We start from the raw sequence: 139,332 nt of genomic DNA, 5'->3' as shown, positions 1-139,332 counted from the left end.
TTTGTAGGGCCCCATTTCTAATACATTGCTGACGTAACAGAGTCCTCCTAATTCCACCCCAGCTATTTTGTTAGGATCTCTGCAGCAGGGTAAGATGTGGACTTCGTCCTGTAAAGGTTGCTGCTGTGGGAGAGGACAAATGCCATTTCTCTTGCACCTGTTGCACTGATAACTGAAAAGAAGAGAATGTCCTCTTGTATCTATAGACCCTTCAGAAGGTGAAAAATCCCTTGGCCTGGTGCCCAGCTGCAGTGTCTCATCAAGAAGCACTCCTAGTAAACATTAAACTTTTCTCCCAGTCTGTGGCACCGCGGGTGAGGCACTTCACTCAGACACGTGGGGTTAGGATGGTGATGACTCTGAACCCGTAACGGACTTACTGCACAGGCTCAGGGGCTACTGATCACTGCCTTTCCTGCACCAAAGCTGGGAATGTGTTGGAGAACCTGGGAGACAACACAGCAGCTGTCCTGCCTGTACACGTGCCATAGTCCTCCTAGTCACAGCATTGCAGAGTAAACTGAAAAACAGCTTATTTTTCACTGTGTGCAATACTTAAACCCAGTCAAGAGGCAAGCTTAATATCACTTCAGGAGCAGCAGCATGGGGTGAGAACCATTCCTGTTTACAGTGTCCCTGCTGTACTGAATAATAGGAGTTGAACCCTTACAGTTTGTTTCCTCCTATGGTCACTGTCGATCGTGTCCGGGTGCTGTGAGGGAGGAGGATTCCTTCAGGTACAGTTTGTGTCCGTGCTTCTGTGACCGTCACAGATAACCTGCTGTCCCCTCCGTTTGGCTGTTTGAGTAGCAGCATCCCCAGACACGTCGGAGCTCGCCCTGGAAGCAGGCCTCTCGAAAAGGCCTTGGTTAAAGACCCTCTTAAACAGGGGTGCTGGGGAAGAGGGGGTTGTTCAGAGCTCCCAGCTCTGGTGCCGAGCACCCCAGGGCTGGGAGGGAAGAGCGGCATCAAGCTTCACGCTGCGTGTGCCTGCTCTGCCGCAGTCCGTAGCCCTGCTGCTTCACCTCAGTTCCATCCGTCCCACGCAGAACAGGAATGAAATCTCCAACGCACTGTAATTCAGTCTTGCTGATCATAGGGAGCTGCCTCTGCAGAGACCTGATTTCTGCCTTGGTCCCAAGACATGGTGCTAGGATGTGCTGGCCAAACCCCTGATTTTTTTGTAGGCAGCATCTTCCTAGAAAAACGTTCATTAGTAGCAGCAATTCTAGAATTGCAATAAGGGTGAAAACTAATTGAAGGATATACTGCTTTTTTGGATACCTGCTGTAAGAAATTTCTGGATTTGTCTTGCAAACAGGTTTTCAGGCATACTTAGGAGAAAATAGCACAGAGACCTTCTCTGCACCGAAACTGATAAGGGGGCTGCACCACTATCTGAGCCAGTAACGACAGGCAGTGATAAGTACTAGCACCACACACTTAACGAAGAAGTTTCTTTTAACCGTTTGATTTTTTTTGCTTTGCTTTTGAACTGTGTGGTGGAAGTGGTGCCTAGTACTGGATCTCGTCCTGCCTGGGGCGGGCGGGGGGAGGAGGAGGTGTGTGATGCTTGAGGGGGTGGGGAGGAGGTGCCCAATTCCAGATCCTTTGCTGCCTGGGAGGATGGGGGGGGGGGGGGGGGGGGGGGCGGGGCGGGAGTGACCAGGTGGTGCCCAGTTCTGGATCTCTTGCTGTCCCTTGCGGGAGGGAATGGGAGGGATTGCCGATAGCCTCTAGAATGGAGCCCTTTGCTGCCTGGAGGGGGAAGCTGTCCTAGAATGAAGTTATTTCCTCCTCCTGCAAGCGTTGCTGGAGATGTGATCAGGCTGGGGAGGGTCAGACCTTATCAGTGGGGTTGGAGTTAAGGCTCCTGAGGTGGCAGACCCCACCAAAGATTGGACTGCCCCCGGGAGCGAGCCGTACCGCTTATCCGCTCCAGCAGTCTGGGCATTGAGCAGGAAAAGACTTCTTTATTACTCCGTGTGCCAGGCTGTGCTGCAGCCCAGTGAGGAGCTACCTGCTGTTGGGCCATAGCTCCTGGGAGGGAAGAGGAAGGGAAGGAGGTCCTGGCATCCATGGCCACCCCGTGAGCTAACCAGCCAGTTCTTCTTTCCAATACAGATGGCAGCGCAGAGGCAGCGCGCCCTGGCCATCATGTGTCGCGTGTACGTGGGCTCCATATACTATGAACTGGGAGAAGATACCATTCGCCAGGCCTTTGCCCCTTTTGGACCTATAAAAAGCATTGATATGTCCTGGGACTCTGTTACGATGAAACACAAGGTTGGTTAACAGCCCTTGAGCGATGTGTTTTCTCTTCTCCCCGAGCCCTTCCTGAACATATCCATGAGAGGAAGGAGCCTTTATCCCCCTAGAGAGCAGGCTGCCTGTAGCGCTCAGAGGTGAATGTTTGTGGCTGCCTGCTCTGCTTAGCTTTGCAGGGTTCTGCAGTGGGAACCAGCTGTGCACAGGGGGGTGAGCACGAAAGGTGCCGAACAAGCTGGCTGTCCTGCACGCTGTGGCCTCCGAGTACGAGAGGCTCTGGAAGCAGGTAGCCTTGTGTCGGTACCTGTGCGTGCAATTCCTGCTTTAATAAAAAGCTTCTTTAAGGAAACGTCCTCTCAGGCCACAGTAGTAGGGATCTGGTACGTGGGAGGTCTTGGCTGCGTTAACTTGGCGCAGATTCGAGACAAGATACAGCTGGTGTGAGCCAACAAGCGTATTCTTCTGTCCTAGGGGTTTGCTTTTGTGGAGTACGAGGTACCTGAAGCCGCTCAGTTGGCCTTGGAGCAGATGAATTCTGTCATGTTGGGGGGAAGAAATATAAAGGTGAGTAGCAGGCATGCTCTGAAAACTCCTGGTGCTCTTTCCTGTGAATAACAGTTTTATGCCTAGAAATGCTTCCCACGGCACTGTAATGTGGAAGGTAACCTAAAGTCTGCTCCCTGCTAGACCTTGACGTTCAACCCATTGAGTACATAGTGGCTCTGGGTCCCTTTCTCTCTGAGGAGAAACCCCCAGCATCCTGATAAAACCTAGAAACATGTTCTGGTAAGCTAGCTCAGTTTTTTCTGCCCACACATAGACTGGAAGTCTCTTGAGGACAAAACAAAGGTGCTTCTTGATATTTGAATGCCTCCTCCCTACGTTGTACCTGTGTGGATGGTAGATAAGTATCATCAGACTTTGGTAGGGCGAGGGACTTCAGGTAGAGGCCCACCCTTGCCACGCAAACCGGAGGCATTGGGCACAGAACGGGACAGAGGATGGTAGCTGTGGGCTTTCAGGCAGTGAGAGGGGATCCTGCAAAGGTGAAACTTTGGGGATTGAAATGGGGAGGTAAACCAGATTTTCTGCGAAGTGTTTTATACCTTGCATTTATACCTCTGATCCACTCTGCGTATCTGCAGCATCTGATTTCTAAGGGGATTTTAGCAGCCTTGGAAAGCAGGCTATAGAAGCACTGTGTTTTGCTTTCAGGATTGTTTTCCATTCCTGGAAGCTGGTCTTTGGCAGGTCAGGGAACAGAAATGAGGGAAGTATGGTGGAGGAGTAGGCAGCTTGTCCGGGCCCTCAGAGCTTCTCGAATGCCCTGTGGCTCAGGGTGTATCCCAGAGCGGGGTCAGCTGTTGCCCTTTGCTAACTGTGGTCGGGGGCCGAGCGCTGCTCTGCTGTGACCCTCGGTGCGCTGTGCCGCCCTCTCAGAGCGCTTAACGGGCCGTCCGCTGCCTCCTCTGCAGGTCGGGAGACCCAGCAACATAGGCCAGGCTCAACCCATCATAGACCAGCTGGCGGAAGAGGCGCGGGCTTTCAACCGCATCTACGTGGCATCCGTCCATCAGGACCTCTCCGACGATGACATCAAGAGCGTGTTTGAGGCCTTTGGGAAGATTAAATCCTGCACGCTAGCCAGGGATCCCACAACAGGGAAACACAAAGGCTATGGTTTCATTGGTAAAACGCCATCTGGTATTTGGGGGGGGGGGGGGGAGGGTGGTCGGAAGCATCCTCTTCTTTTTTTGTTGTTTTTTTGTTCTTTTTTTATTTAACTCTAGTGGAAGAATTGCATTAAGCAATGGGATAGAAATAAATTTGGAGCAGATCTGTGCCTGAACTTAGAAATTTAATTAATAGCCAGATATTTTTACTCACTGTTAACTAAGTTGAGAGATCTTGCTATGCTGCCTGTTCTCGATGATGCCTGTGTGATTGGGGGGGGTGAGATGAGCGAGTGAAGCACTGAAGGTCTTCTCACTGGAACTCTTAAGTCTGTTTTTGCAAATACAGATCACAGTGGTGTGATGAGAGAGTGGCTCAATTTAGGAGTAAAAAGGACCGTTTGTAAATACTCTCCTTTCTCACTGCAGAATATGAGAAAGCCCAGTCTTCTCAAGATGCGGTTTCCTCTATGAACCTCTTTGACCTTGGGGGTCAGTACCTCCGAGTCGGTAAAGCTGTGACTCCTCCGATGCCTCTCCTGACCCCTGCCACACCGGGAGGGCTGCCCCCGGCAGCCGCTGTCGCAGCAGCAGCTGCCACGGCCAAGATCACGGCACAGGTGAGGTGCAGGCTGGTGGGGCTCGGACGGAGGGGGGTGGTGGTTGTGACCCTGCTGGAAACAAGCGTGTGCAGCCTGTGCCAGCCAGAGGTTCTCACCAGTGTGAGCATCCTCTGTGCCCAGGACTTGCCCCCGACGCCTGTGAGAAGCCCATACACCAGACTTTTGGAGCAGAGTCTGGCTCGGCTGATCAGAACTTTAAATAAAGAAATGGTGGGGGAAGGTTGGAGGGGATTCCTTGTCTGGGTAGGCAAACCAAGGGTTAGGGAAACGGTTGTGGTAGAGGCCAAAAGAACACGTGAAAGTACATGAAAGGGAGGGCAGAGTAATGAGGCCAGTAAGAGTTGCCTGAGCAACACTTGTTGAAAAGACTGCCCGTGCAGTAAGGTAGCAGACAACTGTATAATGGCTTTAGGCTGTCCAGGAACAAGGAAGTGATCGAGCAGAATTGGGTGTTGATATTGGGAGTCTAGGGGTTCTCAAATTTAGTTTGCTTGAGGTAGCAGAAGCTCCTGGCTATGACCGATAGGCACTGATGGAGGAGGATTGCCCTTCAAAGCAAACCCTGTATCTGTGTCCTTCATCCTTGGGCAGCAGAATCTCCCCCTGCGTCACCACAGTTTTTGAAAGAAACAAGCTCCAGCACTTTTGGGTTCTTGGGTTCCCTTTAAGCAGAAACATTGCGGAGCTGTGCAGCCTGTATGTGCTGCTAATCAGCTGGCTGGACTTAATTCTGTAAACAGCTCTTTTTTGGGAAATACTTCTCTGAATCACAAGGTAAAGGCAGAAGTGGAAGGAGCTGCCACTAATGTGAAACTCTCAGGTGGTTTGCATGTTCCCACTAAAAAGCCCACAAGTTGGGGAACCTCTGCAGTCAGGTGGGGAAGGAAGTTGAGGCATGGCTGGAAGAATTCTTTGGATCAAAATCACTCTGGGAAAGAACTATTAACTCTTAAGTGAAATGGTAGAGATTGTTACAGACATGATAAATCTTACTGTTTCTTTCTGCAAAACACTGCAGGATTTGTTACTGTGAGGAAAATTTAAAATTCCATATATAGAAGAAAGGTTCTGAAAGCCCTCAGGGATACTCAGCCAGTCTTGTTGCCTTTGCTTCGACATGGTACAGATGGGGATAACCGGTCTGCTTGGCCGTGTGGGTGGTTGTAGATGACCAGACAGTTACAGAAGGCAGTGTCATATTTATGCTCCTAGCACAGTTCTTGTGTGGAACAGCTTATGTTAAATAAGAACATAGCTGTCATGGTCTGTAAGGGCTTTAATTGCACAATTTTTTTTTTTAAACACCAGCTAATCGGTAAACTCAGCGGAGCTACAAAAATCAGGGACACGAGAGAAACTTAAGTCAGAGGTAGAACTTTGGATCTGCAGTCAGAACTGCAGCTTTAGTCTAGAATTAGTCTGGCAGCCAGGGAAGGAGGAAGTGTCTCTGCACTTAGAGAGAGGTATTGAGTAGCAGAGATAGTTAATGTCTGGACAATGACAGTAAAAAAGTCAGTCTTGCAAAATAAGTTAAGGAATTGAAACTATTAGGAAAAATTTCTTTATCCATTTAAATGAAAAGTGGGGGCAGCTGATGACCAGTGTAGTCAAAAATTGTGATGGTCTTGTCACATCGCTGAACGCCTGTGTAAGTCTTTTCCCCTTCGCCAGGGGCCTGCGGCAGGGTGGCTGATGATGCACGTGGGTCGCTGCGTCCCAGGCGGGCATCACCACGTCGCTTTGTCATGTGCAGACGGACGCCTCCTGGTTTGGGGTTTTTTGGTAATCAGTTTTGTCATGTCAGGGCTGTTGCCGTGTGGCTCAAGAGTGGCAAACGTGATGCTTGCGTGTAAGGGAGCGTGGAAAATGTGTCTGCAGGCTTGGGGCTCACCCCAGTGGTAGGGAAAGATTGAAAACAGGCTTTGAAGGAAGGACAACATTTTCTAAAAAAACAGATAGGAAAATGCGTGGGTGTTTTAGGGAAATACCACTGCTGGATTACCATAACTGTCTTTGATAAGACCACTGTTATACTTTGTTAGGAAAAATAATTTAAAGCGTATCCTACCAACAGCCCAGGCGTTGGTGGAGACAAGACCAGCACTGTTGGAGTGAGTTCTGAGAGGCGTGGGCAGGCGAGAGGGGATGGAAAGGAGCTGGGCTGGGAGCTGCTGACCCCTCGCTCTGCTGGTACAATGACACACAGACAGGTCTCGCTTCGTCTCCAGTAAAAATATCAGGGGCCTTATTCTGGGCATTAGGAGAGGAGTGCTAATGGGATTAGTGGGCAGTGCAGAGAGATGTGTTACTAACGGAGAGGAGAATTGGAATAGTGCAGCAGACTGAGGTAAGGGATCTGTGCAGCGTTTAGTAGGAGGGTACAAGGTACTGCTTTCAAGGAGCAAAACCGTAGAATTTTTTGCTCTGCAGTGTCAGGGCTTATAGGAGCCCCATGAAAACAAGGAAGAGAGGATCTGAGTAATGAAATCATAATAGCCTGGAAAGCAACAGGGGTGGGGTGGGGTGGGGTGGGGGGAAAAAGGCATCTTAGGGTATATTTTAGGCGCATTATTTGCAGTTTTTTATGGAAACGCTTTATCATTTAACAAAGCGTTCATCTCAAATGTTCGAATTCAGGTCATCTAGAGTCAGGATGTTTATTTGGATTATAGAAGGTACAGAGAAGTACTGTGATTATTGGTAGAATTGGAAAACCCAATGTGCTGGAAGAAATTAGAAGAGTTTGGCTTGGTATAACTATAGAAAAATGCTGAAAGGGGGCCTCAGATTTTTTCAAGGACGGTGTATGGAGGCAAGTAGGGAACAGGATGGGAGAAGAGGTGCAGGCAACACAGACAAAAGAAAATGGTTGTAAAATGTTTCAGTTCTCAAGGCTGGAAGTTTGAAGACAGTTTCCAGTCAGCGAAAGCACTAAAGTTCAGTAGGGTCTTACTAGTGAAAATGGTGGTGACAAGTCAGGTATGTGATTGGCTCATTGAGAACTTCACAATCTGCTAATTGTTTGCAGTTACTGTGATCATAAAGGCAGATTTCAGTGCTGTGTCACTGGCTGCACCTAAAGGACAAAGACTAGAGAGAGAAGATTTTTGATTTAAACTGATCTAAAAGTGCAGCTTTGGAAAATAGCAGTATTGTGCTCTGCCTTGCCTTGTCCCTTGTGCTCGCAGTAGGGTTTTTGACTACAGGGCTCCTTGAATCAGACAGGGATTGCCACAGAATCCCAGGCTGGTGTGGGTTGGGAGGGCCCTTAAAGCCCCTCCAGTGCCACCCCCTGCCCCGGGCAGGGCCACCTTCCACTAGCCCAGGTTGCCCAAAGCCCCGTCCAACCTGGCCTTGAACCCTTCCAGGGAGGGGGCAGCCACAGCTTCTCTGGGCAACCTGTGCCAGGGCCTCCCCACCCTCACAGGGAAGGATTTCTGCCTTAGATCTGATTTAAATCTGCCCTGTCAGCTTAAAACCATCACCCCTTGTCCTTATGTTGGTGCCCCCAGAGCTGGACCCAGCACTGCAGGGGGGTCTCCCAGAGCGGAGCAGAGGGGGAGAACCCCCCCCTTGCCCTGCTGCCCACACTGCTCTGGGTGCAGCCCAGCACACGGGTGGCTTTCTGGGCTGCCAGCGCCCGTTGCTGGCTCACAGGCAGTTTTCCACCCCCCAACCCCCCCAAGTCCTTCTCCTTGGGGCTGCTCTCCGTCCCCTCCTTGCCCAGCCTGGGTTTGTGCTGGGGATTGCCCCGACCCATGGGCAGGACCTTGCCCTTGGCCTTGTTGAACTCCATGAGGTTTGCCCGTGGCCCCTCTCCAGCCTGCCCAGGTCCCTCTGGCTGGATCCTTCCCTCAGCGTGTCCCCGCACCACACAGCTGGGTGTCGGTGGGGAACGTGCTGAGGGTACTCGATCCCACTGTCTGTATCCCCAACAAAGGTGTTAAACTGGTCCCAGCCCCGACCCCTGAGGATGCTGCTCGTCGCTGCTCTGCACTGGGACATGGGGCCGATGACCCCAACTCTGAGCGTGACCATTGAGCCAATTCCTCCTCCACCGAGTGGCCCATCCACATCAGATCCATCTCTCTCCAGTTTAGAGACAAGGATGTTGTGTGGGACAGTGTCAGATGCTTTACCCAAGTCCAGGGAGATGATGTCAGTTGCTCCTCCCTCATCCACCAGCGCTGTAACCCCGTTGTAGGCAGCCACCAAATTCATCAGGCAGGATTTGCCCTTAGTGAAGCCATGTTGGCTGTCACCGATCTCCTTATTTTCCATGTGCCCCAGCACAGTTTCCAGGAGGTTTCGCTCCATGATCTTGATGGGCACAGAGATGAGACTGGCCTGTAGTTCCCCAGGTCTTTTTTTTTTCCCCTTTTTAAAAATGGGGATTGTTTCCCCTTTTCCAGTCAGTGGGAACTTAGCCAGCCTTCTCAAATATGATGGGTAGTGGCTGAGCCACTTCATCCACCAGTTCCCTCAGGACCTGCGGATGCATCTCAGGTCCCGTGGACTTGTGCACCTTCTCCTACGGTGGGCGATTCTTCATCCTCCCAGTCCCCACCTTTGCTGTCTGCCCCTTGGGCGGTGTGGCTGGAGCACTTGCCAGTGAAGACTGAGGCAAAAAGTCACTGAGTACCTCAGCCTTCTCCCTGGTGTGGGTGACCAAGTGTCCTGTTTCCTTCCAGAGAGGGCCCACATTTTCCCTAGTCTTCCTTTTATCACCAGTGTACCTATAGAAGCTTTTCTTGTTCCCTTGATGTCCCTGGCCAGATTTAATTCTGTCAAGGCTTTGGCCTTCCTAACTTGATCCCTGGCTGCTCGGACAGTTTCTCTGGATTCCTCCCAGGCTGCCTGTCCTTGCTTCCACCCTCTGTAGGCTTCCTCTTTGTGTTTGAGCTTGTCCAGGAGCTCCTTGTTCATCTGGACAGGATGAACCTTCCCCTAGATCACTCAGGGAAAGCTGAAGGTGTAAGAGTTCCCTCACATGGTTTGTCAGGTGGCCCCAGAGCCCTGGTGCTGTCATCAGAGGGAGGGGTGGGAGCTCCCATCAGTCTCCTTAGGTGGATCCCATTCCTTGGCATCAGGAAAAGCTTTTTATGTAAAGGTGGAAACAAGTGCAGATTCCTTTTGCTCTGGATTTGCTTGCATCTTTCCAGCCATGTATTGAATCCCTTGGTGCCTTGCATTCAGCAGCCGGCCTAGCAGCTTGAGAGGATGGGTGGAATTTGGTTTGCAAGAGAACGTTTTTCTCCCAAGGCTGTGGAGTTTCTGCGTTTCTCTGGTGGGCTGGCTGGCGTACTGCTGCTTTTCATTTACAGTAGTGCTGGAGAGCTGTTGCCCTCAGAATCTGTATATCTGGTATTTCTTAGGTGTGAAAATAGCTGAGCCTCAGCAGCACGCACCCAGTGTATGACTTCTTGATGCAGAATTAACCCTTTGGGGGTTTTTGTTGTCGCCTTCTGTCTTGCAGGAAGCAGTGGCCGGAGCCGCCGTTCTGGGCACCCTGGCGACCCCTGGCCTGGTGTCCCCCGCGCTGACGCTGGCGCAGCCCTTGGGAGCACTGCCGCAGGCCGTGATGGCGGCGCAAGCGCCCGGGGTCATCACAGGTGTGTTCACTCGCCCTCCATCCCCGTGACAGCCCCTTACAAACCTCTCCATAGCTGGGGCACAACTAAGGAGAATTTGGAGCTGAAACCCTCCTCCCTGCCCTGCTTTGTCAAGGAGGTTTATTTTTTTATTTGTGCAGCATAGTAGGAATTTACTTTGGTGTATAATAGATGTGACAGGGACATGAGCTTCGCAGCAGGAATGCATAGCGCCCTGGGTGAAAATCTGGGTAATTGTAACTCCATGCAAAATCCTGCACTCTGCCTCCCTCCTGGGCAAGTATCTTATGTGTGCCTTGAGTGCCAGTGTCCTGTATGCAGAGTTGCTGCTTATGTCTCCTTGGTTGCTGGTGGCACAGAGCAGATAAAACCATCTAGATTCTGTTGATCCTCTTTATCAGTGGCTGGTGTGTACACAAACGTTGAGGAACATCCATTCCCTTCTTTATGCTGCAGAGTTTGTGCTCTTACAGGTGTAACCCCTGCGCGACCTCCCATCCCTGTCACTATCCCCCAAGTGGGAGTTGTGAATCCTATCCTGGCCAGTCCCCCGGCGCTGGGCCTGATGGAGGTCAAAAAGGAGAAGGAGGAGGAGGAGGTGTTCCAGGAGTCGGAGAGGCCGGAGATGCTGAGTGAGCAGGAGCACATGAGCATATCTGGCAGCAGCGCCCGACACATGGTGATGCAGAAACTGCTTCGCAAACAGGAGGTGAGTGTGGTGTGGCTGCCCCGGCTGCTCCCCGTTGTCAGTAGGAGGCCGGGTTTAGATCTGCGTCCTGTGCGTGGCGCAGGCTTCCACAGGCCCCCCCAGGGCTGGTGGGGGACGAGGAGGGCTGCCTGATGGGTGCTGCTGTGGTGGTTCCTCTTCCGCCCTGGGGATCTGCTCAGCTTCTCTGGGGGTTCAGATCAGTTGCTGGCCCAGAAGAGCCTCGACCAGAGGTGTCTGATCAAACCGTGTGTTCACTCAGCATCGTTAAAGCAAACCATGACGGCCTTTTGGCTTATAATTAAAGAAGTGAGACTGGCACATGGTCAGGGGTGATCTGTTCTGAACTGTCGAGTCCACCTTTTCCCCACAACCTTTTGCTGTGGGATGAAACTCTGAGGCGTTGATAAAACAGAATTTCATAGAAGTTACAATGAGAAAGAGGACAAGAATGAATGATAGAAAAAGTCAGAACGTGAAACAGAACAACAGATTCATAGATTTTGGGGGGCGGGTCTTGGAAGGGGCTGTATCGATAATCTCATCAGGCTTCTTGCTTGGGCACGACCAGAGGTTTGTTCCTGCGCAGGGTTGAGTTTCCTGGCTGACAGGCAGATTTCCTGAGCTTCGGCACTGAATCGACAATGTTTCTTCTGTGTTTGCTGAACAGGGATAACACTGACTTGCATTTCCTAGGGGAGGACACAAATGAGTTAGCTAGCGAGTGTTCTCCTTTATTTCACATAATTTTAAATACATCTTTGAGCTTCTGACTTAGCAGCCAGCTTCCTCTGTCACAAGTACTTTTCCCAGAAGACCCAGTTCATTTGGGTACTTGCTTGGAAAACGTTTAGCAGGGTCGAAAAAGAGTCTCAAACTGCACTGTTCTCAAAGCTGCTTAGCGTTCTTCGCCCAGAAGTACCCTTCCATTTCTGCTGTTCCTTTAGCAGGCCCCTGAGGGCAGTTACACAGGCATGTGGGCAAGAGCTGGAACGAGTGTTTTACAGTGAGAGTGTTTTACAGTGAGACCGAGCCTGAAATGCAGCGTCTGGTCGCCCGAGCTGTGGGGCGGGGCCGGAGTGGGGAGGAGAGCTGCAGGAGACAGGCTGCAGGGCCCGGAAGCTGCAGCCAGTCCCTGTCCTTGGAGATGCTCAGGAGCTGTCGGGACATGTCCTGGGCAGCTCTGGGTGGTTGTGTGAGCGGGGACCGGGTGACCTCCGGCGGCCCCTGCCCACCCCAGCCGTGCTGTGGCACAGAGAGGGGCTCAGGCACGAGAGGGTTGGGGGGGAACACAAGGGGTGTGTTGCTCTTACTGACTTGTCTGTCATTACCCCCGTAGTGAAAGTGCCTGGTCAGTTGTCAGAGCTAGAAAAGACCTGGTTAATCCTTCTACTTTAGTTAGAGATGAGGAAAATTTTTTTTAAAAAGTATATGATGGTGGTGTTGAAGGTAACAGCATGAAAAAATAACTGGATAGCAACAGCACAAGAAAAATTCCAGAGGTCTCCAGGTCACCTGTGCTTCACAGAGGTGTCTGAGGAAAGCCCGGGGGGTGGCTCACAGCGTTCCCCGCGGAGGCCAGCCGCAGCACAGCTGGCAGCGGATGGGACTTCTTCAGGCTCTGGCTGCCTGGGAGGAAAATTCACTGATTTTTCCCTGAGAACTATCGATTTCCTGAAACATACTTGTAATGCCGTAGCAGTGGAATATCCGTTGGTGCTCAGGCGTGCTGTGTAGTCTGCTGGGGCTTTGCAGATCGCAGCTGGGCGTCTCTTGGGTGTGTTAATTCACTTGTCCCTTCTCTCTGCAGTCCACTGTGATGGTGCTTCGCAACATGGTGGATCCAAAGGACATTGACGACGACCTGGAGGGAGAAGTGACAGAAGAATGTGGCAAATTTGGAGCTGTAAACAGAGTCATCATCTACCAGGAGAAGCAAGGAGAAGAGGAGGATGCCGAGATCATCGTCAAGATCTTTGTGGAGTTCTCCATGGCCTCAGAGACTCACAAAGCCATTCAGGCTCTGAACGGGCGCTGGTTTGCAGGAAGGAAGGTGGTAGCGGAGGTGTATGACCAGGAGAGATTCGATAACAGTGACCTGTCCGCATGAACTCGACTTGAAAGACTTCGCCCCTGCCCCCTCTGCCTGTCTGGTTTTTTTTTAGCCATGTGTAAAGAACGCTCCAGGGTGGGCACAGATCTCTGTGATGTACTTGTAGTTTGGATAAAAGCGCAAAGAAAGCTGGTGTGCATCTGTGTGTGTGTTCGAGGGGCTGACGCCGCCTCTGGTGCGGGGCCCCGGCCTGAAGAGGGGCTGCTGCTCTCCTCCGTACACGCTGGTCACTTCAGAAACGCTCAGGTCAAGATCCCACTGCACCCTTTAGGGGCCGGAGTAGCCGTTTTCGTCAGAGATGGGCCATAAGTGGTTGCAATGGAGGAGGGAGTCTCTCCACGAGGTATTTCGGCAGCACCCTGGTGCGCTGCTGCGCTGACCAGGGCAGCATGGGTGCTGCTGGGGCAGCTGCATGCGGGGCCTGGGCCCTCCCGGAGCGTTCACACCCCGTTTGCTCTGACGCTGTAGTTGGGACCTGGCGGGTTCAGCGATGGGTCAGAGTCACCCTTAGGGATCCTTCCTTCATGTGCTGAGACAGCCCCGAGCAGCAGGTCGGGCTGCCGGCCCCGCGGCGGGGGAGGGCGAGCACAGCCGGGGAGGGCAAGCGGCCCTGGTGTGCAGCACCTGGAGGGCGTTTGTGAAGTGAACATCCCGCCCACGGCGTGGAACACGCCTCGCCTGAAAGGAACGTTGGGGGGTTTTTTGTTGAGGACTCAAAGATTTAGTAATATTTACAAAGCTTCAATGCGTTTATTTTAGTAATCTTTGTCTAGCTAATGAGTAGGAAGAGAATTAGCTCATGTTAATTCTTTTAAATATTTTAGGTATGTGAGGGGCTACTATATTGCTTGTGATGCATAACTGGTACACAGCACAGATCTGAAGAAAATAATCGTTTTAGTTTAGAAATTCAAATAAAGGAAGAATGATCTCAAAGGAGCTTCAGTAGGGAATTCTGAGTTGAACCTGCAGCAGTGGGTTGCTTCTAAGCTTGGAGATGTTTTTAAAATTTTTGTATTTTGTTTCAAACACTTGAACCCTTCTTCTGTTGTAGCTTAGAAATTTGTATTTGCAGTTTAACTTTATTTATGATTTGTTTACTACTTTTTGTACTAATGTTGCCTGTTAGCTGAAATAACGTTTCTTCTTCCCTGTTTTTATGCCCATTCAAAGTTAACAGCAAGCCTGTCGTTTTCAACTTGTGCTTTGATCGCCAACGCCTCTTGGGATCAGCTGGCTCTTCCCCTGGTCATCCGCCCTAGCAGCCCGTCTTCATGTTTGTGAGCTTGAATTTCCTTTTCTTGCAGGGAATTGCTGAGAGCTGCCGGGTGGGTGGTGTAGCAGCGTTTGTCCTCTTAGCTGTGCTGGAAACACACTGTCCTGGCGACCCCACCGACCGTGAAGCGGGAGCTCGCAGCTGCCCCAGTCTCATAGTGCAGCAAAGCTGCTCTGCGGGAGAAAATTCACTATTTTTAATTGTGCCAGGGTTTTATTATTCCTGCTAAAGAAAACCAAAATACCTCTCCCGTGACTTGGTCTGTCTACTTTCCATTTTCTGCTGCGTGCTTCCGTTCTGTTGGCTGGATTTAGGAGCACACACAGCATTGGAAGCTTCCTTGTGATGGTGGTGGTTTAAAAAAAACAAAGTGGCTAAAAATTGATGCAAGGGGAGCACAGGTTAAAGGACGACAGCCGACATGTTAATCAACAAGTTTTTGCGCAGGATGCTTGGCTGGCAGGGTGGTATTGTACAAAAGTAACTTTGTAAATGTCTTGACAAGTCAAATATCTGATGAGAGATCGTCTGTCTTGACTTGTGTGTGGCCTTTGACACCATCCTCCACCACATCCTTGTAATGCAGCGATGGGGGTATGGTGGATGAGCAAGGGATTGGCTGGACAGCTGCATCCGGAACAGCTCCCTGTCAGGTGGAGATCAGGAGTGGGGTGTCCTCGGGGCTGCACGGGGACTGGTGCTGTACAATATTGTTATTAATGACACAGACAGTGGGATCGAGGTACCCTCAGCACGTTCCCCACCGACACCCAGCTGTGTGGTGCGGGGACACGCTGAGGGAAGGATCCAGCCAGAGGGACCTGGGCAGGCTGGAGAGAGGCCATGGGCAAACCTCATGGAGTTCAACGAGGCCAAGGGCAAGGTCCTGCCCATGGGTCGGGGCAATCCCCAGCACAAACCCAGGCTGGGCAAGGAGGGGACGGAGAGCAGGACTTGGGGGGGTTGGGGGGTGGAAAACTGCCTGTGAGCCAGCAACGGGCGCTGGCAGCCCAGAAAGCCACCCGTGTGCTGGGCTGCACCCAGAGCAGTGTGGGCAGCAGGGCAAGGGGGGGGTTCTCCCCCTCTGCTCCGCTCTGGGAGACCCCCCTGCAGTGCTGGGTCCAGCTCTGGGGGCACCAACAGCAGAAGAACACGGACCTGCTCGAGCGAGGCCAGAGGAGGCCATGAAGATGCTCGGGGGGCTGGAGCACCCCCCTGTGAGGACAGGCTGAGAGAGTTGGGGGGGTTCAGCTGGAGAAGAGAAGGCTCCGGGGAGACCTTAGAGCGGCCTCCCAGGACTGAAAGGGGCTACAGGAAAGGGGGGTGGGGGGGGGAGACTCATCATCAGGGGGGAGGGATAGGACGAGGGGTAGCGGGTAAACTGACAGAGGGCAGATTTAGGTCAGATCTAAGGCAGAAATTCTTCCCTGTGAGGGAGGTGAGGCCCTGGCACAGGTTGCCCAGAGAAGCTGTGGCTGCCCCCTCCCTGGAAGGGTTCAAGGCCAGGTTGGACGGGGCTTTGGGCAACCTGGGCTAGTGGAAGGTGGCCCTGCCCGGGGCAGGGGGTGGCACTGGATGGGCTTTAAGGGCCCTCCCAACCCACACCAGTCTGGGATCCTATGAATATAAGATCAGGTATGTCAACATTGTAATTAAAATACTGTAGCATGAGCTAAACACAAATTCATTAGGAACAGCTGGCAAATAAAATACAATCCTAAATAGGATAAAAAACCAAAAACCTAAAACCCACCATTGAATGAGGAAAGGCTTTTTTCCCCTGGGGTTGTAGAATCATGGAATAGTTTGAGCTGGAAGGGACATTTGAAGGTCATCTAGTGCAACCCCCACCTATCTTTGCAGATCTTAATAGAAACCCGACGTAGGCCGAATGCGCACGTGTCTGATGATTTAGGATTTTGCAGCGGGTACAGAAATATGCATTCCCCAGGCTAGCGTGGTGGGTCGGTAGCACATAAGGCTTGGTATGAGTGGATACAGTCTGCTTTGGTTTGTGTTTAAATTTCAAATGGTTTATTTGTCAGTGGGGGATTCCGCCTCGGCAGGCTGTAACTCAGAAAAGGGTGAGAAGGTTACGGGGGTGATGGGTGGGTGCGCTGTGGGTCGTCGGGTGCTGTGGTGTTCCTCCGGGGGCGTTCACCATCCCTGCAGTTCACCACTTGGGCGACTGTACAAGCCTGAATCTGTCGGTGACTAAGAGGATGACACGTGTGACAGTCGCACTGTGACAGCCTCCCGGTGGAGAAGCTGGCAGGCTGTTGCCGCAGGCTGGAGACCCAGCCTGTCAGTCCCCGAGAACACTGGCTGGGTTGGACCCTTCCCTGAATATACTGAGGCCTCTTGCCATCCCCTCCCCGGTCCCTCCTACATGACCCTTGAGAGATGTCTGTGCAATCACCAGCTTTCATTTCATCATTTATTCTTCCGATTATCGCACTTCCTGTCACACTTTCTCAGCAAACTGGAAGACGTTGTAGATGTCTTCAGGGGTGGCACAGATCTGGTACAGATAAAGGCGTGGGTACCTCTGCATTAGCCTTCAGTCTTGATACTCAGATGGTTGTAGTCTGAACAGTTTTCTGGTTACTTCACCTTCAGGCGCATTCAGATGTTGCTGCTGACAGAACACACCGCTCTGCAGAGTAACAGTTCTCACCTAGTTTTGTCTGCACGGGGCTTTCTCAGCGGTTCCTTCGACACTGTGGGTGCTCGGGGTGTTATTTGAAAAACGGGGGCAGTCCAGAATGGGCTGTTTGCAGAAGCGACCTCGACACCTGGAAGCCTTGCCACGTGACTCCACACCAACGGGCCTTCCTAGGTTTGCAGCCCTCAGTTAGGACAGAGAGTTGTGCTGATCCCGTCAGGATTCTGGCACAGGTCTGCGGTAATTGCCTGAAAGACACAAGAATTCTAAACCTGTCCAGATCCGTCTTCCTGCAGTTCCTCGCGTCTGTGCTGGGGTTATGCAGATAACGGCATCGTGCTGGTGGCCACGCTCTGTCCCAGAGGCCCACAGATAATCTGACTTGCCTTGGACCAGAACTGAGCAGCTGGGAGGCTTCGTCGCCTTGTTTATGGCAGCTGTTGGGGTGCAGCTGCACAAACCGTGGGAGAGCTCTGTCTGCTGGCAACTGTCAGAGGTTATAATGAAAACATCCCAAAAATGTCTGGGGGCAGGATGAAACCTTTTTTGCCTGAGGGCTGGAGCTCACGGGCCTGACCTGTAAAGAGTTCAGCTCCCCTAATCCCTGGAGGAAGCGGCACTGGTGGAAAGCAGAGGCCAACAGGCTGCCCCGGGTGGGCCTTTGTGTCTCGACTCTGTTCCTTATCAGCAGAGAGGCCAGAGGCTCCAGCGCTGCTAAGACTGGACCTCTCCTGTAGGCCCAGGGCCAGGGTTTTAAAGAGGGTACAGCTTAAGTGGGGGGAAGAAAAATGTGGCACCGCAGAAGCGCGGTACCAGCTGTGCAGGACTGGTTCTCAGGTGTCAGAACTGGATCATTTCAGTGTCACGGGGCAGAGAGAGCTCGTGAGCTCCCGCTCTGCTGAGACCTCTCCCACCTCTGACAGGATTGCTGCCTTGAAAAACAAGGCTTGAGGTCTCGCCCCCAGCAGGTACGGGTGCGTGCGTGAGCTAGTCAGGCACTGCCTGATTCCAGGAGACTTCCATCTGAGTTCATCTTAAACTGGTTCCAGTCCATTCCTTTTTCTCCCCACCTACCCTACCTACCCCAGCTCTGAAACACTTTTTCCCTGGGTCCCTCGCCTTAGGTTTGAATGCTCAGGCGAAGGGATAACTAATCGCCAGCTTAAGTCCTGCATATATACACCTAATTACAGAGCTGCATACCGCTGCTGTTTTCTTTGGCCCAGGACCTCCTGTTTCAGGGCCTTAACCCATGGGATGCTGTTCTTTGCCCAGTTCCTGCTGTTGACTTGTGTACAAGTTTAAATTCTGTAAATCCTGTGGATTACTGCTGTGTTCCTGCATAGCAGGTGAGCAGGAAGAGACCAAATAATTTGGGAAGTAGCAGTCTGAAGCAAAATAGATACACAAGAAGGTTTTTCAGTATCTCACTGGTGCTTGGACAGACTCTGTCCACATTGCCTCCATTCCAGGTAAATGGTTCAGCTTTTGGTATGAATAAGGTAAAATCCTGATCTGTCAATGTTTTCCTGTATGTGCTGCCTCTTGTGTAGATCCTCATTTTCATGGCTACGGGGCTCTCAGCCTGAATGATGGGGCTGTATGTCCCTACCCCAGGCTGAGTGCCCCGTCCTTCTGCAGAAGCACACACCTACTAGGGAAGGACTTCAGAGTGCTGTGGGAGGCTGCTCAGTTAGTATTCATGCTCCTAAGACAATAGTCCTTTATTGCTGCTAAACACAAGGGTGGTTGAAATAACTTGAATTTACAGCCAAGGATTTTTTTTTCTGTATGAGCTAATTACCAGACTCTGGAAAGTCTCTGAAGTCACTACCAAAGGAGCTCCTGACAATCCGCGCCTGGATCTCACACGTGGATCCTGAAGCAGAGCTTCAGCTTTATCCCTTCTGTGCCCGTTGACATTAGAGCTCTCTGTGATGATGCTTCTCTCCTGCAAAGACCTGGTGCAGCTGCTGCTGGCAAAGACCTCTCTGACGTACATTTTGCGCTGGGGGTGCCCTTATTTCCTCTCAGGTCTCACCAGTAATTCCTGGGGACTGGTGCAGAAGAGCTGAAGCCTTGAAGCTGTGGGTCTTCCAATCCCCTTTGACCCAGCTTCTTTCACCTTGGCAGTCTTCTCCCCACTGCTCATAAAACTGCCTCAGCAATGGGTAAGTTTTGCATAAATGGGACGATCACCTGAGGTTTTCATCTGTTCTTTCCATGCCCAGTCCATGCTTTCTACAGAATAAACCAAGTGGACTTGTGCTAAGTGACAGCTCAGCTGCAGGCAGAGCCCAGCCTGCCCAAGGCCTGTGCAGGCTCCTGGACAAGTGTAGAACAGGGCAAGCGCAGAATGAAAATGCTTCAGATGCCGACAACTTCAGGGTAAGGGTTTTCCTAAATTAGAGGCTCTGTCACTTTGTGCACCACGAGCTAAATCCTCGTTCTAGGGCAGCGTGTGGTGCTGGGCTTGGTGACTTCCTCACCCAGAATCCATGGCAGCGCCCCTGAAGTGGTCGAGCGTGGCTGTCGGAGCCCTCTGTACACAGCTCTGCTTCTGTCCCGCTTTGACCCTCCCCCACTGCCTGGGAAGCTGAAGTACTTGGGGCTTCGAGAAAAGTTTTTTCCTCTGGGCCTGTTTCGTGACCTTCCCGCTGAAGCTGTTCCGGGCCCTCCATGGGCGGCAGATCCAGCAACGTTCCAGCAGGGTCTGAGCCTGAGGGGAGGCAGAACCGGCAGAACCAGGGCAGCAGAAAGACCTGCTGGGCTGTTTGTCAGGATGTGCTCTAGGTCCAAGCTCCCCGATGAACCTGTTAGTGGGACTGCATGGCAAACAGGGAGCAGTTTTCCAGTGAAAACAGAGAACTGAGTGCCTTGAACTTCCAATGGTGGTTACACAGTGTCTGCTCTGCAGCAACGCATTGGAGTACAGCGAAGCCCGCTCACGGGAAACTGGTTGTCTCAGAAATTTAGTCCTGCAAATTAAGACGGCAGCACAGGGAGATGGGAACAAGGCTGCGATGGGACTTTTCCAGTAACCCGATAAGCTTTATCCACGGCTCCGTTTGCAGGTCGGTGTGTGCGTTAGCGCTGACTCAGCATCGGATCGTGGCTGTGGTGGGATGACAAAGCCCTGACGGCAGCTCAGCACGTGGGAGGCAGAGCTGGCTTAGCGCTGCACCTGTAACGGCTGGGCAGAGCAAGAGAAGCTCAAACAGAAAGTAGAGTTTCCTTTTTCACCAATTAGGGAGGCTAGGCTTCCAGAGGAAAACACATCAAACCCCTGATTTGCTGAGGATCAGTCCGGTTCGGGGCATCTCCCTCTCCCGCTGGTGCGCCGGAGGAGCCGTTAGGTGTCTTCCGAGGCCCCGTAACCACAAACACTGTCCTGGCGTAGCTGCTGCTAAACGGCTCCCACTGCTCAAAGGTGCCTCAGAATTTCTGTTCTACCTTGAAGATCTGAACTCTAGTAAAACCATCTTCTTCTGACTTACAGAGTCCTTGAGAACAGTATCAAGATGAGGTTAGCACTGGGAAGATGTGCAGAGTTCGGGATCTTAAACGCTGAGACTTACAGGTAGATTCTTCCCAACTTGCTGCAGTTGGAAACCCAACATTGGAACCAGTTTCCTACCTGCTCTTGTATTAACATCTTCATTTAGCTTCAATGGGTCTTTTTTTTGTTTTACCCTTATTTGTGTACTTTCGTAGAATACGATTTCTTGCTATTATCAGTGTTTTAGTAGGCTAGATGAATCAAATTTATGAAATTTCCTTCCTTAAGAGTTTTCAGTCAACCTGGTGGTAGCTAGTCTGAACAGGGACACAGTTTGTAAGCTCATTTTTTCTTGAACTGTCGTGACCAGAACTAGGCACTTGAGATGTGTGCAGGTACCCCTGCGATCAGCTGATACCTGTCTGCTGTATCACTGGATGCACCCAAACACTCCTCCTAGTTTCAGCTCCCTCTCAGGCACCTTTCTGAGTTGCTTTCTATTCTGGGTGAATTGTTTTTGTTTATCCTACACCATGTCTAACCCATGAGCCTTACACATAACTGACATTCTTGTTCTTTGTCTCTGACATAACCTTGCACTTTGCTGAAATTCAGGCAGACCTATTAATGAAACTGTCTTCAAAATACCACAGTTTCTGCTTTGTTGTCTGCCCCTCCATTTTCTGGGAAACATAGCTGGGACATTCCTACATTCTGTTACAAAAGCTTAGAGCTGGTCTTAAAATGTAAATCTCACCTTTTTATTTCCTGACTCATCATCTGTCTTACAGTTCCTGGAGTCACCCCGGTTTTTTTCCAGGCTACCTTTGTGATTTCTGATGGGGTACTACACCAACTAGTTGTACTTTTGCCCAGAAGAAAAAATTTGCGTTAAGTCGTGGGTTAATGTGGCATGATTTCTCTATTCTAGGATACACTGCAACTGAAAGCATAAGGAACCCAAATGTTTCAAAGCTCCTTCAGCACCTCCCAGCCATTGCCCATTACGAGTGAAGCCTGCAGGCCCTGCAGTCACTCGGCAGCTCTCACCTCCTGCTTTTCACAAGCACCAGTGCCTCACTCCTTAACATCACTCATTTATCGGTCACTTCTCATTTCTATTTGTTGCAGAAATATTTCTGACCCTTTGCAGTATGGGGAGGAGCCCGTGTCCTGGCTTGGGTCGGTGGGTGTTTGGGGCCGTTCCGGGTGCTGGGCTCAGTGTGTGTGTGCAGAGCAGCGAGGAATGAACAGTTCACCTCCGAGTTTGACTGTCAGATAAACGTTCACTCCAGGAGCCGGTGTGGGGGTGGCGACCTGTGTGCAAGGCAAAACCAGCTGGGACAAAGGATCCCATCTGGAGAGGTGAGTGTGGGAGCGGGTGACACTGCTGGGCTGAAAAGGGGGGAATTAGGAGGAGATAAATGAGCAGCAGTAACTGGGCAAGAAGGGGGAAGGGAGGGAAAGAGCCCAGGAAGCTGGAGGCAGCGCAGGGTGGGGACACGGGCTGCCCCGTCCTGGGACAACTTCGGAGGCAGCGACTTACTCCGGGCTTTACGCTTTTGCTGCAGCAGCGCCCCAGGCCGCGTGTCCATTTTAAACCCCGCCTGCCCAGGCTAGCCTTGCCCCGCTGGCGCCGGGGGGGGGTTGTCCCTCCGCGGCGGGTCCTGCACTAACCGCTCTCCTGAGGGGATGTCGGTGCCTCGCGGAGCTTCGCGCAGCAGCACCGGCCGGTTCCCCTCAGCCTTGTGCCGGGCCCGGCCCAGCGTGTGCAGACCCAGCCCCGGGGCGCCCCCCGCAGCAGAGCCGGGGCCGTTCGCCCCCCCGCGGGCCCCTTCTCCCGGCCCAGGGCTCCGCCGCCGCCGTTACCGCTCCCGAGGGCCGGGCGCGGCCGCTCCCCCCCCTCCGCGGCGGGCGGGTCCCGGGGCGGGCGCGGGGCAGGGCGGGAGCGGCCTCCGTTTCCCAGGGACGCTCGCGGGGGGGCGGCGCGGCCCCAGGAGCCGACCGGGACCGGGCCCGGGCGGGAGCGGCCAGGCCCGAGGGGCGGCCAGGCCGGGGCGGGGCGGGAGCGGCCAGGCCCGAGCAGGCGGCCAGGCCTGAGGGGCGGCGGTGCGGAGCCGGACAGCGGAACCGGGGCCGCCGCTCGGCCCCGCCGGAGCCTTCCCCCCCACCTTCCCCGCCGCGCATCCGGGCCCTCCCCCCGGCAGGCCCCTGCCCCGGCGCGGCGGCTCCGGCCCGGCGCGATGCTGCGGTGCATGCCGCCGCTCTGGCGCTGCAACCGGCACGTGGAGGCGCTGGACCGGCGGCACTGCTCGCTGCAGGCCGTGCCCGAGGAGATCTACCGGTACAGCCGCTCGCTGGAGGAGCTGCTGCTGGACGCCAACCAGCTCCGGGAGCTGCCCAAGGTGAGGCCGCGGCCCGGCCCGAGCGCGGGGCCCCGGCGGAGGCCTCGCTCCGCTGCGGCCCGGGAGCGCCGCGGGGCCGGAGCCGCAGCCGGAGGCCGCCGCTTCCCGCCGTCCCGCCGCGGCCCGGCCCCGGAGCGGAGCGGGGGCGCTGCCCCGGCCTACCCGGCCCCGCTGCCGGGAGCGGCCTCCGCCGGGCCGCGCCCTCGGTGGGGAGCGCGGCCTCGGTTCGCCCGAGCCCCGGCCGCCTCCCTCGGCCTCCCGCCGGGGCCGGGCTGCCGGAACCGGCGGGGCCCAGCGCCTCCGCGGCGGCAGCGGGAGCCCCGGGGGGGTGTGTGCTCCCCGGCGGCTGGGAAGGGGAAGGAGGGGAAGGGGACGGGGAGCGCCGGCAGGGTGGGGGCCTCTCCCGGCCGGGCCACGGGGCCCTGCCGCCCGCGAGGGAGAAAGTCTTTACCCAAATCATCAGCCCCGTGAGCCGCGCGTACTGCTGAGCACAGCACAGGGCGGATTTAAGAACTGTGGTTTAAGCCGTAAATCACAAAAGGTACCGCAGAAGTTCATGAAACGCGGTGGAGGTGCTTTATACTCGTTATCTGGGGCCTCAGCCCTGCTCTTGCCGCTCTCCCGCAGTCCTGTGCAGCCGGGGGCTCAGCGCAGGTGGCTCCGGTGACAAACCCCGAGCGTGCGGCCGATGGCCGGGCAGCAGCGCAGGACCGGGGAGGTGCTGGGGGGCAGCGGCCGGCGCGGGCCTGGCCCCCCCGCTCCCCGAGGGTTTGCTCTCGCGGGGCTCCGGCCGGCTCTGGTATTGGGGCCCAGAACGTTCGGTAGGGACGGGAACGCTGGTTCTGCTCTGCGGGCGCTGCAGACCAGAGCTGGGTTTTGAGAAGCCGGGAAGGAGAAGGCCTTGAGACGTTACGGGGCTGTGGGATATTCTGGAGGAAGTTTTACCACATGTCCCCTGTGGAAACTGTACCGGTTTTAAAAAGTTAATTAAATATTGCTTGTGCCGGAGAGAGAACATATTTGACTGTAGCTTGGTTGGATAGATGCTCATCAGTGAGTACTGACTAAGCCACCTTTTTATTAAAAAAATGAGAAATAGATCATTATTTTGTTGAAATAGGATATGCTGAATTACTGATATGTTATTGAGTTGATATGTTACAAAATTTGCAATGAAATCCAGAAAAAAACCCCACCACCATGCAAACCAAAACCTCATTTTTGGTTCAGGCCAAAATAATTTCGTTCAGTTTTGTTAAACTTGTACCATTTATGCGTCCCTACCTAAACAGATTCTCTGGTATAGGAACGGCAGATTCTTGCTCTCCCGATGTCTCTGGTATTTTTGCGTTCTCTCACCTTTCCAGCCTGTCTGAGCTGCTGTGAGCCTGTTTGTGGGAGTCAGCTGTGAGGGCCCTTGGTCAGGTGTGGAGACACGAGTGTGATGCTTTATCAGCTCTCTTCCATCAGGTAGCTTGGGATCTTGTTATGCTTTGGGCAGGGGTATTTCTCAAACTGCTGGAAATGTGTGTTACAGGCAGGTTAGGAGCCTGTTCTGCAGAGGAGGCTAACCGCGACCTACCCGCAGTGAACCCGCTGGTCCCTGCGCTGCTCAGCACCCTCGCGCCCTGCTGAGCAGCCACAGTCCTGCCTTGTGTTACATTGAACCTGCCTGGACACGGACATCGCTGGGTTTTGGTCAGCTTCTGGAGAGCATCTTTTGGAGTATAAATGCAAATTTTATAGGGACGTTTTATTGAGTCTGTGATGAGATAGATATAATCCTGCCTGTGAAAGCAGGTACCGTGTGTCTGACCTCTAAGCGCTGTGTCACCTTGTCACCCAAGGAGCTTGTCTTTGTGAACACTGTTATTTAACTCCAGCTGTTACCTCTGTTCAGCTTGGGAGCATCAGAGCTCTTACTGTGACCTATCCCGGGATCATGGGTGCCTCTCTTGTTCTCTCAAATTTCTAGGCTCTTCTGGCAAAGAATTATTAGAAAAACAATAGAGAACAGTCTTAAGATTCTGTAAGGTCCTGTAGTCTCAAAAGAGATGTAGTAAAGTCAGGAGAGGTACAGAGAATGGGGAGCAGAAAACGGCATGATCAGACCCAATACGCAACAGCTTTTGCACAAGGAAAATAAGTGTTTACAAGATCTCTTCAGTCTACCTGAAAAAGACAGTGCCATTCCTCCATCAGGTGACAGGGGTCTGGAGTGTCACAAATGGCCTGGAGGGAACGAACAGGGAGCAACTGACAACCGAGGACTGGAGGGCATTAAGTGAAACCAAAAAACGGCTCAGTTCAGAATAAATGAAATAGTTTTTCATGCAAAATGTAATTAAGCTGAAGTGTGGAACTACTTGCTATATGACATAATGGATGCTTAAAGTTTACGTGAGCTCAGGAAAGAAGTGGACCAGTTCACGGAAGAGAAAACCACCAAAAATGAGTGTAGACAAAGACACCATCTTGCTTGTGCTGCGTATCCCAGGACAGACTTAGAGGAGGTGTTGTCGTGGGCTTGCTGTACTCGCACCCTTCCGTCTCGGGTCCTGTCTGCAGCTGCTGTGGGCTCTCTGCAGTGGTGACGGGTGTCACCCTTCCCTGGCCAGACCGCAGTGCCCTCTCCCGCACAGGCAGGGCGAGCGCCAAATGCCTGCAGCTGGGGAACAGGCAGAGCACCCCGAGTGCTGCTGCTGCTCCCGAAGCCCGCCAGGGAGCTGGTGGCTGCTGCCTGAAGGTGCTGGGCCCCGGAGACACGTCAGGGAGGGGGAGCAGCAGCAGGCCCCGCGGTCTTTGCCCTGTCCAGCCCCCCACCACGTTCCCCCCGGCCGGGCAGTCCCGAGGCGGTTGGGGAGGGCGTCTGCACATTGGTGGGACGAGGGCTCGAGGTGAGATCCGCCCGAGGTTTGACCCAAGATGTGTCCTCGTGGTTCGTGCTAACAGAAGTGGAGAGGTGCACTCTTTAGTCCCAGACACACAGGTCACGTGCAGGAAGGGTGTTATTTAAGGGTGTTACTGCCGGGGGCCCTGTGGGTAGGGACAGATACCTGACGTAGCAGTAAGAATCTGCATGTTGCACAAGGTGGCTATGGGGGGAAAATTGAAAACGAATTGCCTTTCCACCAGGGAAAGAGAGGAGAAAATACTCAATTTGGGCATGTATTTCCCCTGTGGGAGGGCAATGGGAGAGGTCTTTGTTTGGGGTAGGGAAGATGGTTTTCAGTTGAGGAGCACTTAGTGGAAACACACCTTTTGTGTGAGAGGCAGACTGGGGAGGGGGGATGTGTACCACGGAGGAAGATGGGGGGAAAGGGAAGTGTGAATCGGGCTGTGCATGCTGTTCCTTGAGAGAGGGATGTAAAGGACTACCGAGTTGAGTGTGTAAGGGTGGGAGAGGAGAGCAGCAAATGGAGATCTGTCAGAAAAGTGTGGATGAGACAGTGTTATATACAGCTTTTGGTAGCGAATCTGACCACAGCAAGTTTGTTTTTAAGGGCTCAAGCAGGATTTTTGGAGAAGGCTTCCATGTGGAGGTGGTTTTGGAAGCCAAAGAATGGAGGGGTGGCTGCCTTTTGAAAGGTCACCTTGTTTTACAGTTAGCAAACAACTTGTTTTGAAAATGAATTTATCTGACTCCTGTGGATTTTTTGACCTGTCGCCCGCTACCAGGCCACCTGTCTGACATGCTTATATTTGTCTTTATTCCACTTGTTCCAGAGTCCGGAAACACTAGCAATCTCTTGCTCTTTCTGTGGCACCATTTTCTTCTGTACCAGAACCTCCCGTGTCCCCTTCCTGCTGCTGCTTTGCTCTTGATCTGATTAGATGGTCTGCCTGCCTCCCGGCCTTTCTGAACGACACCACCGTGCTTTCCTGAACTCTCTCTTCCAAGCTGTAGAAGTGAATGCTTGTTGCTCTCCGTCCCGCAGTGCCAAATGCTCTTCTGTCTGCTCTTGCTTCTTTTGCAGTTGTCCCATGTGGAATCTTGCCTGTTTTGAGTCCGGAATTTTCATTATGGTGGCTATACTCTGGCTGTTGGAAGCGATAGATTAAATCTGCGCTAGGAGCATCTGCTGCCTTGTTGCAGGGATTTGCTGCCAGGGTGATACAGCATGGTTTAATGGAAAATGATAAATTCCATTTGATAAGTTCCCTGTGCTCTTCATGAGGGTGTCTGAATTCCAGAGGAGGAAATGTCCTGCTCTCTGATGACTTCTGCTCTCCCTGGCTTGCGTAAAGTGATTTCTGCTGGACTGCGAGTGTGCAGCAGCAGAGGGATAACTAGCAGGTCCTTCAACTAGGGGTGGAGGTTTCAAGGGTACAGCCTGCTAAATCATTACATTAGAGCTACAAAAACCACCTGCCTCATTGAGCCCACTCTCCAGGAGCGCTTCAGAGGTGCAGGTCTCACCAGAAAGGAATGAACGCAGGCTGGAATTCGGAGGTGGTGGATGGAGCCAGGCGCAGCCCAGGAGCAGAGCGCGATCAACGGGCATCCAGAGGCTCTTGGTGTGCTTTCAGAGTGCTGGGGTTGGGAGTATGGGAAGGCAAAAGGGAGAGGTCGGGAGAAACCTGGGTGGAGCAGAGCTGGTAGGACCTGGTGTAGGAGGAAGAGAGGGTGGAGCTGAGCAGGGACGGAGAATTATGAGCGAGTCAGTGCGGAGGAGGGAGGAGACCTCTCCTGCGTCAGGAGCGTGCAGAGGGACAGGCTGATGGAGACCTGCTGGAAGGGGACCTGGGCAGGGAGTGTCGCGAGGTTGGGGGGTGGGCTGAGGGATCATGCAGAGAGGGGAAGGAGGAGGAAATTAAAGAGTTAGCTCTGATACCGAGATTTTGAATAGTGGTGGTGCTGAAGAGGCAAGCCCTAGGGATGTCTGATGGAGGGGTTGCAGTTTCTCTGCTTTGCTTTTTCCTTACTAAGCTCCCATGACAGATTGGGCCTAGTGCAGAAAACTTTTTTTGTTCTACTGCCCATTGACCTGTTACGAGCTTGCACTGAAAATGATGAGAGGTGGGCACCTGGCTCGAGCACCAGGGAGAGGAGGCCTGTGGGTCCGGTGCAGATTCCTTTCTGCCCTGGCTCGTTGCTGTCTGCATCTTGGCAAGGCCGTTTTGGGGCTGGTGGAAACAGTTTCAGCGGTTCGTCCTGTTTGGCTGCTGTTGGCCCCGGGCGAGAGCATCGGTGTCCTTTGTCCAGAGCCTGGGATCCTGCTGCGCGGAGCAGGGGGAAACCCGAGAGCAGCGTTTGTCACTTTCCCAAGACAAGGTGGGGCCTTGCAAAGCTAATTAAGAGCAGCTTTTAATTTCCTGGCATCTGGGGCCTGCAAGGAGGATCTTGGGTTTTATTTACTTCCATGGAGGAGTAAAGCTGCTTCTTTTAATCTCTCCATGCTAATAGCCCTTCCCTGCGAAAGTCGGGGAGCCGCGGGTCAGCAGTGCCCGGCTCCCCCGGGGGTCACCAGGCTCGAACGGGGCTGAGCCAGCTCTGGAGCCCGATGAGGCTCGAGTGTGCAGTGGGCACCTTCTCTGGTTCAGCATGCGAATTCCCTGCATCGCAGGCTTCGTCAAAACGGCAAGCTGCATTTGTTTAACAAAACCAGTCAAGAAACTGGTTTCGCTTGATTGTTATGAGCCCTGTGCGCAGAGTTGGCATGCCTCTCTGTTCCTTCCAGGAGCTCAGGAGCCCTGTGACTTAATGTGTACCGATGGATGTGGTTTCACTTCTCCAAAAGCCAGGTATTCTGGATGTGCTGCTGCTGCCCAGCCGTTGAAATAAGTGCAGGCCATTTCACCCTCATCCTTTCCTCTCTGTGCAGTAACTGTCTGTCTGCTAAATCCTGGGTAGTGACTGGGGGGATTTAGGATTTGTGCTGGAGTGGTAACAGCTGAGTATAGGCTCAGCTGTGGAAAAAAAGAGCTGATAAAACTCTTAGACATACAAACAAGGGAACATGATAGAGGAGCACAGAAGTGATTTTATGCTTTGAGGTCTACAACTAAGAGTTGACTATTAATACTCACTTCTCCGTGAGCTCCAAGGTGTGCAGTCAGCTCCATTGTGGACAGGGTGTGGGTGTGCTGCCCTGTGTGGATCTGCAAAGGAGCTCAGCTCTTGGAGGAAGTTCAAATGGGTGTAACAGCGAGGTAAAAAGGCACGCTGGGTGGCAAAGAGCTTCAGTGAAGCAAAGCGTTCGTGAAGATCTAGGTGACTATGGCCTAAACAGTGTTGCCTCTCAACAAATCTTCCTCCGCACTGGTTTTGTACAGTGTAGGAGGTCATCAGTGAAAGCACCTGCTCAGTCTTTCCCCTGGGCCCAGCTGACCCGGTGATTGTAAACCCTGGATGTGTCTCTGGCATGTGGTTAGTAACAGCTTCCATGTCTGGGTGCATCGGCTGCTAAGTTGGCTGCTTGGAACAGGTTTGCACCTTTGGGATGCCTCTTGCTCCTCGGTGACAGCTACTGGCATAGGCTCACCCTCCCTCGCTCGTGTTCCGGGACGCTGTCTGTAAAGCACAGACGCGGTATCACAGTGGCCCTGCAGAGCATTTGCTCCCTACCTGATCTGCTTCCACCTCTGAGATCTCTCCCTGTTCCCTTTGGCTACCCTCCGGGTATCTGCCCAGAATGGTTTAGGTGGTGGTTCATGGATGGTTAGAGGTAAAGGCAGGACTAGGTAAACCTCTCCAGGTCTCCTCTGACCTGTTATATATGTTCCCCTGAACATTCCTGGATTTCATAACCCTGTTTCACCGTCTCCCTGACAGAAACTTGGATGAGGCAGGGAACCGTGGTGGAGGAGCGTGGTGGATGGTCAGACACACTGCGGGCAGAGGCACAGGGATGTGATGGCCCGCAGAGCTCCTGCACTGCAAGGTTCTCTGCCGTTTGACAACTCCTTTTTCCATTTCCAGTTCAGGGTATTTAACGGTGTATGTCTGAGCAGTTCCCCTGCGAGCTGCTTTGGCACCTTCCTATTCTATGTGCTCTTCCTGTTCAGAAGAGTTGTTTGTGTCTTTGTGTCTGAGAATCTCCTGCTGTCTCCCTCCACACAGCGACATTTAACTTTTCCTTACGACTTTCCCAGTCCCCCAAATGTGCTTCTATGAACCCCGAGTGTACAGTCTGCTGTAGTCTGAATACCCTGCTCTGTACCAATTAATAAACTTGATCTCATCTGCCTTGTCTCGGTTTCCTAGTTTCAGGGTTAGAGCTTTTATGTTGGGGTTTGTTTGTTTTATGGTGCCTCTCTGTGCTGCAGATGCATCTGTTGTATAAACTACAGGGTAATATGGAACAGGTCATTGTGTAGCTCTTGGCATTTTTCATGTTGCTAATATTTCGTAGAATCCCAGGCTGGTGTGGGTTGGGAGGGCCCTTAAAGCCCATCCAGTGCCACCCCCTGCCCCGGGCAGGGCCACCTTCCACTAGCCCAGGTTGCCCAAAGCCCCGTCCAACCTGGCCTTGAACCCTTCCAGGGAGGGGGCAGCCACAGCTTCTCTGGGCAACCTGTGCCAGGGCCTCGCCCCCCTCACAGGGAAGGATTTCTGCCTTAGATCTGACCTAAATCTGCCCTCTGTCAGTTTACCCGCTACCCCTCGTCCTATCCCTCCCCCCTGATGATGAGTCTCCCCCCCCCACCCCCCTTTCCTGTAGCCCCTTTCAGTCCTGGGAGGCCGCTCTAAGGTCTCCCTGGAGCCTTCTCTTCTCCAGCTGAACCCCCCCAACTCTCTCAGCCTGTCCTCACAGGGGGGTGCTCCAGCCCCCCGAGCATCTTCATGGCCTCCTCTGGCCTCGCTCGAGCAGGTCCGTGTTCTTCTGCTGTTGGTGCCCCCAGAGCTGGACCCAGCACTGCAGGGGGGTCTCCCAGAGCAGAGCAGAGGGGGAGAACCCCCCCCTTGCCCTGCTGCCCACACTGCTCTGGGTGCAGCCCAGCACACGGGTGGCTTTCTGGGCTGCCAGCGCCCGTTGCTGGCTCACAGGCAGTTTTCCACCCCCCAACCCCCCCAAGTCCTGCTCTCCATCCCCTCCTTGCCCAGCCTGGGTTTGTGCTGGGGATTGCCCCGACCCATGGGCAGGACCTTGCCCTTGGCCTTGTTGAACTCCATGAGGTTTGCCCGTGGCCCCTCTCCAGCCTGCCCAGGTCCCTCTGGCTGGATCCTTCCTTCAGCGTGTCCCCGCACCACACAGCTGGGTGTCGGTGGGGAACGTGCTGAGGGTACCTCGATCCCACTGTCCGTGTCCCCAACAAAGGTGTTAAACTGGTCCCAGCCCCGACCCCTGAGGATGCCGCTCGTCACTGCTCTCTGCTTGTGGCATTACAGATAAGTAAATTACTTTTTGGTAATTGCTAGTTGACCGTTCCTTGGTCAGAAGATGATTTAGAAGAAAACTAGATTGGTAGATGAGATCTCTTTGTTACACTGGATAAGGCCATTCCTGAGGTGCTGGTGTGCCAGGGAAGGGGCTGGGTGGGGAGAGGTAAGTGGTAGAATAGATAAGAAAGGGGGAGAGGTCTTTGGATAGTACTTGCTTCTGCACCTGTAGCCAGAACGTTGTCCCGTGAAATGATCTCAACTGGCCTCTCCGGGTTATTGCTTTCACAGCATTTCAGTGGGAACTGGCACTGGGTGCTGCGCAGCTGCCGCAGGGAGTGCTGGTGTGTGGTGGCACTCATCCTTTGGACAACTCCCAGCCCGCTGACAGGCCTGAGCTGGGGGTCGCTGGTGCTCTGGTTTTGGGGGGGCTCTGTTCACGCACACTGCTGCTTTTGTGCTTGGAGCAGTTCATGGTCTGAGACCATGCTCCCATCAGTAAAGCCTCCCCCCCACCTCTGCGCAAGAGCGAGGTCTTAATAGTGTCATCGTGATCTAATTCTGGCTTGGGGATTTCCTTTCTGTGTGCCTGAATTGGTTCGTCACTTGGTTTGGAGCAGCGATCCCACCCTGCCCCTGCGTGCCGTCCTCGGGCAGCGCGCTCTCCGGCCCCAGAGGGGGCCAGGGACTGCATTCCTCAGTCCCGGCTTAGTGCCTGGGAAGGAGCAGCTGGGGAGCCTTTGGCTGGGAGACAGCTTGCTTTGTCTTCGCTGGAATGTGTTCCTGACGCTTAAGTACTTTTAGATATTTGAAATACATTCCTCAGGGCCTGATACGTGGGGTTAAATAGTCGGAAATCCGGCCGGTCTGTGTTGGGGAGGGCTGTGTCCCCGCAGCCGGCATGCGTAGGGTCAGTCAGCTCCCCAACCCCGAGCTCCCGTGTGTGCGGGGGCACGGGGACCCACTCGTGTTCAGGGTGCTCAGCGCTCCAGCCCTGCCCGTGACTCGCCAGGCCCGTCTGTGGGTCTGCTCCTTGTCCGTGGGTCTGCCTGGGGTGGGCCCGCAGCCAGCGTCCCTCCCTCCTGTGCTGTGGGGGGGCTGACGGGGAGGGGCCCCCCTTTACCGTCCCTGCTGGAGCAGGGGGAAGGTCTGGCTGCAAACCCTGGCTTGGCGGGAGGTGCTGAGCCTGGCGTTGGGCTGCAGAGCATCAGCTCTTTCTCTCTGGGACTCTGCTGAGCTGCCGCCTTTCAGGTGTTGGTGATTAGGAGCTTGTGGCCAGAAGAGGCCGAAGGCAGTTTAGTATCTGTGACAAATGCTGTGGGGAGTGGAGAAGGAAACAGAGCTGCAGTTGGAGTAGGTTATTGGGGAAGATCCCTTGTCTGGGATGGTGGGTGGTCTGTATGCGCTGCCTGTGGTCCCGTCCCACGGCTGCTGAGGTGGGTCAGACAGTCTCTCGGTGACCGGCGTGAGGCCCTGAGGAGCGTCCGGGTGCAAGGGTCTGCCAGGAGAGCGGTGGTGGTGATGCCCTCCCCGTGGCACCAGGGCTGAGGTGCGGCCTCTCCCCCGGAGCCCCAAACCCGTGTTCTTGTCTCTCAGCAGCGGTGGTCACTTTTTTGACCTCTGCTACCATTACCCCTGCTGTCCTCACTAGATGTCAGGTGGAGCGATTCTGCTTCTTAAATCCAGCTATTCTGGGAACAGACGTTGCTTGCATCTCTTCCCTCGGTGTAGGGAAGGTGTGTCTTGTGTTCCCTGCTCTGCTGATGCAACCTGGTGCTGACTGGAGCTGCTGAAGTGGACTGACTGCTGTACAGCCCCTGGGGCTGGCGTCCTGCCCCAGCTGCCCGGCTGTGGCAGAGGAGTCTTTCTGGTTCTGTGGCCTCATCTGTGAGGTGTTGGCTTTGAGCACAGGGACTTGGAAGGGCTGAGTTTAACCTTAGAGCTGATCAACTCCCAAGTGTTTTGCTTTGCAGTTTTTGCTTCCAGCTCTGCTTGCATCTCTCACATTCAGCTGGCTTTCCCCAAAGGCAATCCCACCAGCACAGTCGCCAAGGCTCAGCTCTTCCTTTCATCACAGATGTAAAAGGAGGGACCCCAGTTCTGTTCACACTTCTCCCTGTATGTCTGAGAGAACGGGAGGGCAGACACGCGTGCTCCTGCGTCCCGAAGCCTTGGCTGTGGAGCATGCAGCAGAGGCTGCTTCCTCTGCAGGCAATTCTTAAGATGTCAAGCCCGTGTTTAACCAGGAAAATGTGAATGAAACACAAGGCTCAGAGACGAGATCTGGTTTTGCTGTGAGCGTTTGGAGGAGCTGCCTGAGCTGCTGCTGGCAGACACCTCCTGCCCACGGTGGCAGAGTCCCGTGCCTTCGTTCTGGCTGGGGACAGACGCGGAGCTGTGCTGCTGTGAGCCCAGCCTGGGGTGGCATGGGAAGCCAGGCCCTCTTCTTGCTCATGAATCACCAGGAGAATTGTAATTATTTTCCTGCTACACAGTCTGATCCTGCCTTTAATTAAACATGTGCTGTCCTGCTGAAGGCAGTGGGACTGTACCAGCAGGGTCTGACAGTTGGACTTGAAATTCTCTCAAGAGTAATGAGATGTAAGGAGGACCTGTCCGTATCACCGGCGCTTCCAGGATCAGGAAGGTTGGCAGAACCTCTGCCTTGGATCCCCTTAGCCTAGGTTGGAGGAGGCGTAATGCAGCAGGCGCTCTTGGTGTGCTCGGTCCCTGCAGCAGAATCACCTGGGGCAAACACCTCTGACTCTGGGCCGTTGTCTTGGGGGCAGCCTGGGATGTCACGGGTAGCTTTGGAGGGAAAGGAGGCATGAGAGATCCGTGGTTTGGCTGCAGAAGCAGGAAGGTTTTGTGCAATTCCAGTGTGAAGACTGTGTTTACACTGTAGACCCGGTTCCTGGTCTCCAGATGTATAAATGGTCCCCGCCTTATTTCAGAGACGTTGGCCTGTGTGTAAGATCACTGTGGCTCTACAGTTGCGTAGGCTGGGTGTCTGACTCCTCCTCCAGCACATGTCCTGCTCCCCTCCAGCAGTGCTGCAGCCGTCTCACCTTAAGAAATGCCCCCTCTTGATGAGGAGTTCCCAGGAGCCTGCTTAAAGCATGCTTGTGAGGGGAGAAATGTCCCTACAGCCTGAGGGCACTTGGCAGCTGCCCCCCTCCCGTCTGTGTTGGCAGGGGGGTCCTGGCACCAGGGCAGTCCCAGCAAGCTGTCTGCTGCAGAACAGCATGGCTCCTTCGCTGGAGAAACCGGGTGTCCATTTGCCCTCCTCCCTCCCTCTTGGCCACCATGGAGACGGCAGAGCCGGCAGTCCTTCGGGCATGGGCGTGGGGCTGAGGGTCGGAGGAGAGCAGCACGGTGATGCTGGGGAGCAGAGACCCCCGTGTCCCAGTGCCCTTCCCCTGGGACTAGGCACGGTGCCTTTGGTGGGACTGGTCAGACAGTGGAATATTTCCCTGTCTTGGTCAGAGAGTGGAATAGGCTGCCCAGGGAGGGGTGGAGTCCCCATCCCTGGGTGTGTTTAAGGGCCGTTTGGATGAGCTGTGGGGGGATGTGGGGTAGGGGACAACTTTGTAGAGTCGGGCTGAGGGTTGGACTCGATGATCCCGAGGGGCTTTTCCAACCTGAAGGATTCTGGGATGTCCGGGGTGTGAAACAGGCCAGGTGCCTCTGCCCAGACGTGTGGGACTGCTCACGGGTATCCCAGTGCTGCGCGTTAGTGTGGGCAGAGCGTAGGGGACCTCCTTGCTGAAGCAGGGGAGGGGAGGGGAGAGCTGGAGTTCAGCCTCGGGTAGGCCAGAAACCCTTTTGCTGTAGCCTTGAGAAAACAAAGATTCAGAAAAGAGTCATGAAACGAACCCGGGCCTGGGGCCAACCTGGCAGGGGGGAGCAGCCTGCTGGCAGAAGCAGGCGGTGTTTCCCAGGTCCCAGCTCCAGCACCCCAAGGGCTCTCTGCTTGGCAGTGAAGATGCGTCTTTCTGCAGGTGGGGTGGGAGCTACAGGACACATGGGCATGTGCTGCCGTCGCGCGAGTCACGGGTGGCCGCAGGGCTCGGGCCTTGCAGCAGGGACTCGGTGGCCGTGACAGCCGCAGGCTGGCTGCACAGGGAGCTCTGGGGCCTGGGAGCTCTGCGTCCCCCACCCTGGCCACCGTCAGACCACTTGGGTCGCGCCGGGGCTGAAGCCCTTGCCCTCTCTTGGGTGACGGCGCGACGGGGCCAGCTCCAGCGTGCCCCTGGTGCAGAGCTGGCGGCAGTGGCGCGGGGTGGCCCGCGGGGTCCCCGGCACCGTCTGCCCACGGAGCCAGGCTGGCTCTGGGCTGTTAATCCCATTTGGGGAGCGGTTGGCATTCCAGGCCTGCCCTCAGGATTTTGTTGTTTCTGGGAAACGGCATAGCTGAGTGGTAGCTCAGAGTGTTTGTTCTGATCCTTTCATCCATTGTCCTTTCTCCTTCTTTCATTTTCCACTTCTTGATCTGACTGAATAAGCGAGCAGGGGAGGAGGTGAGGCTCTGCCAAGCGTTACTCTGCAGCAGAAAGGAAGCTCTTGGGGGTGGTGTCCAAACTCCCAGCATCACTATCTGAATCCTGTGGTTCTCTCAGCTGACCTAATAGCTCCATTAACCTTTTCTCCATGTCCTGGGGCTTGGCTGCAGCCTCAGTACTAACGCTGGGAGCTTCACCGATATGAACATAGACAAAGAGGCAGGATTGAGGTTTGGAGGAAGTACGTCACGCCAGCGAGCTGAAGAAACACAACTTAGTTGGGGGTGTGCTAATTGCAGAGAGGAGGATGGAGCCTCCTTCAGACATTTTCAGTGGCCTCTTACATACAAGAAACTGGGCTTACAAGGGCCCTTTATGACCTTGCTGTGTATATACGCGCTGTGTGTGACTTTGCATGTACCAGATTGTTGTGCTGCTGTTCAGGAGGACCTTGACAGGCTGGAAGAATGGGACAACATTTTTCATCATGGAGTTCAACAGAGGGAAACGCCAGTTTCTGCACGTGGGGAGAATAACCTCATGCAGCAGTACAGACAGGGGACCGACCACCTGAAAAGCAGCTTTGCAGAAACATGGGGGTCCTGGTGGACCACAGGTGGACCGACAGTTGGGAAGAGCGTTGCCAGCAGGTGAAGGGAGGTGATCCTTCCCCTCTGTTCTGCTCTGGAGGACTGTGACCAGCCTGGGCTCCCCACTGCAGGAGGACGTGGACATGCAGGAGTCTGTCCAGTGAAGGGCCGCAAAAATGATGAAGAGACTGGTGCATCTGTGGTACGGGGGGAGGCTGAGCGAGTTGTGACCGTTCAGCCTGGAGGAGAGAAGGCTTAGGGGGATTTTAGCAGTGTGTATGTGATGTCGGAGAGCAAAGGAGCTGGAGCCAGTCTCTTCTCAGTAGTGTCCAATGGCAGGACAAGAGGTAATGGGCACAGAGTAAAATAGAGGAAATTCTGTTTAAACAGAAGGAAATACTTTTTTTTTTTTTTTTTTTTTTTTACTGGAGGGGTGGTTGAACACTGGAACCTGTTGCCAGTGAGTTGCAGAATGTCCATCCTTGGACATAGTCAGAACCTGGGTGGACATAGCCCTGGGCAACCTGCTGTAGCTGACCCCTTTGAGCAGAGGTTGGACTAGCTGATCTTGAGAGGTGCCTTCCACCCTCAGCCATTCCGTGGTTCTGCTGGCCCTGCCTCCGTGATGCATTTTGCCTCTGAGTGAACTGCTGTATTTGGAAATCTGCATCCCTCACCCACTGTTCTGCTACATACTCCTTTGCAGTTTTGCAGACGTGGGCTTTCCAGAAACTCACCCTGCTTCCTTAATTTAGCTGGAAGCTCTGCACTAGTGTCCACAGGCAGTGAGGTGCTGCCTTGTGCTGCTTGAGGCAGGGTGAAGGCAGTGGTGGCTGGCACCATTTTCTTCCATTCCCGTCTTCTGCAGAACAGGAGGCGGCTGGTGCAGCCAGTTTTGGAGTTGGACAGTCAGAGTTCCTCACGTCATGAACGAGGAAGGGGACTGTCAGACTTCTGCCTCCACTCAGGAGTTAGGCATCTGCCTCTTAATTTTGGGCAGCACCACCTCTAGTGCCACCCGTCTGCATTGCTGGGGAGCAGTCATGGCACGTCGAGGGTATGAGGCCAGAAGCTCATTTCCAAATCACGTGGGTATTTCCTCCTTCCTGGGTTCACTCTGCTTTCCTGTGTAAGTGTTCACCATTGGCCAAACTCCATGGGATCGGGGACTTCTGTGCTTTTGTGTCTCACAGTGTGAGAAGCTCCGCGAAGTGGAGCGTCGGGCACCCGTGCACTATCAGTAAGAAACGTGTCCTTGAGCAGTGGGCCTCTGCAGGAGTATGTGAGGCTCAGGACTCTCTCGATACACAGGTATTTCAGTTCCTCAGCAGAAGCCAAAGGTGAATCTGCCAAGTGGAGCCTGTGTTTGCTGCTACCAGCGTTTCTTGTTTTCATAAACTGGCTGAGCCTGTTACTGTTTCTCTGGATAACCTCAAATAAAACCACAGTGTGCTGTTTGGAAACGTTCCTTGAGTAGGACTGACCAACCATTGCAGAGGAGCGCGTGGTCAGGACGGCACTCTGCTTGGCTGGTGGCAGTGTTTCAGTTTGAAGCTGACATTTCTTTCCCTTTGCAATGCTGATGGTTTTGACTGTCATAGCAGTGATTCTGTTCTATTAGCCCGATAGTTTTCTTATTTCTTCAAAGGCAGTGGTCTTACTCAAGAGGTTCATTAATAATTGTGCTGAGGTTTCATCCTTTCCCATTTCTGCATATATCGCTGTATTTCGGTATTGAAGCGGGTCTTCTGAAGTTGCTGAGGCATCAGTTGTTAAGACAGAGGTAAAGTCTTTCCAGTTTAATTGTGGTTGGCTGACAGTCAAGTGTCCTGTACTCTAACAGGAGCAGAATCAATAGCTTGGGGTGGTCCATTAGCTCATCTGGAGTTTGTTGGGAGCCAGCCTGTTTGTAGCGGGTGGCTGTATGGCTCGCTGAGTGACTGGTGTGGTTTAATTCTGAAAGGTTTGTCACAGTCAGGGGTCTCCTAAAGTTTTGATGGGTCTCTTCCATTGTTTATATTGGTTGTACACGTCAATATTTGCCTGGCAACAGCAAAAAGGGACGTTTGAGACTTTTTATTTGGTTCTGCAGACGGGCCCGTGAGTTTGGCTTCATGCTGCACGTGCTCTCGCTGGCAGCATCCTTGGTGTGGTGTGCGTGGCCGCCTCCTCTCCACGGTTCCTGTTGGACGTGGTGCCGGCAGCGCTCGGCTCCCAGCCGGGGTCTGGGTTCAGAGTTCCACTCTCGCGGGGACTGGGGCTGCCCTGGCGCACGGAGGGCCGGCAGGGTGCTGGACGGGCCATCCGGAGCATGCCCGCAGCCCGGGGGGGTTCCCCTGCTCAGCGCTCGCCCGTTGTGGCAGGAGCTCAGGAGAGGCTGTGCAGAGGCTGCTGCGGTCCCTGGCAGGACCCTGCGGGGCCCTTGGGCCTGGGGAGGGCACCACTCCCTCCGCAGCCACGGCGTTAGGGAGGGGCCGGGGCCCAGCTGGGCGTGGGGCAGGACGCGAGGCACGGGGCATCACGGGATGAGGGGCTTCCGTCTGGGGACGAGGCGGCTTTTTTCACTGGGAGGAGAATTAATGGGTGGATCCGAGGGCCCAGAGGAGTTTTGGATCCTCCATCATTGGAGGTTTTGAAAGACTTCACAAAGGCCTGAGCAACGCGGTCTGACTTCACAGCTGACCCTGCTTTGAGCCGGAGGTTGGGCTAGAGATCTCCTGAGGCTCCCTCCCATCTGAATTATTCCATGATTCTGTGATAAAGGTTGTGATACACAAAGGATTAGAAGGCCATTACTTCATTGTCCCTTTTGACTGAAAAATCCATGGATCTAGGTTGCCTTTTTTTTTTTTTTAAGAGATTGAAGTAATTTAATTTTGTTTCAGAAATTCTAGATAACTCTTGAATGACTTCTCACGTGTTTGCCTGCTTTCCTCTTTAGAGGGGCTGCTGAACAAGGATGTTGCATCTGAAAACATGCTGCAGAGCCTGTATTTCACATTTTTCCATCTGTTTTGCAATGTTATAGTTTTGTGGAGTATTTCTTATCTTTTGGCTTATAGTGCTTTACAGGCTCTTTATACCTTCCACTACTTTTCACCCAGTCAGTACATTCATGAGAGCAATGGCCTGTGTATTTCCAAGCTGTTATATTGCAGTTGCTCTGCTCTGGATGTTGTAAGAATTTGTGCCCCCTGAATCTTATTGGCAAGACCGTTTTGTAGTTGTTCTCCATCTTGGCCATCCTGTAACTGTTCACATACTTCAACAGTAGAATATCCTCGTAATATATTCTAATTTACAAAAGCTTCCCCCCCCCCCCCCCCGTTACCCAACTATGCTGTTAATACGTCCCCTGATCTTGAGCCTTTTTTTTTAAATTTGTGATAACTTCCATCATGCTCAGAGCTGGCTGAACTCCTGCGCACTGGACTCCTTTTGTGCTAATCCATGTTTGCTCTGTGTGGTCTTTAGGCTTCTGGTGTGCCAGGAAACAGTGAAAGATTGCTGCTTATTTTTTGTTCTTCAAACTTCTAATTTTGATCTTATATCTTAAACTATATATATAGTTTGGACACTGAAAGATTTAGATCATGCACATTTGGTGTGGGGGTTTGGGTTTTTTTTGATATTCAGGAAGTCTTGGTGTTGTGTTTGATGGTTGGACTAGATGATCTTCAAGGTCTCTTCCAACCTAGGCGATTCTGTGATTCTGTGTGTGTTTCATCTCAGCAGAGACATTCAGTATGGTGCTAAATTCGTGACTTTCTTTCTGGCCAGCTATATGGAACAGTGTTAACATTGATTAGAAAAAGGGATAACTGCCAGCCTCCAAAGAGACATTTGCTTAAGTTTTCACTCTTAGTTCCAGTAACAATTTTAAAATTAATTTGCTCTCCATTTCCAGTGTCTCAGAGGCATCTGTTGTGCAGTCTTGCTTTGTAAGTAAATTTGGCTCTTGGACTTAGGAGTTGAAGTACCCAGACACAAAATACTGAACTGAAAATTATGTGTTGTGTTAGATACAGTGTTTTCAGTCTTATCAGTTCTTGATTGCATCAGTTGCCATATTTTAATTCATATTAACTGTAGTCCTCGTAGAGATAAGAGCAAACTTCGACTGGTTACTAGTTTTTGAAAAGCTTTGCTGGGTAAGTGGGAAGCGCATTTCTGCACTTTTCAGTGCTTATTCCTGGAGCCGGTCCCGTCTCTGAACAGCAGCTGAACAACCAGCCTCTGTTTCTTTGCTCGGCAGTGCTGGTCTCTGCCCTCGCGTTCTGTGAGGCAGCGGCAGTGAAGTCTGCCAGGCTGGTTCCAGAAACGCCGGGATGCTCCGTTTGTGCCACCGGAGTGACGACCTTCGTGAGCAGGCGGTCTGTCGAGGGGGGATGCAGCCTGGGGGTGTGTATGTGCTTCAGCCAGCACGTTTCATTGTCACAGGCCTGCTGGTAAGGGGCTAGTGAGCAGGAGGAAGTGGCTGGTACTGAACAATCAACAAGAAGGTTTTGCTAGTCAGACATGGTGGCTTACTTGGATTCTGATTAACCTTTTTTTTTTTTTTTTTTCCAAATATAAAATCTTAGTTCTTGCATGGGAATGCTGTCATTCTGCATTTGTTTTTTTGTGACCTCCACTGATGACTTGTGACTAGTTTGAATTTTTGTCATATCAAAATATTTTATTCAAGTCCAGCTTAACTGAACCTTAAGAAGTGGGATGTACTACTCTTGTTGCCTTGCTGTTTCTGAATGGAAATTTTTTGCACAGATCTGATAACAATCTGTCAGCACTGTGACGTTTTGGAGTTTTTTGTTTACTTTTTTTAAAAGAAAGAAAAAGTTGGTGGCGAAAAAATGGTGTTTGATATAAAAAAGTAGAATACAAAGCAAGGTATTTTGGAACATTATATTTAGTAGATGTCTCCCTGAAGAAAAGTTAATCGGATGGGAAGAATTGTGGGATTGTCACAACAGCCCAATTCCGAGGCTCAGTCTGTGCTTGGCTTCCCAGGCATGTCTGTGTGTGTGTAGGTTCTGATCATTTTCAGTAAGGTAGTTATGCCAGTAAAAGTCCTGTTATGCAGTTTGGTTCTGTCAAATGGCAATAACCTGCATGGATACAAGAGCTGTGTCCAAGAAGTGCTGTTGTGTTTTGATTTTGACGGCCTAGCTAAGAACAGACAACTTGACTGTAGGCAGAACTGAGGTCAGTGCTCCCTGCTGCCGGTTTGCCCCACAGATAGTTGACTTCTGAATCTCTATTGTGTCAATAAACGCTTCCCATACATATTGCAGTGCAACATACAGCATTATTTTGTTCTAGTTTATTCTAAAATATTTTTTTTAAAAGTGTGCACATCTATTTTGAGACTGCCTAAAATCTGTGGGCAGAAGTGCTAAAAGTTTGGACTATAGATGTTCTGTTCCTTTTGTTATTTTCCAGCTTGTGGACTCGAGCAGGTCAACACAATGTCTTGCCTGGAATTTCCTTGCATTCTAAAATTAGGAGAAGGATCTAGGAAACAATAGGAAATCAAGTCTCTAAACCTCCTGCTCTGGCTTGAACCTTTGTTGTCACTTAGCCTTCATTTAGACTTTCACCTACTTCCTTTCTCATTAAGCTGGTTTGCGTTAGATAAACGGAACTAAAAAGAACTTACGCTATTCAGTGTCAAAAGGACTTTTTTTTTTTAAATCATCTTTTTTTACTTATTATGGTCTGCTGTACTACTTCGGGACACCAGGGGTCTGAATTTCATATCTCTGCTGTTCACCCCAGAGCAGTCCTCCCTGTGGCGGTGGGAGGATGTGGAAGCCCAACGGCGCAGAAAGGCCGAGTGGCGTTTGGCCGTCCCTCGGCAGCGCGTCCTGACCGAGACGTCTCTGTGGGAAACTGCAGAGGTTTTGATCTACAGCAGACAAACTCCTCAAGCTGTATTACTAGACCTCATTGTCACCCCTTCCAGCGGGGTGAGCAGCTCGCTCTGTGGTCTTGTGTGTCTTTTCAGGGTTATGTTGTGCATCGCCGTTCCGTTCTCACCCCTCCCCTCTCTGCTCTGTCTTACTGTTCTTTGCAGTGTTATGAAGGACAGTTGTGGGGGTCCCACCACCTCGAACCTGAACAAATCCCAGTACCCCCACAGCTATCCCTGGGGAGGCCTGTTTCAGCAGCCTTTTATGCAGATGGGTTACTGGAAAGGCAACTGAGAAAGAAGGTTCAGGCCTCAGATTCTTGTTTGATCCTTCTCCATGTGGTCTGTGTGAGCAGCCCTGACTCTATGGACATGTTTTCTGATCTGTAAGTAATTCTGCAACTGCGTCTTCTGTTGCTCACTGTAACTCCCTCCCTGCCTCTGGCCTAGGACAGGCAGGATGACTACGTGGATTAGAAGTGGCTTCTGCGCGTCTCTTCGTAGAGCTGAGTTTGTTCCTGGCTTCATCTCTGCTTTCTTTGGCATCACGGGTTGAGTTATTAGCTTCTTAACATTTGACCATCTAAAACTCGTGAACTGTTAGAGGTGACTTAGAGCACTTGTCTGTACTGTGGCAGAGCCCAACCACGTAGTCAGAGACACAGCGTGACTACGTGTGTGTGCATCAGTCTCTGCCTTTGTCTGTTTGGGGGTTACAGGTAAACTACTTAAAACTCTCATTTTCTGCACTGGCCCAGTATTGTTTGTTTGTTATTCCCAGGCACCCTGAAACACTCCAGGAAACACAGCAAACAGCACAGCCTTTGTTTTCATCCTGTCCAGTATCCTATGTCCGACAATAGTTAGAAGCAGCTGCAGTTGATAATTTTAGTACGTTGTGCTTCATAAACTTACTTGAGAGGCTGTTGATGTCTAGAAAGAGTATGATTGGTGAATCTTATCATTTAGCATTTATAGCTAATATAGCTGACTCTGAAAACAAGGGCAGGTGTGATTAGATCTCCAGAGGTCCCTTCCACTCAACATTTCTATGACTATGGTGTTTCTAGAAAGGAATTTTCTTTCCTTCTCTAATTCTTTGTTACTTGGGCCCTACAGATAGTTTGCCCACTCCTTTTCTGGTACAAGTGGCACAAACGCTTTCCCTGTCGGTGTAGGGACCTGTCACCAGTGTCCTGACAAAATGTACTGTACAGCCAGCGTGTATGACAGCAGGGACAGGACTTTGGTCTGACATCCCCTTATGTTTCTCCTTTGTTGGCTTCCCTGGACTAGACTCTTAAACACTGTAGTGTCTGCTGGCAAGCTGCTTTATGGTGACTTCCTCATGATGCTCGTAGTTGAGTGCTTAAGATGAACTGTTATCTCAGGAAACAAGGAACATCCATTTTGTGCCCTACAAGGGAGGGAGAAGAGCAGTGGGATAACAGAGATGTTAAATGAATCATCAAGCTAAACTCATTAAATGCCTTTCTTCTTTTACCCTCGTCTCTTGTAGACCTTAATCAGGGTTCTCATCTGTACTGCACATTGAGGACCTCACAGGGATAGACGTTATGAGAGAAGGCAGTTGTCTCTAGGGATGGATGCTCAGGTCTGCCCTGAGGTGAGAAGACAGGCTTCCCACAGAACTGCTGCTGACCCAGTTTCGCTCTCTCCTGTCGTAGCCTTTCTTCAGGCTTCTGAACCTGCGCAAGCTGGGTCTGAGTGACAATGAAATCCAGAGACTTCCCCCTGAGGTTGCCAACTTCATGCAACTGGTGGAACTGGACATCTCCCGTAACGGTAAGGTCAAAGCGAAGTGGGAAGTGGGTGCCCTCCAGCCCTGCTTCGCTCAGTTTAACACTCATGTTCTGGAAGAGGCAGCACCTTCCACAGCCCTGCAGAGGGATCTCTGCTCAGGAGCTGTGAAAATAGGGTTGTATTACTGTGTCTTAGGCTGTCACCAGTACCTGGTGTCCCATTTTCCACATGTTAAGCTCTTCTCAAGCCTCTTTTTTTTTTTTTTTTTCCTTTCATGTGTTTTTTTTCCAGACATTCCAGAAATTCCTGAAAGTATCAAATTCTGCAAATCCCTGGAAATCGCAGACTTCAGTGGGAATCCTCTCTCCAGGTGGGAAGACACATGCAACCCTTTTGTCCAACTGAGAAGGAGAGCTGGAGTTTCTTGTTCTCCCTTCCTCTGATCTTCATCTTGCAATCGGCTTCCCCTGAAGCCAGATCGCCCTGCCTGTGCCAGGACCTGCTCTCCTGGCAGGCGCAGCACTCAGCGTAGGGCAGAGCTCCCTCTCCTGCATGGCCTGTGGCTGGGGTTGATGAGCCTTTAGTCATGCTCTTGCCACTGGACTTTTGTCCTCTCAGAAGAAGTTTGTTACTCCCTCCCCACCCCTTCACCCTGGTGCACAAACCAGAATGGATGTGGACTCATTGTACTACAGAGGAGTAGAGAAAGGCCTGCATGCCATCCTTTGCTCCCTGTCAGCCCTTTTTGCTCTCTGTCTTATTTATAATTTAGGATGGCTGACCTTTGAACTCTGTGCTTGGCCTCATAGTGCCCAGAACTGTGTCCAAGAATGGGCTCTGTGCCTCATCTCTTCAGCCTTCTGTCTCTACAGCCCTTAATCTGTAATATTTTGGGAATTTAAGCGTGACTCCTTTGCCCTGGTGAGCCATGGTTTCAGGTGTCTGCCAGGGTCCGGTCGATGCCGCTCTGGCTCCAGAGCCCACTGCCCTTTGTGCTCCCTGTCACCCTTTAAATAGCTGCAGCTCTCTGCTTCCCTCTCGTGGTGCCAGACACGCCGGAGTGGGACAGACTGCTCAGGCAGGGAGTCCCTGTGCCACAGCAGCCGCCAGCGCTTCTGCACTAGAAGTTATTTGTCAGAGTCTTTTTGTGGCCCAGAGTTGCAGGATGTGTGTGGGGAGCAGTGGGGCCAGCGAGCTCCAGGGTTTCTCCTTCTCAGGGTCTTCCCCTGTTCTGTTACACCTTGGAGCTGTTACGATGCTGCTGCTTGGTCCCCGGGAATGCTGCAGTGCAGAAATACCCTTGGATGGGCATTTGGATTACTTGGTAGCCCTCCCTGCTTTAAGTTTAAATGGTCACGTGGCATAATTTAGTCTGGGATTAGTGTTTGAGCCAGGTTTGTACGCCTGGACGTGTAGTGACTTTGGTGAGGGGGTGTTGCTGTCTTGGAAACGGGGCATGTCCTGGATCAGGAGCCAGGGTCAGAGCTGGTTCCTGCTCTTCTCCTTTCCACATGTTGATACCAGTGGGGATAAGTCTGGCTTCTGGGGGATTTGAGTGAGGAACTTAGGGCTTGTTTTGTGCACAGAATCAATGGTGTTTTGTTCTGTCATGCTTTCACAGGCTTCCAGAGGGCTTCACCCAGCTTCGGAGCCTGGGCCACTTGGCCTTGAACGATGTGTCCCTGCAGAGCCTCCCCGGGGACATCGGGAAGTGAGTCTGCCCCTTGTCCTCAGAACGGGGAGGAGGGTCGGGGGGGACGCTGGCGGGTCTTGGAGGGGAGGAGTGTGCCATCCCAGGTACAGCTTGCTTATTCTTGTTAAAAGCGTTATTCTTGTTAAAGACAGCCTTTTTAAAAAGGTTCCTTTCCTGGTCTCAGCTGCTTCTCCTCCTCTGTGGTATGTGGCCCAGGCCAGGCATGCATCCAGGCTTCTCAAATCCTCTATCTTTCCTTATTTTATGAGTGCCAATTTGCCCCTTTCCAAACAGGTGTGGTCTGTCCGATGATGTTGAAATGATTTATGCTGCTAGCAAATGGCCAAGGCAAGGCCCATGGGGCTTTGCCTGTGGGGTGCAGTGCCCTTCCCATGGGATTTGCCTTTCTACACGTGAGGGATTTTATCTTTTTGGGCAGACAGTCCTGTATGTGATACTATGTTTCCTCGTCCTGAGTTTGGGCACAGTGTTGTCTCCCCATGATTTTGCAATAAGCAGCCACCTTCATCAGAAGTCATTTAAGATCATCCTTGTTTTTTGTTTTCCCCTGCCATCTCCATTCATGTGCACACACTCGTGTACGTGCATCTGTGCAGGTCTTGAGGGGTGGTCCCGGGGAAGGGATATGAGCATCTCCTTGTATCCCTGAAGCCCTATTCAGTGAATCTGGCTTTTCGCTCCCTTTTCTCTTGCAGTTTGGCAAACCTGGTGACTTTGGAGCTACGTGAGAACCTGCTAAAGACTCTCCCCACGTGAGTGTCTGTCTGGTGGCTTCAGGAGTCTCCTCTCTGATCGTTCTTGCTGATTCCTCAGGGATTTTCTGTTTCTGCAGTACAAGCTCTAGCACTTGGCTTGGGAGGGCTCAAGGCTTTGCATAAATTAGCTGCATTTTGCTGGATTTCTGTAAACTGGGGTGAGGAGGGAGAGAGATGGTACAAGGCTTAAGAGCGGGGAAGGATGTTCAGAGTCTGTACTCAGCCTCTCTGTCAGGACTGATTTGGAATAGACAGGATTCCACCACAGAGCTGCTGGAAATGGTAGAACCATTTTTCCTGGAGAGGTGGAGCGGATGGTGGGTTCTTTTGGAAAATGAGAGAAAAATGTACTGATATGGGTATAGGAAGAACTCTGTATATGCTGAAGTTCATGACCTGAAGAACAGCAGAATACAGCTGAAGATATATTTTGCTTCTGACATCTCTGTTTTTGTGGGTGTCCCTTCTGATCTGGTTGAGCCGTTTGTGGGAATGGGTGGGATAACTGGCTTTCCTGCAGCAGACAAAAAATAAGCCAGCAAGGGAGAAGAGGTAAGTCTTGTCAAATGTTTCAGAGAGTCAGGGACAGAGATGAATTCCTGGCAGAGGATCTGTTTGGTACAGCTGATGCTTTCAGGTAGATAGGATGTGGAGAACTAATGACTCTGTACATTAATGTCTGGTTTGGAGCCCGTGAGAGTTGTTTGAGTTTTCTAACCTACATCAGCTCTGTCAGCTTGTCTTCTGCCTGCTTATCCATCCAGCTGATGATTCCCGCAGTCTTCCTTGAATATATGTTGGAAGGGATTCTGCCTGACTTCTTTTTGAATAGCAGTGTGTTTTGGGGGCCACACAAACTCCACAGTGAATGTGTGAAGCGTGCACCTATTGTCACCTTTCCTCAGTGCCCTCTTACTATTCACAGCAAGTATTCAGTTTGGCTGCCTGTACTTCCCCCTTTGCTCCTCTGCTTTATTCAAAAAAGAGGGCGAAGGAGGCATCTGATGATGCAGTGTTCAAGGAGGGCTTTGAGGCTTTGCGCAGTCTTGCTGCTTCTGGTGGCTGTGCCTCCCTCACTGTGAGATGCTGCTTTGACTCAGGCACATGCTCTTCCTGATGGTTATTTTCCTCCGGGATCTGCAAGTACAGGCGTTATGTGACATCAGTTACATCTGCACGTAGAATTCACGTGTCAGCTTTGACCCAGAAGACAAGGCGCTTCCAAAGAGGAGCTGAACCTGCGGTGGTGAGCTCACAGGCTCACTCCCCATCTGGGGGTTGCAGTGTGGAGGCACAGTTCACAACACGGTCACCTTGTGTCTGGTGCCAGAGTGCACAGGAGTTGTCAGCACTGACACCTTTGCAGGAGGGGGGTGTTGAGAGACCCTCATGTGCAGTGTAGCCTCAGGGGGAAGGTGAGCCCCAGAGCTCCTCGTGCCAGGCTGAGAACAGGCAAGCAGGAGGGGTTTGGGTCCTGGGGGTGGGACCCCCTGCTGCCTGTTCCATGTGTCCTTTGTGTCCTGCAGACAGGTGCCACACCTGCCACACGCCATTTAAACAAAGAGGGCCAGTAGCTGCATCTAAAGTTGGGCTTTCAAACCGCAGTGAAGAACGGTCCTGGTGGCTTTTCACCATCTAGGAACCAGCAGATATCTAGAGTTGGAGAGTTCAATCCCTAACCAGACCCATACCATTTCTGGGGAGATCCCGTGCCCAGTGCTCCCTTGTTTCCCTACATCAGATTTGTACGCCAGCAAGATACTTGTAGCATGCTGTGAGTTTTTGAAGTTTTTCTCTGAAAGATAAATCCAGGCTTGATGCTCATTCTGCAGTGCAATTCCAGCTTCTTTTCATCTTTCCCCAATTCCCCAAATTCTACTTTTGGATGATTTCCAAAAGTAGAAGGAGGATCTTGAAGGCTAAGGCAGTTTTCATCAGATCTGTCAGTCAAACATGAGATCAAAATCAATGGCCAAAGAAATTACAGTGGTACTGTCAGGTACTCTACCCGGGTCTGAAGCTCTTGTACTTAGTCTGGTTGCAAGTTGTGCCCGAGAATGGCTCTAAACAAGTCCAGGTGATCTTGCCAAAGAGTAGAATGACTTATAGAAATGGCTGATGCTTTCAGTTTTCAAGGTTCCTGAGACCAGCAGGGAGATGGGCTTCAATACTGTGAATTTGTGACTGCATAATGCATCAGTGTCCTTTTGACACTTGTTGCTGTTGTTAAGCTCCTTAAAAGATCCAGCTTGCAATGACCTTGACTCGTGAAAATCGAATTTCGTTGGTTAATCTTCTGCTGTCAACTGAGTTCTGAAACAGTCTGTCTTGTGCAGATGATCACTGCTCATCTCTCCTGCCCAGGCAGGACTCAGCTTGCCAGTAACATGTGAGGGGTAGCTCTTGTTCAGGTGCTCTCATGGGAGAGTGATCTGCAGCGAGGCATTTTGCAAGACCTTGTATATCAACATGGATTCCACAGCTCACTTGTCCCTATTTTGGGAATTAAAACTGTGAAGGGACAGTCGAGGCTGCTTCACCCTTCAGAGAAGTCAAAGAGCAGCCGTAGAGTCACAGTGAGAGACTGCTGTACAACAGGATCCTTTCAGTGATCCTGTTGGTAAACCTTTGCTTTACTTAATAGAATAGCTCAAAATCCACCACTGTATAAGGCATGAACTTGCTTTTCCTGTGTAGCCCAAATATTTTTATAGCCTGGCCCAGGCAAGACAGATCTCTTTTTATTGCTTTCTCACAGATCTGCAGCCCCCAACTTCCTCGGTTTGGATGGTGTTGGGTTGTATAGGTCTTGGTTCCAGAGAAAGATAGTGATTTCTGTATTAGGCCAATTTCTTATGAAGAGAATAAAAAGAACTGAAGACCCTCTGACCTGGGGAAGTGGGCAGGGCTGAGGTGGCAGCTCTGCCCTAGTGCAAGGTGAGAGGCAGCAGCCCCTGTTTGGGGAGATGGAAGCTGGAGTTAGTGGGTCAGACTGAGCTGAGGCCACGGGGACAGCCGTGCCGTGCCAGGAGAACCGAGTCCGGGTTTTGAGGGGTTGCAGACTGCAGCCGTCGGTATCACCGGGCTGTAGTGTGTTTGGGTACTCGGGGCACACCCTCGGACCACCAGTCTTGACAGGCTTTGGCTCCTGTGAAGGCTTCCTGTAGTATCTTGCCTAGTGAGCTTCTTGTCTGTATGTCTTGACCTCTCTGGAGACATCGTGCCAGTGTTGTCCTTCCCTTTCTCTTAAGCAGCGTGGGCATCCCAGTCAGGGAAACCGAGGCTGTTGAATTTGTCATTCCTGCCTCTCCCTGCAGCTCCACTTGCCCCCCAAATATGTATTGTCCTCTGCTGACTCTCCCCTGTTACCTGTTAGTCTGTGCCCAGATCCCCATCCTTGCCACAGAAACGGGCAGCAGTGTTAAGATGTGGCTTCTCATCTGTCATGTTTTCGCTCAAAAGAGTGCTTTATGGTGGGAGGGGGAGAAGGCAAATTGGTGACAGTGGAAACTGGCTGCTCTGAGACTGTTGGTGCTGCTGAACCCAGTTCCCTCGTGCAGGTGGTCTGGCTGGGGGAAGGGGACCAACTCCCCTAGGCTGCTTGGTCAGAGGGATGATGGAGAAGGTCAGGATTGCCCCACCTGTTTGAGGAGTTATTAAAAATTACATAATTTGTGAGGTGTGTGTTCCAGATGCTAACCTTCCGTTCTTTCTTTTGTTTTTTCTCTCTTCCCCTCTCTACTCCCTGTATCTTGCAGTTCACTCTCCTTCCTTGTCAAGTTAGAGCAGTTGGATCTTGGTGGCAATGACCTGGAAGTACTGGTAGGTGAGGGATGGGGGGCGGAATACGGGTGGTTGGTAGGGGCAGAACCCTGAACCTCTGTGCAAGCAAGTGGGTTTTTATCTGAAATGCAAAGAAACAGACGTGCAGGTTGTTTGGGAAGATTCTGACCTGCCCACCATGGCCTAGGCATTGTCCCCAGCCTAGTGTTCTCACGTGTTGGCCCGTCTGTCTTGTGTCCTCCTGTCCTCGTGCCCAAGTTGCTCTGCTCTTTCCAAGTGCTTTTGCTCTGGGATGTTGGTTCTTGCTATCTCTCTGCCTCAGGATCTTTCCTTTCCAATGATACTCCCTGGTACTTCCTTGCTCTTCTGTGTTGCCCTGCCCCAGGCTGTTGTTTTTCACTTCTGCTAGGCCAACTTTATGCCTTTCTCGTTTCTGATTTAAGGTCTGTACTGCGAAGTGCAGGTCCGTTCCCTGGTGTTCCTGGCGACTGAGCAGGGGGTGTGTTCCCCCCGGACTGGGGTGCCTGTGCGGAGGGCTCAGTGTGAGCGTGCTGGGAGCCAGCGCACAGTCTCGGAATTCAACTTGTCTTGGCATTCAGGGACATCCAGTGATATTCTTTAATTTTGTAGCTCTGGATTAAGCTGTTCCTGAATCCTGCTCTTAATGTTCTGGAATGGTTTTTTCGCAGAAACCCATCTAAACTGGGAGGCAAAGGAGCTTGTGCAGCTTGTTATGCGCAAGGCTGCGGCTTACTTGAGAGAACGGTTGTGGTGACACTGGAACCACACTCCAGTGGTGCTTTAACTCCAAACCCAGACGCTAATCAGTGTGTGTGGTGTTTGTGGAGTGATGCTCTGAGCGTATGTTTGTTTTCGTGTCTGAGAGGAGGAAGAAGAGGAAGACTCATTTCTTCCAAGGCCAGAATTTCCAAACCCCTGTTTAGTTCTTGCTACCAGACGGTCCTTGCTGTTCTCTTCCATGTTTCCCGTTGGGATCTGCAGCCAGAGTGCCATCCCAGACATTTCCAAACATACGTGCTGCTGAATTGTGGCATGCAAACTTGTTAGCTTCATAAACCATCTGCTGAGTGGTTCTAGGAGGTGTGAAAGCAATAACAGTGTCTAGCTTGCAGAGGTGGTGATTTGTAGCATCCTAGAGCAGATTCTCCCCTGCGGAAGGGACTGATGCCGTTATTGTCCTGCTCTGTTACAGCCGGATACTCTGGGAGCGCTCCCAAACCTGCGTGAGCTTTGGCTAGACCGGAACCAGCTCTCAGCCCTGCCTCCCGTGAGTACCTACCTGTTCAGGAGCACTGACCCACCGCTTTGCTCCCTTCCCCAGCTGCCCCTCGAGCTGCAGTGTCTCCTCTCTGACCGTAGGAGCTGGGCAATCTCCGCCGCTTGGTCTGTCTGGACGTGTCAGAGAACAAGCTGGAGCAGTTGCCCAACGAGGTCAGTGGGCTGGTAGCTCTGACGGACTTGCTGCTGTCACAGAACCTGCTGGAGTGCATCCCGGAGGGGATCGGTGAGTGCTGCAGGCGGGGAGCAGCACAGGGGCCTCCCTGCGGGCCATGCTGCTGGCGGGGAGCGCAGGGGTGACGGGGTGTGTGGGCTTGGGGGGATGCGGGCACGCAGCAAGTGCCGCAGCAGGAGGTAGTACTGCTGAGCAGGACTGCAGGATGGGTTCAGGATCTCGATCTGCACTGCGCATGGGGGAAACCTGCAAACAAGCCTGTGGGAAGGGACCTGGTGGTGCCTGTACTGTTGGGTTACCTGATCCCTGATGGCAGGCGTTTGAGCCGGAGAAACAGAACAGCGTCGTGATCCCCGGCGTAGCTCACACCTCGGTTATTGCCCTGGCCAGGTCAGCTGAAGCAGCTCTCCATCCTCAAGGTGGACCAGAATCGGCTGACAGAGGTGACAGAGTCAATTGGGGACTGTGAAAATCTGTCAGAACTCATCCTGACGGAGAACATGCTGACAGTAAGTACAGCAGCAGCCACGCTGCCTCTCCAGTGCTGGTCACTTTAGCCACATGCCAGGGATCTTCTCCCATCTTTTGGCCTCTGAGCCGGATTTCTGAGCGTGCTCCAGCTGCTCTGATGCAGAGTTTCACCAGGCTTACAGGCTCTTGAGAAGGCAGTGGAAGCTGCTTTCTCTCACTCTTCTTTTCTCTGAAGAGTTCTCTAGGACGGCTGGGATGCTTGCTCTAGGACAGCCAGCCCTGCAGCCCATCAGTCTGATGGGAGCAGGACTATGTCAACAGCTGCCTTTGGCGAGAGGCCGTGGAGAAGTGTAATTTAAAATGGCTCTGCTCCAAACTGCTTATGATTTGATTGCTAAAACACAAGTATTGGGAATGCACAGATGAACAGGAGAAAAACTGGTGGTGTTCTGAGTGTGCTGTGCTGAGGTGAAGGGTTGGCAGGTAACAGTCTGTGAACCTGAGGGAAAGTCTGTCCCAGAGTTGTAGTGAGAACTTTATCAAAAATGTGTCTGTTAGGGCAGAAGGCAGCTATTTTGTTCCCCGAATAGAGAGCTTTATGCCTTTATACCTTTCTTAAGCTGCTCTTATCTCTTGTGACTACTGAACTGTCTCCTTCCTAGGCCTTGCCGAAGTCCCTTGGCAAGCTGGCCAAGCTGACGAACCTGAACGTGGACCGGAACCGGCTAACATCCCTTCCAGCCGAGATTGGGGGCTGTGCCAACCTCAACGTGCTGTCCTTGCGAGACAATCGCCTGGCCCTCCTGCCACCAGAGCTGGCCAACACCACGGAGCTGCATGTCCTGGATGTGGCGGGGAACAGGTCAGCAGCAGGAGGGGGGACCTGACTTGTAGGCACCTTCCGAGGGAGGCAGCTGTGAAGCAGCAGCATGGGCTGGGCCCTGGCGTGTTTTGGGAGATCTGTGCGTGTTTTGGGAGATCTGTGCGTGTTTTGGGAGATCTGTGCGTGTTTTGGGAGATCTGTGCGGTTTGGAGAAGCCCAGACTAGCTGCTCGGGGCTCTGGAAGGAGGGCATGTGTCCCTGAGCTTTGCCTGTTAACCCTTCACTGTGTTACCTGAGGACAGGGCAGAACTAATGCAGAAGCGTGGGGGCATTTTGCCACGTGTGAAATAACGATCAGGGGAAATCCCTGGTCTGCTGTTTTCCCTCCTGCAGATTTTGTAGTTTTATCATCAGTCCTGAGGTGGTTGGTGCCAAAACCTTGTTTATGATGTGCACAACCCACAGTGTGCAGATATCTGCGATCTGTTCTGAAAGAGCTGCAGGTTTTAGCTGCAGTTCTGCTAGCCAAGGCTGGTATTTTCTGTAGCGGTTGGAAGCTGACCAGAGGTTCTGTTTGGAATGCTTTCTGTGTGCTGGTCCGGGAAAGCATCACTTTTCTGTCTTCAGGCCCTCTCCAAGGTTCACTGTTTCCACACTGTTGGTGGGGGTTGTCCTGTGCTATCGCCGGGTGCGGGTCGGTTGCTGAGTCCAGCGTGTGGCTGTGGCAGAGCCCTGCGCAGCGTGAGGCAGCTGCTGTGGTGTGTGAGAGTGAGGGATCCTACAGCAGCTTGGCTGCGCCTCCTGCAGTGCAGCTGAGGCGGTCTGGAGCGATGTTGACGTTCCTTCGTTACCAAGTCAGTTTAACCAGCAGTTCTTTTCTTTTGTAGACTGCAGAACTTGCCATTTGCTTTGACAAATCTTAACCTGAAAGCCCTGTGGCTGGCAGAAAATCAGTCCCAGCCCATGCTGAAATTCCAAACAGAGGATGATGAAAAGACAGGAGAAAAAGTTCTCACGTGTTACCTGCTTCCCCAGCAGCCCTCTCCCAGCCTAGGTAAGAGACTGCTTTCTGAGTGCTCTCTGCAGCACCGTGCACTCTGGAGGGTGCTGCAGGGAAGAGGCGTCGAACCTTCCTCTCTGCTTGGTCGCACTGTTTGTCATTAGCGTGATACCTGTAGCAGACCCAGGCTCCTGAACGGCTGGTGGCCACTTTCCAGAGCAGAGATTGTTAAAACTGAGAAATTGCTTCTCTGCCAGGTGATAAAGAAGCTCCAACCTAGTCTTCAAGTCTTCTGCTTTGATCTGTTGACCGAGTAGTTCATTGTCCATAAGGTTTTCTTCCTGTCGTGATCATATTCTGGTGTCAATACTTGATTCGTGCCTTAGTCCTACCTTTTTCCTTAGTTCTTGGGTAAGGAGTGCTAGAGCTGAGCCTGCAGGTCCTTCTGTAGAGGCTGCTGTAGATCTGGTGGGAGACGTACCAGAGGTGACAAGATCTGGAGGCCACATCCTTTGTCCTCGAGGCCTCCGTGGTTTGTTGCCATGAGCAGATACAACAGAAGTGCCCTAACCGGTTCAGAACTGTCTCTCATCCAAGCCTGCAGCCCTGCTCATTCAGAAAGTAGCTCCCACTGTGTTATCTTTCTTCCCAGAGAATCTTTTGCAGAACAGCGTGGATGACAGCTGGACCGACACCAACTTAAACAGAGTCAGTGTGATTCAGTTCCTGGATGAACCCAAAGTAGATGATGAAGATGAGTCTGGAGCCGAGAGACGGGTAAGAAGAAGAGTTTCTGGAGGCTTGTTACCTCCCTGTGGAAATGTAGGCACAATCTGAACTTTTTTCCCGAAGCTGAGGAGCCATTATGGCGTCCATGTTTCACCCTGTAATGCTGGGTGAAACTGTATTTTTGCAGTATGAAGGGTGTTTGGTGCCCTGAGGAGACAGGCAGGTATGAAAGAGAATTCCTGGCAGTGTGAGCAGATGCACGTTGTGACGCTGTGGGGTGGGAGTTGAGCTGTGACTGCCCGCCTGCCCCGGCGTGGTCCAGAGACCCTGACAGTCAGGGCGCTGCTGGGTGGGGCTGGAGCTGGGCAGTCCCCACCCGCTGGGGCCCATGTTCTGGAGTGTCCTGGTAGACAGCCAGCTTCAAAAACTGGGGAAGATCATTTTGCTTTCGTTGCAGGTGCAAAGGGCAGGGTAAAAGTTTCATTTTTAGCAAGTACTCTCTTGGTTTAAATCTCCTGCAGGATTTTTTTTCCTTTTTATCTTGTGGAGAGAGATTCTCTTGAGATCTGGATCCTTCTGATAAATTGTATTTGCATCTGTCCTTGCAGCATGTGTATGCTGCTGGTGTTTGGAGGTTTTGGGGGGTTTTTTGATTGTTTTTAACATTGTTATTAATTTTAGAATACTGTTTTTCCTGACTCTTAGCTGGCATGGAACTAGCTAAGTATCATCAGTTCAGATAGCAGACAGGCTTGTCAGGTGTGTTACGGGACGCCAGAGGGATTAAGAAGATATCCTGCCCGTGTGTTCCTTTAGGGGTTTCTGTGTTGACACTTTCCCATTTACTAAGTCTGAAGAACAATTTAAAACTTCCCATCTCTGCAGTTCCTCCCAGTCCCTCTACCAGCTGGAGAGCAGGATCCTGCCTGAGAGCGGGCTCTGAGCAGTGTTACCTGCCTCCAGTTCCTTCCTCCTCCCCGCTGCGGCTGTAGGGGTGCAGAGGCCCAGGTCAGATCGTGCAGCGTGAGCTTTGGGTGGCGCCCGGCAGGCTCCAGCGCTCTGATAAAACACGTTACCCGAAGCGCTTCCGCCCTGTGGCGTGGCACGTGCTGCTCTGACTGCTGAACCTCCGGCGCTGGGTGCTTTTCTCTGGTAGGGCTTACAGCGCAGAGCCACCCCTCATCCCAGTGAGCTGAAGGTGATGAAGAAGGTGATTGAAGTTCGGCGCAGTGAGGTGCACGCTGCAAAGCCTGACCCGGACCTGAACTCTCCGAGCTCAGAAGTGAGTCCTGTTCCCTAGGAGATGGATGGCCGTGGGGAACATGTAGTGAACTCGGGGAGTGGGGAGGCAGTGTGTGTGAGCTGGGCAGAAAGAACTTTGGGGAAAGATTGGAAGGGACTTAGCGTGGATTGCCTGGATTCCAGGGGTTGGAATCTGCCGTGGGGTGTCAGCTGGGGCCACTGAGACAGAGCAAGAGATGCAGCCAGGAGCAGAGAACTGTGTGCAGTGGTACTTCCATCGCAACACAGGGAGAGGGGGAGAAGGCTCTGATATTCCCAGTAAAGGATGGTGGGAACAGAGTACTTGGAGGAGGCATCTTGCTGCCCAGGTGTGATCCTGAGAATAAATGTCCACACAGATGGTGGGGCAGGGGTGAGATGCAGCAGACTTGGCAGGCAAAGGCGGGGGAGCTGGAGGAAAAAGCTGTTTCTGTTGGTACTGGATCATGCCCCACCTCGCAGCAGCCACACTACCTCGCTCCATCTGCTGCTTTGGCTTCCCTCTTGACTTTTACAATCCTCTTGCCAGGAGAAGAGGCTGAGCGCCATGTCAAACCGCAGCGAGGACTCCCACCTTTCCAACAGCACAGCCTCTGCCGACTGCAGGGGAGAGGAGCAGGGAGAGAACGGGGAGAGGGGCTGGCCAAATGGGCAGGTGCCTGAGATGCACAAGCTGGAGAAGGAGGCAAAGCCCCGAGCTGAAGAGGAGCATAAGGAAGCTGCTGACCAAGAGGAGGAAGATGTGGAAGTGGAATACAGTGAGGTAGGAGCCTAGGAACTGCAGCAGGGTCATGATAAAAAGACTTGAAAGTTTCAGAGGAAATGGTAAATGGAGGTGCGGTGTGTGATTTGGGCATCACCGGGGGCCAGTACAGGCTGTGGAAGCCAAGTTCAGGTAGAGATTCAGGCAGCCAGTGGGGGCTGAGAAGGACAGTGGGGGGGGTGTGGGAGCCAGACAGAGACTATGGGAACACCAGGGTTACAGGCTTGAGTGCCCTCAGTCCCTGGCGCTGACAGATGTGTCTGGGTGAAGGAGTTAATGTGGAAAAAGGCAAGTATGGAGAAATTTGAACGTGTATTCCTGCATCTTCTTCAGCACAGGCTTTGCCTGTTGGTAGTGGGGGGACAGCAGTTTCTGCACTGCTGCCAGATCCAGCTGTTCCCTGAGGTTCACAACCCTTTGGGCTTTGCCATTGTAGCCCACCGTACACTTTGCTGAGGACACACTAATACGGAGTGAGGATGAGGATGAGGATGAAGAGCGACCGTTCCCAGTGGAGAAGCAGAGGCTTATCCGCAAGGACACGCCCCATTATAAGAAACACTTTAAGATAACTAAACTGCCCAAGCCAGAGGCGGTGGTGGCACTCCTGCAGGGGCTGAACAGTGATGGAGTCCCCAAAGAGGAGGAGGAGTTAGGAGGCTGCAATAACAACACGGAGCCCGAGGATCAGGAGGAAGCGTGGGATGAGGACGACAGAAAGAACGGAGCTTTGTCTGCTCAGCCGTCAGTGAAGGTAAGGTCTTGTGGGGACAGGGAAGGGTGAGAGGGGTGCCAGACCTCCCTCCTGCTACTTTGAACTACCAGTCAGCTTGACGTGGTACCAGTGAAAACGTTGGCAGGAGGCTCCAGCACTTCGGGAGAGACGTGCTGCGGGTGGGAGAGCTGCAGTTCATTCGGGGTTCACGTGGTTGTCCAGGAGCTGTGCGGTGTTGCTTATGTCTGACCCCTTGCTGTGGCCAGATTCTTGCACCCTCCCCATTATGTGTGATGTGCTCTGTGCTGCAAGAACAATTCTTTTGTCCCATCACTGACAAGTTCTTCCATTCCTTTCGTTCCTCCTCGCTTGCTGGTTGTTGCACCTCATTTGCAACAGGATGAGCTTTGTCCCTGGATCTAATCTCAGGCTTACGTTCAGGCTGCTCACACTTGTCTTTCTGCTGCAGCGCTTCTTGGAGAGGAGTGGGTAGTGAGAGCAGACAGGAGCGTGCCCTTCCCGTTGGTTCTACCGTGTGCCTGCCCAGCGCGGACGCAGTCTGATGAGGTGTTCGCTGGGATTTAGGGAAACTCGTGCTCTGGAGTTTTGTCGTTGCCATGGGGCCCTGGTGGGCCTTTCTGGTGATGCTGGGGACTGATGAGGCAGGAGGTCCTTGGTTCCACTCAGCTGAACCACCGTGTTTGGTTAGGAAACACAGAGATCCTTGCTGGAGGAGCATCCTGACAGTGGAGTAGGAATGGACCGATGAGGGACACTGCGTGAGGTTAGGGCAGCTCTTACTGAAGGTGGCATGACGATTTTGCGAGGGCTCTTTGGCAGGCAGAGATTAGGATGTGACTGAATCTCCATAGTCTGACACAACAGATCGCATGGGTGAGGTGTGGGACTCTCAACTGGTGGAAGATGCTGGAGTAAAACCCATTCTGGCTGTTAGCGCACACACTTCAGGCTGTTGGGGCCATTCCCACCCCATGCTGGAGTCGGATGGCTCTGGAGTTCAGAGTGAACCAGGGGAAGGTTCTCATGTTCAGGTTTGCTTTGGAGCCCTGCTCTCCATGGAGGCTTGCCCGGCTGTGTGGGAGCTGGTACGGCTTGTCCCTTGCTGCCTAGGAACAGGGCATGTAGTTCCCTGTCTGTTTGTGAAGTTCTTCAGAATGAAAATGAGCTGCTGCTGCTTGTAAGAATGTGTGAAGCCATCCTGAGTCCCCTCCATCCAAGACCTGCCATACTTGGGAAATGCCCTCACCCAAAAAGCTCATTTTAGTCAGGGGCCCAAAGCTGAGGATGCACTGACCCACTGGCAAAACCCGTGAAGTCTGCACAGGCGTGGAGACCACAGGTTTGGTGTATCCATCAGAAAGTCGCCTTTGTGATCAGCTAAGCCTTCTGCCTGGAAACGGCGGGTTTCCCTTCTGTGGGGCTGGTTGGGTGCTGCTCCACAGGGGCAGGTGTATCCACTTGCCTCCTGAGCCACCTTCCAGAGGCAGGAACGTGGGGAGCAGTGTCCCTGCACGGTGGAGCTTCAGGTGAGAGGTGCTGCGTACAGGCACTGAGGAAGGAGGTAGGACGGGGTGTGCAGGAGGCTGGATCCTTAAACCAGAGGGGTTTTTGCAAAGGTGGTTGGTTTTCAAGAGAAATTCTCAGGTTTCCTGCATTTGGGAGCACGATCCCTGGGTGCCTGGCGGGACTCATGGCTCCGCCGGAGGCTCTTCCCTCGGCAGGAGGGACCGATGCAGTTTGATTTGGGATCGCTCCATTTCTGTGCAGCAGCTGGGTGGCACCAGAGGTCCCTTTGTGCTTTTCCCCTGTGTTGTTCAATCCTTCCTTCTTCACTGAACGACTCGGGACAGAGCGGGTAAAACCAGCTAATAGCGTTCAGCTCGTGAGCTTGGCGGTCCCAGCCTCAGGATGCCAACACAGGCGAAAACGCAGCCGTAAAGATGCAGCTTCCAGGTAGCTGGGCCGGAGGGTGCTGCCGCTCTGCGAGGCGGGGCCAGGGGCAGCCCCGTCACTGGTGACCAGGAGCGGTGTGAGTGGGGCTGCGCTGGGGCTGCGTGGCCGGACCTGTCGGAGCGGTGTGCGTCTGTGTGTTGGGTGGTGGTGGTAGTGGTGGCGGGTTTGGTTTATGCTCCACTAATCCGCATGCCTCTTTGCTGGTTCCTGTCCTAACAGGGGGTGTCGTTTGATCAAGCCAATAATCTGCTGATTGAACCTGCTCGCATTGAGGAGGAAGAGGTCTGTACCACTCCTACTGTTCTCTCTCTGCCAAAAATCATTCAGTCTGCTTGATTTGCTTCCCAGGCTCACCCATTGTTGTAGGGGAAACTGATCTCTCTGGGTCAAGTGGCTTCTGGACCTGACTGATCACAAACACACAATGATTGTTTCCTCCCCTGCTTTCACCTCCTTTCCCTACTTTTCCATCCCTGAGGTGAGAATGGCTGCTGCAGATCAGGAGTGAGATGGAAGAAATGTAAAAAGCCAAAGGGGGCTGAGGTGGAAAGTTCAGTTCCTATTTGCTGTGCACTGAGGAAAGAGAAGGTGGAAGAAAATAAGTGGGAGTGGTGGGTAACCCTGAAGGAGTAGAGGCCTCGGGAGTCTGCTGAGCACTGCATCCGACCCTGTGGGAGAGGGAGGAGGATCTGACTGAGGACACTGTGCCATTGCAGGAGAAGGGTGGGCTGGAGCTAATGGCTCGTGCACCTCACGCAGCCCCCAGGAGAATCCCCTCGAGTCTTCACGTGCAGCACGTTGGGATCTCGGGTGACACTGGGGGCTCCGTAATGGTGTTCTGTGTGTGCCAAAGTTTAAAGTCCCGTGTCTTGCTGTCTTAGCTCAGCCTGTGGCTATGATGAACTTCCTGAGTTTGTTCCCCGGTTTTCGGTAGGCTTCCCGATCCCCTGGCTCAGCGGGCTTTCTGCAGGCAGGGTTTCCAGGGAGCTGTTGGGAGCAGAGTGCTGCTGCCGCGGACAAGAGGCAGAAACTGTGGTCAGTACCAACGGCTTGTGTTGAAGGTTTCTTCCCTTAGGACAGTGTGGTGGTCCCAGACCCACGTGCTACATGAGAGTGCTGGCCTGACTGTCTCTGTGAACTTGGCTCTTTGCTACTCCCCCGGGTGTAAAATGGAGGGTTTCCTTCCTTGGTTTTGCAGTAAGACTTTCTGGGAGAGAGATGAAAAATTCCTTCCACTTCAGGTGAAACATGAACTGTCTCAGACGTGCTCCACTGTTAGTGTGTCCTGAAGATTTGTCCATCTTAGCTCTAGATCACTGAAAAACATACCAGTTTTTCTTGCATTTCTCTTTTGCGTAGCTCTTCTGTCACTCAGAGGCGAAACTGAGTATAGCCAGGTGCTTCCTGACCCCTTGTTTGGAAAAACACTGCTCTTGGTCCTTCTTTCCAGCCGTTGGACGTCTCCCATTTGCAGAGTTTTCTTGCTCCTTGAGGTGCAGTGGCCCAGGAAATCTCAGTCTTGTGTGAGGGAACAGTCTGCCTGTCTCATCCTTGGCTCCAGGCTGTGCTCCACCTGCTCCATGGAAGTGCCCAGAACTTCTCTGGCGTGGCTGGAGAGGGCTGCTGGCTGGAGACACCAGGTTGCTCTGGTGTCCCTGCGGTGTGGTCTCCCTTGAGCAAATCTGTTCCCTCCCTGAAAACAGCAACTTGCAGCTCCCCAGGACAAGCACCCTGGAGATCCACCAGATGGGTGGTGGTGGCTGAAGTCGCCCCAGAGCAGCCCAGCTTTGGGAAGCCGTTGATTGTCCTGCAGCTCTGGGGGAGCGCTCTGCTCAGCGCATGGCTGCTGACCTCTCCAGGCAGGGGTGCTCTGTTGTCTGGGCACCTGCCAGGACCAGCTCGTGTGGAAGGTTCAGTCTCCAGAAACATCAAACTGTGGTCCTCGGGCTGAGAGCGCTGTAGGTGAGAGCTGGCCCCGGGCACTGCGCGGCTGGGACCCCTCGCCCATGCTGGGAGCAGGGCCCTGGCGTCCCGGCTGTGAAGGGACCTCGATGCCTCTCGGTGAGCAGAGGGAGGACAGCAGGAGGAATACTTGGAGCCTTAAAGACTCTTTAGCATCCGAGTAGAGAATTAGCTTGGGAAGGGAGCAATCCCAGAAATAGCATCTACCTGCTGTTCCCAGGGATGGTTTCCAGTCCTTGAGAGGAGCCTGTTACAGCTAAGCCGTCGGGCTGGTGGAGCGGGGCAAGACCGTCGCGGAGCGGGGAGCCTGGGACCCCTTGAGCAGCACCATTTCAGTTCGTAGTGCTGCTATCACGTTCTTTGTAGAATTGTGTACAGCTCTTAAAGAAAAGGAGCTACTGATAGCGTGTTCTTTAAGCCTAAACCATAATCCTGAGCTGAAGACTAACCTTGCCAGAGTAGAGCTGGAGACTGACTTCGCCAGCAGCCCAGGGTGTAGGGAGCCAGGTGCTGTGTAGGCAGCTGGTACTTCCAGAGCTGCTTTAGCTGTTGGTGCCAGTGGGACTCTGCTACAGTGGAAGAAATAATTTTGTTAAAGCATGTGATATCTGATAGTGGGTATCTGGATTCCACTGCTGACTCTGTCCCCACTGTTTTGTCTCAGTCTCCATCTGCACTGCAGCAGTGGCTGTATCTGGGTCGTAGGGAGGCTTTGAGAGGAGAAAAGAAGCGTATTGAGCTGCTGTTTGAAGGCACGATGTACCTGAAGTCTGTGTGTTTTCATATAATTTTTGAAGAAATAGTCCAGAAAGAGCTGCTGTGCAGGTTGAAGATAATAGTGGAAAGAGGGTCCCAAATTCCATTTAAGTGACAGATGCTGCTTTGTCTGCAGTGACAGCTGGTGCCACCCTCCTGTGTTTGCCCACCTTCTGCAGCACACCTCAAGGTACAGGAGTCCCAAAGGGCTCTGCACTGGCAGCGCTTCGCAGACTGAGGAGCTTTATAGTGTTTCACTTCTCCCACGGTGCTTCCTCCCAGCTGCCCCAGGCTGGCTGGGAAGGAGATGCTGCTGAGTTCCCTCCCTGGGCAGAAGCCGGGCTGCTCTCGGGTGTTCGGAGCGCCTTGCCGGAGGGTGGAACAGGCCCTGTCACCTGCTGCTCTCAGATGGGGTCAGAAGTGAGTCAGGTCGTCTTGAAGGCGTCTTGCCCTGTGGGAATTGCTGGGAACATCACCATTTGTCTTCGGGCCTGATGCTTGGCAGCACGCGTGCTGTTTGCCAGAGGCTCAGTGTGGTCCTGAGGCGTGGGGGGGACGGCGTGGCCGCGCCCTGTGCCACCGTGCTGCCACGCTGCTGCCCGACGCTGCGCCCCGGCGCCTGCGGCTGTTCACGGGGCGGGACTGCGTGCTCGTCAGGACACTGTCGGGCTTGGAATTCTTACGTAGCAAATTGATCTTCCCGCGATATGATCTGGAAATTTTAAACCCTGAAAAGACTAATAAACCTCTCCTGTATAATGCAAGAAAGATCACGTCACCTGTATTTGCTCAGCTGGCCCGACTAGAATATGCGTTCTGACCGAGCAGAGTCCTCTCCAAGTTATGAAAAGATACAACACTCTGTTTTCTCTCATTTAATTTTTTTAATTACTAAAGTTCCCACTGAACAAGGAAAAATATGCCATATTTTCTGTTTGAATTTGTCTGGCTTTTAATTTATTGCCATAGGAATGTTTTTATGACCTTTTCCTACTGGGTTGAAGGGCCCTTAGTATTCTCCCTTATGCTGTGACCCTCCAGCAGTTCGGAGGTGGGGGCTGTAATCTCTTCTTGTAGATGTAGAGCTTCGGTTCAGGTCTGTTAAGGCACAGTTTGAACACGATTCACCTGCAAAGTGACAGAGAGTCCTTGTGTGATTTCTGCTTACTCATCTTAATGTATCACTCTGGGCCGACTGCAGATTTTATCTGATCTGGAGCTTGCTTAAGGACCGGGTAGCAAACTGCGGAATGATTTGTCACACAAGTGCAGAACTATCTGCAGAGTTTCCCCTTCCTGCTCTGAGTGTGGCACAATCGTCCGGTTTGCTTTCCCAAGTAGGAAGGACAGAAAGCAATAGAGTGTTTTGAACAGAGAGAGGACATACCACATTTAAACAAAACACTCCGGTGCGATTCGTGATTCTCACTTTTGAAATGGGAAAACTCAATATATATAACAGATACGGGTCTTGCTGCTTAGGGCGAGGATTATACAAAAAAATTAGGCATTAAAATAACCCCTGTGGAAATGAATGGGGCTTAAGCATTTGCATGCCTTTAAAAACTGGTCCTTATTTGCTCAGTAATATTTCTGACTGTGTCAGTAGAGGAGAAGGATAACTCCTAGAAGAGTTTCGGGACTTTGTGATGGAAGATAATGACCAGCTTGGATCCAGGAACTGAAACGAGGCAAGATTGGGATAGGTTGCCATTTCAGGAAGATACACTTTAGCCAAAAAAGTGCTGTTCTCAATTCAGGAGCAACAAGCTAAATTTACAATGAAGATAACACAGATTATTAGGAAGAAATACTGAAGTCAAGTATCCTACAACCGCTAGCAACCAGATACTGTACTCTATTTCACAAGTCAGTCAAACTTTTTATTAAATATGGGTAGTTTCCTCCTGTTCCTCGACGTCTGTGCACACACTCTCATTCTTCCTACTGGGAGAAGCCAAAAACTTCTCCAGATTTCTACTTCTTGGTTGATTAGAAAACTTACTTTCATGCTGAACTTGCATCTGTTAATTCATTGTTTTCGTTATATTTTTGTCTTGAAAAATCTCTTTTCTTCTGTCTGACCCTCTGTCTGCTTGTCCTTGGTATATTTTCATGGACATCAGTCACAATTCCTAGCCTTCATTTTGCTAAATTAAGGAAACCAAATTCTTCTGGTGTTCTCTTGTAAGATAGATTTCCATTGCCTGTATTTCTCGCTGCTCTTTCATTCACTTGTTCTACTTGAATTCAGGTTTGTTGACTGTGGATAACGTAACAGAGTTTATCCAGACTTTAGTTCACTAAATTCCATAGTTTTCTTTCACTTCAAATGTAGTTTCTGGTCACAGAGGGGAATTCTCTTTAGGTACCCAGCTTTTGTTCCTGCATTCAACATCAGGGTCCTCAGTGAGGTTTGTCCTCCAGACTGTTGCTGTACTTAAAGATGTCTCTGCTTGTATGTTTTAAAATGAGTGTTTTATCTCACTGTCACCTTGGACAAATGCTCTCCCTACTGTGCTGTCTGCCCTTAGCAGCACAAAGTTGAAACAGATTTTAGAAGTAAGTTGTAAATTCTCCAGCCCTTTCAGTCTTTTAATTGTATATGAAATGATGGGTTAAAATGGACCCTTAGAACAGTAAGAAATTATGGGGCTGAGAGGAGTTTCTAAGTGACAATTTTGTAGTCAGAATGATGCAAAATGAATGACTATACCAATGATTTTATCTCACAAAAAGAATAGAAATAAAAATTCTTTACTGCTGAAGAGAGGAAGAAATATAATGTGTTTCAGTGTCACTCATTCCAGCTGAATCCTCAGGACTTCCATGTCCAGGTTTTTGTGCTGTTTCCAGTTCTGGGAATGGTTCAAGGCTCGGTAGCTTTGTCCAATGCTTATTTTGCTTCTCTTTATTGAAGAAGTTGAATGTTTTCCTTTCCAGAGGGACTCTGTCCGGTTGCATTCTGTAGTTTAGCCAGCCCAGTTCCCTTCAGGATCCCCTCTATTGCTGTTGGCATTTCCATGCCTGTGGCAAACCTGGGTGCCCGCTGTGATGAGGAGGAAGTACTGGCTTTTTAAATCCCTATTTCTGGGCAATTAATTCATGAAAGAACTAATCATAGGATCATAAAACAGCGCAGGTTGGAAGGGACCTCAAAAGGACCAACCTTGTGTGGGAAAGGGAGCCTGGATGTGATTATCCAGCACCCTGACCAGTCACATCTTGAAAACCTCCACTGATGGGGACTCTGCCACGTCCCTGGGGACCTGGGTCCTGTGAATGATTGTTCTCACTGTAAAAGTTTTTTCCTATACCAAGATGAAATCACCTCTCTATATAGACACGCGTCTAGATACGGATATTCATGTATATCATCATATATGATTCATATCTAAATGATGGCAGCATATATCTATATATTCGTATCAAGATTAATAATATCTGTATGAACCTAGTTTTTTATTTATCATTCAGAAGCCATCATATTTTTAAAAATACATCCTCACTTAATGAAATGTTGTTCGCTGTCTTGGAATCTCTCTGGGGCAGGGGACCTGCAGGAGTCCACCGGGGCATTTAGCGTGGCCGGTCCTGTCCTGTCTGCTCTTGGTCACTGGGGCTTGCACACTTCTCCTGGCACGCTCTGCTTAGTACTACACTGGGTGGAGAGGGTTTAGTAAGAAGGCAGTGAAGCGCTTGACTCTGATCTGTACCTACCGTCTCGGCCTTGCAAGTATCCATCCCCTTGGTAACTAAACCCACATCTGAACGTAGGAAGAAATAACATCAGAGCCAGAAAATCTTCGGCTCGTACCCAGCAGGCGGCTCCTCTGCCAGGGCAGGATCTTTCCTTCATGTTCTTTTTTCCGTTGTTCGATTTTAATTTAGTTCTCAACAGCTCATGCAGGAATCTCCCACCTTCCATTGGGTCACTGATATTTTCAGCCCATCCTCTTGTCCTCACGAGTTGCTGCTTTCTGAAGCCAGACAGATTTAGCTCTTCTAATCTTTCCTGCTGAGTCAGTGCCTCTGGCTCCTGAACGCCTGTGTGTCTCCTCCATCAATGTGCTGTGTAGGCTCCTCTCTCTTGTTGAGGTGTTCCTCGAAAAAGGACACGCAGAGTTGAATGTCATGCCTGTGCAAAGGCATCTCACGGTCGGCGTGGGGCCTTGCTTTGGGGTTTAGGCAGCACAGACCTGAGGGAGACACGGTGATCCTTCCACTGGTATTCCAGATCCTTGCAGTCTGGAGTTCAGGATTTCTGACCTGTTTGTACCATTGTACAAGACACAGTGGAGCTGCTGTCTATGAAATCATCTGGTCTCTCCAGTCCCTTTTAGACGTTTTAATTCCACAGTATTTAGCGGTGATAAATTGTGTAATTTACTTGGGCTGTATGTTAAAAAGCATTTTTTAGCCTGCTGCTGAAATTTCATTGGGTATCCCTAATTCCTTTGTTGTTACAAACATGGAAAAATAATTTCCTATAAATTTATTAACGGCATGAAAAGAAGAAAATATGTCTATCCCTCCCACTCCCGTATTTGAAGGCTCCTAGCCTCCCCTCACACGGAACTGTTAGCATTTTCACTGTCTGATCTGGAGTAAGGTCAGGCCTGGTGCAGTTCTCAGCAGAGCCCTTCTTCTTGGTTCTACACTGATGACTAGTACTTGACTGCTAGTCAAGTCCTGCTTGTTCTTGGCCTGTAACATACACCCAAACCCAGCATCGTGTGGTGGCAGGAAGAATGTCTGGTGATAAGTTTCATGTTTTACAAGAGTCTGCCTATTGAATCTTTACTTTCTCAGCCAAGTTTGGAGTCTTGTCATAGAGGTGTGTTTGGTTTTTGAGAGATCTGATTTTCATAAAATTCAGCTGTTTGGCATTGGTGCTATTTCTGCATGCCTGGTAAGAGGCACACCTGTTCTTCAGTTGCTTCTCTGGAGTTGGTGCTAGGATGACGAGCTGATAGTTCCAGGCATCATCCCGTGTCATCTCTTAGTCTAACGGCACAACGTAAATGCTATTTCAGGGTATTGAGACTCCAGAATTTTATAAATGCTTTACAAGCACATCAGAGATTTGTCAGTTGTTAGGACTCTTGGGTACAAGTTATCCAGTCCTTTGGGCTTTTAAAATGGTTATTCCTTATTGATTCTATTAAATGGATTCTTCAGCTGCTGTTGGAGTGTGATTCTTCGCCTTCATGTGATGCACGTACATCATCACACTTCTGTCCAAACACAGACCAGAAGTATTTATCACGTGTTTGTGTTTTCTGTGTCACTGTTGACAATCCAGTCTCATTTAAAGTTTCAAGCGATGTAAATGCAGGGATTAGACACTTACATGCCTCCAGATGTACAGCGAGTTATAAAAAGACGCCTGTGCATGCAGAAACTTGCTGCATTCTGGAAATAAAGCCCGTAAAGCCCCACTGCCTTGGGTGCATCTGGAGGAACAACTTGGTCTTTCCGGGATTCTGGGGTACAGCAGCCCCATGCTTTGGCAGTCAAAGACTGTGAGTGTCCAGTTTGCTGCTCTGCTGTGCCCTGCCAAGGGCAAGCTGCAGAAATCCGTAGCTGGCAGTCGCAGGCGCAGCACTGAAGGCTGTTTCCAGCAGTGGGGCAGTACTGGGGTACCCCTGGCTGCTGCTGAAGCATCAGCCTGGCCGTGCTGCACCGTTTCTGACTCCTCCAGCATGGGGCACGTTTACTCACTTCACGCTGCAAAATCTCACAGGTTCAAGTGAATCTGTTAAAAGAGGTGGAATCAGTCCTTGTTTGAGTACGTTCGCTGGAGACGTACAGGCAGAAACACGGGTGGGACTGAGGGGGATAGAGGGGAGGGGAGGGGGATACAACTGCTTCCTCGGCTTGTGCTTTGGGGCCATCAGTGGTAAATGGGTTTCCCCCTACGCCTCAGTGGGAGTTCAGGGAGGTGACAACTCTAGGCTGAAGTGGCAGCTTTTTCAGTTTTCCCACTTTTCTCCTCCCCCAGTAGCCCTTTTCTGTGGAGGGCACAGATGCTTGTCTGGGAGGAGCGAGGCGGAAGCTCTGGCACGTGCCCCACTGAAGGAAGGTTTGCCCCTTCTGCAGAGGGAGGAGCCGCAACCAGCTGAGCAGCAGGTTTCTAGGTGGGAGTATCACAGATGCAGTTGTTAGGATGAGGTGAACGATTGCTGGGCGGCGGCTGGATCCCTGCTTCTAGGGGAAAAAAGGCAAGAAGAGAAAAATACCCAGGAAAGTCACTGTCAGGAGTGATTGCAGGGGTCGAGGCCATGCTGCCCCTGCTCTTGGGGCAGCTCTTTGCTGTGTTTCCAGACTGTCAGTCTAGACACCATGGAAGTCAAGGCAGCTCTGAAGCAGCCCGAGGACAGATGCGCTTTTGGGAAAAAGTCACTTAGTGGTTTAGTGTAAAAAGCAGCGTCTAGGCTGTAATGTGAAATGTAAAACAGAAAGGCCATTATAGGCTACTGGATCCAGTTCCTTCTTTCTCAGGTTCATGCTCATGTCAATTATTCTTTTCATAGACTTCAAACAAACATTCAACAGTTGCAGTTTCTTACCACACTGTTTTTATGGGAGAGCTAACTTGCTTTGGGAGGCTTGAAATCTTCTTTCTAGCCTAAATATATTTATGTCCAATTCAAGCCCATTTGTTGTTGTTCTAGCAGTGTCTCTAAGTTTAATTAGGTTTGGTTCCTCATTGGTGTTTTGCTTTTTCAGTGTAAGTTGATAGACGTAAGGTTCTTAACCCTCAGTCCAGTTGACTTTTCTGGCAATTTTCCCCATATTTTCAGTCTGGTTTCTGTGAATTTGTGAAATCCACGGGGTTTGTTGTTCATCTTACTGTGCAACTGAAAGTGACTTTCTGTAACCAGTGACTGTATATTCCTCCTTCATTGTCAAAACCAGCAATCCTGTCCTATTGAGCAAAGCCATCAGCTGTCCTCCTTGGAAATACCTGCATCCTGTTCATAGAATACTCTCTAGTCCTTGTCTGGAGACCTAGTTTTCCATTGTCTTTAGAAGTTTTTGTGTTGAATATAGATATAAGTCTTTAGAGCATTACTAAAAATCCAACAAGACCGGAAAAAAACCCAACTGTGGTATTTGTAGTTAGATCCTAATAGGCTGTTTCACACAAGAAGTGTTAGTCTAATCTGTAACTGGTCTTCAAGTGTGCTATCCATGACGTGCATGACTGCCACATTTCTCTGTCTCACCTGAATAATCTTTGTCTTTCAATACTTGGATTTTACTCAGTCTCTAGACGATGTGCTTATGGTCTGTCTAGAACCAGGGGTGCCCTTGTGAAGATCCCACCAGCTTTCTGCTACGCTGTTGACTGGGCACCAAAGGAAATGGCAAGGAACCTTATTTTAGTTCTGCGTTTCCTGGGGTGTTTTTTTGGTTTTGTTTCGTTTTAAACTCAGCAGAATGTGAAGCCCCACAGGCTGTTGCTTCTGGCATTGTAGGAAGTGAAGAAGGATCTGCAGGGAGGGGTTAAGGAAAGCAAGCCTCCTGCTGCTTTTGCTGCCCACCCAGGGGCCTGGCCTAGGCCAGGCGAACCCGATGTTGAAGCTAGACACCTCTGCAGCAGCCGCTCTCTGTTCTGGACTTTGTTTCCAGAGAAGTGACATCTCGAGGACAGACAATTGGGTTTCCTCCAGGAGTCTGTGTACATTTCTGTCACCTCACCAGCTCCTTGGTCCTTGGCCCTGACAGATCCCTGAGAGAGTTCTGCCTATTCCACTCCTTTCCCTGTATCCTGCCACATGCTCCCTGTCTTTCCTCTCGTGAGTGGGGCCACGTGAACAGTTTATGCTGGTGTCCTGAAGAGAAGCAATTTCAGTTCAAGCTTGACTGAAAGTTTAGCTATTGGAAGTGGGCATAATTTGGTATGTAGAGGTGGGAGACAGGCAGGAGAAGAGGCTTCTGGTTTGCACAGCTACAATCCTGAGCCTGCATGTGCAGAGGGAGAAGAGGTGGCTTTTCTGGAATCACGCACTGATTTCCACCAGTCAAACAGAGCCAAGTGTCTGCCCAGAGTATCCTCGAGAGGTGCCGTTCTTGTTACTGCAACTACGTTGGGGTGACCCTGCACCTCCCAGTAGTTGTATGGAATTACAGCCCAGAGGGAGCCATGTGGTAGAATTCTGAGGTGAACACTGTCCCTGCTCCTTTATCCAGCCCCATCCCACCGCTGCTCAGTTTACTCCGTGGTGGACATCTCGTTCCGATATGTTCATTACAGGCAAACTGGCTCTTGGTCTTGAGATACAGCTCAGGACCCAACTGTGAAAAGGGATTTGCTTGTTTAAATGTGTTGTGACTCTGGTGCCTTTGAGGCACGGGTACCACCGCTTACAAACACGTGGGCAGATGTGAGCAGATAAAGTTTATACTCCTGTGCCTATTCTTTAAGTAGCCATCCCTTGCTCTTCAAGATGTTTTGGGCGTTCTCCCAGCCTGCACTGACCTGTAACCTGTGTCCATTCTGCTTCCAGCTGACACTGACTATCGTGCGGCAGACGGGGGGGCTGGGCATCAGCATCGCAGGGGGCAAGGGCTCCACCCCCTATAAGGGTGACGACGAGGTAAGACCCGGGGCTGTACCATTATTGCAGCACCCACTCTCAGGGCCTGGTTCTCTGTAGCTGGAGGTTGGATGTCTGCAGGCATCAGCTCGTGGCTGGGCTGGAGCAGGGCGGGAGCAGCCCTCGGCCCACCCCGGAGCGGGCGCTGGCCGGGCACAACCTGCACCTTCTGCCACTGGGCGCAGGGAGCGGCTGGTTCCTCCCCATCGGGGTCCTGAGGTACAGGACTCACTAAGAGTACGGGCTTGTCTTCTGCACCTCTGGCGGCATCAGCTTCGTCATGTTCTTGTCGCACTGGAAAAGGATTAAAGCGTCATTCCCTTTTCCCCTTTGTCACCTATGGGGTAGCCCTGCAACGGGGTTTCTTTCCCTTCTCCACCAACTTCTGAGTGGGGTGATGTGGCTGTCCTGTCCCACACCCAGGGCACGGGGTTGGTGGGGGACTTCTCCTTCCCCCTAAGCTGAACGGGGTGCAGTGGTCTCTCCACAATCTCAAAGGGCTGATGAATGGGCTCCACCTCTTCTAACAGGTAGTTTTGTTTCTAGGGCATCTTTATTTCCCGCGTGTCAGAAGAGGGTCCTGCAGCTCGTGCAGGGGTTCGTGTTGGGGACAAGCTTCTGGAGGTAAGAACCAGCTACTGTGAAACGTAAATGCTTCTAGTGACTTCAGAGTGGAGGGAGAAGTAGGGTTTGGTGTTTATTTGCTAGTTCGGAGGCCAAATGGAGCATCAGGTGCTGTGCAAGAGCAAAACAAAATTCCCCTGGCTCAGAGTTAGTTGTTTAATTAACATTACCATTAATCTTTTGCTGCTTTATAAGGACAGAAATTGCTCCTGCAACTCTGAAGTGTTGTGTAGCCCAGGTGGGAAGCAGCACTCAGCAGTGTGTGCCCATGGCCCCAGCCGGCCTCTACACGTCTGCTCTCCTGCGTGGGGCAAAAGTGGACCTTGTAAGAGAACTTCTTAACTGGGGAGCCAGCCATATGCCATGCTTGCCTGTCTTCAAATCCTTTAAAAACCTGATTAATCATACAGGATCATACTCACTGCGGCCTACACATTCGCAGTGGAGGCCCGAGGAGATGTCCCAGTATTTCTCACCACTTGCCTGGCACTGATCATGGTAGGAGTCAGATAAAGTGCTGTATGGTTCTGTAATTAGAAATTTTTATATTGCTTCCTGAGAAAAACTTGATTCTGGAGTTTCAGAAGTTATCTTGTTCATTTCTGCAGTTATCACAGAATTATCTTGATAGTTCCATGAAGTTTAAGACCAAAAAGGAACATGCACTTGAGCTGCCCCAGTCTCTTACATGTTCTAGGGCCTTAAGTGTCACCAAGCACCCTTGTGCTGCCTGCATCACGCTGCATTTTGCTGCAGAATGACTTCCAAAAAGGAGTCAGATCTTGAAGATTTTGTGAGAGGAATAATTATTCCTTTTCCCAACAGTTAAATTCACGGCACCCTCCTATTCAGTGTAAAGTAGATCCCTCTTCAGTTACAGCTTTAGGAAAAGACTGGGTTTTTTTTTTCTTCTGATTCATGTCCCATGATGCCCATTCATCTGTGCCTCCTGCAAAAGTGGATGTACCTTCCCAACATCCCTCAGAGATTTGTCATATTCCTTCTAAAAGACTGTCACATCCACTAGTAAGACGTGGCTGAGGCACATGGGAGGGTTCCGTTCTCACTGGCTCTGGATTGTGAGGAATACCCCTCTCCCCCGAGAGCAGGGACGCGGGGTGTTGCTCAGTAACGAAGGCCATGATGGGAAGAAAACCTGAATGCCATGGAGTGGAAGAAATAGATTTGAACATCTAGTTTTCAGGCCGAGCGCCAGATAATCTTTCCTGTAAGTGTGTGTTAATATGAAATGAGGTAGCAGCTATGAAAAGAAGATTCTTCAGCTTCACGGGCCCCCACTTTGCATTTCCTCAGCCTTCTGATGTGGTGGGACCTTTTTTCTGGAACCAGGGAAGCAGGAGCGGAGGGAATTGCCTCCCCGAGAGCTGCAGAACCTGATGTCCTCCCTGCAAGTCCTTTACTAGTTCTGCATGGAGGGGAGGGGAATGGGTGTTTCAGGGCGTGAGGAGGTAGATGTCCTTCCCGAAGGTGAACAAGGAGCTGTCCTGAGACTTGTTAGGGGAGGTAGTTCTGGGTGAACCTGTCGCCTGCAGGGATGGTACAGGGGGTGGGGAAGTTGGAGCTCCCTGCGGGGAGAGTTCCTCTGAAAGGGCCCCACTGTGCCGGGCAGGGGCTGGACAGGCAGCACGTGCTGCGGGAGCCCCCAGCGCAGGGGAGAAGCTGCCTTGCGGGCAGCAGGCGAGGTCTGAGCAGCTCTGGGAACGGGGCGTCAAGCTGGGGACGAGCCACGCGTCCCTGGGGCGGCAGCGCTGGGGCTGGAGCGCTCTGCGCAGCTGTCGGAGGAGCTGCAGGGGGGTGAGGATTGTGCCTGGCTCTGTCTGTCCCCAGGTGAACGGGGTGTCCCTGCACTGCGCCGAGCACCACGTGGCGGTGGAAGCTCTGCGTGGGTCGGGAAGCTCCGTCTCCATGACCGTGCTGCGGGAGCGGATGGTGGAGCCCGAGAACGCCATCACAGTGACGCCGCTGCGCCCTGAGGATGACTACAGCCCTCGCGAGAGGCGAGGCGGCCTACGCTTCCCCGAGCGGCCCGAGGGGGCACCTCCCACCGAGAGGTTCTCCACCTGCCTCATGCGCAATGAGAAGGGCCTGGGCTTCAGCATCGCTGGCGGCAAAGGCTCCACGCCGTACCGGGCTGGTGACACGGTCAGTAGCAATCCCCTGGCAAGGAGGGGGCTTGATCCCCGAGTCTCAGCGCTCCTTCGGGGAGCAGCACGGGGTCTTCCTCACCCGTGGGCACGTAGGAGCGTGGCTGGTCCTGGCCCCTGGAGCCAGAATCTACCCTTAAGTCAGGGAAGGAGAGCCGTTCAGGAGGAGGGGGGGCTGGGGCTCACAGTCCCTGCCAGTGACATTTAATCTTGCTGCTGTCCTCTTGACACATGTTCTGGGCTCTTGGCCACACGAAGGCTTTGCTGCAGCTGGGGGTTTTGCAGGTGGCTCTAGAAGCAGAGGAGGGTTTGTGTAGTGTGAGGAGCAAAGGGGAAGTGCTAGGGCAGGGGAGGGGTCTGCGGAGGGGAAAGGGCTGGTGTCCAGGAATGATTCTGGGAAGCCAAGCCCTGTCGAGGGAAGGCACAGGCTGCTCTGACCCTTCTGACTGTGTTTCAGGGGATCTTTATCTCACGGATTGCAGAGGGTGGTGCTGCCCATCGGGACGGGATCCTGCACGTAGGAGATCGGGTCATCTCGGTGAGTGTGGATGTGCAGGGACAGGGCCTGACTTGACTCTTCCTCATACAGCGGCTGTTTTTCTGTCATTGAAGCTGGATTTTGGGGATCCTTTTTTCAGCTCCTGAGCCTCCTGGGAGAGCATTTAATCTTGGTGGTTCTACCCCTGCCCGTGGCTGGTGGTGGGTGTCGTTAATGCCTCCCCTTTCCAAGCGCTGTGTCCGAGCACTGCCCCAGGGGACGGCCTGTGCAGTCCGGGCCATGCTGGAGAGGGGTGACACGGCAGCACGGCGCTGGTGGCCCCGCAGAGCCTGGCAGGACAGCCTCGGAGGGCTCTGCCACAGCAAAGCCCTTTGGGGCACAGCCCAGGGCTCCCTGCCGAGGGCGGAGGGCAGGCGTTGGGAGGCTGCCTGGGGGTGGTGTGGAGCTGGGCAGGGTGTACCCCAGGGCTCCCCCCTGCTTTCAGTTGGAACTGCGGCCCCGGTTTCTCCTCCCGTTTGTGCCGGTGGTGCGGGTCTCACTGCTGCCTCTAACCTCAAGTCTCTCTGCCTCACACGTCACTTGCTCCCGCTCCTGCGGGGAGTCTGCTGAGCCTCCTGACCCTCCTCCTGAGCTCGCATGCTGCTCCAAGCCAAAGCTCCTGCATCCTGGTGCTGGTGGTGGGTTTCTGATCCAGCTGTTGTGGTAAGAGCACGTGTTACCACAGAGCTGGTGTGAGTAAACACTGATACAGCCTTGTCAGTGCTGGCTTCTGTCTGCTCTATCCCTAGGCTAGGGGCTGTGTTGTATTTGCTCTGGCACAAAATTTTAGTGGAGCTCTGGCCCAGGTCTGATGTACGTATCTTGGCAGGAGATGTGAGCTGGTACAAAATCTCTCCCCCCTTGCTAGTGCTCCCCACTCCTCCCTGAATCAAGCCCTGACCCTGATTGTTGCCAGAGAGCCTACCTTATTGTGGTTTTGCTCATCTTCTGGTGCTCTGCTGGTACAGAGGCATGACTGAGGTGTAACTGCAGGCACACAGCTTATTACGTGGTGTTGATTTGCCCTACCTGTGGCAAGAGGGAGACATAAAATCTCAGAATAGAGTCGAAAGTCAAACCTGTCTCCACCCTCCATTAGCAGCTCTATTTATATCTGTGGGCAGCTTCATAGGAAAAGCAGATCTAATTCCCTAGTAATAGCCTGCAGTGTCTTCAGACTGCAATGTATGGGCTTAGGGCTTACAGAGCTCAGGGCCTTGTTAGATTTTAATGTGTCATTAGTCCTCTGACAACCCCGCTGCAATGGCGAGTGCAGTGTTATTGCACAGGCAGAGGTATGTGCGTGCTTGAGAGCACGGTCCTCTGCTCTCGGGGCGTTACCTGTGCTGAAGAGTGTGTAGTCTTTAATAAAAGGTTTGGTGTTGAGCATCAGCTGCAGCTCAGATCTTGTGCTCAGTTATGATGAAAGCAGGAACAAATTGTTATCTTCCAGGAGAACACCTACCTAGTCTGGACTGTTCACGTAACTTCCGTGCCCTTCAGCAAGTGTCTGGCTGTCACTCTCCAGCAGCCCTGGCTCCTGGCAGCACCAGCTTTCTGCCTTTCCTGCTCGGGGGTTCACTGCTGACTGTGACAGCCACGCAGTGGTAGTGGTAATGTCCCGAGGCCTCTCATGCCTTCTCGGGGATGTTTGTCCTTGAGAATGCCCGCTTGCTGTAGAGACCCATAAGCAGATGTGTGAGTTCTGCTCCATCTGGCGAAACCTGGTGCTGGGTTAGAGCTGTGGGGCTGCCCTGGCCCAGGGGTGCTGGGTGTCGAGAGGCTGTTCATCTCAGAGCAGTGCCCGCGTAGCATCCCATAAAGTCGCTGCTTACCGTAACTGTTCTGAAGCAGTGGTGGCCCATTTTTACTGGGAAGCTTTTCAGGCTGTCGTGATTCCTGGGATGTGCAGTGCAGGCTGCGCGTGTACCTGCAGGGGGGAAGCAGGAGGGCCCTCGTTAGGACACAGACACTTCCACGGGCCCAGCAGGCAGAGGCCCATTTCCAAAGCCACAGTCTCCTAGTCATGCCTCAGTTCTGTTTGACAAAGAATTTTTGTTTCCTTAGGAAAAGAAATACAGCACAGCTTCATACTCTTCCCCTGTGCTCTAAATTGTCCTGGACTTCTCTGCAGGGGAAGGACTGGGATAGCTCCTTTTACTTTCTTAAGGGAGCTTTGAGTACATGGGTTGAAGAGCCCAGCCTAGTTAACACCCCACAAAGCTCACCAGTGACTGACTACTAACTCTTCAGCTTACCCCATATTCTGGTGTGTCCTGAGAGTCATTACAGGAATCTTGAGAGTCATTCTGGTAGTGGAAGACATGGGGCAGGGAGCTGCAGGGGGAGAACGTTGGAGGGTTTGAATCGTGGGATGGGAATCTGGCAGGGAGGGTGCAGGACTGGGAGCAGTGGCTAAGGACAGCTAATTTTTTGGGATAGGACTGGGAGTAGACTGAAGAAAACTGATTCTGGGGGAGATTAGGACAGTAATAGTGACACATGGAGGTCCCAGTGAGAGCGCTCTGATCACTAAGAAATTTTTCAGAATAATGTAACTCCCCAGCACACAGCAACATGTGTGGAGCTGGGAAAGGACAGATGAGACTTCTTCCCCTTCCCCTCCCCTGGGCACTTTGTTGGACTGCACTGGTTGCCCTTGTCTTGCTAAGCAGAGACATCGCAAAAAAGGCCACTGAGAACGAGCTGTCCAAAGCTGGGGAGGCATCATGGTTGCCGGGTAATGGAGACCTTAACGAGTAAAAGGCCATCAAGGGCTGTCAGATATGACAGAGCTCTGACTCGGGGAGCTCCTGCATCTGTGCTCTCTAATCCAGGGAAGTACCACTGTACTTCTGGTCTGGCCAAGTCTGACCATTCTCATCTTCTTGGCAATGGCAGAAAAATAACAGAGGGGAATGTGTGAAGTCAGGAGTGTGTGCGGCTCCAGCGCAGTATGCTGGGCCGTGATCTGGTGATAAGAACCTAAGGGCCAGGTCTCTGCTGTGTGTCATCTGTGTTAAAAATTGGTGTATCTGGCAGACAGGAGGACCCAAGGGAATCCTCTCATCCCGGTCCACTGGACACAAGCCTGACGCTTTTCCCCGTTCCCAGGCCCAGCCGTCAGGAAGGCTGAGTGCAGATTCCAAAGATGAAACACTGCAGACATGTCTGGCCACAGATTTACACAGACAAGAAGCGGGGCAGTACCTAAAGGCACACACATGAACACAAAGAGTCCTCACAGGGCATGAACAACACAGACAACTTAACCCTGTTCCGACCCTCTGGCTAATCAGGTTTAAGGTCTGCTAGTGGAACATGCACATGTGCTCCCTCACTCAGCTCACATAAATATTCATGTTCACAGGTCTCTTCAGTTTCTGGCCCAAGTGTCAAGTTCTTCAAGGCTCTTTGGTCAGACCCTGAGTCTTTTATCCAGTTTCTGGGCCAGCTGTTGGGTCTTCCCACATTTTGAATTCCTACTTGCTGCCTAGTCCAACCTGAATGTTACTAGTAGATCGTGCACATGTACCCAGAACAGAGCAAACTCACACAGTAAATACAGACAGTTTGATAAGGAGGTAGAGCAGACTGTGGTGATCGGGCACAGGGCTTGGCCAGACAAACCGAGTGACCAGCAGCCTCTTTGCGTGCAATCAGCCTCTTATTCGCCACCCGCTCCATTTTCCCATGCTTGTTCCTCCCCTCTCCTTGGCCACTCCTCTTTCCCACCTGTGATCCTTCTGCTACACATCCCATAATAAGTTTTGCACATTCCCACAATCCCCCTTAAACTTCCTGTAGCGAGTTTGCTCCTTCCCACGAGAGCTGTTCCAATAACCCCTGACCACCTCCGTTTCCTCTGTGTATCGATGACCAAGTTTTTGGTCGTGCTTTACGGTTCCCATTTGAGCCATTCCTTCACCAATCCATCCGCCGTTGTCTTGGCTCCGTACGTGCATTTCGCCGAGGTTTGTGCCTCTGTGTTTAATTTATTATCTTTCCTGCTTGTTGCCTGGTCTCAGCATCACCCGGGTGCCTTCACGCCCTTCCCCTTCCCGTGTGCGGGTGCAGGCTGGCACATCTCCACATCCTCTGCGGCTGGTGCCGGCGTGTCCCTCTGGGGAGAGGAGGTGCCGTGGGGCTGGGGGACTCCTCTTGTGTGGGGAGCAGCACACCGGACCCCGGGTGGGGTGGGGCAGGTCGGGTGAGGGGCGTTTGTGGCGGTTCTGGACGCAGCCGTGTCAGCGGGTCTGCCGTCAGCCTGTCCAGAAACGGCTGGCTGGGAGGGAGCGGGGGAAACGGTGAGGTATCAGGCTACAAAATCCAGTCGCTGTGGCTGTTACAAAGTCACGTGACTATTCCGTGAGCTGATCAAACTCCACCTTGAGAGCTGTTATTTTTGTGTCCTCATGGTTCATTTTGGAAAGCTTTTCCAGGACCTAGAAACATTTTTAATTTTCACCTTCAACTTTTTAATGGGAAGCTTCGTCCTTTTGGCAGTGTTTTTGTAGCTTGGCTCTCCTCAATGTTCTGCCCCTCATACGTTTATGGAGACAGTCGCATCCTTTCTGGTCCTTTGAGTTTCTAGGCAAGCTGTTCCAAATCTTAATTTTTTAGGAAAAGCTCTCCGCTCCCCTGCCTGTTGCAGCAGCTTTTGTCTGCACATCCTGTTAACTTAGCTTAGATGATTTTTGTGTGTGTGAAGGATGAGAATAGTACACCCTTTTTCAGATGAGTTCTCTTCAGTGCTTTGTATGACTGACATTGCTGCTTCTCTGTGTGTACTGGAAGTACCTCTTGGTCTGAAGCGTTGCATCTTTCACTGGTACCACAAGACGATTGAAATTATTTGGCATAGCATATCAGATAATGTTTTTTTGTCCAAAAGAATTCTAGTTTTCACTTCGTGTCAGCCACTCAGTGGCTGTGGACGAGCAGAGTATCCTTCTCGGTGCTTCCAAGTCGTTTTATCCCTAGGGTGCACTTTTTATGACTTAAAACTGACATCTCCCCACACGGCCATGGTCTTGCCCAGCGTGGGCAGACAGCAGCCCAGCGGCCAGTGGCCGGTCCTGTCCCACTTCAGATCATGCTCTTCAGAGCCTGTGTCTGGGCTTTGAGAGCAACTGATACGGGTGAATGGCCTCGTGCAGAGGCAGCTGATGCTGTGTCACGTCAGTGTGCTGTGGCATCACTTCTGGGAGTCACTGTTTTGTCTTCCTCCCATATTGAGATCTTTGGACCCATGCCTTCAATGCAACCTCTTGGGCTGCTTTTGTCGTGACCCAGCAGGAAAGCTGGAATGCAAAGCCAGGGAGGAGTGACAGGGACTCTCCTGGAGCCAGGGAGGAGTGAAGGGACTCTCCTGGTAATGATCCAGCCACAGCGTAGCCCGGGCAGTAGCTGGGTTTGAGGTGCCTCGGGAGCTGGAGCATCATCTGTGGTCTTCACGGGCCCCTGGAGCATCCCTGGTGCTGTTAGGGCTTGGAGGTGCAGCGGGAAGGTGGGAGAGGGGCTGGTACGCTGTCTAGGAAGAGGATTGTGGTCAGGGGGGATGAGCAGGTGCCTCTGTCCCTTTGACAGATAGGAGTGAGTGGGGTGAGTTAGAGTGCTCTGGGGAAGAGGCTTTTGAGAAGGGGCAGCGTTGCAGCAGAACGGGGTCCCTCAGGGCGCTTGGCGAGGTGCTGGGCGATGGTCTGATGCTGTTTGCGGGTCGTTCTAGATCAATGGGGTAGACATGACAGAAGCCAGGCATGATCAGGCAGTAGCGCTGCTTACCGCATCCTCCCCCACCATCGTGCTGCTGGTAGAGAGAGCGGGTGCAGAGCAGCTCGGCGAGGGAGACGCGCCGGGCGCCCCACGCCTGCGCATGCACTCCCCACCGCCGCCCCCCAGCCACAGCCAGAGCCCGCCTGAGGAGATGCCGGCGCTGCAGAGGAACCACCTCTCTAAAGGCCTGGAGGATCAGTACCCCATAGAGGTGAGTCTGTCCGTTGGACTATGGCATCCTGTAATCTTGGGTATCTTTCACTTGAAAAATTAGTAGTCTGGTGGGCGCCGGCCCACTGTGTTGGGAAGTTGGGAGGACCTCAGGGCGTTGGGAAGTTACGGGGAACCCCCTGTCCTGTGGGTGCTCACCTTGTGCTCGCTCACGCAGAGCATCCCTGACTCCATGTCTCTTAGTGTTTGTGATACCCCTTATTGCCTTTGACTCTGCTTCTTGTTCCCTCAAGGAGATTCACCTTGTGAAAGCAGGTGGTCCTCTGGGGCTCAGCATCGTAGGAGGCAGTGACCATTCGAGCCACCCATTTGGGATTCATGAACCAGGGGTCTTCATTTCAAAGGTAGAGTCCTGTGGGAGCAGCCGAGCTGTAGGCATCCTGCTGTTTCATTAGTGGGGTCAAGATGAAGGGTTTTGGCGCAAGAGCCTGAGAAGTACAGTATAGATTTAAAAAAAAAAATCCCCAAAGGGATGGGGAGGGATGCGTGCATATGTAAAGAGTTAGCTTACAGTAGAGATACTGCTGCTGTTGTAGAAATCTAAGTGGCATGTAAAAGCCTGCAAACCTGAATAATTGATGCTGAACTCTTTGGGGAGAGTCAGCTTTTGAAATTGCTGAGCTTATGTTAGCTTTTAATGAATCCTGGAAAGATGCAGGCATTTCAGAAAACCAGTCACCACTCAGAAAGTGTTAGTGGGATGGCTGTGTAACTGGAAGGAAGAACAGAAGTGCTCTCTGCATTCAGGCCAGCGTCCTTCGACCCGACGTTCTCTTTCCAGTGGGGGCACCACCTGATGCTCTTCAGAGACACCAGCCAGCCGCTGGCTGCAGCTCATTCCCCTCGCAGTCCTGCGCATCCACACTCGTTGAATTAGGGATGTTAGAGGGGACATCCCTGCCCAGCCCCCTCCGCATCCATACGTCTCTTGTCCCTTGGACTCGCTGAATCTGTCTCCTCTAACACCCGTGGCTGCAAGTCCCAGCACGTCGTTACCTGTCCCCTGAAGCAGCATTCTTTGATCTGCTCTGAACCCGCGTCCCACCGGTCACACCGAGTGCTCCTCTGCTCTCATAGTGCCAGATTGGTGACCAGAAGTCCTGTATTCGGCTTCTTCACCACCTTCAGTGTTGTAAACCTCAATTCATTCTCCTTCTGCGGCTTCTCCCCAAACTCGGGAGTCATGGCCTTCCTTTCTCCTTGCAAGGTGCTGCTCCATCCCCTCGTTATTTTAGTTGCCTTTCTCTGGACCTTCTCTGACCCCACTGTGTCATTCTCAGTGTGTGGCATCACAGGATCGTTCGGGTTAGAAGGGACCCGCAGCGGTGCTTGAGTCTCCCTGGAAGTGCAGGGCCAGCCTAGATCAGCTTGCTGTGGGCTTTGTCTAGTCAAGTTCTGAGTGTCACCGAAGATGGAGATCTCACAGCCTCTCTGGGCTCCTCTTCCAATGTTTAACTACTATTATGGTGGACATTTTCTTCCCCATATCTAGGCAGAATTTCCCTTGTTCCCACTTGGATCCCTTGCCTCTGTCCCTGTACCTCTGTGCACCTTTGAGAAGAGCCTGGTCTCTGTTTTCTCTGTACCATTGTGTTGGGTACTTGAAGACAGCAGCAACATCTCCTTTGACTTTCTGTTCCCAAGAATGAAAAGCCCCGGGTCTGCCCGCCTCTCTTTGTACAGTGCATTCTCTACGCCCCTGTTGGTCTTGGCCCTCTGCTGCGCTCGTTGCGGTTTATCAGCATCTGCCTTGTGCACCAGACGCCGCGTCCAAGCCCTGATCAGTGGGGAGTGGTCGCTTCCCTCAGCTCACTGCTCACACCCACCATGGTTGCGAGGGCACACTGCTGCCTTCACTGTCTTCCACGTGTTCTGGATCCGAGTCCCTGGCTAGCAGCAGCCCTCCTGGAACAGCAGGTCTGCGTGGCAGGTGTGCGCCTCTGTCCCCTGCAGAGGTGGTTTCCAGGAGGTTTTACTTGGCGCTGATGCCTGGTTCACTCTGGCATGGCTCCTTCTGCACAGTGTGTTTCTCCTCATCTCCTGCAGGGCACCGTAGCTGTGTCAGAGGCATGTCAGTAGAGGAGGACTCTGCTCTCTGTGGCCAGCCACCTTGAGCTCCCAGCCTTTCCCAGCTGGGGAGCCCCTGCTGTTCGTTGAAGCCCAGCCCCTCCTGACCCTTCTGTACAACACGGGGTTTGAACTCCTGGCGGCAGGGTTTCTGCAAAGACCCTGTTGCTCTCCTGCTCCCTTTCACTGATGCTGTGCAGTAGCTCATCTCATCCTGTAGCTTCTTCACCCCCCAGCTCAGCACCTCGATCAGAGCACACCAGGGGCCTCAGGAGAGGTCCCAGGCGCTGGCTGTAGCCCAGGACGCTGGGAGCTGGGTCCCTCCTCTGAGGCGCCCGGGTGGCATGGCTGGTGCCGGCCACCCCCCCGTGGCGTATCACCATCGTCCTTGCACGGCGTCTGGGTCCCCTGCTGCTCTGCCATTTCGGGAGCAGAGAACTGAACAGTGCTGGAGATGTGGGTGATTCTGTCTGTCTTGGTCTCCGTGCCCTTTCTGATGATGCCCAAAGTTTTGTTGGGGTTTTTTTTGTCTCTTCCTGCGTGTGGAGCCCATGATTTCAGAGAACATGCCACAGTCTCTAGGAGCTTTCATGAGTTACTGAGTTCACTGTTGCGTGTGCACAGTTCAGGGTGTTTTTCCATAGACTCATTGTCTGTGCTGAAGCTCACACCATGTCTTTTTGTCCGGTTTTCTTGGCCTCTTTTGAAGTTCCCCACCACCAGGGTAGTATTTGTCTGCTCAAAACAGCATAATATTGCAGGCAGACCTGGAGATTTCACTGTTCACTCCCTTTTCAGGTCACAGATGGACATGCTGAATAACAGCAGGCACACACCAGTCCCTCAGGCACCCCACCAGTGAATCTTTTGTGTCCTGAGCAGCAGCTGTCCAGCCCTGCCCTTTGTCTCCTTTCCTTTAACCAGCTTTCAGTGCATTACGGTGGCCCTTGCTCCCATCCAGTGGGCACAGCTTCTCTAAAGCCTTTGGGCTCAGACCTTGTGAAGGACCATTTGGAAATCCAGAAGTTATGTCTATCAGATTCCTTCCTTCTTGTGTTCTTTGTTTTTCTGACAGTGCTTCAGCAGGTCAGTGGGGCAGGATTTGCATTTACAAAGTCAAACTCACTCTTTCCCAGCAAGCCCTGCTATCCACATGCTCACAGATCTTACTCTTTGTTGACTCTATTGTTTGACCAGGAGTAGAAGTTGGGTTTCTTGGTTAGTAACTGTAGCTCTCAAGATCCTCTCTAGAGCACTTGTGGAGGACTGGAGTTGTACTGGCACTGTCAGTCCTGGCTCAGTGGCCGTTCATAACGGTAGATGATGCGCTTCCTACAACAGCCCTGCAGTGTAACGTTTGAGTTCCTTCAGAGTCCTTGTGAGAACGTTGCCTTGTCTTCTGGTTACAGCCACAGGCAAAATAATGGGACAGCTGACACAGAATTGGCTCAGATGAAAATGATAATATAAGAACATGTCAAATGACACTTTAAAGCAAATCTTACTTCGTTCTTTGCCGGTGTTCACAGACATGTTACCTCCTGGGGAACTTTGGTTGCTGAGAGAGAAGTCAAAACAGGCCTCAGAGGATGCTGCAGGATAGCCATGGGGCACAACCAGTGTCTCTCCAATGAAAGATGGAATTTCCTTTTCTAGTTGTAGTATTAATGATTCTTTGTAGGTCATTCCCCGTGGACTGGCATCTCGCAGTGGTCTCCGTGTGGGGGACAGGATCCTGGAGGTCAATAGCATTGACCTGCGCCATGCTACCCACCAGGAAGCGGTGAACGCGCTGCTCTCCAACAGCCAGGAGCTGACCATGCTGGTGAGGAGAGATCCGCCGCCACCGGGTATGCAGGTAGGTCCTGAGTAAGGGAGTGGGGGGGAATCACACCTCTCTTTACAGAAGGATCACTTTTGAAGGCAGTTTCTTACCTAGCTGGAAGTCTGGGACTGGGATACAACAGCTTCTGGTTGAAGTTTCCTCCTCTTTGGGCAGAATCCTGTCTCTTGTAGTAAGCACATACCCAGCTGAGGACTGGGGAGGGTCTCTTGCCATGCGCATGGTGATACTGTGGTCAGAGAATGGTCAGATTTCATGGAGACCAGGTCTGAACAGGAGACAGAAATACAGAAAAGGGCAGAGCCTCATGAAAAGGAATAAACTGTGCGAAATGAGTGAAGGGGTCTAATTCAGGTCCTTGTTGGGGTGTTTACAATGTGGCAGCTACTAGGAGTGTTTCCTCACCAATTCCAGTCTGAACGTGGCCCAGAAGCAAGGAGACCTTTTCTGTGTTTACAGGAAATATGCATTGAAAAGGCGCCAGGAGAAAAGCTGGGCATCAGCATCCGGGGTGGAGCAAAAGGTCATGCTGGCAATCCGTTTGATCCCACCGACGAAGGCATCTTCATCTCGAAGGTACCAGCCCACTGACGCTGCGGTGCGGTTGCATGCCAGGACTGCAGGGGAGGAGGGGGATCCCTGTGGAAGTGGCTCCATACGCTCTCTCCGCTTCCCACTGGGCACATCAGTTCTCCTTGGAGTATTCTCCATCCACGGAATGAGGCATATCTGTTTCCTTTCTATTTTCCTCCTCTGCAACAGCTACAAAATTTCTTCTTTCATTTCTTACGTTTGCTTTTATTTTGCCTTGCGTTTCTTCTTGCTTTTTTTTTCCTATAACATGAACCCATACATCTTTCCTTTCCCTCTCCATTCCTGTTGCTCCCCCCAAGTGCTTGTGGCCTTACTGCCCACTCAGATATGTGTGCTCTTTCCTCCTTTCATCTCAAGCATTAGGAACTGCTCACCTTTCCTCCTGGGCCACACACCATGCGTAATTTTGTCCTCTTTCCTTTGTAAATGACTGCTTGTGTGCATACCTATTTGTCGTGTGTCACTTTTCCCCAAGAAGTAGTACACCTTTCCTTTTCAGTAGTTACTGTGTATAAGCTTATGCTCCTCCTGACCCTTACCAAAAAGTATTGCCTCTTCTTCCTTGTTAGCAAGAGAGCATGGTGAGAAGTGCTGTAATTTTGGTCTTGCTGCTGACCAGAGAGGGACTCTGGATGTTCACATTAGTGTCACTGGTTCCCTCTTCAGCTGGTATGGTGGGGTAGAAACTCTGCTCTGGCTCTAGAGGTCTTAATGATCCTTGCTGGGGGTGGACACTCCATAATTGCCAGTTAACCCTTTCTAATAATTGGCTGCTTTCAAAGAAAGGGGGAATACTCAGCATCCATTATTACTTGGATGTAACTTCTTTGTCTGAGTTTTAAAGTTAAAAGAGTAAATTCACTCCATCAAGGAAATAGTTGCACATTCAACTGCAATATTTGTAGTAGTAGTAAAAGAAAACCTAAGGTTATTGTAACTGGCAATTATTTTTAATCATTAGGTTTGGTTTTATCTCCTGCAACGTTACAGCGTTTGGGGGTTTGGAAGGTTTACAGTTTAGCCCCATTGCAGGGTTAGTTTAACACACACCCCCTTTTTTTTTTTTTTTTAATAGTAGTTGTTTTAGCCTGTGGAGAACCAAAACACTGAACTTTTCTGCTCTCCCTTCAACTCTGTTACTTCAGCTTGATCTCTCTTATCTGTCCTAACCGGAATGGTTTTCTGCTTCTTTTATTTTGTCTGTGTATTTCCAGTAACTGAGAGACAAATAGTGCTGCTTCTTCCTCCTCCTTGGATGTCTGATTACAACCTTCTTTCTCCTTAGTTTTTCTTAATTTGCATTTCCACTGAGTCCCTTAATGGTCATTTTTTAAAAAAGTTTTAAAACCTTCTTGATGAAGCATTACCAGTTGAATACCATGAGAAGTATAAATTATATCTACAAGTTGAAATTCATGATCTGTCTCAGTGGGGATAGCTCAGTGTCCCTCAGGGACGTATCAATAATACAGATGACAGTTGGCATTAAGGACATTTTTCTGCATTAACTTCACCTCCTCCCATTATTTCTGGGTGTTCTACTGTCACACTTATGCACTTGCTCTCCCTGGAAAAGAAATTGTGAGTACTTGGTCTTTTTCCATTCAGCTGCATGTGACCACCCTTGTGCATGCACACGCACTCACACACACTTCAGTGTTTTCCTTTACAGCCCTGAAGAAATTATGTGTAGGCATGCATGGCTGCTTTTCCTCCCCCAAAACCTAAAAAAAAATAAATAATTTATTTTAAAAAATGCATGAAGCATTTTTTCTCCTCTTTCTACAGGTACTTTATTAAACATTTATCTGTTGTTTTTTCTCCAAAACAGCTCTCATACATCCAATAAACACCTGTGCCTTTGGTTTGGTTTAGGTTTTTTTGCCTCTCTGCTCCCAGCAATAGGTGATGTGCAGTAGTCCATCCCTTCCTTCCTTCCTCTGGTGTTGCCTCCACCCCACCTTTACAGCCAGTCGTGTGTGCCCTCGCATGCCCCCACCACCTTGGTGTGCCCCTGTGCTCTCCTCACTCCCTTGTCGTAGATCCGCAGGCTCTGCTTGAGACCCCCGACGCTGCCATGTTCCTGCTGCGAAGCCCCGGCGTAGCACTGGCAGTAATTCTCTTTGTAAGGCTTAGTCAGGCTGCTTCCTCAGCTTGGAGTTGAGCGTTCGGACTGAAGCGCTCGTTGGCCTCCGGTGTTCCCGGGGAGGTCTGCCTGTGCACCAGCTGTGCCAAGGCCCTCACCTGATCTAGCCTGACTGTGCCTGTGTCCCATCTTGCTCCAGGCTTTTTGGTGTCCCATCAGAGAAAGTAATGCCCATTTGGCATTCTGCTCCTCTCCCTAAGGCTTTAAGTTGTCCTTGGTATTTCTGTCTGATTCCTGATAGTAGCTTCTCCTATCACCATTGTTCAATTTTGGGGTTTTTTTTCCCCTCACTTCCCCAGCTTTGCATATTTCTCCTGAGCCTCCTGCTTGCACGTGTTTGGATTTTTTGGTTTTTTTCCTTTTCTTTCACTTTGTATCCACAGCAAGTCCTGCAGTCTCTTTTCCTTCTTCTGAAGGGGAAAAAATGAATAAACCTCCTTGCCTTTACTGCCTTGTTCCGGTGGCAGAGCATGCACCTCAGTGTATTTGTTTCTCCTCAGACACATGTGGATGCTTGCACTCTTCACGACAAGCTCTGGCTTTCATGTGCCTTATCAGTATACTGCATGTAGTTGCCTCCCCCGGTGACAGCTTGTGTACATGAGGCAGGTATGAGTTCTTGTGACTTGCTGAGGAAAGAAAAAGGAGTTACACGTTCTTTCTCTGAAAGAGAGGATGGAAGATGACAGACGTGTCATGTGTTACGCCTGTCTCTATCACAAGGACAGTGAAAAATCTTTGTGCTTCATTTATCCACACAAATGATCCCTATGCTTGCATTTTCTGCCTCTCTCCCAAGAAAAAAATTACACTTCCCTTTCTGTGAAGATAAATCCTAGAAGCAAGAGCTTTTTCTCACCTGCTTCATTGACAAAACAAAAGCAGTTTCTTTCGTTGGGACAGCACATTTCCAATACAGATTCTTTTTATCTCCCATAAGAGATTTCTTCCACAGCCATTTCTCTACCAAACTGTACACGTTTTTCCTTTCCTACCCCTCTGTAAGTATATATAAGTACTTCCAGACGCTTTCCCTGACACATAGCCGCAGCCTCTTCTCCCCGTTCCCTTCGTACACTGTCCCCTCCTTCCTGACGGCCCCCAGGCTCTCTGCCCTCTTTCCTCCTCAGGTGACACCTTATTCCCCCGTTTGTTGCAGGTGAGCTCCTCCGGCGCTGCGGCCCGGGACGGCCGGCTGAAGGTGGGCCTGCGGATCCTGGAGGTGAATCACCAGAGCTTGCTGGGGATGACGCACACGGAGGCTGTGCAGATCCTCCGCAGCGTGGGCGACGCGCTGCTGGTGCTGGTGTGTGACGGCTTCGATCCCAAGGCTGCGGCTGCCATTGAGGTGAGAGCTGCAGCGCAGGGTGCCCTCCTAGTGACCAGCACTGCAGGATCCCACCTCCTTCTTCATACAATATTGCTGGATTTTCCCAGCCTTTTGCTGTAGATTATTTTTTTTTAGGTCCCAGGTTTCAAAGTCTGGTCTCCTGCTACCTGAACTGGAGGTGGTTGCAAGTTCATAAAAGCAGTAGTCTCTAAGGGCTCTCTTCTGCTGATCACAGAACCGTCTCACAATATGACTGCACTGGTTAGAAATGTAGTTTTCAAGCTATTTTTGTCCAGGCTATTTATGCCTATTTTTTCTTGTGCCAGTGTTATATTTAAGATAAACTGTCAGTCTGTTTACTGGTGTTTGCCTTTCCCCACAGGGAAACACTTACCCATAGCAATCCTGTGTCTTCTCAGCTTTCTTTTTCAAGGTTTAGCAAGTAGGATTTTTTTATTCTCCACTAGAATATGTACCCAATCCCTGGTCACCTTATCCCCCTTCTCTACCTGCTTCAGTTTAAACTCATCTTTCTTAGGCCTCAAGTCCCTTGAGTAATTGACGGCTGAAATAAGGTTTCAGGTTGTGAAAGAGTTCTGATTTGCCTGGGATCATCTTGGTATTCTGTATTTGTGAGCCCAGGATATGGAATTTGTTTGTGTGGCACACTGTGGGCTTCTGCCATGTTTTACTGCCTTTTTGCTTTGTAGATGTCCCCAGGAATTATTGCAAACCCTTTTGCTGCTGGTATTGGGCGCAAGAACAGCCTGGAAAGTATCTCTTCTATTGATCGGGATTTAAGCCCTGAAGAACTGGAGATCCTACAGAAGGTGGGTGTTCTGGCTACAACTGGGACAGTGTTATGGAGTGGAAAAAGTTTCTGAAAATCACTAGTGTCTCCCTTGGTGCATGGAATCTACCACATAATGGGTAGTGGACTTCCTTTTTATGGGATCAGCAGGTCCCAGCACATTCATCAGGAATTCTCTAGGATGGGACTCTGAAATCTTCTTGAGGTTACAGGTGCTCCAAGTGGGGAGAGTGCACTGAGTGAAGTGGCTCTACCTTTGGTCTCTCCTAGGAGATGGAAATGGTGAGAGAAGCAACTCAGTGGGAGAGAGAAGAAATGGAGAAAGTGGTGAGAGATTTTTCATGTAGCAGAATCTGTTCTTGACAGCGGTTCTGCCAAGCCTGTGAGCCCTGAGGAAAATCCCACAGATTATCTCTGCCCTGTTGTTAACGCCGTGATGGGCTTTGGGCCTTCTCTCTTCAGAGCACTGCGCAGTTTGCTGGCTGCTGGTGGGCTTTGCTGTACCTCCCTGCCTACCTCCTTGGTGGCGCTCTTCTGTTAGTTACAGAGTTCATCTCTGTTACCTGCTGGTACTTTCTGGCCAAGCTGCAACTTTGAGAAAAATGACCTCTTAGCTTGGAAGTCCCACATGTCATCAGTTCTCTCTGTACAGCACTCCATGCCCTGACAGAGCTTTGATGAGCAAAGATGAGAACACACAGCTCGGAGTTGGCCTGAATTGAAGAAGTGGTGCTCTTAATCAATCACAAGTTTGTGCTCCTCAGTTCACACAATCCTTTTTCTGATTCATTGTGAGAATTTTGTATTTCTGCCCACTATTTCAGCCTTTCAGAGAAACAGATTAGCAGAGGTCAAGCCCCTCGAGGACTTGGGTTTTCTAGTTACCCCTCTTAGAACTGTAATTTATTCAGTCAGATTCTTTTGGAAGATGAAGGAAAATTGAATTCTTCAGTATTGTCAGTTAGGAATTTGCTCTCCTGGCAGATAAGTCTGTGTACATTTTGCAGGCGTTTCTTCAGGTTTCCAATTTAGATATACCAAATATTTATCTAGGGTCTTTCTGTATCATAATCACTCAGCTTTAGTTGTGTTGGCAATTCTGGATGGAGGTGATTTTATAATTTAGTTAACACTTGAGGTTTTACTTGGTTTGGAAAAAACAGTCAAGGTTTTGAATAGACAATGGCACAGACTGTAAGAGGACAGAGCAATGAACAAGAAAATGGCCATATGACTTTTCAGGCATGGGATATGTGTAATCATTAAATATACAATATATACACTCAGTATTTATGTAATCCTTCTCTGCCTGCTGTCAGTGACTGCAGTGGGCTGTGCAGGGTATGATTTTACAAAAGACTGGTGTAAAGAGGCAGAAGGGGTCGAGTGTGTTGCAGACTCCCTTTGGAAGCTTTGCTTTGTCTCTGCTGGCCTACAGCTTAGATGGGTCTCAGCTCTGCAGGAATAGTCCTGTCCTAAGTATCTGCAAGGTGTTCTGATGGTGTTTGTACTTAGATGGGAATTCTTCCAGTGAAGTGACCTTACAGAATAATCTTCAACCTGATCTAGCTGAAGTTGTCCCTGCTTATTGCAGGGGGGGTGCACTAGACCTTTAAAGGTCCCTTCCAACACAAACTATTCTATGAATCTTTGAATAATTTGGGTGGGAAGGGACCTCTGCAGGTCACTCGGTTCAGCTCAGAGCAGAGCCAATTCCAATCAGATTTAGGTTTTTCCTATAAAATGTCTTGTTCTTTGCCCAGGAAGGCACTGAGAGTGGTTTGTTGAGGTTTCAGAGAAGCTGATTTGGTAGTGTTAGTGTTGCAGCAAAGGCTGTTCCTACCAGTTTTATGTTGGCAGCATGTGGGTTTGAATACTCTCTAGGAGACTTCAGGCACTGTGAGTCATTATCTAACACCTCTGGGTAAACCAAGAGCAAGTCTGGCCCCAAAACCTCTGTCTGAGCGGGTTGCATTAGTTCAGTCTTAAAGGCTTTCCCAAAATTTATGCTGAGATTACTTAAAAATACCCCAGATTCTTTGTCAAAAAAAAAACAGAAAAACCTTTATGATTGGTGAGGTAGCCCCTGGCCATATCTCATTTAAAAAGTGCTGATGGTGTTGTGATAGCTTTTTATGGAAAACCTGTACTTGAAATTTTATTGAAATGTTTAATTTAAAAGAAAAAAACCTATCAATAACTATTCATTGAGCCACCAGCAATATTTCAAAACAGTGGTGGGCATCTTATAGCAAACACCATTGTTCTTCCTGGAGGCTGAATGATACACAGTAGTTGTGGTTCATGTTTCCTGGATATTTTACTTTTGGTAGATTTTAAAGCAATGTTCTGAGGCTGCAGTGATGCATACTTAAGGACTAATAAGGTCTGTATTCCCATATATGCTGCCTTTTCTCTCACTGTAGTGCGGTGTAGTATAACTACAGCGTGGACTGTGCCAGCCTCTGCAGAGCTGAGAAGTGTGCCTGCAGCCTGGCCTCCGCAGAGACAAGACTCTGCTCCAGCACTGCCTGGGCCTTTACAAGCTCTCATGTTTTCTGGTGCCCCTTCCATTAGATTATTGGGAGGAGGTTGCAATGGATGTTCCAGACTCCTCTGACGTCTCAGGATCCATGGCCCAAGACCCAAAAGCAAAGACATGTTTTTCTGCTGTTGCCTTTTAGTGTGACCTTGAAACTGGGATTCTGTCTCTAATACTGGTTTTGATGATTAAATTTGTATCAACGATGGAGCCGGCACTGTCTGGTAGCCATTGTAATGCTGCAGGGAGTTCCCAGCTCAGTGCCAGATCCTCAGTAATACTGTTCACGTCACCATTTTTGGACCTTTCCTCTAATACTTCAGCGTTTCATGTTCAGTTTTGTGCAAGAGTAGTAGAAATGAAACGTGTCTGCCTACAGTAAGGTTGTGAACTGAAAAAATGGGCAGAATTTTGGCTTTGCTGTACTCACTGTTAGTCCTGTAGAGGTTTTCAGATCCCACTCACTGCATACATCTCAAGTTGAGTTCTTTGATAATTCAGTTTCTAATAGCAATATTAGGAACTCCAAATCCCCATGGACTGATTCATGGTGCATTTCTCTATCCCGACTCTGTAGCTGTAGCTATTTTTCTAGTCTTAATCCAGAGCTTCCCCAGGTGCTGTCAGAGATGAACTTCTGAATGTTCCACAGCTCCATCTGGGCTGGCTGGTGCTCTCGCCCCTCTTCAGCTGGAGACCTCAGAGAAGGATCACTTATGAGATGTCAGCGTGAGCACTCACCTTACAGATAACGCTTGTCCAAAATAAGCATAACCAGATTCAGAATAGGCTTCAGCTTAAATATCCCTAAATATCAGTTTGGGTCTTGTGATCCTCCAGAGCATTAGTGTCTTCTCGTGTTGCTCATTATTGTCTGGAGATCGGGGGTGTGATGTGGGACGCTGATTATTTGCTGGTGGTAATGCACAGAAGCTTTTGAAGAGAAGGGCCTGGGTGCTTATCAGTTACCTTCCTCCGTATTTCTCAGATCCTTCCCCCTCCCGTCCTCCCCGCCTTGGCACTTCTGGACCAACTGGCTGCTGCTGTTGGGGAGGAGCAGTCAGGAGGGTTGCAGTGCACAGCAGAACAGGAGGATGCTGCTGCTTTTGTCCACAGCCCTCGTGCTGCAACAGAGGTGCTGGACAAAAAGTCATAGAAGTAAAAGTGCACAAAAATCATTCTTTAAGACAAGTAACATCTTATTACCTTCCTCTTGCAGCTTGGAAGCAAGCCCGTAGCTGGGGCTTGTGAGATTACTCACTGGTCACTCGTAGGATACTCCTGTGCTACACTGAATGACTGAGAGCTGACCAGCTGATTTTAAGCCCTGCCTTATGCTTACACGAGTTCTGTCTCTATATATAGTCTTGTGGCTGTCATGCTATTAACAAGCATGTGATTTTTTTAGGTCTTTTTCCTTAGTGACAACTAGGCCTGTGCTCTGTAGATTTGTTTTTTCATTCCCTTCCAGCCTCTCCAGCCTGTGCTCTGTCAAGATGTCTCTTCTAGCAATAAGCAATCTTCTCCTTTCCCTTTTGCTTGGGGGGGGCTTTACCTCCCTTCGCTTTTCCCCAGGATTGACCCTGCTGAGGATCTTGGAGACATCTGCTGTCTTCCCCTCACCCGGTGACACCCCGGCGCTGTGCAGGGTGTCTGTTCCCATCCCTCCTGCTGTGCAGAATTCCAGCTCCTCTTTCAGGGGCCCAGCGTAGGCGCTGGGTTTCTGCTCAGCCCCTCCTGGCGCCAGCGCTGTCCGTGCTCCTCTACCCTCTCTGGAGTTACTGCCCAGCACGGTGCTGACCTCTTTCCCTCTCTCTTTGCCTGTGCTGCTTGGATGCTGCTCTGACTCTGTCCTGTCTCGTGGAAGGAGTGGATGCGTAGGGAGCGGGAGACAGCCACGCAGCAGCTTGAGGAGGAGGCAGAGGTGAGGAGCACGGTGGGAGGGTTGGAGAGCCGCAGAAAAGGGATGAAACTGGACTTGAAGGCTGGAGAAATCTCTAGAAGTGCTCGTTCCCATAACTTCTGTTCTCCCCCTCCACAAAACACTTGACTTTTGGGTATAAGAGAAGGTACCAGAATGGAAGAAATCTGTGATGTGATTGAGAAAGGAATGGTGAAAAACAATGGCTAGAATTAGAAAGGCAGACAAATGCAAATGGGAAATGAAATCAAACAAATTATACAATGAGAGCGAGCTAAGGTTGAGAAAAGATACTGTAGAGAAATTGTGGATTTTCACTCCCAAATGTCTCCAAATCCAGACTGGAAGCCTTTCTGGATGCTATTTGGAGAAAACAGGTATGTATGTCCCATTCTCCTCTCCCCCTGTGAGGGAGCAGCCATGTGCACGTGGGGGCCGGAGGAGTGGTGGGGGTCTGTGCACCGGTGGGTGACCAGGGGCCCAGACCAGCACGTTCTCTGCAGCACTTCTCGAGCCTGGCCCCTGTCATGGGTCCCCGTGGCTGCGTTTGGAACAATTCCAGGTTCATTTCCACACAATGGGAACTTTCTGCAGGGTTGGGAGATAAGGCCTTGGTTATTACTAGGGGTGGTTTCCTTTTAATTGCTCTTTCTAGTTGATTTAGTTGACTTCTGGCCTGATCTCTTCCTGGTGTTTGTGTTTTTTTGCTCCCCCCCTCGCCCCTCTCCAGAATATCACCAGCGAACCTTTGCGGCTGGACTATCGGACCCTGGCTGCTTTGCCCAGCAGCGGCTTGCAGAGAGTCAATCGCACTGTAAGTGAGGGGCTGTTGAGATGTGGGTCCCTGCGTGGGGGAAGCCGTGGTCGCTCTGTGCCCTGCCCTCTCCTTGCGCCCTGCTCTGAGAGGTGACGGCACTCTGCAGAGCCAGACGGGGAAGCAGAACTGTGGTAGGCTTTGCCTGAAACGGGAAGTAGCTGCAAAAGAAATATTAGGCTAAGAAAACAGGGAGAGCAGAGAGCCAGGTCGCTTTCCATGTCGGAAAGGGAAGCGGCTCCTGTAGTTGCCAAGACGCAAAAGGAAACGTCTCGAAGGCAGCAGGAAGAAGAGCCCGGCGGGAGAGGAGGGTACGTGTGAGTGGGAGAGCGCAGGGGATTTGTCACGGGAGGAAGCAGCTACTGAAAGCTGCAGAGGAGGGAGGGCAAGATTTTTCCTGACACAGAAGATGACAACGTTGTGTGCAAAGCGTAGTTGGAAATTCATTGTGGGACGGTGTTTAGAAAGGAGGAGGGATGCAGGGTGCTGGTACCAGAAGTATTAAAGGAAAGTCAGGACCCATCTAGGACTGCAGAAGGCAAAGTGGCAGTGACTACGTGTCACGACTCAGCCCTGACATGGCCTTGGGTGCTCCTGCCCCTGGGACCTGCATTTCAGTCCTTGCTATGTAGTGGCCGCTCAGCCTAGAGAAAATCCAGATTTCACAAACTTCACAGATTACCAAGTCATCTGTCTTTCCTGCGCTGTTTAAAATCTCACCTCATCTCTCCATCTCTGCTTCCTTTGGTCATGTTTTATCTTCCCCTGCATCATAGCCATTCCACTGGGCTTCTGCCTGCACCTTCACACACCCCCTCAGTCTTCCCCTCCGTTCCTTTCCTCCTCTTGCAGCAGGACCACCCTTTGCTGTCATCACCAGATTCTGCATTCTCATCCTGGTGTTTCAGGATCATCTTTTACCTGTAGTGTCTCCATCTCATTCCATCCAGACCAGTCTCCTCTCCTATTCATCTGTCCTTTCACTGACTTCAGGCCCTCTTGCTTTTCTGATTTCACACTGATTAGAGCCCTGCTTTGTCCCCAGCTTTGTCTCATTTTGTTCCTCCCCATACTCCCCAGCTTTTGGGTTTTCTCTCCTGGCTGTTCACACAGAAAAGTAATATCAGGAAAAGGTTCAATGTATTTTTAGCATCTCTTAGTGTAACTCAGTAGCTGGAAACACGGGGAGAGCCAGTCCCACGCCAGCAGCTGCCTCTTTGCTGAGCAGCCCCAGCGTTGCGCAGAGCAGAGCAGCGTTTGGGAACTTGTGCCTCAGCAGTCGGCGTCAGCCAGGAATGCTTGGCACTGGCATGTGGGACCAAACGCGCTGGAATGCCGGGCTGTATGGGCGGCATCTATAAATGTCCCCTTGCAGGGGAAGGGCCGATTGGTGCCCACGTTTGTCTTTTTCCAGCTGTCATTTGCCCAGCCCTCTCTCTGCTCTGTTTGAACAAATGTCTGCCTAGACGGTGAGTACAGGGAGGTTGGGGTTCAGGGACGTTCCCTCAGGGGCTGCACCGGCCTCTTCGGTGGCTGCCTGGAGGGCTCGACATGCATCGGTCCAGCAGGCAGGAAGGCACCTGGCTCAGTGAACAGCTTCTCTGTCTCCAGACAGTTGGACTGAGTTCAGATGAGTAACGCCGTTGCCCAGTTCCCGTAGCATGGTTCTCTTTCCTCCTGTCTCTAGGCCAGCTTTCTCACCATGTACATCTTCCTCTAAACACTGTCTGCATATCTTCCATTGCCATATAGCTCCCTGCAAGGGAGTTGCAGGCCCTGCTGTTCTTCACACGGCTGAACAGGAGGAAGCGCAGACCTGTCATGACCACTGTAGGTTGTGGGTTGAATTTGTCATGAGGATCCCCCAAAAATTGCCCCTAAAGAAGGGGGCAGATGGTTGTCTGTCTTGGGTTGATCTGTATTGCTGTGTATTGGTCCATTTGTGAGCAAGATTTAACGAAGGCTTGCTGAGATGTGAGCCTGCTTCGTTTGTGTACTTTTAAAACCCCAGCTGGAAAATTCCAGTTGACAGCTGCATGAGAATGCTCCTCCCGGTGACGCCTCCGGCTGCACCCGCTTCTCCGTCAGTTGATGTCTGCGGAGTACCCCCTGTGCTACAGCCCCTGGGTGCTGCCATCACAGCAGCAGCAGAGCTGTTACGGGCTGTCCCGTGCATAGCACCAGCTTGAAAACCCCACCCACGAATGCCTGCAGCCAGCCACAGCAGAACATTGACAGTCTCGTTTTGCTGTCTGGACTATAACGAATGGAGAAGACTTTCCATCTTTCAGTAGGGTGTCACCCTGGTTAGTTAATGAACAATCTGACCCTCCTGGTCGGGTTCTATTTCTCTTCAGTTTCTAGCCATTGATTCTTTCTCTGTACTTGTTCATTAGATTTAAAATTAGATTTGTTTCAGCATCTGGGGCAAAGTGATAGATCGGAACTGCAAATGCATTTCTTCTGTCTTTGCCTCGGAGGCTGCAGGGTGAAACATGATCGTCCTGTCCGCTAGACTGGGCAGTGACAGAGGCAAGGCTGGGAAAAGGCACACCACATTGCCAAAATCTTTGCTGACCCGAAATAGAAACGGTTGCTTGTATGATAAAAATAGCCTGGTGTGGAGCAGAGGGAGCGAGGCGTCCCGCGCTGGAACACGCTGGTGCAGCAGCAGCACTGGAGAGTGAAGCCAGGGGCAGAGGGAGCTCGGTTCCAGTCGCACCATGAACAAAACTGGGGCTGTGCTCCCCGTGGGCTACCAGACCTCACACAGTCTGGGTGAGGCGCCCGTCTCCACCGTGCCCTAAAAGTGTTGTTTCCTTTTTCCCTGTGTGCGGAGCAGAGTAGGCCTCGGTGGTGGGATTCACCTGGAACCCGGCTTGGTCGGTGTTTGTGCTCTTCCTCTGGGCAAGGGAGGGCGGCGATGGTGCTGGCGGGGCTGTAGGACCGACAGACCCACTTTGCGGTGGTGGATTGCCAGCGGGGTTTTCATTCCAGCATCCCCAGTGAACAACTAATGCTCCTGAGGGGACTTCTGGCCTTGCATAACTTCATGTGCACCAGAGCTCTTGCTAGTGTAGTTTATGGCACTCTGGGAAAAGAAGGTTGGAGTTTGGGGATGTTTTGTTTGGGTTTTTGGTAGGGTTTTTTAACATTGGAAAGTCACGTAGCTACAATAGCAGGATTTCTAAGGGTAGCGCACAGGCTTCACTGTCTGAAGAAATATGATATGAGCCATGGCTCTGCCAACCGCTGCTTTAGGTTGGGTTGGGGTTGAGGGGTTAGGGGAGGGCCTCAGAAATTCCTGAGCCTCTCAGCTGCCATTGTAGTCATCAGCCCACCCAGCCCTTGGGAGCTATTTTTGTGAGTGCTGCCATGACACAGGAGCTGGAGAATGTGCTCTAAGCAGAAGAGGTCTTTCTGCTCCTCGGCAGGCAGTTGGATGGAAGGAGATTTGATCATCGCTCTCTGATTATCTCTGCTTCCCTGAAGAAGGCTTTGGCTGGGGTAACAATCTCTCTTTTATAGTATTAAAAGAGGAAGGGTCAGTGCTTCATTGTGGATGGGTACAGTTGAGCATGGGCAGAACTGGAGCTCTGTTTCGGTCCTGCCTTCAGTAAGAGCCCTCAAAGGCATCTGTGCTCTGTTAGCTGTTAGTTAGCTCTCTGTTACTTGTTGGTGTCTGTTTTGCTCTCTGTTACTTGCTGGTGTCTATTTTGGTGAAGTGGGGCCATAAAAGCACGTTTGCTCCTGCAGGTGGGGTGGAAATGTGTGTGGTAGATGGAAACGCACTGGAGTGAGGTGAGAGGTGTGACGGTGCTGGGACGAGCGAGGCCCTTGGTGTCTGGCCGTGTGATGGAGCTGGGCTGAGGATGTGCTGCAGTGAGAGGGGAGAGGGTGTGTGCTTGTGCAGGTTTGGGGAGTCAGTTTTGCTGGAGAGCAGCAGCGTTACTGGCGAGCTGCTGAAGCGCAGGCTGGAATGTGTGTGAGGGCTGGGGAGGTGCAGGGCGTGTCGGGCCCGCCAGCTCCTTGGCGCTGCGTGCTGGCAGCGAGGTCGTCTTCTGGAAGTAGCATTTGGGATCGTGGGGTTGGTGGTGGAGGAGAGGAGAGAGAAGGGGTGGTGGTGTAAGTGCTAGTACTGGAATTCCTCTCTCCCCTGTCCTTCAGCATCAGCAGCTGCTGTGTATTTTCTCCCTCCTCTCTTTTACTCTGTTCTCCTTATTTCTTTCTGATCCTTTTGTTTTCCTCTCAGCTTGTTCAGTATAATAAGGCCAGCTCCGGAATGGAGGGTGACTGCGCTCTGCTGTCCCTGCCAGTGGCACAGGACAGCCGGGATTCGTACCCAGACCCAGCTGCAGGCCCGATCGTCGGAGGCGTGGCTGCCCTTCCTCAGGACCCCGCATCACCCGACACCTGCACGAGCAGGGCGGAAAAACAGCCCCAGCTAGACAAGCGGGATCCCACAGGTTGCCCCTTGTCCCCGGAGCAGATGCCAGAGACGCCAGAGCAAGAGTGCATGGTCGACTCTCAGCCGATCCTCTTCAGTGAGAACCCCTTTGTGGTGGCCAACCGCAGGGGGAAGGCGGCAGGCCAGGCTTGCCTGGGGGGGCCGCCCCTTGGCTATGGCAGGGGGGGAGTGCTGAAGACCAACCTTTACTCCAAGGCAAGCAGTCCGGTGGCACGCTGCGTGTGGCATGCGATCGCCCCGCCATGGCCACCCGCGTTCTACTAAACCCCTGCGCATGCTCGGGACGGCGAGGCCGGGCAGCACGAGGCCCTAACACCAGCGCTTCCCCCGCCTCCGGCGCAGCGGCTGGCGGGCAGCGAGTTCCCTCCCGGCCACTAATGCCCCCCCCCCTCTGTTATCGCCAGGCGTGGGCACTGCTCAGCCCCTCCTGGAGCGTAGGTGGCTTCCCCGGTGTCTCTGCGGTGGGCGAGCATCGGGCTGGGAGCGGGTGCTCCCCGTCTGCTCCGACTGTGAGAGGGGGAGTTGGCAGGGCTTGTGGAAGGGGGGGTGGTGGTGTCACACTCCTGTACCTGGGCCTGAACAAACAGCCCGTTTTGTACTTCTGAAAACTAAGGGGCAGTGCAGCCCACGTAGTTAATCGACAGCCCAGGGGCACGGTGTTCCCTGAAGTGACACGTCTCAGTATATCTAGACTTTCAGATTTCAAGGGAAACTTTGCTTTTTGCTCTGGGAAGTCTGTCTGTATTTAACATTCTCACTGTTGCCCAGGAAACCTGTGGCAGAGCAAGAACTAGACCCAAAGACACTGTCCCAGATTAGCACCGCAGCACTCTCCCCTTCTTCCTTTCTCAGTCTTTCAGGAGGTCTGAAAAGCAAGAGAAGCAAAACAACTGCAAACAAACAGCCCCCGCACTCAGAAGAAAAAACAAACAGAACACCACCCAGCTGTAGTTCTCTTAGACGTTTGTAGCCCAGTTGCTTGGTGAGAATTTGTTTTTCAGAGGTGTGTAGGCTGATGAGCGTGGAGCAAGGCCGTGTAGTTGAATCTCTGTAACCTCTCAGTATCTTAAGTCAAAGGCTGGGGTTTGGGCATTACAGACATCCAGCTTTGGCGTTCAAGAGATCAAAAAGCAGTGGTCACAGAGCACGGACCCTTTCTGAAGGTAGACTTTATGCCAGATCAGCTGTCATCAGTCTGGAGGGGTGTCACGGTTAGCTGGAGCTTATCTAATGCCACGTTGCTGTGAAAAGGGATCGGTTCCCCCCGTCCGCGTGTTCTCCTCCCCTGTGCTGACACCGGAACGAACGGTCGTGTGTCAGCTGGGGAGCTGAGGTCCCTGAAAACAGCATCCTAGAACAGCTCCTGCCTTGGTGGGATGGGCAGCTGCGTGTGGCTCCGGGGAAGGCCTGGGCGGCCGCAGCCAGGAGCAGAGTGAGCAAGAGGCGTGGGAGCGGGTCAGCCGATACTGCCACGTCCTCTGTCATTACAGTGCTGAGAGGGATCAGAGGTTTTCTGTGCTCCAGGATAAACTTCAGATCACATCTCCTGGCTTGCTCAGTAGAACTGCGATAGCCTGAGGCTGACATGAGTCAAATTAACAATTCACTAGTGCATGGGTATGGTATGAATGAACGCGGAACCCTAGATTTGCTTAAACAGTTTTCTGAACCCCAAAGGACCTGTTCCCATCTGTAGGCATCTAAAATACTTTCTAAATTGTGCTCCTTAATCCTGTGGACAGGCTGAGGTGATTACTGGGACGCTGTAGCTGTTGGGGCTGGCTGTAGGCTGGCTCAGCCTGAGTGCCAGCGACCCCGGGTTCCCATGGAGGGGGTCAGACTCTCTCTTTCCTGCGCTCTGGACTGTGCAGGGGTCTGAACCTGCTCCCCTTTGGGTTGGGAGTGGCTTTTTTTGCTCAGTGTCTGTACAACGGGAGGTTTCCCTAGACCCTGGCTCAGTCTGTTGAGGGCCAAAGAGAAGTGAGGGGGAGAGGATTCCCAGGGACGTGTTGCAAGGCAGAGGCTTTAACCTGATTCCTGATTCCGTCAGCCTTGCGGGGCGTTTGGATATGATCTCAGTTCCAGTGTTTAATGTCATTTCCTTGCTGTTTCTGTTGCTTTTTGCAAGTTTCTGACAGCTGCGGTTGGGCCCAGTGCTAACTCTGCTTGTGTGTGGTGAGGTGGCCCACGGTTGACTGCAGGCTGGATGTCACTGGTCTCCCCTGCCTCCTGGTCTCACTGCGGAGGGAGAGGCATGGAAGATGCTGCTCTACAGTAACTACCTTTGTCTTCTCTCTTTCAGGCTCCTGCAGGCGAGTCTGGAACAGGAAATGCCAGGCGTGAAAGCCCCTATTCTCCTGGAAATCAGCAGGTGAGACTGCAGGACAGGTGTGGGGCAGGGCAGAGGCTACTGCCAGGGCCAGGGGAAGCCGAGTCTGATTTCCATCCTTGAGAGTATCCAGGGATGCAGAGACTCTTTAATTCTGGCAATTGGTACGTCAGAAGAAACAGAGAAGTCAGGATTTGGAGAACCATCTCAGGTCTGTGAACCGTTGCTCCTCAGTCTCCAGAGAGATCCCTTGTTCTGTTTGTGGCACTGCCAGCAGCACACGTCCCTTCTGAAGGATCCTGCAGCAGACAGTTATAGGTCAGCCTGCTCCAGGGAATGGTTTTCTAAAACTCTTTGGTTAGAGGCCAGCTTCCACTCTGAAAGGAGAAGTTTCTTTATTTCTTGTAACTTTTGATTTTTTTTGGGGGGGAGCCATTACCTATTCCCACTAGCCGTCCTTATTTCTCATATGAACTCTCTTTTCTTTCAAATCTTGGTAAGTCATTGACTTCACTTTCATCCTGTGGCAATAAGTTTCACAAGTTAGTTGAGCCTTTTGAAGTTAAATACTCTAAATGGATTTTAAAAATTTTCCCTTCACAGTCATTACTTGTTTCTGTTTTTTATATTAGGGGGCTGAAGTGAACTGAAAATTGTACTTTCTACTCTACACTTAGTCATTTTGTGTCTGTTGATTCGTTTTGGAGTGCAAGGTAGTTCTGGCACTGACCTGATCTTTAGCTGAGTCATTTCAGTTCTCTAAGCTGGACAAAAGCTCTCTGCTTTCCTACGAAGTCAGTTCAGCTTCATGAGATGAATTGCATCATCTTGGGGTGAGGTGGCAGTTAACACTGACCCCGGGGAAGGGTCAGGACCCTGTGGCTGGGAGCAGCGCACAGGGCAGTGGAGCTGTCGTGAGCAACAGTTCAGTCCATCTTCTGCTGCTTCCTTGGCCTCTCTTGCATCTCCCTCAATTCTTAGATCCTTTGAAACTGAGTGACCGCCAGAGACACAATAAGATTAGATGAAGATCCTTTTCATTATAGTAATACCACTTCAGTGCTTTCTGTTCCAGCTGCATATGTTTACTTATTTGCTTTTCTGACAGCAGTTGCGTACTGATCAGAGGTTTGTTTTGGGCTGTTTGTAAGTCTTCCTCTTACCGCAAGAGCAAATTTTCATTGAGATTGAGTTATTTATCTAGAAGGAATGGGGTGGGGATGATGCTCCTCATTCTACGATAGAAAGAGATCTAGATATTCGTTTGCTCTGTCTTTAAAGATCCTCAGCTCAGTTGAAAAAGCAGCCCAGATCCCCAAGGGTGGCCGTGGAGCTGCTCGTAGAATGATTTAGGGTGGAAGGTCTGGTCAGAGACCACACTCGGAGTAGGTCCAATCAGATCAGGTTACTCAAGGCCATGTCCAGTTAAAGTCTGAACGCCTCTACAGATGGAAGGTCTGCATCTCTCTAGGTGCCAGATGCAGTATTTGACTACACTCATTTTAATTTTTTTTTTAAACTAGTATTTGGATGGAACGTCCCTTGTCCCAGCTTGTCATAGGCAGCTTTCGTAGTACCCCTGATGTTTTTGTTTGTCACTGTTCTGGCCCTGGAGGCTCAGTGCCAGTGTCCTTGCCACAAACAACCCTCTGGCTGTGCTGCTGCCTGCTCTTCTGACTCGGGATGGGCTTGCTCAGGAAGAAATTGTTTGTCCTCAGAGTCTAATAGTTTGTCATTTTCCAGTTCCTGTGGCAACAGCGACCACTTTGTCTTCTCATAGCAGTCACTGCTCTGACAGTGGAAACTTTCCAGGTGAAACTGTTCACTCTCTCCTCCGTGGGCTCAGAGAAGAGCAAACACGGTCTCACTAATGGATTCTGCGGAGTTAGGAGCAGCCCAGGAGCACTCCTGCAGATGCAGGCGTTTGTCTTAACAGTTTTAAGTTGGGCATCTCAAACTCCCTGTTATGTAGCACTTGCTGCAATTTGTAGTCTATCACTTCAGGTTTTTGGTATCATGAATTCTCTGTAGCTTGGGCAAGATACTGAATAATCTATACGGCTTTTTTCTTGGTTTTCTCTTTTATCTCTCTGTTCAGAGATGTATATGCCAAGAGAGATTCTGTTAATTTCTTACAGCATTTATAGCCAATTTCATTACTTTGTCCTTTATTTTAGCCTTTTAAGGTCTTCAGCAGGCTTGCTCACTGCTTTAATTTCTGAGATCTAGCCTATGTGTCATTTTGACAGCTTTTTTCCCCTTCCTTGGTCTATGGCTGTTATGAATTAGAGACTCTGGCAGTTGTTCTTGAGGGTGCCTTGGTGTCGCAGTGCCGAGCCATTAGTCTTGCTCGTGGCACTCTCAACCCTGCATTCTGTATGGGAGCTTTCTGTCACACTGGCATGACTTGATACTTTCTGGATCAGAGCTTTCCGCGTCAGTCTCCTGCATGGCAGGTAAGGCTGTGTCTGGTACTTTTAGCTCTCTCTGGGCAATGAATGTTACACAAAATGGAACAGGTCCAACAGGTAATACTGAAGGGCACAGGGCAATCACTAGCCTTGTGGCTTGCACATTTTCTGGGGACTTGGGAGACCTGACCTTCAGGTTGTTGCTCCAGAGCAGACATTCCAAGGAACTGCATCTCTAATTCTCTGCCATCATCTATTTTTAATGGAAAGTCTTTGGGTCTGACATCTTGTAGTCCAGCCAGAATTTATAGGCTTATTTCAGAGCTCTCGGAGAATTACTGAGGGAAGTTGAATCCCTTGTCTCAAGGCTGGTGTCACGGTGGTTTTGCCTGGCCTTGAGTCCTGCAAGCTTCTGGTGGGGGGGGGGGGAGGAAGGAGGTGTTTGTGGTGGGTCTGTGTGTGCGTGCCAGGGAGGGCAGAGGGTCTTTCTCTGTGGCAGGCAGCGGGAGCTGCGCGGGGACACCGACAGCTCTGGGGAGCTGCAGTCTCTGTGCTGGGAAAGGTGCTTGTCTCAACCTCTCTCGCGGAAAACCCAGTCTCTTCGTTTTCTCTCCCCTTCTCTCCCCTGACGATCCTCCCTGGCATTGCCCCTCTCCAGACGCCTGCAGCCCCTCGGCCTGCTCACCTCTCAGGCAGGGAGACCCGCTTTGTAAGTGCCTGTTGGTGTGCGGTGTGCGCTGCTGCTCCGTGCTGCTCTCGCCCGGTGCCGCTGCTCCTCGCCCTTTTCTCCGGCTTCGCCTTCCCGGCCCCTGTGCTCGCTGCGCGCCGGGGCGGCAGGCCGCGGCACGGGGGGCTGCTCCCCGCTGGCCGCTGCGAGTGGCACCTGCGAACGCTTCCTGGCAGAGAAGCCGTGGCGCTGATGGCTTTGCTCAGGCTCAGTAGCAAGCGCCGAGGGCAGGGGGTGTGAGCAAGGACCAGGACCCGCTGAGCTGGAGCAGAGACGGGGAGGGCAGGGGCCAGTGCCCAGAGGCGTGTGGAGAGAGGTGCGAGTGCCTTCTCACATAGCGGAGGAACTGGGACTCTCTTGCGGGTGGGCTCTGGACGGCTCCCCACGTGAAGAAGAAGGTATGGCGGGGGTTAGCATGGGACTTGGGGGCTTTTCCCTGTACAGGGCAGGCGGCAGGGCAGGGGAGGGCTTGGGAGTTCTCTATTTCTTTCTGTGTGGAGCAGGGAAAACTAAAGGCTTCCTGTAGGGACTCCAAATTTACACCTGTATTTCTGTTTTCAGGCTTCCATTAACTTCATTACATCGCAGGATGACAGTAAATCAGTAAGTACATCCACCATGAGACCTTATTGCAGTGTCCCTGTGCATTCTCCAGCACCTAGAGCTTGCCTCTTCCTTCTGCGTGTGCTCACGTCCAGCCCTGCGCGTCTCACTGTTGGGTCTTTATTCTGTCTCCTTCGGTCCTCCACTGTACCTCAAGTTTGTACAGATGCACTAAGTCTCAAATATTGTCAATTTGAAAACTTTCTGCCAGTGTTTTTGCAGCTTTTATTCCTGTTTATCCTTGCAGCTTTCACTCATGTAGTTTTTGCTGGGTCACTCCTTTCCTGCTTTTGCTCTCTTTAGTATTAGATGTTTTGTTCACTTCCACACAGCATCCAACAACGACGGCATCCAGGTCAAATCTCAGACTCCTGTCTCTGCTCTTATGTCTGCATTTCTCATTGGAGCCCTACCTGGGTCTCAGTTCATTTTCAGTCCCAGCTTTTTCCAGTGCTCGTTCCTGGCCAGTGTTTCCCTACTGCATCTCCCACTCGTGATGCTTTCATCCTCCAAGCTCTGACACGCTCATGCCGTACCCCTCTGACCCTTGCAGCTGCTGCTTGCATGGCAGATTCTTCCTCGTGTCCTGGCCTTCTCTGTAACCCGTCGGTCCTGCTGTGACCCAGCTTGTCTGAATCTCTTTGGCTGTCCAGAATACTTGCACCAGAGGCATTGTTTGGTGTCTGTTTCAGCAGCTCTCCCTCCCAGTCTGGTGTCTGGGAGGCAGCACAGCTGAGGAGTTGAGCGCAGGTGCATGGATTTGTCTGACTCACTTGCATGGCAGAGACATTTTGCTGCCCTAACTGCTTATTCTTTTCTCCCTCTCTCTCCCCCCTCCCCTTCCTCTGCCTTTCCCCTGCTGCGTGGTACTGACACAAGCAGACCAAGCCAGGCGTCATCCAGCCTCTTTCCCGAGTGCGACAGAACGCTGCCTCACATAGTGCGGAAGACGGGGACAGCCCCAATCCCTTCCAGCAGCCTGAGCAGCGCTTCAATACCCAGAACTCTGTAAGTGGCCTGCAGTTCCTTCTTGCTAAGCCATGTCTATCTGCCCTAGGTCGCTATAATGCCACTTTTTCTGGTGGGTGGGCCGAGCGCACCCTCCCACTGGTGACTCTGTAGCGTGAAGGTCACACGCCTTAGCCAAAGCTGGTCTTGTTTTGCACCGGTCTGGATGCCCTGGGTGAGAACACATACACTTCCCAAAGAGTCACGGTCAGTGCTCCCTTCGTTTTTCTAACGTAGATGAGTGTCTTCACTTACCCCTTCAGAAAATGAGCATTGTTGAAACTGTATTGTGGCTGGAATCCCCAGAGCAGTTACAGCTTCAGATCCTTATTGATGAGCTGTTGCGTTCTGCTGAGGCATAAATCTTTCAGAACCTTTGTCAGTGTCTTGCATCCTGGAGCAAGAGTCAATACCATCTTGCTGATGATAATTTTTATGATTTGCAAAACAATTATTTTTGGAAGAGTCATATTCCCTGGGCTGTATGTTGATGGGAGAGAAAGATTCAGGTATTTTGGTCTTTGTCATGACAGTATACCTACAGTATAGCCCTTCTTTGTTCATTGAAGCTTGTGTGACATGATACCAAGTTAGAGACCTGATTTGCAGACAAACACCTATATATAATCCATGTAATTGGCCAAGATTCACATATTTTACAATCTCTTCTGACGTTGATGTGCTGTTCTTTAGCCTATGCAGAAGGGAACATCATCAAACAACATAATTTAGCCTCAGTCCAGGACAAAGAACCCCAGACACCTGAAACTGAGTCATTGCAGCTAGAGGGATTGAAGGAAGGACGCAACCAAAGGGATTTGCTTCTAGCAGAGAAGGTGGTGGTGGTCTCATTCCCCCCCTACCCCCATTCATTTCTGTGATGCTTTGAGCAGGTCATCCCAGCTCTTCCTTCCCTCCTGCATGTGATAGGAGGGGCCACAGGGAAGATAAGTGAGCAAAAGACCAGCAAAGACAAGTGACAAGCAGTAGGAGGGTCTTCTTGGACCTTAGATGTTTCTGAGTAAGTGGAAGTCTGTGAAGGGAAAATCTGAGATCAAAGGCAGGTCTCCAGGTTCCAGATCCCTGAATGGGTTTCCACTTTGGTTTAGGAGACTGTGACCATTAGTCTTGAAGTACATTGAAGTGCACGTTAGTCATTTTATAAACAGAAGTGTCACAGCCACTGCAAAAAACAAATCAGACTAGTAGATCCCTTCCCATGAAAAAGGCTTCTTTAGTCAGAAATGCCAGATAAGGCCAGGGCTTACCTTTAATTTTCTAATAAACTAAATGTGGCTTGGTCAGCCCTGAGCAGGGGTCAGAGTCAGCTGTCAGCTGTCTTCTCCCAGCCCCAGAAGCCCACTGATTCAAGCAGGCACGTGCTAGTTGAATTGGGTGGAAATCCTTAAGGACTGTGACAGCACTGTGGCCCCTTGGCCAAGAGATCCATCACAAAAGTCTGGTCAAGTCACTGAGGATCTGTACAACCAGAAGTGTCGTTCCTGCCACCACCCAAGAAGTAAACCAGGGCTGTGGTAGGTGTGCTGCTGTGTGTAGCACGTGTACAATACACCGTTCATCTCTGCCCAAGGCTGAAGGAGCTGTCCTGGCGTGTTTCACTCCTCAGGCTTTGCGGGCTGACTTGTGCTGTTTCCCCATTTTCGTTTTTTTATAACATCTGTGCTTATCTTCACCTTCTGTCTTTGTCCCTGTAGCAAAAGCCGCCTTCACCGCCCTCTCCTGACGAGATCCCCATCAATGTCAAGCAAGCCTACAAGACCTTTGCAGCAGTGCCCTTGTCACACCCTCTGCTCGAGGCACAGGTAACTGGTGCTGGCTGGGGGGCGTTACACAAACACTGGTGCCAGCAGAAGGTTGGGCATTGTGGGTGGGCGAGGGAGCTCGGAGAACAGGGAGTGATTTGTTTCCTCCAAAGGAAGCTGTCGTGAAGGAGGGAGATGTCGAGGTCCCCGTGGAAGTCGGAGTCTGTTCATGTTGCTGTGGTCACCCTGCAGAGGCCTGTCCATAAACACACCACGTCCTGGAAGCTCCCTGAATTTGTTCTCCCTGGACATTGGGATGCTGTTGTATAACCGTGCTGTTCTGATATAGAGAAACTCTCTGAACTTCCAGAGTCCAGGACCAGGCTAAACCTGCTCTAAGGAATTTTTTATTAGATTTCGATCTTTAACTTAATTGAAACTATTCTTTCTCCCCTCCGTGTGTGTGAATCATGGAACCATTCGGGCTGCATGAGGCCTCTGGAGGTTATCTGCCCCGGTCCTCCGTGTGAAACAGGGCAACCTCTGAGGTTGTGTGAGGGTGCTCAGGCCCAGTCTGCTTGAGTTCTGAATTTCCAGAAATGGAGATTCTGAGGTCGCTGTGGGCAGTCTCTTCCACTGTATGACCGTCTCTGCGGTGAAGAGGTTTTTTTCTATATGTTTTATCAGAATTTCTTTTACTGCAACTTGTGTCTGTTGCATCTCATCCTCTTGCTGTGCACCTCTGAGAAGTCTGACCTTGTGCTCTAACCCCCCTCTGGGAAGCTGAATGCAGGAATGAGATCCCCCTCTCCTCAGCCTCCTCTTTTCCAGGCTGAACAAGCACAGGTTCCTGAGCCTGTTGGCAGATGTCGTGCCCTGCAGCCTCCTAAATCATTTTGATGGTCTTTCACTTGTCACGCTGCAGTTCTAGTGGCATTCCTGGACTGGGGAGCCCCACACCAGGCACACTGCTCTTGTGAGTGCTGAAGAGAGAGGAGGGGTCTGTTCCCGGGGCCAGCCCTTGCTCTGCGAAGGCGTCCGGAGCGGTGCTCGGCATGGCCCCTGCTGCCCTCCCGCCTCTCGGCCCCAGCAGCTTGGAGCTTGTACCCACGCGTGGCAGCACCCCGGCTACGCGGGATCTCCGGAGCTGTCTCCTTATAGGCAGTCATACCACCACTTCATTTACTAAACTAAAGAAGCAACAACTGTCCGCTTCGACACCTCATGTTTGGAAAGAGCCTCCGTTCTCGTCATCTCCTTACTGCTTTCCTTTTCACCTGTTCGACCTGAATTCTTGCTGCCACACCTTTAATTGAAATGAGTTCTCCTGTTTCACAGATTGTCTTCTACTGTTGTATTGTTTGTTTGCTTGTTTCTGTCTTTATTTTTTCTTTCTTTCTTTCTGAATCTTACCTGGCAGTACCCTTCCTTACACGTCAATAGATCCCCTCGCCTTTTCCGTAGTCGTGCTCTACTGGAGTTAGGGTGTTCTGCAGTGACTTGTGACAGCAGCTCTGTGTTACATCTGAGCTAGTCCTGCCCTCCTGCTGCTGCCCTGGCCTGCGCTGCTGCTCACCTGGCCTCGTACTGATCTGGTTTGGTAAATTAATGTGGGTCACAAGTCTGTCTTTACTGTTTGTAGGGTTGATATTGGGCCATTTTGGCTTTATAGACTGATTTACTCAGAGTTAGATGACGGTCAGTAGAAGCTGAGGAAGTTGTTAGCGAAGTCCAGGGTGAAAAGGAAGTGGAACTTGTCTCCGTTGGCATCTGCGACTCACCAGGTGACCTGAGCTCCCGAGTCAGATTGTATCTGGCACACAGACGTTTTCTCCAGCTTCGTAATCTCTAGCTGATGTATCGTGGTTTAAGAAACAAACTGATCCTGAAGTAGATCACCTTGTATTTTGTACTATTAAATTAAATTATTTTCATCCTCCTCAAATCAACCTGTTGTTCCAGGATGATATTCCAAACTATTTTGAATTTTGACAGTGCTTGTCCCCATCCAGTGGAGTGGGATGAATGAAATAATTGGCAGAGGTCTCGGACAACTCTGCATTTCTGTGAGTCTGTATTCTGGACTTTGCCATTCACAAGCTTTATTCACACCTTCCTGGTTTCTGAGTCAAATTTGGCAATGAAAATGTTAAGCAAGATTGGTCACAAAACTCTTCTTTGAAGTCTCAGGCAATTCTGTGCAGTTCCTTCATTAAAAAAATTATTTATATTGTCAAAGGAAGATATTAGATTAATCTTCATTGTGCCTGTTCCATTTTGATATTTTCTATTTATTTTTGTTTTAATTCTATTCAACCGTGAATAGTTGTCCTGTTGAAGTTGAACAGACTGATAGTTCCACTGCTCAAATTACTTTTGCCCGCTTCTTGATTCTTGAGAGTATCTTAGCTTTTTTTTAGACATGAACTGCCACCCAGTTAAACCAATCAGTTCAAAATCGATGCTTGTCAGATTTGCAGTTCACAAGTCATTTCATTCAGAATTGAACAGTGCTTATCTTGTCCCTGCAGGTGGGTGTATTGAGCTCTCAGGTTTTCTTCTGTGTTAGCAGCAATAATTTCTTATTTCCAGACATTTGCTTCTTAGCTAGAAGCTTTTTTCTTTATTTTATTTCTTCCCTTCTCTGTTATTGTGCTCCTTACTTATACAAAATCAAAATCTTCTGTTAGTTTTTGGAGTGCGTTTGAATAAAGTTGAAGTTGAAGGTAGTCTACTTGCTCTCTTCTTGAGGTTCCTTTTCACCTGTATAATTAAAAAACTTTCATATTTTTAATAACTTTTTGGCAGTTCTCATTTTACCCTTACTGATTTCTGGTTTACAGATAGATGTTGTGCATCAATTTCTTTTCCTGCCCCCTGTAATTAAAATCATCCAATATTCTGTTATTTATTCTGCTAAATATGGATTTCCTTCTTTCCTGATGGTGTTTCCACTTCTTAGAAGTAAATTTTCGATAGTTGCATCTTTTGATTTAAAGAAAGTCTTAAGTCTCTTCCATCTTAAGCTAAGCCCTCTGCTCCTGTTCTTCACCTACTTCCCCATATTTTTCAGTTTCTGTTGTTTTAAAAGTTGTCACCGTCTGTTTGTGTTTAGCCCTCAATTTAACGTAAATGCTTATTACTGGCGATTGCGAAGCCTGAAGTCGTGTTGCCTTGTGTTCATTCTGGGGCAGTTTTGTGGGCCTGCCGCTGTTTCTGTGGCTTTGGTGGCACTTGGCTGGACGGCAGCAGTGCTGGTAGAAAACTTTCTTTTTAGAACGTACCTGTTTTTCTGTATTCTTAGGAACTGCCCGGTCAGAGCACCACAGAGAATCCCAAAGCTGCGCCGGAGGTGAGTGCTGGAGGCTGGAGCTGGACAGAGGAGGGGGCCTCGTGGGGGATTCCCTGTCTTGGGCGGTGGGCATGGCTGGGCTCGCCAGGGCATGGCTGGGCTCACCGGGGCTCGCCGGGGCACAGCTGGGCTCACCGGGGCTCGCAGGAGCACGGCTGGGCTCGCCGGGGCTCGCAGGGGCACGGCTGGGCTCGCCAGGGCTCGCAGGAGCACGGCTGGGCTCACCAGGGCTCACAGGGGCACGGCTGGGCTCACCAGGGCTCACAGGGGCACGGCTGGGCTCGCCAGGGCACGGCTGGGCTCGCCGAGCAGTGCCAGTGCCGCTCTCGCAGGTGGCCACGCTCAGCCCTGGGGGACTGCACAGCCCGGAGCAGAGATCCTTCCGCGAGAGGCAGAAGTACTTCGAAATCGAGGTGAAGCAACAGCAGATGGATAAGCCTCCCAAGCGTGTCTCCTTGGTAGGAGAAGATGACCTGAAGAAAATGAAAGAGGAGGAAGGTATGTTGGAATCTGTGCAAGGAGATTTGTCCTGTTAAGTGAGTCTCTTCTCCGTGGGGGCATGGGAGAGTGCGCACACCAGAAATCCAGCACTTCCAAAAGCCCGTGGGTGGTTGTTCCTAAGGCCTGGTAACAGCTTGAAGTAAGGGAATGTGAAGGAGTTCTGCAGATGCTCCACCATTACTACGTGGACTGGTGGAAGTGCTGTGGTGCCAGGGTGTCCTGTAGTTGGTAAACACTTCAATAAAATTTAAAAAAGCTATTACAAATGATGTGTCTTTGTAAACTGCCCAGGCTGATAGGCAGCAACACGGGGTTGCCCGTGGCATCCTCACAGGGGATCTGACAGCAGAGCTTTTGTTGCCCGGTATGCTGCTCTGATTTTGCACTGGGCTTGCAACGGGAAGGAAAATTACTGCTATAGTTTTTACGTAATTTCCTCCTGCTTGAGAGTTGTCTTAAAAGGTGATGAGGAACGACATTAAGTGGGGAAAAGGGCTTCTACTGAAATCCTGTCCTGTTCCATAAGAAAATACATCTGGAATCACTACAGTTGGAATTGGACTCCTGGGTTTGGGAGCTGTGACTCTCTTGCTTGAAAAGTTTATCATAGTATTTCTTTTGTAAACTGTTGGGGTTTGGGTTTGGGTTTTTTCACTTTATAAACAGCTAGTCTTCTCTTTCCCACCTTCCCTCCTATATTCCTGTTCAGAGACTGTTTGTCCAGAGCATTAGAAACCTTCTCATTTTTCACTTAGTTCAGGAACGTGAATACATTTTAAGACAAGAGTAAGCTCATAAAAGATAGAAAGAAAGGTAAGAAAAAGAAATTGCAGCTTGTTATTTTGCATTTCTTCAATGCAATGTGGCCAAAAGAATCACAGATCCAACATAAGTTATCTGGGTACGTCAGACTCTTACTGTGGCTCAAAGGGAAATGTAGGAGACGCAAAGATCAAGATATAAAGTATGAAAGGAGAAACTGTAATGACGAGTTTCAGGTTTGCATTTCACCTTGTTTTGAGATTTGCTAAGTAGGGTAGATGGGAAGAAAGATCACCTTTACTCAGGGTACCTCTCAGTACTAGGGGGAAAAAAAAAAAAGAAAAAAATAAATAAAATCCCCTCTGGGTAAGAGGGATCCCATGGTGAAGATTATCCAGACAATAAATTAAGCTCTAGCTTATTCAGGATGAAACATCCCAATCAAATATCTCAAAGTGAGAAGTTACATCCTCTGGATCTTTGCAATTCCATCACTTACCAAAGATTTCTGCTGCTTTGGGCTCCCACTGCTAGCAGACTGCAGCATGAGAAATTTCAGCATGTAGGCACCCCTACTTGAGTGTTCTGTTTGCATTTGTTAATTTTAAAAACATTTAATAAAAGAGGCCAAGGACTGTTACTAATTTTCAGTTTTGGTAGACAGGTGAGAATAGAATAGAATAATTCAGCTGGAAGGGACCTACAACGACCATCTGGTCCCACTGCCTGAGCACTCCAGGGCTGACCAGAAGTTAGAGCGTGTTGTTAAGGGCATTGTCCAAACGCCTCTTCAACCCTGACAGGCCGGGGGCATCGAGCCCCTCCCCAGGAGCCTGTTCCAGGGTTTGACCACCCTCTGGGTAAAGAAATGCTTCCTCCTGTCCAGTCTGAACCTCCCCAGCGCAGCTCTGAGCCGTTCCCCGTGTCCTGTCCCTGGGGCCCAGGGAGCAGAGTTCAGCACCCCCCTCTACCCATCCCCTCCTCAGGAAGCTGCAGAGAGCCCTGAGGTCACCCCTCAGGCTCCTTGTCCCCAGACTAGACAAACCCAGAGCCCTCGGCCACCCCTGGCAGGATCTGCCTCCCAGCCCTTCTCCAGTTTTGTTGCCGTCCTCTGGACACATTCAGGGACCATCCCACCCTTCTCCAATGGTGGGCCCCAGACCTGCAGACAGGACTTGAGGTGAGGCTGCGCCAGCGCTGGACACAGCGGGACAATCTCCTCTCCTGGCCACTGGTCGTGCTGGGTTTGATGCCCCCGGGATGCCGTTTGCCCTCCTGGTGCCAGGGCACACTGCTGGCTCCTGCCGAGCTGCTGCCCCCCAGCACCCCCAGAGCCCTTTCTGCAGCCACCCCTCTCCCAGTTCATACTCGTGTCCAGAGTTACTCTCTCCCAGGTGGAGAACCTGGCACTTGCTCTTGTTAAATGTCATGCCATTAACGATTGCCCAACGCTCCAGTCTGTCTAGATTGCTCTGCAAGGCCTCGTGTCCCTCGAGAGAGTCAGCAGCACCTCCCAGTTTAGTATCATCAGCAAACTTCCTAACAGTGCATTCAACTCCCGCATCCAGATCGTTGATAAAAATATTGAGCAGAACTGGCCCTAGAATGGAGCCCCAGGGCACGCCGCTGGTGAGTGGTTGCCCACGTAGAGCAGGCTGCTCCCTGTCCCGCTCTGTCCCGGATCCTCCTGTGCCCCCTGTGTCTGCCTGCCTGGCCGTTCCCTGCCCCGTGCGGGGCCTGTCACCGTCACTCCAGGCTTTGGTCCCTCCCGGGGGCGAGGGGACGATCAGACCCCACTCGTGTGCAGGTTCCTGGGGCTCTGCGCTCTGGGCAGCGGGGCAGAAGAGTCTGCACACAACTTCCAGTTTGAGGATGAGTGCACTCAGCGTGATGAATGGTCGGAAATCGGTCCTGTAAAGTGTCCAGGAATGGAAGTTTAGTGAGTGAGGAAGGAGGGATGGAGGGATTGGGTTGAGTTTGTTACACCTGAAGCATTAGTGCAGTGGAGGAGAAACATGGACCTAAAGCAGCACAGGCTTGGAGGGACAATGACTGTAAGGACCTGCCTAGAGGCTGCATCCTTGTGGGGGTCTAGCAAGTGCTTTGTGGTATGAGTTTGTCTTCTTTTGGCAGCTCGAAAACTGCAGCAGAAACGTACCCTCCTACTGGAGGAGGAGGCAGAAGAGGATGAGATGGTAAAACAAGCGCCGGAGATGAGCATGCAGTCCAGTGTCATCATCGAAGGAGTTGAGTACAAGATCGAGAGACTGAATGGGAGGAACATCCAGGCTCCAGCAACTCGGTAAGACAAGACTGGTAGCTCAGTACCACCCACGCGTGTCAGAGGTGTCCCAGTATCAGTAATTTTCAGGGAAGAGAGCTGGGCAGTATCTCTTCTTCAGCATAGAAATGGGCAGGATTTTCCAGCTCTTCCTTTTCAGAAGAACAGATCCTCCAGCTGTGCACTTGGGTGTGTAGAGATGTTGATTTTTAGAGGTAGCTAATTCAAGATAAACCCTGATGCTGAACCTGGGTTTTGGGGTTTTTTGGCTTTTGTTTCCTGGTTCTCCTGGACTTATCTTCCAGGTTACATTAATGTTGTTTTTCTGATTCTTGAGGATAGAAAATAGGGAATGAGAAAAGACTTCTCATAAGACTTCAGATAAAAATAAGGCTGCACTAGGATAAAGCTGAAGCTGTGCTTATCTGACTCTTCTGAGTCTTTGGTACAGACGTTCTTCTCTTCACAAACACTTCTATTGTCAGCCTTACAATGGCTGAGAACACTTATCCTGTCATTTTGAATCTCATTGCTCCCCATTGTTTCTGTCCAGTCTCTGCTGAGGAACTTCTCACACAATGAATGCACTGAGACCTTCCACCTCCGGTGCGAGCAGGGCAGCTCTGAGGAGGGACAGCAGCCAAATGCAAACCAGCTGCTTGGTTTGATGTGAAGGGCTGCTTATCCCTGCTCTTCTCATACTGAAATGTGGGAGGTTAGACATCCATCACATGACTTTCACTTGCTTATTATTTATGCTTGAACAAAGGCAAGGCAGCGGAATAGACTGAATTTGTGTTTCTTGAAATATTTTTTTGTCACACTAGAACAGAAACTGAAATTTAATCAAAATAAACTTGAGCAGTAATAGTAAGGGCTCAGAGTCATGATAAACTTTCTGACTGCCAGCTGAGCCACAGTGTGCATGTCCTTAACCTGTGGAAACAGGCTTGTGTGACCTCCTTCCATTAGAGATCAGAGTAGTGTCTGCATGCGTCCAGCTCAAGGGCTGATGACAGTAATTTGGTTATCAGCACAAAGCCTGAGCGTGTCAGGCAGTTGTGCGTAGAGCGGCTGCCCTGAGAGTGGCTGTTCTGAGGTCGCTCGGGATTCATCCCTCGCCCAGGTGTGCCTTCACTTACAACCCCGGAAGGCCGCCCTTCATTAACGTTCGTGCTTATGTGACATCAGCAAAGGGAAAATCTGGAAGCAGCCAGGCTGCCCGTCACATAACGGCAGCTGGAGAGACCCAGAACTGTGCAAGAACTTGCCTGACATTTGAAGAGTGTGTGTGAGAGTGGATGGCTGACCTTCAAATGAAGGGAATGAGTTCTGGTGTTAGTGTGAACATTTCTGAAGTCAACAGGGAAGTGCTTGCAGCAACGCAGCAGCTGTGGAGTAAAGTCCTTAAGAGTTGTGTCTTCAAACCATGAACTGGTTGTTGCTTTCTGGGGCTCGGAGCCATCGTGAGCCTCTGCCGGGTGTGCCGGCCTGCGGTGCTGACAGCAGACCCGCTTGCTTTGTTGCAGGCCCTCGGAGGTCAGCGAGAACAGCAGCTCTCAGAGGAACTCACTGGAAGAGGGCATCAAGCCTGAGCAGAGAGCCAACTCCATGTCTGGGTGAGTGGATCACCAGCATCCTTTGCTGCCAGGTATGGAGCAGATGGCTCCTTCTTTTTAGCAGACGTAGGGTGTAAAAGGAAGGATTTCGTGGGGAAAGGGAAACTGTGGTCAGAGCCAACCTCCCAAGAGAAACTCACCTCTGTTGCGTGTCCTTCTGACTCCCAAGGGGATGTCCCTGGATGTGGTACTAAACGGTTGGCTGGGGGTGTCGGTCATCACCTTTTATGTTGAAAGCAGGCAGGTGAGAGCTGTGGTGGACCAGGCCAGCCCATCTCTCCCTGTTTCTGTGCCCAGGTTGAGTCCATCACATCTCGGAGCAGGGGATCCGGTGGTGCCCGTGCGGACGGCCAAAGCCGAGCGGCGGCACCAGGAGCGATTGCGAATGCAGAGTCCTGAGCTGCTGAGTGGTCAAGAGAAGGAGCTTTCTCCAGCAGAACGTCGTGCTCTGGAGGCAGAGAAACGAGCAATGTGGAGGGCAGCCCGGTGAGTCAGAAGAACCTTTGCTGTTCTCTTCACTAAGCTAGTTCAGGAAAGGGGGACCTGCTGCATGTCTTTTGGATTAGATGGTATCAAAAGCAGGGAATAAAGTAGCCTTCCTAAGTCAGATGTTAGGGGAGGTTATGTAGTGCCTGTGCAAACAGTGCAAAGCATCTGCCGCTTGGCTGAGCTCATCTGCTCCCAACAGCTGCACGGCTGAGGTGTCTCTGCATTTCAACAGTCCTTGCGCAGTCACAAAGTCAGGGGAGTTCTATAAAAGACATAACTTGAACACCTTGATGTGATGGAGAACCTATTCCTTCCCTCTCAGCACACAGCTTGCCACATTCTCTGTAACACATGAAAAAGATGATATTTATTGAAGCTGCAAGGTGACATACTCAAAATGAAAAATGGAAAGAGCATTTCACATATCCAGTGTTGCTAGACTGGAAAACTTGCTGAAGCCAAGAAATTAGCAAGACGAGGGCATTCTTATCCACACAAGCTGTTTCATCAGCTACAAAAGAGTGATTAAAGATTGTTTTGGAAGGAAGAGAACTTCTAGTTCAGAACTTAAGACTTGAAGCTAGTTCAGGCATTTACAGTGTCAAATAATTCCTTTCAAAAATTAGTCAGGCTGCTCTTGTAACTAATTATAGTTTTCTTCCCATAATGTTCCTGTAGGAGGCATTCAGAGGACAATCTGAAACAGTCTCTTTTGGGGTTTGAGTGAGAGCTTTTAGAGGAACAGGGCTGCTAGTGACTCATCCTTGCCAGCCTGCTAGATAAGTCACCGGAGGGATTACCGTGAGTTGTGACACCCCTTGGCAGTTCCAGTGCTTGTGCTTAGACGTGGGTGATAATGGTGCTGTCGTCTTCTGGGGGGGCCCTGAGGATGAAGAAATACATAGTGGAGTCCTCAGTGAGGGGGGCTTTGAGGGTACAAAGGTTCCCCCATTGTGACTTGATCAGTGTAACAGATCTGCTCATGGTTTATTTAGAGCTGGACTCATGTTCCTAGTACCAGGGCTTTTTGCCCTTCAGGGAAAACTTTCTTGGTATGCTCCAACTCTTTGCCTTGGACGAGTCCTTTGCTGGAATTTTTTTTCTGAAGCACTGCCTTAGTTTCACTGCACTGCCCTGTGATGTCAGAAAGCTGAGCAGGTCACTGGGAAGCAGAACACTGATTTGGGAGAGATTGATTTCTGACATCTTGTAGCACGTTTGTTAGACCTTTGAAACTGGCCCTGCTTTGCTGTTGGATCAGATGCCCTCCAAAGGTCCCTTCCAACCTGAATTGCTCTGAGTCCACACTGGGTAATCTCTCCTGCCCCGGCTCCCCACTAACGGGGCTGCCTCTGTCCCGGCCCAGTGACCAGTCAGGCTGTCAATAGTGCGCTCGGGTGGGATTGTTTCCGCCCTGTGCTGTTGTTTCATGCTCCAAATACTGTGGGATTCTGTCTGCGGCTCTGGTTCACTGAATGTTCTGCTGTATTTGGCATCTCACGCCTAGTCTGGGTGATGCTGTTCCCACGGTTTCTGTGTCACAACTTTTTAGGTGGCATCATTTGCAAATGGAAGTTCTGTATTTTCACATTAAGCCAGGAATAACTCTTTTACCAAAGTACCAGTGGAACAGAAGTTTTAAACAATGCCTGCCAAAACAGACGCGTTGCCCTTGTGCTTTAGGGCTGGAAGCTGCGTAGGTGTTGTGGAGCTAAATGTTGCTTAGAATCGCTCAGAGGAGGCTGGCTGGGACTGAGATGACCAGACCCAAATCCTTGCTCTGGCCTATTCTTCCTTATGACATTGGACAGATCCCCGAGTCCCTCTGAGCTGCAGGTGCATGGAGAGAGGATTGTAGCAGCACTTCTCTGTCTTGCAGGAAGGCTGTGAGCGTTGGATACGTTAAAAATGATTTTCAGTGTGATGCTGTGTCAGCACCACAGTGTTGTCAGGAGTAGACAACTTGCAGAGCATTGCTGCTCAGTCGTTGCACTGAAAAAAAATAAAGCTCCACTGTTCTATCTGAGCCAACAAAACAGAAGTTGTCTATCAGGCTTCTCCTCCTGACAATCAACATCAGTATGCTCGGAGAGGCGGTAGAGGCTGCCCTGTCAGCCCTTCCCAGTGAGATACACAGGACTGTCTCCCTCGTGCCTCCACCTCCCATGCCTGTTTCCTCCTACAATGGGGCAGGCTGTATGAGGTAATGTCGGCTCTGATTCCTCCTAAGCATTACCATATCCAAGGAATGCTGTAATAAAAGCTTTAAGTTGGGTGTAGAAAGGAGAAACACGACGTTGCCTGCGCAAACCTTTGAAGGCAAAGCTATTCCGGGGACGTTGCTCATGTCGCAGTGTGCACCACTCGCCTCGGGACTCTGGTCTTCCATGAACTTGTTGCTGTTGCCAGCAGATAAAGAAATCTGAAAAATCACAGAGTGGGGGCAGGATCTTTTTTACATGATTCCGTTATTTGCTCCTGTAACTTTCCTGTACACCTGACTGTGCTTTTTCGTTAGTTAGGATTTTGTTGAAATTGCTCAGGGCACAGTAGAAGTTCTACATTACACTGCAGAAGGGTCCGTGGGTGTTGAGTACAGTGGGTTTGTCCACTGTGGGCAGGAGAGAGATCCCTGCATTCCAAACCTGCAGTCTCTTCTAAGCATGTTTTGTTCATGGCAGATGAACTACTGAAGGGAGAGCCTTTTGAGGTAAGAGTACACGATGAGGTGAAGCTACTTGCAGCTGTCTTGCTTTTCAGTTATCAGATCCGGTGTAGCTTTTTACTCAGTTCTTAGAGAAGTGCCTGGCTGATTCCTCGCTTAACCCTTGTGTGGGGTTGAGGCCTTGTTTGTTTTGGCATTGGCAGGAATCAGTCAGTCACCATAACATGCTCCTTTTTGTTAAGACAAGGATGGTCTGTTCCCGCTACCACAGATCCCCCGGGATGATCTGGTCTTCCTGGGGTCCCTCTTCTGTAGGTGCTAGAGCAGGCACAGTGACATGGTGGCAGCCAGGGCTCAGGTCTTGTTTCCAGAGGCCCCCAGCAGCACTGCCCGTGCTGTGGGGGAGGGAGGACTGTACTGCCCTGCACGTGGTGCTGCAGCTGCACTAACCTGTGTTTTCTTTAAGTGCATGCCACTGATTTTATTACTTTCTCTCTAATCTTCTATCTTCTGCTTCTTTCCAGTTCTCTGGTCTGTGTGCTGTCACTCGTGACCCCATCAGTTTGCACCTTCTTGGGCTTTTCCTTTCTGTCCCTGTGTCATCCGTGCTCTGCCAGGACGTGTGATGCGCCCCCTCCCCCAGCACCCCCACCCCCTGCTCTGTTGGGACAAACACCCCAGCACCCATTGCCCCATCCGTGTCCCAGGCACATGCAGCCGCTGCCACGGGGAGAGGGGGCTGGCACAGGCACTGCCGAGGGGCAGGTGTCCCGTGAGGGCTGTTGTACGGATGCACTCACCTGGGCTGTGTGTGCTCCGGGGCCATGGCCAGCAGACCTGTCACAATGTGCTTGTCCGTTGTGCTTCCCCTTTTCTGGTGGTTGAAGGTGCATGTGAACGGGTGGTCTGGATGCAAATGGACACGAAGGGACTACCAGAGGTGTGCACGCACACTCACCCGTGCCTTGTCCTCCCTCAGCCCGCTACACACACTCACACACACACAGACACACACTCACACACACGTCTCTGTCAGTACCTCCCAGGCCTTTCCCTGTGGCCTGCCGGGTGTTCCTGCTCCTCTCCCAGCCTGCGGGAGGACAGTCTCTACATGCTAAGGCTCTGCAGGCTGATGCCTCTGGGCACGTCCCCCCAGACTGGCCTCTGGAGGTTCCTGCTTCTTCTGCAGCAGTTGGTGTTGAGCAGGATCAGATATAGGAGCCTGTTTTAATCACAGCTACCCCTATATCAGACCCGTATTTCTCCTTGCCAGGGTATGTTCCTGTATCTGTTTCTTTCTTTCCCTGCGCTTGTCCGCTGCGATGTTCATCACCATCATCTCCTCTTCCTCCTCTTCCTCCTCCTCTTCCTCCTCCTCCTCCTCAGATCCTCAGCTCTTGAAGACAGTATTAAACAGTACGAGCAGGATCTGGCCAGGAAGCTGTACCAGTCCCGACAGTGGGCACCTGCTCCCGGGGCCAGGCCAGCTCAGATGTCTAGTCCAGTGCAGAGTCACGCCTCAAGACTCGCTGGGTCAGGAAGCCAATCCAGGTGTGCACAGCCCCTTCCCTGCCAGCTGCATGCTCCACAGCCCTGCCTGTACCCCGCGTCCCAGCGCAGTGCTCCCGGCTGTGCCTGCCAGGGTAGGCAGCAAATTCCAGTGGCTGCTGGTGTTCCTTTCCCCGAGGTCCCACAGACTGCCGCGTGCTCTCGGTGAGAAAGGGGGGGATGCTGGGTCTGTTGGGGAGAAAGGAGCAGACGTTTCTGAGGGCTGAGCCCGCTTTTCCTTAGCTATTTCACAATCTCCCGATGGCTGAAGAGGGTTAAGATGCAGCACACAAAGAGCACAGAGGAGAGTAAAGCCCTGGGAACTGACCCTACTCATCTGAGCCCCTGCAGGTCCTTCCCCAGCTGGGGTTGCTCTCCCATGGTGTATGGCACCTCTGGAAGGGCCTGCAGCTCCTCAGTGCCTTGATGCTTGGCTCCAGGCTCCGTCTGTTCAACACGTACGATGGCAGGTGTGTCTCAGGGTGACAGCAAACCAGGCTGTTCTCCTCTCCTGCTTGGAAAGTCTGTCTGCCTCAGGGAACCACGGGTGCTTCATTTTTGCCTTTCTGCACTCAGCCTGTTGGCTGTGGTCTGGCTGCTGGGCGCAGAAGGTGGCATTATCCCTTAGTGAGAAGGCAATGTCTGATGTCTTTTTCTCCCTCCCTCATTTCTGAGGCAGAATGAAATCGCTTGAACAGGATGCTCTTAAAGCCCAAATGGTTATTGCCAAGTCCAAGGAGGGGAAAAAACGCAGCACACTGGAGCAGCTGGCAGAGTCACCTTCACCCGTTCCTACCCCATCGCCAACACCACTGGAAGGTACTGTACAGCCATCTCTATCTGGGGAAAAAAGCTGATGCTTCTCTAGCCTAACTTGTTTGAAAGCAGACCTGTTGGAAGCAATTCCTTCTTCAGCCGAGGCTGGAAAGTCGTTTGGGGCATGTGACATCTCTCATTATAGGGGATGGGCCTGAGGTATAGAAAACGTGAGAGAACATCTGAAGTATGGTTCCAGGGAACCAGAGCAGAAATAAAACTGGCATTGTGACTTCTTAAAAAAACAGGAAGGAGGCATTTGTTCTGAGAAGGCAGTGTGTCTCCTGAGCAGAGTCTTTTATCACACTCAAATGCTGCAAAATAGAAGGGGCAGATTCAGGGAAGTGTTGCACATAGTACAACCATTCACTGAAAGGTGCTTTTCTGTCCTCTTTTGCAGATTGCAGTCCCAGAAATGTCACTTCACCGGGAAGGCTGGTATGACACACTTCTTCTTGCTTCTGTTACCTCGCCTATAATCCTGGGATTTCTTGGTTACTCAGCTTGGGTGTCGACTGTGCATCTGGGCTGTGGAATCCCTACTTAAATACTTAAGCCAGATCTGGCTGCATGACACACAGAATTGTGAAGAGGGCACAGGGGATAGAGCTCGGCCATACCCATTGCTAGAGGCATCCCCCCTTTTTTGCAATGACAATGTAACATCTGGGTTTTGTTTCCCTGTTTTATTATTTCATCCTTTTCTTGGTTCTTCATCCCTGTTTTCAGAAAGCCGTTCACTTCAGAGACTTTGGCCCCTTGTTTCCTCAACAGCATAAAACTGAGAACTTTGGCTGAAATCAGCGTTCTCCTTTTTCTAAACACTGTATAAATGCAACAGGACATTGTTGCAGAGAACTGCCAAAATTAGTGAGGCAGTTAAACACAAGAGTGGGAGCAGCTGTACAGAGAGGGGACCTGGTTTTGCCCAGGGTCACACAATAACATCTTTATTGATGATCTAGACGAAGGGATCGAGTGAACCCTCAGTCAGTTTGCAGAGGACACCCAGTTGGGTGGGAGTGTTGATCTGCTCGAGGGTAGGGAGGCTCTGCAGAGAGATCTGGCCAGGCTGGAGCGATGGGCTGAGGCCAACTGGGGGAGTTTCACTAAGGCCAAATGCCGGGTGCTGCCCTTGGGCCACAACAACCCCCAGCAGCGCTACAGGCTTGGGGAGGAGTGGCTGGAGAGCTGCCAGTCAGAGAGGGACCTGGAGGGGGATTGATAATGAGCCAGCAGTGTGCCCAGGTGGCCAATGAGGCCAGTGGCATCCTGGCTTGTATCAGCACCAGCATGGCCAGCAGGGACAGGGAAGGGATCTGACCCCTGTGCTCGGCACTGGTGAGGCCGCCCCTCGATGAGCGGGTTCAGTTTGGGGCCCCTCACTCCAAAAAGGCCCTTGAATGACTCGAGTGTGTCCAGAGAAGGGCAACGGAGCTGGTGCAGGGTCTGGAGCACAGGTGTGATGGGAAGCGGCTGAGGGAACTGGGGGGGTTTAGTGTGGAGAAGAGGAGGCTGAGGGGAGACCTCCTGGCCCTCTGCAACTGCCTGAAAGGAGGGTGCAGAGAGGGGGGGTGAGTCTCTTGAGCCAAGGAACCAGCAGCAGGCCAAGAGGGAATGGCCTCAAGCTGCGCCAGGGCAGGGTCAGACTGGCTCTTAGGAAGGATTTCTTTGCAGAAGGGGTTGTTGGGCGTTGGAATGGGCTGCCCAGGGCAGGCGGGGAGTCCCCATCCCTGGAGGGGTTGAAGAGTCAGGTTGAGCCAGCGCTGAGGGATCTGGTGGAGTTGGGAACTGTCAATGTTGGGTTGATGGATGGACTGGATGATCTTCAAGGTCTTTTCCAACCCAGACGATTCTGTGATTCTGTAATAAAACCACCTCTGGATTGAAATCCTGACTGTGCTATTGCCATCAGGAATCTTGCCACAAATTTTCCCATGAAAAAAGGCTTCCTGCCTAACTCATTGTGCGTGTGCATTTTACTGGAGCACATAATGTTTCCTCTGCAGCTTGAACCCCTGTCCTGACACCAGCTACAAAGACAAAGTCCCGGAGGTGCCTCCTTTTCAGAGGCTGTATCAGGGCGCTCCTGGCACTAACAGAATGATGCTCTGCTTCTGCTTTTATCTCTGCACAGATTGCTCCCCTTGCTGCTGGTTTTCCATCCGTTTCTCTCCCCTTACTCTCTCTTCTCTGTTTCTTCTCTTTTGCTGTCCCTTCTAGTCCATGTCTGAAAAGAAGTTTGACTACCGGGAATTTGCTGCTATTCCTTCCTCCAAACCTGTTTACGAAATCCAGGTATAAATGCATGCTGAGCTGTCTGTTAGAGCGGTTAGGGCTTGGTGTGGTGGAAGTGCCTGCACACGAAGTGACCGTCAGAGCAGAGACTGGATGATTTGAGGAAGTCCCCTTCAAAGGCCCTGTCTGTGTGGGAGGCAACAACAACCCACCGTGCTGTATAACTGAGGGTTTATTGGAGGCTTCACTCAGGTGGATTTGTGAAAAAGTTGGTCCAGGTGGTTTTAAAATTAATGACAAAAGCTTTGCAAATATAAAGCAGCTGCATCTTCACCTTAATTGATCCTGACATGTTTTTAAGTGAAAGATGAGAACTAAAAGGGAAGAAAAATCTATAGAAATTATTGCCAACAAATTGCAAATTGGAGCAAACGTTAACTTCAAACTGGAATATATCCAGCATCCTGCCCAAGAAGCACCTGTGGCAACAGTTCTCATATGTTGTAGCTCTGCTGTAGATGAACTGTAAAGCAATCGTGTGGTAAGAGAACACCAGGTTTCAAGGGTGAGCGCCATGGCAAGGTGGTTCTCTTTCCTAAAAGAACCTCATTTCATTTAAGCTGCTTTGTCGCAGAATCACAGATGTTTATGGTTGAGGTTGGAAGGGACCTCTGGAAGTCGTCTGACCCCCCTGCTCAAGCAGGGCCAGCTGGAACCAGTTGCCCAGGACTGTGAACTGCTTTGCTCTTGCTGTCTGGGTTAGACATTAACTAGTTACATTTGTGACGGCTGATCCGAGCAGACACTGTGTGTCTGTACGGGGTTTTAGTGTTGTATAAAGACAGTGAAGCAGATACCTGCAGTTACGTTTGTGCTGTGTGTGGAGAGCTGGCAAGGACTGACATGTTGGGCTTTAACTTCCTGTCATGACACAAAGATCCTGGGTCCAAGGTGTCATCCCCAAAGCCAGGCTGACTTGAGCAGAGTTTGAGGATTCTCAGGCAGTTACACATTATCTGATGCATGTTCTCGGCCAACTCCTTTCACTGGTGGCACTGCTCAGCCCTTGGTGGTCACTGACCTTTTCCTCAGAGAATCCCTTCCCATCTGGGCTGTGCCCCTGCCCAGGTTCTGTGCCGGGTGAGTTCGAGAGCTGGTCAGAGCTCCGGAGGCAGCTCCGGGCTGCCCAAGTTTCCCCAGGCCTCTGCTGGGTGCAGCACTGGCTCTTCGTACAGCTGAGAAGGTGCCTCCAAAGGAGGCTTCACCTCAAATCACCAGGCGGTTCCTCTGGACCTCTCTCAGCAGTGCATTAACTAAAAGACTATTTTTTGCTGGCCATAGTCACACAAACACGTCACTCCGGATCAGTGCGTTGCTGTTTGGCTGGGCTGCACCCCTCAGCAGCGCATGCCCAGATCTGCTCTGCTTACTGCTCTTCACGAAGAGCACGGCTTCTACCATACATTTGCTTTACTTCTAAAGCACCAAATGGGCTGAGATCATCTCCCCCTCTTCCCTGGCTCCTCCAATTTTGCTGCTTGCACAAAATAGGTAAGTTTATGTGGAAATGAGGGCTTCCTGCACTCACGGTGAAAGTTCCCTAATGCTTTCCCTATAAGTGTACAGAGCCACCATCCTTTATCCTACAACTAAAGAAAAATTAAGCTACTCCTCACTTGTGCTCTTGAGCTGAGCAAGACGACCCCTAAAAGATAGATTTTGGTCAGTAGTGGCCAGAACTTCCAGATGAGTTTGGTGTTATTGAAGCTGCTGAATACTGAACTCTTCTGAAACCCTATCTGTACATTTGTATCGCTCAGAGAAGTGTTGAGCTCAGTGTAAGTGTTGTATACAAACCTAGAAAGAATAGTAGAAATAACAAAAGCAGCTGCTTTTGAAGTAAAGGGAATACCTCAATGGAATACTTTGACCTTCCTATCCTTGAAGCACTCTATACAGCTAAATTAAATTCTGTATTTCAGCAGAATAGGTAGGGCTTAGGACATATATGCCTGTCCCCAGAGTAGTGCTGATTTTCAAGCCACCTCAAGTTCATGACTGTGAGCAACGTTGTTTTCTCATGGCGTTGTCACTCTGGGCTGGTGAGCTGCAGACAGCTCTGGCTGTTGGAATGGTCTCCATTTTGTGAAGGCTTTGAAGTTAGCAGGAACCGGTGGAGTTCCATGGTTACCACTTCACCATTTCTCCAAAGGGGTCTGCCATCCGTTGGGCTCTAACTGCTTCCTATCCCACTTCAGTCCTCTACACACACCTGAATATCAAGAAGAAGGTTGATTTTGCATAAGAAGCCAGGCCTGGGAACAGTGCAGATGCAGAATTAGGATCCAGGACTCTCAAGGAAATGCAGCTTGTGTCTTTGCTCTCCTCCCATGTTTCTACTCATTTTTCTGTAGTCTTTACGCTTTCTGCCTTTCAGGTCACCTCTCCTTCCTACACACAGAGTAGAAGGAGGAGAGCTGGGATGGGCAGACACACACCTCATCCTGCCATTCAGGCATTGGGCTGCTTGGCTCTGGCACAAAGGGTTAACGGTGTCACCATGTGCACTGGGGGGGTTGTGCCCCAGCTGCTGCATCTCCAGCGCCTTCAGGGGCAAAAGGTTCTCTGTGGTGTGTGGGAGGGCAGGAGGTGGGGAATTACCTGGCACCAGTTAGAGGTGGGTGCTCACGTCTTCTGTTCTCTTCCAGTCACCCGATGCAGCTGATGACCTCAGATACGTAGATGACAGAAATAACTCAGGTAAGCTCACGGCCAAAGGACCCATCCTTGTGCCACTCACTTCCCACCATGTTCTAGAGGGTATCCTTTGCCTGCCTGGGGACTTCAACTTCTTGCTGCTTGAAGCAATGTCCTGTTTTGTTTGTTCTAGAATGAAACCTCCAAACTCCCCACGTTCAGTTTTGGGTAGGATATTTGCATTGTGCTTTAGTGATGGCTAATTTGCTGAGAATGGTGTGTAACAAGCATGCCCAGCCAGTTTTCTTCCCGTCTCGGGTTCTGGAGTAAAGAGTGGTAGTGCAACAGGGTGGGACGTTTTGGCCTCTATCACCTGCTGTAAGTGAATGACACCCAGTGTTCGGGATCTGCGTTGTCCCCCTTTTGCTGGAGCAAAGAATCTTGGTGCCTGCAGCTGCGTATAAATTCATCCTGGTTTAAGGCTTGAGAGCATTTGGGTGCTTGAGTACCCAGGTGACTCTCCAGGTCTGTGCTGGTGGATCTGTGTGCACGGTCACCTAAACAAACAGGAATTAAAGCTTTGACTGCTGTGGCTCATCACGCTGTCCTAGCTCGGGTCTGTATGTCTGTCCCCAGCTGTGATAGGCTCAGACTTACCTCCCACTTCACTCTCGGTGCCTGTGGCAGTGGTGTGGAGCTCAACAGGGCCTGCCTGCTCCTTAGTAGTACTTCTGTTTCCTTCAAAAGTAGATGCTGCTTTTCTTCTACCTGTTCTGCGGCTGTTTTTTCCCTCTTCATTTTAAACAAGGAACAGTTTCTCTCTCAGTTTTATCTTGACAAATCTCTGAGTAAAGGCTGCACTCCAGACAGCTGATCCATGTATGGGCCATTTCCAGAAGGAGGTTCTGTTGCAAGAAAAACTCAATTTCCTGAGAACGACATCTGTTCTTCATCCCTCAGAGTAAACCTCTCAACCCTGGGTTATTCTCTTGGCGTAGCCCATTCCATCAGACATAACCAGGAGGTCACTGAAGGGTCAGGAAATAATCAGCAGTTGCTTAGGGGCTTCAGACCTCACTACTGCCTGTCATGGGTCTGTTGAGCCCTCAGATAGAATAAAAGCCATAAAGAAAAGAGTGCGGTGCTCTGTTGAGAGTTTTTTAACCCACTCCTCAGTCCTTAAGGAATCTTTAAGTCACCTCTGTATGAGGCTGTGATGTGTGTGAGGCACCAAAAAAATACAGTTTTCCAGAATCAGTTTGGAAGGCTAGCAGATGGAGATGCAACTAAGCTCTTCTGGTATGAGACAGAGCTCTCCAGTTTTTTTAGATTTCCCCCATTCCAGCCAACACAGAGATTTTTATTTTTGCGTAGATTTTGGCAAGTTACAACATCTGCATGAGGAATTTTTAAAAATCCTCCTTTTCTGCATCAGTTCCAGCCTCCCGCTAGACCTATTTAATCTCTTTTCAGATATCCTTCTCAGAACATGAGGAGGAAACACTCGGAATAAAATATTTCTCTGGGAAAACACTTGAGAATTGGAGTGATTTTTACTTGCATTTTTCTTTACTGTAAAAGGAAAGGGAAAGGAAACCAGTTACCAAAGATCAAAGGGGGAGTGTATGCTGAACTAGTTCAAAACAACACTAGGTGTGTGCATCCTCCACCCCCCCCCAGCATTTCAGGCACCAGTTTGACTGACCCTGTCAGGCCTTGCACTTCTGCGTGTATTTAATACAGCTTTGAAGAGATCTAGTCACACCACTTAGTGACACCTTTTCTCTGTACACCTCTACACACACGGGGATTTTAGTCAGAATTATCCTTGGTCGTGAATTACAGCTTTTTGATCATATGGTAAACTCATAAGCAATTCCTAAACTTTATGCTAGAAAAACATTGTAACAGAAACTCCAAGGATCTCTTCCTGCTGACTGCGGGAAAGCCTTAGCATAGCTCTCTTCTGAACATCTTGCAGAGCTCACCGTGTCCTTCTTGTCCATCGCAGGTGCGCTTTAAGAAATAGTTCTCTCCATTCTTGGGTCTGACTTCATGTCGTCATCTTTTAAATGTGTTTAAAAACATTTATTCCAAGGTTTTCAAGAGGTCATGAAATTATTAAACTACATAACAGCATTTTTAGGGTGGAACCATGCTATGTGTTTGCTTTATGACGTAACTTTTCCAGATCCCTTAGAACCAGAATCTTTTGCTTTCCAATCTGATACCCATCAGGTTTCAGAGATACCCCCATGATAACTTCGTACTGCACTTATTACTGGATACCTACTTAGGGCGTGTAAGAAACTACCTTTGTCCTCACGGTCTTTGTCCACTTGGGATGTCTGATGTTACAGCAATTGATAAGGTATCTCTTTATCCTACACTGAACTAATCCCTACTGTGTTTTGTCTAGGACTCAGCTCAGCAGCTCACACACACACGGGAGTGAAAGATGATCTCTTCACCTTCTTGTATTGTTAATTTATCCCCATCCAGCCTTTTTAGCCACATCTCTACTCCAAAGACTTGCACACACCCTTTTGTTCTCCAGACTTCCATTTTACAGATTCTTTCACACCAAAATGCAAAAATTTCACAAAACTAGAATCTCTAGATTCATACTAGTTGCAATACCTGTGTGCTCTCCCACTATTTTCTGATTTCTCTCAAGGAGAGGAAGCACGTAAGGGAGGCTTGTACTGGTTCAGAATATACCAGTATCCTGTTTGACTGGAGGTGAGTTCTTAGGGAAGGACTATAAGAAACAGAGAAAATGAGCTTGCATAGGTACATATTCTCAATTTTCTGTAATCACCTATTAAGTAGGGATGTCTTGAGCCAGGTAACGTATCTAGATCATCAACGTAATGATCCTCTATAAAATTGTCTAGGTTGTTTTTTTAATCTTTCATGATGATTTGTGGCATTGAGTTCCATAATTAGGCATTTTGTTTACTTTGAGTCTGTTTCTTGATAATTTCCTTGGGTTTCTGGGATGCAGTGAATAACTGTGTCTTATTCATTCTGTCTGTACCATTCATGTAGGCCGGTATCATAACAATTATCTTTCTTCCAGACTGAAGAATCCTAGTTCTTCTTTCTGGGAATCATTCCCACACCCCTCTGGACCTTTTTTATTTCATCTATGCCATTTTTAAGGTAGAGAAGGAGAACAGGGCTGCATGCAGAATTGCAAATGTAGGTATGTGATGAGCTTATGCAGTGGAGAAGGTGTATGTTCCCCCATCTTTTCCAATGTCTAATCCTCAGAAGTGCAGGGGTATTGCTGAGAAGTGTGCCAGTGTTTTCAGAAAGCTCCCCATGACTACAGAGTTATAATCTCATTTTAAGGATGCACCCTGGGCTGCACCCAGAGCAGTGTGGGCAGCAGAGCAAGGGGGGGATTCTCCCCCTCTGCTCCGCTCTCGGGAGTCCCCCCTGCAGTGCTGGGTCCAGCTCTGGGGGCACCAACAGCAGAAGAACACGGACCTGCTCGAGCGGGGCCAGAGGAGGCCACGAAGATGCTCGGGGGGCTGGAGCACCCCCCTGTGAGGACAGGCTGAGGGAGTTGGGGGGTTCAGCTGGAGAAGAGAAGGCTCTGGGGAGACCTTAGAGCGGCCTCCCAGGACTGAAAGGGGCTACAGAAAAGGAGGGGGGGGGAACTCGTCATCAGAGGGGAGGGTTAGGATGAGGGGGAACGGGTCTAAACTGACAGAGGGCAGATTTAGATCAGATCTAAGGCAGAAATTCTTCCCTGTGAGGGGGGCGAGGCCCTGGCACAGGTTGCCCGGAGAAGCTGTGGCTGCCCCCTCCCTGGAAGGGTTCAAGGCCAGGTTGGACGGGGCTTTGGGCAACCTGGGCTAGTGGAGGGTGTCCCTGCCCGGGGCAGGGGGTGGGACTGGATGGGCTTTAAGGTCCCTCCCAACCCACACCAGTCTGGGATTCTGTGTTACATTTTACGTGCAATCGGGATTATATTACCTCTGTTGAGATTAAACATCATCCAGTAACATAAAAATAAATGTCCTGTCTCAGCACGAGGCTCTGGCTAGTCCCGTATTGTATCTGATGCAAGCCCCTGGGAGTGCCAGGAAAAGAGCATAAAAGAAGAAAAGCATAAAGTGATTCCTTTCAGAATGCTACTCCAGGCTAAAACAATCTAGTTTAGCACTTTCGAAGCCAGAGGCCTTCAATTTTAGAGTTGTTTGTTTCTTTCTTGAATCTATTCACATTTGCAGTAAATCTCACCTTCCACATCACTGCCCAGTCGACTCTGTAAAATCCTGGTACCCTTTCCTGTAGCTGAGTTTCATTTGACTACCCTGATGCACAGCTTGGTATCATCAGCAGTTTCTCTCAGTGCAGTCTCCATCGCTACTTCTCCTTCTCATTAGTTACCAAATGCTGACCCTGACACCGAGAGCTCTGCTCTGTGTTGTGATAGCAGGTAATACCTTCCTGTGCTTTTTCTGTGTTTTAACTGCTTATTTACCCACTAAAGGACGTGCCACCTTATATATAACCATGGCAGCTTGTTTTCGTTAAGAGCTTTGGCTGAGGATCAACCAAAAGGTTTTTTTAAAGTTCAGTATGCTGTGTTGAGATCACTTAACTTGCATGTTTGATGGCTTCTTTGGCAAATTCTAGTCTAAGAGGAATGACTCACCTCTAAGGTCCATTGATTTCCTCTCCCACCCCACCCCACCCCACCCCACACCTGCGTTTTTATCTGCATGTGCCCATCCCTTTCTTATATGCCCTTGTTGGGAGTCAGTTGTCTGCTTACCAATCCCAGTATCCTTTCAAGACGTCAGATTTGTCGCCTGCATTCATTTGGTTCTGAGGCCTTTTCAAACAACAGGTTGATGCTACAGTCAACAGTTGAGGAGGGCTCTGAATGACACCAGTTGTCACACTGGGGTGCTGTGACAGGGGGGATGGTGCATCCTGGTCTGGCTCTGGGGCGGAGGCCCCTGGGTACAGCTCAGCAGACTGGGCACCTTTGGTCTGATACATCTTCATAGATTTCTGTATCTGAGGTTCTCTGCTACATTCAAAGACTTTAGAGTGGCTTCCCAGGAGCCAGTTTGCAATTGCAGGGAAAAATCTGTGGTTTTGTAGAACTTTTTACACAAGTATCTGACAGTAGTTGCTGAAGCCCTGTTATCGCAAAGGGCAGATGTTCCAGGTGTATGTCAAAGCATATGAGGTGGGCTCTGCCAGCTCCTCTCGGGAGGGTAAGGAGCCACTCTAACAGCAGAACACATCCTAAAAGGCCTGAGACCAAGTTAAGTGAGAGTCTGCCCTGCCAGAGTATCTTTCCTGGTCAGTCCCTTCGGTGAGAGACCCAGGTCACAGTCTGAGTTTATAGGAAGGGCTTAGTCATGTAACTCCAACATGAAGCAAGGCCGAAACGCTCACCTGCAGCGCGCCGTACTGGCAGCCACACTGCTCGTAGTGCATGCTGCTCTGCTGGAACCAGTGAAACGCCTGCAGCACCAGCACACACCTGAGTCCTTTCAGAATACGTGATTTTTTCCTGAGGCCTGGCACTTCCAGTAATTTTCAGTGAATCGTGGGTATTAGGGGTCTTCTTCCCAGAAGAATGACTTCCTTCCCAGAGCCCACAGCAGTCCGTACAGGAGCTACAGATCCCCTGGAAGTTCTGGGCACGGGATTACTGTGAATCACTAAGACTTTGCGCTGTCTCGGATCCAGCACCTGGGTACACCCTTACTTCCCCATGCACTCTGTCAGCTCTGTCCTTAACCTGGCACTTAGAACCTTTTCTTGTCCACGCAGTTCCCCAGGAGCAGGATGGGCAGACAGAGGAAGAGGAAATGTTAGTAACACGCGATTCATCGACACTGACTTCGTCAGCACTTGAAGAAATGGCCCTGTACAGCAGCAAGCGCAAGCTCCGACACAGCCGGCGCAGCCTGGAGGCTGCTGTCCCTACGTAGGGGATCTGACGCCACCGGGCGATGGAATGGCCCCGCGCAGGGCTCCTGCGCTTCCTGTGCTCCAGGGACAGCACTGGACTGCCCACACTGCTGCCTCCTGGGCTCTGGACGGGGACTGAGCACCACGGGGAGCACTGTGGTCAACTAACTTCCTTTAAGGCTGTGAACCGCCCTCTTGTCTCACCCGGTCACGCACTGGGGCACGTCCTTAACGACGTGGGACAACACTAGACTGATGGATGGCAAATGGAGAGGAGGCGTGGGTAGGACAGTGGGCAGCTGCAGCTTGTTAGCCTGTAAATATTGTGTGTGGGGAAGGGTAGGACAGGGAGAACATAGGAGTGGGAGAGTGTTTTGGGCTCCAGCTGTTATTTCCTCAGCTTGGATTTTTTAGTGATTTATGTGGGAGCTTCTACTCCAGTATGAAGTAGAAGAAAGGTCCAGCCTGCCTTTGCTCCTATTTAATTTCCAGTCTTTTGCCAAAAAGCATCTCCTTCCACCTCCTGCACCATGTCACCTCACTTTCTTTTGGGAGTATGCGGAAATGGGTAGCTTGAAGGCAAAAAAAAAAAGAAAAAAAAGGAATTTCAGTGAAGTGCCTCCCTCTGACACTGACACCCGTGTGCTCAAGCAAAGGTGACTGGATAAGCAGGAGCCTGTGCCAGCTCTGTGCCGCGTGCCTCTGCAAGCGCAGCGATTGTCCCAGGTAGGAGCTGCTCTGCCAGCGCTCCATGCTGTTCTGGGAGACAGGCACCTGCCCAGGTGTACTTGGTGCAGGCGGCGTGAACTGCCCTGCAGACACCCTGTCTGAGTGTCAGAGGCGGCCAGGTATCTTCTGTCAGCACCGCGGCTGAACTGGTGCGCTGGGGCAGAACTGAGGAAGGAGCTGAACGGCTGTAGCGAGTGTAGCGGCGTGTGTGTGACAGCAGTAGGGAGCAGAATAGTGGGGGATTAGGGTACGGTGCAGAGGTGGGAGGTGTAAACAGCAGGTAGGATAGTGGGTTAGGATTCAGGAAATGGGGAAGGGTAGGAAGTGGCGTGGCGGGGGTCAGGTTAGGAGTCATGGGGTCTCACAGGTAGGAGGATGCTCTTGGGTGAGTCCACTGTGCTGCCAGCCGGCTGTGACGGGAGGTGTGACGTTACGGGGTGCCCGGTGCGGGCTCTCGAGGGGCTCCTGCCAGGCGGGGAGCACAGGAGGTGGGATGGGTCTGGCCTATGCCTTGCAATAACTACACAGTTATACTCTTCACCAACTTGTTGGCTGTATAGAACAGGGAGAACACGTGCTTGCCCATGCAAGAGGAAAATGAAAATTAAAAAGGAGCAGGGGGTGTGATTCCTGGTTTCCATGAGTGGAACGAGGGCTGTGAAGAGATTCTGAATCAAGTGAGCTCTGCAGATGTGGAGGAGACAGATGCTGCTTACAGCTCTGAAACCAGTCTCTGCTGCCCAGTACTGAAGTAAAATATCCCTTTTTTTTTTTTTAATGCCTCTAATAGGGAGAAAGGCATCTGAGCTCAGCAGTATCTGATCTGTCTACCCTGATACATTGGTGCTCTCTGCTGAACCCCTCCAACATTAAGACCAGAGTTGGACCTTAAGCCTTTCAGTGACTCGAAGTGGCTCGGGAGCGACAGGCACTTCTGCTTGTATATTTGCTGAATGAAAGAACTGGATGCAGTTTCTTTTAGCTGAGAATCTCCCTTCATGCCAAAATCCAGTGGATCATTTTAACTGACTTCGTATGTTTTAATTTTACAGAGCGTTGAAGGGGGAACTCTGATAATCTCAAAACTGCAGCTATGGCTGCTTCCATCATCAGCAATTTGAGCTTTTCCTTTTTAAATCTAATTTTAGCATTTGCTTTTTAACAACAGCAATTTTGGAAAAAATCCTGGATTGGTTTTGGTGACTAACTTGTGATTCTTTTTTTCTTTCCCTTTGCGGTACCTGGTGCCAGGCTCTGGGTTCTCTCCCATTCTCTCCTGAGAGACTCTGAGGGAAAATTAGCGCATCAAGACTGTAACTAGTGAAATTTGTACAACCAAAGAAATCTATTTTGTGGTTCAAGGATAATAAAGTTTACTTTACATTTTAGAACCTTTAGTTAATGTGGTTTGCCCTGTGTGAAGTCTGGAATTTCTATATCAACACTTTGGTTATTATTGTTAGTCACCCCTATAATCTAGCAAACATACTACTGGTTTCTTGCTTTTGTGTGCAGAAATTAATGATCCCCTAAATCAATGCCAACTGCAGGAATATAAAGATGAGCACATGCTAGTCATGTAAATTTGGTAGAAAACTGGCATCTGTGCTGAAAGGGGAAGAAGAGAACCGAAACCAGTAACTGTTAGCTCCATCTTTATGTAGCTTGAAAGGGACTCCTGGAGGCAGGGGAGGGGAGGAGAGGTTTCTGCTCCAGAGAAGCTGTAGTAGTGGGAAAGGACATGGGGACAAAAAGGTCAGGTGATATGTGTAGGATACAGTGGCTTAGTTCATTCATCGCTGACACCTATTTAGAAAACAAGAGAGGGAGGTAAGTTCAGGAACGAGGAAAAAAGCTACACTGTGCTGATGAGCACTACAGCCCCCAAGGCAGGTACGGATGCTGACTTCAGAGAGGCTCTAATTCAATCCGTGAGGGGCTGATCAGGCACGGAACCCACCTTTGTGCTGTGGTGCCCGTGTGCTTCGCATGGGCTGCGTGGCGCGAGGCTGCGGCAGCGCGGGCTGGACCCTTCTCACGGGTGTGGGGGAGTTCCTGGAACACCAGCCCCGAGGCTTTGACTGACAGCCAGGGGCGTGGGGGAGTGTGTGTGTGTCCAGGGGGTGCGAAGGAAGGAGCCCCTGGGCCCCGGAGTCGGGGTGTGACAGTAGCCTGGGAGCGACGCGCGGCCTGAGCCCTGCTCAGCAGCTGATGGAACACAGAACACTGGTACCAGCCAGACCGTAAACCTCTTGGCTTTCTTTGCTTGGCTCTGCTTAAAAAAAAAAAAAAAAAAAAATTGTTTACATGATTAAAGTTTTTAAAAATACAGTTTAAATGGTAAGTAACTAACACATTCCATGTAGCCCAAACAAGTTTTCCTTAGTCTGGATCAATGGATGGCCACCAAGATGTGCCAGCACAGAGAAAGAAAAGCAGCCTCAGTGGGAAGAGGGCAGAATTCCTTTTCCTAGAGCCAGTGTCACGCTCGATCGTGGCCTCATTCTCCATCCTTTGCAACTGTTGACTTGCAGGTACAGATGGAAAAGGGACCTTGGCATGTCACATGGTACCACAGGAACAGTCTTGTCTTAGTTCAGCTTGTTACCACAAGTGTAGACTTACACAGACTCAATATATTTCACGGGTCCTCTCTTATAAAATGGAATTTTCTTTTAAAAATCTCATTTTAATAGATCTTTTTTTTCTCCACACTTAGACTGTAGTTTTCTTGGGCCGGACTTACTACTTTGTGCTTATATATTACCTAACACAACTGAGCCATGATTAGGCTATATGCAATAGTTATCACTTTAGACAAAAGTAAACACCTTCTTATATCATCATAGTCCTTGTAAGAATTAAAGCAGGTCATCAGCATAATTTTTCTCAGACAAAAGCATATAGTAACATACACATCATAAACATGCCAGCCTGAAAGCCTCCCGTAACATCCTCATCCATTGCATATACACTGGGGGGGGGGGGGGGTGTGCAGAAAATCCACACCCATTTACCTACAGTTTAGATTTTCCCAGAGGGTCCATGTTACAGCCCCCATCTCCAGTTAGGAGAACAGGATGACGGAGGTGGTTGCTGTGATGGAAGGTGCCCCAGAAGTATTAACAGCAAGCATAGTTAAAAGAGTTTCAGACCTAGAAAATCTCTCCAGCTGCTTTGCTTCTTATATGACAAACCTGCTGTTGAGAAGCACGGGGGTAGGGCCTAATTTCAAATGCTCCACTAGATGAAGGTCCAGAAAAGGTGCTCAGGCAAGAGTGTCTGATTTACGATGGCTGCTCAAAGTATCCACAGAGCTGGCACGCGACTGCTTCTGGTAGAATGTTGCTACTGGAGTAAAGATGACAACCAAAAAATATTTTTCAGAACTTTATAGCTTCCCTTGGTTTTTAGCTGCACTGGAAGGGTACTCTTGTGACTTCATTAACTTAGGAAATTTATTTAGGGTGGGGGTTTTACTATAAATAGAAACAAAAAAATCAGTTCCATTTTATAGGGACAATGTAAAGATCTTCAAGGCTGCACAAATACAGAATAGAGTACACCTGGTTAGGTAGGTTTGCAAGAAAGAATCTTGCAGCTAAACACATTGTATAGCAACAGGGAATCAAAGATGTGCTACTGGGAGTGTGGAGGGGAAGTTAATGTCATACTGGGACATAGCTCGAGGTGCAAACTTGCAAGACATGAAGTAAAACCTGCTCTAAATATCACTGATTCTTGTGCATTGTAGTTTTACTGAAGATTACCACAGAGCTGACCACTATATCTTGTTCAAATGGGAAGGAGCAAGTTATATTGAAATATGGAAGACAGGAAAGAATGACAGCAAGCTAAATAAAAAACACAGTAATACATATAAAAAGTTTTAAAAAGCAACTCATTAGTGTGGCACAGGTATGTAGACCAGGATGCTACCTGTTTTGTGACAATATCTGGGATGTTTCAGCATGAAAGACTAAGACAAGTAGGGTAAGTAATAAACACCCAGATACACAGAAGAAGGAGGAGATGATGATGATACCTGAGGAGCATTTTTGGATTATGTAAAACTTATCATGAACTGTCTAGGGGAAGGGCCAAAGGTGGAGAAAGGAGGAGCTTGAGGAATATTGAACAAGAATGGAAAAATGGAAAGCTGGGGGGGGGTGTGGGTGGTGTATAAAAAAGGCTGGTCTTGTGGTCTTGTGTGAACATTTGTTCATTTGTATTGTTCTTGCCTATGTGGCTGCTGCTTGTGAGCGTGTGGTGCCTGGAAAGGGGCTCCTTCCTACCTCTGCTCTGCCGGGGTTTCGCTGTGTCTGTGGACACTGAGGAGTCACTTGCAGCCTCGCTGCTGTCTGGACACAGGCCCAGAGAGCACAGAACAAGCTGGTTCTAGCAGAATGGGCCCTCAAGACCACAGAATTCAGCTTCCCTTTTTAACAGATGGGCCTGTGGGTAGCACAGCATTTATAAGACATTAGAAACAGAAAGCCTGCTAGAAAGCTACTGAGACCAGTAACTAATCCAAGTTTGAAAGGGACTCCTTTTATGAGACAGTAATTGTGGAAAATCTACACAGCACTTTAAGCCCAGTAAGATCAAGATCAGATACTATGGGGAAGAGCTACTGTCCTAAACCTGTCCAAACAAAGCAGAGCGTTACTGCTCTGGACTGATCTATGAAATCTGCACTGTTATCTAACTGAACAGCATGTTACAGAGCCCGCCTGTAGAAAACTGGTAATGAATCAGAGACTGTAAACTCAACAGCTGTAAAGATGACAGCGCCCTTCTACAAAGGGTAGTCTTAGCATGAGTAATTTATGGCATTTACATAGACCATATATTCAAACTAATTTTCCCCAGAAACGTGAGGAAAAAAAAAAAAACAAACAAAACACAACCCAACAATTATGCAAGGCATAGTAATGAAATCTTAGCCATCAAGGGCCTAGCTCTAAAAATCTAACTTTCAAAGAAGTATACATGAGTAGAGATGGAGACAATTTGGAACTTTAAAGCCACTTGAAATTTGGGATGACAAATGCTGAATTCTCACCTCTAGAGAGCAGGGGAAAAAAGAAGAAATTCTACTCTGGGGATAACCTGAGCAGCTGGGAGGAATCTTAGTGCTAAGCATGGACTAAGGCTGTATTTTTCTTTACTCATGACATACTTTGTGCCCAACCTCTTACCCAAAAACCTGTCCCTCAGGTCCTGCTAAATGCAAGTTTTCTTGGTTTCAGGATTAAGTCCTGTCTGGTATTGGTAAATAAGGTGAGGGATGGAAATCTTGTGCCCCTTCCCTGTGTTTCCCTCCATATATAATGGTAGGGAGGTGGCTTGAATGCCTATAGGATTCTCTCCAGGGTTGTCTACTAACAGATACAAGGTGCTATCATGGAAGCTGCAAATCACAACAAATTTACCCACGTGTAGTCAGCTGTGAGAAACCTGCAACTTAGAAACTCAGGATAACGGCTTATGGAGACAACGTGCTGGACTAGATGAATCTGTAGTTTTAACTTCGTTCCACTCTGTTGCTGCTACTTGTGTTTTTGGTTGACTCTGTATTTACAGATTCCATCAGTGACATACACTGGGAATGTAGTGGAAGATCACTGCAGGATGCCCACCCTGCTATGGCCGGCGCTGCCGCTCCACCATTGTAGCTCGGTCTCCCCTTCTCAGGGCCTCAGGCGAAGCCGCTTGCCTGGCTTCCAGGTCCATGCGATTGAATACAGCCTGTTCTGGTAAATCGGGTCTTGACACTTCAGGAAAGCTGCAGCTTGTCCAGATGGACAATAATCAGTGGCTGACTGCATGTGGACAAAAAGCAGATACTGTCTTGCTAAGAAAAAATGAACTCCCCACCTAAACCAGCAATGAAGTGTCCCATCCCAAAGCCTGTAACGGGCCCCAAACAGCCTTCCTGACTAACGGAGACCTGGCACCACAAAGATGCAGCCCTCTCTGGTAAGAGCAAGTAAATGTCCCTCTCTCCGCCAATTCCTTATTTTCTGCAGTCAGACAACACCTGCCCCCACACCAAGGTCACTCCCCTTCTTTGAGTTTTCCTCTACTTTTCTTTTTAGGCTGCATGGTAACCAAAGCACAAACTAATTTTGCACCTCGTACCAAAAGCAAGCAAGGGTATAATAAGGGTATAATTACAGCATTAGTTTAAATCAACCTATTTCACTTTGAGCTGAAAGCACTCAGTGTTCATATAAT

At 50.8% G+C, this 139,332-nt stretch overlaps 2 protein-coding genes across 40 annotated transcripts in view; both read left to right on the top strand.

Annotated features, from left to right (window-relative positions):
- PUF60 (poly(U) binding splicing factor 60) overlaps positions 1-14,193 on the top strand; it is a 31,812-nt gene extending 17,619 nt beyond the window's left edge. For all 8 annotated transcript variants that reach the window (XM_074822649.1, XM_074822458.1, XM_074822364.1 and 5 more), the window contains 7 exons: positions 2,125-2,286; positions 2,740-2,832; positions 3,744-3,957; positions 4,371-4,561; positions 10,041-10,176; positions 10,650-10,885; positions 12,693-14,193. In XM_074822649.1, the coding sequence (XP_074678750.1) occupies positions 2,125-2,286; positions 2,740-2,832; positions 3,744-3,957; positions 4,371-4,561; positions 10,041-10,176; positions 10,650-10,885; positions 12,693-12,992 (1,332 nt within the window). In that variant the 3' untranslated portion in view covers positions 12,993-14,193. The remainder of the gene's footprint in view (positions 1-2,124; positions 2,287-2,739; positions 2,833-3,743; positions 3,958-4,370; positions 4,562-10,040; positions 10,177-10,649; positions 10,886-12,692) is intronic.
- Positions 14,194-22,536: 8,343 nt separating this feature from the next.
- On the top strand, positions 22,537-134,483 carry SCRIB (scribble planar cell polarity protein). Of its 32 annotated transcripts, XR_012622786.1 has the most exons (47): positions 22,539-22,840; positions 43,855-43,972; positions 44,222-44,300; positions 45,552-45,641; positions 46,340-46,396; positions 50,158-50,221; positions 51,396-51,470; positions 51,563-51,707; positions 52,047-52,165; positions 52,790-52,989; positions 53,838-54,004; positions 54,603-54,727; positions 55,836-55,961; positions 56,490-56,723; positions 57,160-57,477; positions 59,632-59,694; positions 70,647-70,736; positions 71,283-71,360; positions 73,209-73,523; positions 73,983-74,063; positions 79,792-80,049; positions 80,303-80,413; positions 83,818-83,994; positions 84,439-84,555; positions 87,879-88,067; positions 88,760-88,879; positions 89,131-89,187; positions 93,270-93,326; positions 94,054-94,137; positions 100,908-100,976; positions 104,004-104,054; positions 104,634-104,675; positions 105,555-105,683; positions 107,399-107,506; positions 110,751-110,798; positions 111,131-111,296; positions 114,195-114,363; positions 115,872-115,961; positions 116,259-116,447; positions 120,502-120,666; positions 121,343-121,482; positions 121,880-121,917; positions 123,703-123,777; positions 126,426-126,477; positions 126,608-126,642; positions 130,815-130,867; positions 132,223-132,360. XR_012622786.1 is itself a non-coding variant. In XM_074819346.1 (46 exons), the coding sequence occupies exons 1-46, from the start codon at positions 22,679-22,681 to the stop codon at positions 132,381-132,383; spliced, it is 5,976 nt and encodes a 1,991-aa protein (XP_074675447.1). In that variant the 5' UTR covers positions 22,537-22,678; the 3' UTR covers positions 132,384-134,483. The 32 variants fall into 32 exon arrangements, 27 of the variants coding, with proteins under 27 accessions (XP_074675447.1, XP_074675536.1, XP_074677656.1 ...); XM_074819346.1 differs by lacking the exons at positions 126,608-126,642; positions 130,815-130,867 and adding an exon at positions 98,390-98,800 and having other exon boundaries at positions 22,537-22,840; positions 105,558-105,683; positions 132,223-134,483; XM_074820556.1 differs by lacking the exon at positions 126,608-126,642.
- Positions 134,484-139,332: the final 4,849 nt, after the last annotated feature.

This window comes from Strix aluco, chromosome 1 (genome assembly GCF_031877795.1).
Source record: "Strix aluco isolate bStrAlu1 chromosome 1, bStrAlu1.hap1, whole genome shotgun sequence".
Lineage (NCBI taxonomy): Eukaryota > Metazoa > Chordata > Aves > Strigiformes > Strigidae > Strix > Strix aluco.
The sequence above is the reverse complement of the archived record's forward strand: the minus strand, read 5'-3'. Positions and strand labels throughout refer to the sequence as shown.

Coding starts and splice junctions, on each gene's coding strand:
- SCRIB (XM_074819346.1), top strand. CDS start 22,679: ATGCTGCGGTGCATGCCGCCGCTCTGGCGCTGCAACCGGCACGTGGAG. Junction 107,507..110,750: donor ACCCTCTGCTCGAGGCACAG/GTAACTGGTGCT, acceptor CTGTATTCTTAG/GAACTGCCCGGTCAGAGCAC. Junction 115,962..116,258: donor AGAGCCAACTCCATGTCTGG/GTGAGTGGATCA, acceptor TTCTGTGCCCAG/GTTGAGTCCATCACATCTCG.